Below are 125917 nucleotides of genomic sequence, written 5' to 3'. Positions count from 1 at the left end.
ACGATTTGCCCTTTTATGAGAAAAGATGAAAAGCGAAAATAGTACTCGGCATTGGTTTTGCAGTGGACGTCGCAGAGGCAGGGAGAGGGACACCGCCAAGCCCCGTCCCGGGGATTACGCGCAGCATCTCAGCCCCCAGCCCCCAGGGCTCTGACCTGTGTCTCTGAGCATCCGTACTTTATCTTGATTTACTTTGTGCATCCGTTAGTAGGATGTGCCCTAAGGTCTCAGAAAAAACGAAGAGAGGTTATTCTTTGGGTCTGGGAACGCTAACAATTTTTTTCCTGTATGAATTAATGAGAAGTATTTCCTCTCTTTAAGCCATTTTGGCTCACAAAAGGTTTCATGGGAACGCTTTACTTTTGTATGGCGTGAGAAACCTGTGTATCCGAAAAGGGATGATACCCAGATTACAGAAATTCCTGGAAGTTATAGAGGAAATTAACAGGGGATCTCCAGACACTCTCCTTGAGGTGACAAGGTGGGATTTCAATGCAACATTTAAAGAGGACAATGCAGACACTACTAGGCAGGGTCTAAAGACCTTCACCTGAGAGGTCAGTATTCTTGGGGGCGCGGGGGGGGGGATAAAAGAGAATAACTCAACAACAACAAAAAAGCAATTAAAAATGGGCAGAGCACTTGAATAGACATTTCTTTTATTTTTTTTTATTTTTTTTTTTTTTAAATTTTAGAGATACGGTGCTTGGATGGCTTGGTTGAGCATCTGACTCTTGGTTTCGGCTCAGGTCATGATCTCACAGTTCATGGGTTCGAGCCCCATATCAGGCTCCACTCTGACGGTACCCCTGAGCCTGCTTGAGATTCTCTCTCTCTCTCTCTCTCTCTCTCTCTCTCTCTCAAAATAAATAAACCTTAAAAAATCAAATTGGAGAGAGAGAGAGAGAGCACAAGTGGGGGAGAGAGGCAGAGGGAGAGAGAGGACCTTAAGTAGGCTGCAAGCCCAGCATGGAGCCTGATGCAGGGCTGGATCCCATGACCCTGGGATCCTGACCTGAGTCAGAATCGAGAGTCAGATGCTCAACTGCCTGAGCCGCCCAGGCGCCCCTAGGCATTTCTTCAAAGAGGCGATATAAATGGTCCCTAAACATATAAAAAGATGCCCAAGCTCCCTAGCCATTAGAAATGCAAATCAAAACCAGAATGAAAGTGAGGCGCCCGGGTGTCTCGGTTGGTCGGTTAAGTGTCTGATTTCGGCTCAGGTCATGATCTCACTATTCATGAGTTCGAGCCCCGCGTCTGGCTCTGTGCTAACAGCTCAGAGCCTGGAGCCTGCTTCGGATTCTGTGTCTCCCTCTCTCTCTCTGCCCCTCCCCCACTTGTACTCTGTCTCTGTCTCTCTCAAAAATAAACAAACATTTAAAAAAAAAAAACAGAATGAGAAAGCACTTCACACCTATTAGGATGGCTACTGTAGGAAAAAAAAAAAACCCACAAAAAGTAGTAAGTGTTAACAAGGAAGTGAAGGAGCTAGAATCCTCATACATGGCTGGTGGGAATATAAAATGGGGCAGCCACTGTGGAAAACAGGCCGCTCCTCAAAAAGTTAAATGTAGCATTATAAGCGGTGCCTGGGTGGCTCAGTGGGTTAAGTGTCTGACTTTGGCTGAGGTCATGATCTCGCGGTCCGTGGGTTCGAGCCCCGCGTCGGGCTCTGTGCTGACGGCTCAGAGCCTGGAGCCTGCTTTGGAGTCTGTGTCTCCCTCTCTCTCTGCCCCTCCCCTGCTCATGCTCTCTCTCTCTCTCTCTCTCTGTGTCTCTGTTTCTCCCTCTCTCTCAACTAAATAAACATGTGGAAAAAAACGTAGCATTATAAAACAAACAAACATAGAATTATACAATGCCGCAATTCCACTCCTAGGTATATATCTAAAAGGGACTCAAACAGATATGTGGACACCAAGGTTCACAGCAGCATTCTTCACAAAAGACAGAAGCCACCTAAGTGTCCACGAGCAGACGAAGGGGTGAACGAAACATGATGTATAAATACGGTGAAATATTATTCAGCCCTAAAAGGAAAAGAAAAACCCATCAGACACGTTACAACATGGATGAGCCTTGAAAACATTAGGCCAAGTGAACCAAGCCGGGACCAGAAGGACACATAGTGCACTTAGATATGAGGTCCCTAGAACAGGCAACTAGTGGAGAAGGTAGAGTGTGGTGGCCGCCAGGGGCCGAGGGGGAGCGGGATGTGGCATCAGTGTTGAATGGGGACAGTTTGGGAAGATGAAAAAGTGCTGTACATTGTGCTGGTGATGACACACCTACTTATTTTGATTTGTGTCTAAATCATGACATGGGTTGATGGATGGGAGGAATGGATAGATACAGGGTGGCCAAGTAATATCTAGCAATCTAGGTAATTGTGGATCCTAGGGGTAATCACTGTATTATTCATCTGACTTCTAGATGTGTGCGATTTTTCAGAAAAAAATCGTTGGAAAATAAAGACTGGATCCTTGATGGATCTGAGTGGCTGCTTAGGTCACGAAAGGAGGGACAAGCTGATTTTGAGTTCCTCCTGTCAAGAGGGCACAATGCCCCCTGTGGAAGTCTTGCCAGGAAATGGAAATTGAGAGGCGCCTGGATGGCTCCGATGGGTAAGCATCCGACTTTGGCTCAGGGTATGATCTCACGGTTTGTGAGTTCAAGCCCCACATGGGGCTCTGTGCTGGCAGCTTGGAGCCTGGAGCCTGGTTCAGATTCTGCGTCTCCCTCTCTCTCTGCCCCTCCCTGGCTCGTGCTCTGTCTCTGTCTCTCTCTCTCTCAAAAATAAATGCTAAACATAACTTTTTTTGAAAAATAAAAAAAAGAAAGAAAGAAAGAAAGAAAGAAAGAAAGAAAGAAAGAAAGAAAGAAAGAAAGAAAGAAAGAAATGGAAATTGAGCCTGGGCTTGGTTGGTCAAAGGGAGAACAGAGGAACATATTAATCTACACCACAAGGGTGACATCAGACTTCTATAAAGCCTACAGGACGAACAATCCAGTTTTTTTAAGTTTTTAATGTTTTTTTAAATTATTATTTACTTTTGAGAGAGAGAGAGAGAGAGAGCAAGAGTGGGGAGGGGGGTGGAGAGAGATACACACAGAATCTGAAGCAGGTTCCAGGCCCTGAGCTGTCAGCACAGCGCCCAAAGCAGAGCTCGAATCCACAAACCCTGAGATCATGACCTAAGCCGAAGTCAGACACTTAACCAACTGAGCCACACAGGCGCCCCTCAAATATGTTGCAAGGGGCAAAAAAAGGAACCCAGAACTTAAAGGAAGCTGCCCTCAATCCAGTGCGGTATGTGGGCCTTGTTTGCACTTTTATTTGAACCAGTAAATATTTAAGAAACAATTAGGGGGGCACCTGGGTGGCTCAGTCGGTTGTGTCCAACTTCGGCTCGGGTCATGATCTCACAGTTCATGAGTTCAAGCCCCACGGCGGGCTCTGTGCTGACAGTTCAGAGCCTGGAGCCTGCTTCAGATTCTGTGTCTCCCTCTCTCTCTGCCCCTTCTTGGCTTGCACTCTGTCTCTCTCTCTCTCAAAAATGAATACACGTTAAAAAAAATTGTAATCTAAATACTCACAGGCTACACAATGATATTGAAGAATTATTGTTAAACTTTTTAGGTGTGATAATGATTGCAGTTATTGTTTGTGGTTCGATCTTTTCAAGATACGTATGGAAGTCTTTACAGGGAAAATGATGTCTGGGATTTGCTGCAAAATTCTCCAGTGGCAGGGAAACGGATGGGGGTAGAGCTCAAACATGTTCGGCAGTGGATACTGGAAACTGCTGATGTTGGCGCTTAAGTTCAGGTTTGTTTGTTACCTTATTCTTCCCTATTTTGCATGTGCTTTAAACTGTCCATAATACAACTTAAAAAAATTTTTTTTTAATATTTCTATTTGAGACAGAGAGAGACAGAACATGAGTGGGGGGTGGGGGCAGAGAGAGAGGGAGACACAGAATCCGAAGCAGGTTCCAGGCTCCGAGCCGTCAGCACAGAGCCCGACGCGGGGCTCGAACCCACAAACCGTGCGATCGTGACTTGAGTCGAAGTCGGACACTTAACTGACCGAGCCGCCCAGGCACCCAACTTTTTTTTTTTTTTTTTTAAATAAGTAGCCACACAAGAATAAGCAAGATAATTTTGGAAGGCGATTGCCCTATCAAATATCAAAATATATTCTAGTGGCAACGTCTTTTACCAGGTGGCCCACTACCAGGCTTGGTCCTGCAAGCAGCTATTCCCATTGAGAATTTTGCTACAGATACCCTTGAACCTGGGTAAGGCGATGGAGCAGGTGGCTACTACTACTGCAAGGATCAGAAGTGACCAATGACCCCCAGAAGGGAACAAATGCTAACATTTCAATGATGAGCCACAACACAGCCATAAACTAGAACAAGGAAATCCTGTAGGCCTGGGTATGTGGAACCTTCCCAAAGACCTCTAGCAGGTAGGGGAAAAAAAAGAGTTCTGCATAGTAGTAGCATTTTTTTTGGAGGGGTTGCCTGGGTGACTCAGTTGGTAAAGCATCCAACTTTGGCTCAGGTCATGATCTCATGGTTCGTGGGTTCAAGCCCCGCGTCGGGCTCTGTGCTGACGGCTCAGAGCCTGGAGCCTGCTTCGGATTCTGGGTCTCCCTCTCTCTCTGCCCCTCCCCCACTCATGCGCGCGCTCTCTCTTTCAAAAATAAATAAACATTAAAAAAAAAAAAAAGAAGAACAAGAAGTGAATCGATAGGGGCGCCTGGGTGGCTCAGTTGGTTAAGCATCTGATTTCAGCCCAGGTCATGATCTCACGGTTCGTGAGTTTGAGTCCGCATTGGGCTCTGTGCTGACAGCTCAGAGCCTGGAGCCTGCTTTGGATTCTGTGTCTCCCTCTCTCTCAAAAATAAACATAAAAAAAATTTTTTTTTTAAAGAAAGAAACATTAAAAAAAAATGTTTTTTAAGTAGGCTCCACACCTATCATGGGGCTTGAACTCACAACCCTGAGATTGAGAGTCACATATTCTATCTATCGAGCCAGCCAGGCACTCGACGTTACGATTTTTCCAAAAGATGCCAAAGCATAGTATGTGTACAGATTTCCTTGTATCTGGACGAAGGGTCTCCGGAAGCAGAAACAGGAAACCAGATGACATTAGTTGCCTTCAGAGAGACGACAGCAGTGGCTAACAGAGACATTTCACTGCTGATTTCAATATTACCTGCTCCCCCCCCCCCGCCGGCCTTACAACTATAATGCAAATTTAGTATGCAAGCTGTTATCAAAAGCAGATCTCAACACAGGAGTATGGAGTATGGAATTATCTGGAAAAGGGGAGATGCCACGCACAAGTCTTGAGAAGTCAAATGAGAAAGAAAAATATTACACAACCTTTCACAATGTGGTTACACATCTCCCCGTCTCAAGGACGTGTTGAGTAGAAACGCTTTGGCCAACACCAGATTAAAAACAATATCAAATGTTTATTAAGTACTTGTTTGCAGGTATCTTTGCTAAGAGTCTGACATGAAGGACCTCATTAGCTATTTACATTAGTCCCCTGCAGTGGTGAGCATGACCACCCCCAGGTCATAGTTGAGGAATAAGGCCCAGAGAGGGAAAGCCATTCACCTGAAGTCACACAGGGTAGGTCTGGCACTCACCTACGTGGCATGTCCTCCCTGTCCCCCCCCACCCCCCCACCCCCACAATTCACCTATTTAGCAAGTAGTTATTGAGGGCCCTCTGTGTTCCAGGTACTGGCCTGCTGCTTGCTGGTGATTCCGAGGTGAACAAAGCTTAAAGAGTTCAGCCAGGTTTTTTTCTGCAGAAACTTTGCTCCGGCTGCAATCCCCAGGGGTGCAAACACCTGCTGCCCAAGGTGTTTGCAGAAGGGCCCAAGGACCACAGCCTCCAGCAGAGAAAATAGGAGTTTATTACCAGCTAGCGGAAATGGTGGGTCCTAAAGGTAGGAGCTGGCGGGGGAGGCGGGGAGGTAAAAAAATCGGATTTGAAGGCCTGAGTAGGTCCTTGCTGGTCCTGGGTCCCGCAGGGTCTGCCCCAGGCTCATAACCACGGAAAGTGCTATAGTCTGAAGGTGTGCATCCCCTCAAAAAAATTTTTTTTAAAGTAGGCTTCACGCCTGGTGCAGAGCCCAACGCAGGGCTTGAATTCACAACCCCGAGATCAAGACCTGAGCTGAGATCAAGAGTCGGATACTTAAGCAGCTGAGCCGCCCAAGCGCCCATCAGAATCCTTACATTGAAATCCTAATGCTCAGTGTGATGGTATTAGGAGGTGGGCCTTTGGCAGCTGCTAGATCATGAGGGTGGAACCTTCAGAAGCGTCTTTACAAAAGAGACTCCAGAGAGCTCCCTAGCCCTCTCCCACCCTGTGAGGACACAGCCAGCACGTGTGGGCTACGAACCAAGAGGGCCTTCACCAGAATGTGACCATGCTGGTGTCTTGATCTTGGATGTCTCAGCCTCCAGAGCTGTCAGAAATACATTTGTTGGCGAGCGCCCCCACCAGAGGTGTTGGTAAAGCAACCCGAGTGGACTAAGACATAAGGAAAGTCCGTTCACAGAGGTGGGGTCTCCAGACAGAATAAGGCACAGGGAATGGTGAGGCCGACCTCTCCCCCTCGGGATCCTCTCGGGGCGGGGAGCCCCTCTCCTGGGTGTCTGCTCCAATGCCCTGAGAGCTGGTGGTAGAGGCTTCAGCACACATTGAACACTGAGGCGGCCTGGCCTTGGTATTTCTCCTGGACCGTCTTGAGAATGGGGATGAGGTTCTGGAAAGTGGGGCGGAATGAGGCCTCTGCCTCCCAGCAGTTCTTCATGAGGAGGTAGATCTGGGGAGGAAAGTACTGGAAATGTGGCGGCTGCTCTTTCTGCAGCCGGCTGACGGGGAGGTGAATGGGGGGAGAGAGGGCTCACCTCGCAAGGGCATTTCTCTGGCCGCGGCAGCCTCTCCCCTCGTTCCAGCAGCTCAGTGAGCCTCAGCACCGTCATCTGCCCTTGGGTGAGGCCTATGAGCTCGATGAATTTCTACCCCCAAACAAGACAAGGTCTATTCAGGAGGTGTGTCTGCCTAGACAGAGGCTTCTAGCCCCACCTCTGCTGCTTCTTGGGGCAGAACTTTACACTTATGACTTCATCTCCCTGGGCCTTGGTTTACCCACCTGTAAAAGGGGGCAGTAACGTCTACCGCTGGGTAACTAACATTCGGAGAGTAAGTCTGAAACAGGTGTTTGCTATTAAGTCTCTCTACAAACTGTTTTTCTCTATCCGGAATCTTTTTTTTTTTTTTTTAAAGACTTTTAAGTAATCTCTAAATCCAACGTGTGGCTTGAACCCCATGGGATTAGGGGTTAAACCCTTGCTAAAGTGGAGGGGCTGGGAATCCAATGCATGCCTTTCTAACTCCTCTGGAATGGGGTGGGGCTGAGGGCCTGTCTCTCACCGAAGGGGGGCTCTGGCTGGAGTCACAGTAGGTCAGCAGCTCATACATGGTGACCCCGAAGGACCAGACGTCGGATGCATAGTAGAACTTACACTCCTTCAGGCACTCTGGAGCATACCTGGGGGGATGGGGCGCTCAGGCCTTGGGCCAAACCAGGTTAGAGTCTTACCTGGGGCTTGGGAGCTCTCTGGTCCCAGTTAGGGCCCCACCGGGGTGGGGGGCAATTTCACTGGGATCAGACCCTGTCATCTGAGACCTCAGCATCTATCTCCTTCCCCCTGTCGGCCCCAGGTGACCCTGACACCCCACTTCAGCTGGTCCTGTCTGGTCACCAGAATACGGGGCTGTCCCCATCTTCGCGCACGCGGTAGTACTCATGGCCTTCAGGCACAGCCTTGGCTAGGCCAAAGTCCCCGATTTTGACCAGCCTGTCGTTGTCCAGCAGCACGTTGCGGGCAGCCAGGTCTCGGTGGACGTAGTGCTGTGCATGAAGGTAGGCCATGCCCTGGGGGGAGGGGGAGCCGGGATCAGTGGGGCGGGGTAGAGCCTGAGGAGTCTTGACCAGGATCAGGAGGGGAGGGGGCGATCAGGTCAGGAGGGCGGGGAGCAGGTGCAGGAGCAGGCAGGATGGCAAGCGGAGCCCAGCAAAAGGGAGGAGAGGTGATGGCAGGGGTGGGACAATCGGGAGGGACTGGGCTGCCGGGCGTGCCCAAGTGGGCACAGAGATTCCAGGCGAATGGAAACTGGGGACTGGTGAGCCGACTGTATGGGACCCTCAGGCCAGGCCAAAGAGGAGGGGCCACCGGCCCACCTCACAGATCTGCTGGGCGAAGAGTAGCAGTTGGGCCAGTCCGACGTTGTGCCGGGGAAGGTAGTCCCGGAGGCTGCCCAGAGGCACGTACTCCATAACGAGCTGCACCGACTTCTCTCCTGATGCAGAAGGCGGGGCGGTGCGGGGATGGAGCCCGGGGCTGGGGGCCGCCCATCCCGAGCCCCGCAGCGCCCCCGCCCCACCCCAGGCGAGGCCCTGACTCGCCACTCTAGGCCCGGTCCTTAGGTGGGACAACTCAGCCTAAGCCTCATCCCCACGTCCCCGGGTGACGGAAGCAAAGGTCCCTCCCCTCCGTCCTGGCCGCAGCTGCGGGCCAAGGTGGGAAGCAGGCAGCCCCGGCGCAACCACCCCACCCGAGGGCGTCCTCCAGTCAGAAGCTGTAATTGGCCAGGCCCTGCTGGCCCCGCCCACCGAGCCCCGCCCACCTTGGTCCTCACAGCATCCCTTGTATTTGACGATGTGCTTGTGGTAGAGCGTGCGCAGGATGTCGATCTCCCGCCGCCAGCCAGTGCTGAGCTGGGGGCCCCCGCCCGCCTTGAGGGCCTTCACAGCCACCATCTCGCCGGTGCCGTCGTTAGTCGGGTCGTAGCAATACAGACTGACCTTGCCGAAATGACCCTGGCCCCAGAGCACGCAGGAGGGTCGGCCCTACCCCGGCCTCCCGGGACCCACTCCAGTCGGGTCTGTTTGGAAAATCCTGGGCCCCACCTACTCCGTGTTAGGGGGTCTCCTTGGGGCCTAGGCCTCCTTTTCAAATCCTCAGGGCCTCCTTTGAGGCTGAGGGTCTCATAGGCCAGGCCCTACCCATATTAACTTCTGACCCAAACTCTTTTTACTCCACCAGGAGGGCTTTTGACAGTCCGGGCCCTGCCCCAGCCCCCTCACCTCGCCCAGATCCCGGATCTTTTTCAAATAGCGCTTGTGGAAAACGGTGGGGTCTGATGCAGGCGAGTCGGGGTTCACAGCCAAGATGTCAGCAAGATCTGGAAGAGTCACAGTGGGGGTCACTGGACCCCTAACTCTTCCAACTACTTGGAGGCACAGAAAGCAGGTGTCTGCTCCCCCAGCATCTGATCTCAAATATAAGGAAACTTTTTTGCAACAGCTGCAAAATTCCACTTCTTGTCCAAAATACAGAACTGACTGCATCAAAACTGACGCCTGGAAGTTCTTAGATTGGGTAAAGGGGATTACATCAAGAGAGAAAGCAAAAGCAAGAGAGTTGCTGCAAGGGCCTAATTTGTCCAAAGAGGCTGTGGCTCTCCCTACATAAGACTCGAAGGGGAGCACAGGCATCTGTACAGCCTTAAGTGAATTCGAAACGGGCACGCATGCCGAGTCCCTGTGCAGAAACCTCAGGTGCACCATGCAGGCATAAGCAGGGGTCTCAGCAAGGGGGTGGGGCTCACTCTGGGGCTGCAGCTGAGTGAGGTCACGCAGGATGGTGCGGAAGGAGGGCCGCTGAGCTGGTTCATAGGTCAGGCACTGGCTGGTGAGTGTGGCCAGCTCCGGGCATGAGGGCTGAGGAAGCTGGTGCTGCTTCTGGTAGAAGCACTCTTTCTGCCAGGAAGGGGACCCACAGGGGTCAGTGCCCACCCCTCACCCCCACTCCTGGTCCCCTTCTCCAAAAGAGCAGTCAAGCTCTCAGAGCAAGCTAGGTCCTTGTTCTTGCCGCTCCCATTTTACAGATGCAGCAGCTGAGGCTTGGCAAACGGAGGCAGACTTGATCACCACTGCAGGGCCAGGACTTGGACCCGAGTCCAGCTGAGCGTGCCGTGCTCGAACACCTCACACCTGGCCCTTCCTGCCCTGGCTTCCACCCACCTCTGCGCCTAGCCCCTCCTCCGTCTGCCTCCAGGAAGCTCCTGCAGCGATCTGAACGCACCAGACCCTCGGGGCCTTCGTACATGCTGGGACCTCTGCCTAGGCTGCGCTTCCTAGCCTGGTCACTGCAGTATTTCTGCACTTAGATTAAACCTCCTCTGGGAAGCCTTGCCTGACCCCTCAACTGGTTCCGGGGAGTCCGCTGGTACTCCCTCACCCCCACAGCCTGTGCTGCTCTCATCTCGGCCCTGGGTGCTCTGCTTAAAACCGAAACACGTCACTTATTTGCTGTACGTCACGACTTTATGACGGAGGGACTGGCTAACCCCAAGTGACGGATAACCTGATGGAGCCCCGGAGATACGAGGCCACACAGCCAGAGGGGAGGCAGCTCTGGACCCCGAACATGCCCTCTGGACATCTTGGAAGTGCCAACCCCCTTTATAGGACGGACCCAGACAAGCCCTGGACATACCTCGGAAGGGCCGCGGCCCTGCAGAGGGGCCTCCCCGTCGAAGCAGATCTCCAGGAGGGTGACACCAAAGCCCCATTTGTCAGCTGCAGTGGTTAGGGTGCTGGCCCCACCTGACAGGCACTCGGGGGCTGTCCAGGGGATCCTCTCTACCCGCTCTGGAGCCAGGGTCAGAAGTCACCAAGGGTGAAAAGAGCGGGGGGAAGCCTGTCCCTGAACCCAGCCCTGCCCAGGTCCTCACCCTCCCTGGAAAGGGCACCCAGGCCCACACCGGGATCGCTCAGCTTGATGAAGGGGCTGGTGCCCTCCGCCAGTCCCAGCCGTGCCAGCAGGATGTTCCGGCCACACACATTACCATGAACCAGGCTCTTGTCTTCCTGTGGTAGGGTGGAAAGGGGGCATGGCCAAGGGGGGGGGGGGGCGCTGTAGATGCTGCCCCCGGTCTCATCCATGTGGTCTCCACAGGGACGGCCCACGTGAAAGAAATAACCGAGGTCAAACACACCACAAAACCCATAAAACGATCATGGTCATCGTGGGGATCCAAATACGTGGTCATTGGGACCAGGCTGCACTAGGCACCTAGTAGGTCCTTCCAGTTTTCCCAGAGCTGGGGCCAAACTTCCGGTCAGGTCCAACTGCTCTCCTCTAACCAAGCCCGGGGAGCTCTTTCCCCAGGGCCTCTAGGCTGGCTATTCCTTCTTCCCAGAATGCACTTACCCAGATACCCTCGGGGCTCCCTTCCTCACCGCCAGGTCACCTTAGTGAGGCCTTCCCCCACCCATCTATTTAAACCTTTGCTTCTTCCCCAGACCCTTCTTTCCCCCCCATAGTTCTTACGACTTCCTAAAACACTATGCAATGTAGTTAATTATTATTTGTTTGTTCCTCCCAACTAAGTGCCCAGCTCCCTAACGACAGAGACTTTTGTTTTGTTCTCCATTGTGTCCTCAGGGACGAGGACAGAGCCTGGCACACAGAGGTGCTCTGGAAACTGGGATGACTAGGCCAGGAGGAGCTGGGATGAATGGCAAGAGTGACAGAGGCCGCTGAGGCCAAGCCCCATGGGACCTCAGACACTACAGAGAGGTGAGGTGTTCTCTTGGGGGAGATGGGAGCCACAGGGGTGTGTGAGCAGGACAGGTTCATGGAAAGATCCCCCAGGGCCAGTGTGTGGATTAAATAACGTGTTGAGGCCTCCACACCCAATGCTGAGGCCACCCTGGCGCTCCCATCGACCCAGGCCCCACCCACAAGCACGCACCAGGTAGCTGAGAGCGCCGGCCAGCTGCTGGGCCACTGCCACCTTCCAGGCCACAGGCACGTGGCCCCTCTCCCGCCGCAGCCACACATCCAGGGGTCCGTGCTCCACGTACTCTGTCACCATGATGTCTGCAAAGGCCCAGCAGGGGCTGCCCACCTGCCCCCACCCTCCAGGGCACAGGTGGTAGGACACGGGGGCTGGGACTGTGGGTGGGGAAGGTGTCGGGACAGAGGCCCGGGGGGGCAACTTGGGAGTGACGCTGGGGTGAGGGGAAATGCGGGATGGAGGGTAGGCAATGTGGGTGCAGGGTGAGGCAGAGGTGAACGCTGGCATCTGAGTCCAGGGTGGGGCCGGGGAAAGCTGGCACGTAAAGTGACGACGTGAGGATGTCACTGGGGAACTGGGGGTGGGTACGGGCGAGTGGAGGTGTGGAGGTTAAGACAGGGGCATCGTAAGGGCTGACAGGATCCCACCAGATTGGGGCACTCACGGGGTGCAGACCCGCGCTGGAGGGAAAGCCAGAGAAATGGACAGGTGGGGTTGAGAATGTGGGGGCTACTGGCTGGGGTCACCCTGGACGTGGAGTTTTGAGGTACACACAGGGTAGGGGTAGAGGTAGGGGCGGGGGCAAGAGACCTGGGAGGACTGGGGAGCCCAACGGTGCCGGTGTCTGCGTGGGGTCACGATGCCAGTGGGGCCAGAGAGTCGAGAGATGCCGGGGACTAGGGGTGTCAGCTGGTGGGTGGGCTAGGGATCCAGCCAGGAGTCAGGGTGTAGGTCAGGGGTTAGGGTACAGCCAGGTACTGGAGTAGAGGGAAAAGCCAAGGTATAGTCAGGGGTGAGGATGCAAAGTGAGTGTCGGGATACCTGACAGTTAGGGGTGGGGTGCAGGTTGAAGGTCGAGTAGCCACAGTTTGAGGTGTGTAGTTGGAGATCATGGTATAAGTCAAGGTGGAGCGTGGAGTCAGGGGCGAAGACACAGGTCAAGGGTCAGGGTACAACGCAGGGAGTGGGTATAAGGGGGGACTGCAAAGCGGGGGGCGGTGGGGGACCCACTCACTCTCAGAGCCGTGCACGCAGACGCCGTGCACAAAGGCCAGGTGCACGTGGGAGACCTGGCTCATGAGGCTGGCTGTCTCGTAGAAGGCCTATGGACGTGGGGCAGGTCAGGTGGCCACAGACCCCGACCGTCCCCCCCCATCCTGCCACCTGGCCCCTGGCGGTGCTCACTCACCAGGGCGATGTCGTGGTGACTGGGATCCAGCACCTTGAGTACCACTCGTAGCTCCTGGCCACGGTCCCCACCGGGCGTGGGGGGGTCCCCACCATCTGCCGTGCCCTCCTCGGGGCCTCTTTCCCCCACCCGTAAGATGCCCTCATACACATTGGTCCTCGTGCCTTGGCCCAAGTGAGACAGCTGGAGGGACGAAGCACAGAACGTCTCCATGACAACAGCTCGAGGCCGCCCTCCCCAGTGCCCCGGAGCCCCGACTGCACGGACCTGAGTAATGTCATCCTGGCAGACGCGGTGGAAGCTGAGCTGGCTGAGGTTGAGTGGCCCAGGGCTGGCCCGAGACCCACGCATGATGATGAGGTTGGAGAGCTCTGGGGGTTGAAGTGACATCACCGTGGGCTGGCACGGGGGGAGACGCCCCCCCCCCCCCCCCGGCTCCCCGTACCATACCTCCGGGCCGTGGCAGGCAGCAGCGGCGCAGGGAGAAACAGTCGTCCCCGGCCCGCAGCGAGCAGCCCTGCAGGGCGGTGCGCAGCTCCCGCACGCTCGGGAAGGAGCGGTCCCAGCCCTCCAGCTCGAAGCTCCCGGCCCGCAGCTCAATGGGGAATTTACGGAGGTGCAGCTGCTGCCCGCCAGGTGCCTGGGGTGGGCGGCAGGGGTGGGGGCGGTGAGCAGGGGTCCAGGCAGGGAGCGCGCCCAGCCCCGGCCTGGGACCCCCGCCCCAGGCCCACCTGGTCACGCTGGGCCACCGTGAGGATGAGACGGTTGAGGTGGCTGGTGCTCCAGTGGATGAGGTAGAGGCCATCTTCGGGCCGCAGCTTGGCCAGCACGAATGGCTCCCTGTAGAAGACAAGGGGGCGTGTCGGGGAACCCCGGGGTACAGCTGGACCCGCGCCTGGCCACAAGGACACACGAAACCTCCCTGGCAAACGAGCCTGACAAATGTCAGACTCGGGCACTTACGTGCAGACGCTGAGTCTGAACACAGACGCGTACCAATGAAACACGGTCTTGCACACGAACACTCCCGGGGCGATAGAGGTACCACAAGAGGCATACGCTCGTGTGTGACAACGGCTGGACAGTGTCACCAACATGGTAACACACACACAGTCAACTGCATTCAGACACTGGATGGGCACACACCCTGCCAGCCACCTTGACACGCAGCACATAGTCTGTCGCACGTTCATAGGACAACAGTCACAGACGCAGCCGCTTACCCGTTATGACGTGGTGGCACGGGGCATCGATATCCCAGACCCAGAGGTGACAACGTCGTGAGCACAGATAGGCAGTACGTGGGCTGCAGCCACAGAGGCCCAGACACCTACACGTGCGGGGGCTCACGTGCTACTACAGACTGAATGTCCGTGTGTCCCTGGAATTCCTGTGCTGAAACCTAACCCCCAAGGTGACGCTGTGAGGAAGTGGGGCCTCTGGGAGGTGATCAGGTCACGAGGGTGGCAAGCCCACGAATAAGATCAGTGCCCTTATAGAAGGACCTCAGAGAGCTCGCCTGCCCCTTCCACATGAGGACCCAGCCAGAGGGCTGTCTATGACCCAGGAGGCAGGGCTCTCAACTGAACACCGGACCTGCCTGCACCTTGAACTTGAACTTCCGGCTTCCGGAACTATGAGAACCAAACGTCTGTTGCCTCTACATCACTCAGCCAATGCTACTGTCCTAGCCGCCCAAACAGACCAGGACACACGCCAATGCGGCCCCCGGACCCCAGGACGGGTGGCCGTGCACATCGGCTGGGACATGGCACACCCACGGCCCTCAGGAGGTGGGATGGCCGCTTCACCCTCCTCTGGGGTAGAGAGCAGGCTCCTAGCCGTCGGACCTCTTAGACACCTCAATGGCCTGTCCCGGGGCCGCAGATGGTGCAGGACCGCCCAGGCACAGGTATGAGGCACAGACGAACTGCGAGTCACAAACCCTGACCCAGGAGCATGCAGGATGGCCACACGCGTGTCTGAGGACCACTTAAGTACTGACACTTGACGTCCTTGGCCCCGTATGTCCGAACAGAATTGCACAGACAGTGACCTACAATTACCAGGACACACACACACACCTGTGGGGATGTAAACACGCATGTATGTGAAGGGCCACTAGTGTTTGTCCAACCTACAGCTCCACAAAGATCACCCGTCCCGTCACGTAAAAACAGGCAATGACGATTTTATATGCAATCATAAAACACAGCTGCACACCCAAAGAGCCGTTAAACATGTGTGGTGACAGTCCCAGACCCAGGTACTGTCATGACACGTGCCCACGCCGCGGCAGGTACCCTCTCTCCCCCTGTAACCCGAGGCGTGCACACGTGCATCCACTCCCACACATGCACCCACACAGGCGAACACGTGTGCACCCACAGGCATGCACACACGTGTACACACATGGACGCCATAGGCACAGATGCATGTGCACGTGTGTGCTTACACACGGCCACACTCACAGCTGCGCTCACACGCATAGGTATGTACTAAGACAGGAAGTCTTGCTCGCACATGTATACTCTCACACGGAGGTGAGCACACACACACATACACACACACTAATGTGAACGCACGCGAAGACCTCGATACAAACACCTCGTTCAAGCCTCACCGTCCCTGGAGCTTGCGGCCCGGCTGGCAGCCCCACGTCGCCCCATGTCACCCAGCCGCCCTCCCAGCACTCACAGCAAGGGCCCGTGGATGCCATCCCGGATGCTCATCACCAGCCGCGGAGGGGCCACCTCCCGGCACAGGTAGTGGCTCGAGTCGGCCGTCAGGCGGAAATAGCCGTCCACCAGCGACACCAAGGACAGGGCCACAGCCCGGGAAGGCAGGGTGAGCTCCTGCGGGCCGGGGTGGGGGTGGGGGGACGTCAGGCAGCCATCGCAGACCAGACGCGCCCCCCGCGCCCCCCTTCAGGCCCGCAGCCCCAGGGCCCCACCAGGCACTTGTCCTGACAGTGGATGCTGACGTGGCGCTCTTTCAGCACCACGTGGGTGATGTCCTGGAAGTCACAGAAGTAGGCCCACGGCGCTTCCTGAGGCCTGTCCACTGGCTGGTTGCCCACCTCCTGGGCCTTGCTTTTCTTCCCTGATGGGCCAGCACGGGGGTTCCTGCTGCAACCATCGCCACTGGGACCCTGGAAACCCAGCAGGGCCGTGCCAGCTTAGTCCCCCGCACAGTTTTCCCGGGGACAGGCTCCTCAGGCATCCCCCTAAGTCCCCGTGTCACAGATGGGACGGAGACCTTCCCCCAAGAGACACACACGCCAGAAGACAGAACCTCAGGGAGGAAGAGAGGGGGAGCCGAGCCCTCTCGCCCCCAGGTACCAGACGAGGGTCCCTCAGAGATGCAGACCTCAGAAAGTAGGTCCCTAGGGGGGAGACAGAGGCTGCTCCCCAAAAATCCACCCCAGGGGACACACACCCCAGCGCCATGTGGGGAAAGGGCTCACAGCAGCCACCCTTGGAGGCCAAGGCTGAGCAGGAAGCCCAGCCCCGGCCACCTGGGCCCCCAGATGGAAGAGGCACTCTGCTCACCTCTGCCTGGACTGGCCGCCACCGGATGCCACCAGTGCCTGTCACCAGCACCTCATGAGTAGGGGGTCCGGGGGCCGATTCAGGCCCAGGCTCCGGGGGGGACTGGCCCCCGTCCTGGACGCAGCAGGGGTCCCCCACGGCCTGGGCCTGCTCCTCCAGCCGGCACACGAGCACGCGCTCTGTGCCGAAGCGGGGTGCCAGCTGCTCCAGCGTGGCCAGGTACTTGACCATGATGACCGGCTGGGAGACGTGGCCCGGCTGGAAGGCCCGCACAAACCTGCGGAAGAGTCTCCGTAGGCGCAGCCGTGTTAACGCGTTGTGCCGCCGGAGCTGCAGCCGGAAGGAGCGCGGGATGCAGTCCTTGAAGCTGGGGGGGCAACCAGGAAGGGTTGGTCAGGAGCCCGGTTGCAGGCCTAGCCGCGTCACGCTGGGTGAGCGGCCTAACCTCTCTGAACCTCAGCTGCCTCGTCTAGAAAACGGGCCGGCCGTGTGCAGGTGGAAAGAGAGCAACGCAATAAAGGGCCAGCACAGGGAGGCCAGCCGGTGTCAGAATTCTGGAGCAGACGATGGGGCTAAAATCCCAGCTCTTGGACAACCTCCCAAAGCGCTCGGTCTTCTCACATATAGGGTGGGATCAAACAGGGCCCACTTCCAGGCCTGAGGCCTGAGGGATGCTGACTGGCACATAGTAAGACCTGTGTGAACATCAGGTGTTACTACTGGAGAAGTCACGATTAGTTTTTATCACCGATATGATGATTATCGACAAAAGGCACAGCTCTGGGAGGCCCCTCTGCTCCTCACAAACCCTTATCCTCTCCCCTCTTCTCCCACCGTCTGTCTGGCATCTGACCTCCAGTACAGCTCACTTAGCATGTCCCAAGCCCTCTCTCCCACCCCTAGATCAGAGCGATCCAAAAGCTTGAGGTTTTAGCTGCCTCTCGCCCCCACTTCCAAGCTTCCCAGGGCTCCTTGGAGCCCTTGGGAGAAAGGTCCCCTGACTACAGCCTGGTGGACTCAGGCCCCCATATTCCAAGTTCAGATCTCCAAGAAGAAGGCTGCTGCTGCCTACTGCCTCTGGGCCTTGGCGTATGCTTTTCCCTCTGCTTAAAGTGCTTGGCCAACACAGTCCACATCTGGATAAAGCTGACTCAAACTTCAGGTCTTAGCAGAAATGCCACTTCTCCCAGGAAGCATTCTCTGATGTCGAGGCTAGAGGGGGTACTCCCTCCGGGCTTCCAAGCACCTTGGACTTTGTTGTCCCAGCCTGGGTCTTCCAGAGTGATAACATGACAGAAATGGAAAGACATGTGCTTTAAGAACTGTTGGTCTTGTGGGATCCATTTCGCTCACTGCCCCCTCCAGGCAGTGTACCCGGATTACCCAGGCCCTCACAACAATGGAGGTGCAGACAGCTCACTCCCAGCTCCCCATGCTCCTATGTCCTTCCTTCCCTTGAACTCTAAGGAATTCTCCGAGTTTACTCTGCTCCACCTACACATCCTCCAACATATCTGCCAGGCCTCGGGGTCTTCCCACTGGCTGTTCTCTCTGTTCAGGACGCCCTCCTCTCGGATACGCACCACGCTCCCTCCTTCACTTCCTTCAAACCTTGGAATCTGAATGCTACCTTCTCCTTCTTCCTCCCTTCCTGCTTAATTTTTTCCCCTCTGCATGTAGCATCACCTGAAACCCTGGACCTTTCGCTTTTGCAGTTCTGTGTACTGCCTGGCTCCTTGACCAGACGTGAGCTCCGAGAGGACAGTGATTTTTGTCTGACTCGTTCACTGTTGTGGCCTCGGCACTCGGCACCCGGCACCAGCGCCAGCATACGGCAGGCACTGAACAAGCGTTTGCCGAACGAAGACGTTGCAGGATGCAAGGTCTACTGTGACTCCCAGATACCTGTCCCCGCCCCATTCCCGGACACCTGATCTTCTTGGCCACCTTCTCCAGGGGGATACCATGGCAAAGGGCGAGGTGGCAGAGGTGCAGAAAGGCCATGCCCAGGCTCTCATTCTTAAAATGGTGGATCTCCTCCTCGCTCGACAGCTCCCACAGCGGTGCCACATCATTCACAAACTCGTGCTTGCCCTGGGTGGGTGGGGGGAGCGGGCAGAAAGGGAGGCATGAAAACCTGTTCCCTCTCTGGCTTCTGTCCACTTTCGGGATGGGAGGGAACCCCCATTTTCTGGAAAGGCCAAATACGCAGCATACATGCCTCCTCTGCCCCACCCTCGGCCTGTGGCAGACATCACTAATTGATCACAGCACTCTCTCCCACGCAATCCTGTCTCAGAACCCTTTGGTTCAGACAGCCAAAGGATCCCAGACGGCAAGGGCTGAAACCTATTCGCTTTAGTGAACTGGGGAGGGAAGTGGGGCTCCTCAGCTACCCCTGAGTCCCTCACAAACAGCCCCACGTCCCCAGCAGCCCTGCACACACCTGCTCAAAGAGGTACTCAAAGGAGGCTGGGTCCAGGAGTTGCACCCCCTGCTCTGCCTGTTCCGAGGAAGACTTGGCCCTGGTGGGCCCACAGCGGTACACGGCCGGCTCCTGAGGATTCATGCTGTGCCAGTTCCGGAAATAAAACCTGCAAGAGGGGAGGGAGGGGGAACAGCTGGGGCCTTAGCGTGGACTCAGATCAGCTCCAGGAAGGTGGGGAGCGGGGGAACAAGGGGGGCAGAACAAAAGGGGGCGAGACTTCCAAGGGGCCTTCACCCACCTCATGCGGAAGTACAATGTCAGGTTCATGTCTCTGGAGACCTCCAAGATGTGGTTTGGGGGCAGCCACACCTGGGCCTGGGCATCAAAGAGGGCGAAGAGATTGAGGCAGGATGGAGTGATGCCTGGAACAGGGAAGAAACAAGATGAGGAGTCCGCAGCTGCTGCCATCTGCCTTGTGGACCCCCTCATAGGCCCGGCCCTCCCCTCCCCTCCCTCCCCTCCCTCCCCTCTGCTCCTCCTGCACATCGAGCGCAATGCAACATGTTGACCATGCTGCAGCTTCACAGACTAGATTTCCTATCCTGGTTTCTGGACAACAGGATGTTGGCGGAAGGGAGACGCAGATTCCCAGGCCAGGAAATAAACTGTCTCGCATCTTCCCTGTCACAGGGGTGGTGGAGACCCCTTGTGTGCCGAAGCTACAAGATAGAAGTGAATCATTCAACCTGCATTAGATTTTAGGTAAACCTTTGCTGCCCTTGACCCAGGAAAATTTGGGAGGCTGCCATTCCTAGAGCGAGAAGCTATCCTAGACTGACCCACCCAACTCTACAAACTGCTGGCACTCTGCCTGGTCTCGCTCTGAACTCCAGCCCCGGGGGAAGAGCCACCTGCCTCCTGGCTGTCTCCCCCTGGATGCCAGAGCCCTCTTAGATGTGCCTTGTTTCAAAGAGATCTTGTCTCAGGTCCCCAGACCCGCCTCTTGTCTGCCCAGTTCTTTAAACTAGTCGGACGCTTGGTCCTTGCCCTCAACTCCCCCCCAGCACCCCACATCAGACGGGTCACAAGGCCTGTTCTGTCCGCATCCTCCAATCTCCCCGGGTTCCTTCCGATCCAAAGCCCAGCCCTAGTCCAGCCTCCAGACTTGCTGTTGTTTCCCACACCGGCCACCCAAGGCATCCTTTTACACACGTCACTTAATATTTTCATCTAAGATAGTCCATCCGGAATCATTTATAATCACCAAAGTACAGAGACAAGATAAAGACCTAAAACTTGACTGCTACAATGGAAGCCTCTGCCTACATTCTCTCCCTTTCCCCTCCTGTAAAGAGGTAACCATACTCCTGAAATAGAGTTTATCATTTCCATATCCTCTATGACCTAGTCTCAAGTGTTATAAGCTCTAACTCTAATATTACACTATAGGTGTCCCTCTATAATTTGTTTTTTTTTTTTTAATTTTTAATGTTTATTTATTTTTTGAGAGAGAGCGAGCGAGCGAGTGAACAGCCAGGGAAGGGCTGAGGAAGGGAGAGAGAATCCTAAGAAGGCTCCGCGCTGTCAGTGCAGGGCTTGAACCCACAAACTGTGAGATCCTGACCTGAGACAAAACCAAGAGTTGGAGGCTTAACCATCTAAACCAACCAGGCGCCCCTACAATTTTCTTTTCCTTTTTAAAATTTTTATTTATTTAAAAAATTGTTTTAGGGGCGCCTGGGTGGCTCAGTCAGTTAAGCGGCCAACTTCGGCTCAGGTCATGATCTCGCGGTCCGTGAGTTCGAGCCCCGCGTCGGGCTCTGGGCTGATGGCTCAGAGCCTGGAGCCTGTTTCAGATTCTGTGTCTCCCTCTCTCTCTGACCCTCCCCTGTTCATGCTCTGTCTCTCTCTGTCTCAAAAATAAATAAACGTTAAAAAAAATTTAAAAAAAATTGTTTTAACCTTTATTCATTTTTTGAGAGAGAGAGAGAGAGAGAGAGAGAGAGAGAGAGAGAGACAGAGCACGAGCAGATGGGTAGAGAGAGACAGAGACACAGAATCAGAGACACAGAATTCGAAGCAGGCTCTAGGCTCTGAGCTGACGGCTTACGTGGGGGTTAAACCCACAAACCGTGAGATCATGACCTGAGCCAAAGTCGGACGCTTAGCCAACTGAGCTACCCAGGCATCCTGCCCTTTTAACGTTTATTTATTTTTGAAGGAGGGAGTGACAGAGCATGAGCGGGGAGGGGCAGAGAGAGAGGGAGACACAGAATCCGAAGCAGGCTCCAGGCTCTGAGCTGTCAGCCCAGAGCTCGACACGGGGATCCAACTCATGAACCACAAGATCATGACCTGAGCCAAATTTGGACACGTAACCAACTGAGCCACCCAGGCTCCCCTCTTATTTTTTTGTTTAATGTTTATTTATTTCTGAGAGAGAGGGGAGGGAGAGGATTCAAAGTGGGATCTGCGCTGACAGCCGCAAACCCAATGCGGGGCTTGAACTCAGAAGGGCGAGATCACGACCTGAGCCAAAGTCAGATGCTTAATCGACTAAACCCCCAGGTGCCCCTGCTTTTTCAAGTTACAATAGGTTTTAAAACCTCACACATGAAGGGTGCCTGGCTGGCTCAGTTGGTAGAGCGTGTGACTCTTGATCTCGGGGTCACGAGTTTGTAGCCCGGTGTTAGGTGTAGAGATTAAAAAATAAATAAAAATTAAAATAAAAAATGGGGCACCTGGGTGGCTCAGTCGGTTGAGCATCCGACTTCAGCTCAGGTCATGATCTCGCAGTCCATGAGTTCGAGCCCCGCATCGGGCTCTGGGCCAACAGCTCAGAGCCTAGAGCCTGCTTCAGATTCTGTGTCTCCTTCTCTTTCTGTCCCTCCCCCATTCACATTTTTTCTCCCTCTCCCTCTCTCTCAAACATAAATAAACATCAAAAATCTCTTAAATAAATTTAAAAAAAAAATTTTTTTTTCAACGTTTTTTATTTATTTTTGGGACAGAGAGAGACAGAGCATGAACGGGGGAGGGGCAGAGAGAGAGGGAGACACAGAATTGGAAACAGGCTCCAGGCTCCGAGCCATCAGCCCAGAGCCTGACGTGGGGCTCAAACTCACGGACCGCGAGATCGTGACCTGGCTGAAGTCGGACGCTTAACCGACTGCGCCACCCAGGCGCCCCTCTTAAATAAATTAAAAAAAAAACTTCCCACATGACATGTGTAACTTTGGTGAAATTCCTTTTTCCTGACTATAGAACATTTCAGCATTCAACCTGACTGCAATTTATGCATTCTCCTACAGAGGGACTCTGAGACAGCCTCCCATCCTTCACTAAAATAAATGAAGCAGCTCCAAACATTCTGGAACGCGTCTCCTAAAACATATGAGCGGAGCGACCGTAAAGTACCCATCTAGGAGTGGAACTGTGTGGGATGATGCAAATCGCTCTTCAAGGTCATTGTGTCCAAGTGTACTGCCTCCCGCAGAAGGAGAATGCCTCCCTGAGAGACAGCTTCCTAAAGAACCAATCTGTTTTGCTCTCTGGCTTGAACTTTCCACGGCTCCCCATTGCCCCATGAGAAAGCCCAACCCCCTCAGCACAGAATAACCATGACCTGGACCCTGACAAATAAGGTTCCGCTTTCAATTCCCACTTCCCTTACCAAATTCTTAGAACTCACAATGTAGTCCCTCTTAAGGTCTTTTGCTTCCTCCAAAGATCAGGCTGTCTGGGCCCTTTACAAATCCTGTTCCTTCTGCCAGGCATGCGTCACATCACCCGGCACTCCTGTCTGAGCTCTTGAAGAATCGGCCACCAATGGGAAAGTGCAACGTGTGATAGATATCCACCATTAGGCCCCCATCAGACTGTGGGTAAGGAGGTTTGAGAGAATTTCCTGGAAGACGGGGCCAATAAGCAAAGTCCCACTGGACAGACCTTCTCCTTCTCTGGAAGAAGAAATTACACTTTTGGGGGCACCTGGGTGACTCAGTTGGTTAAGCGTCTCTCTCTTTTTTTAATTTTTTAAAAAATGTTTTTATTTTATTTTTGAGGGAGAGACAGAGCGTGAGTGGGGGAGGCACAGAGAGAGAGAGGGAGACACAGAATCCAAAGCAGGCTCCAGGCTCCAAGCTGTCGGCACAGAGCCTGATGCGGGGCTCGAACCCACGGACTGTGAGATCATGGCCTGAGCTGAAGTGGAATGCTTAACCGACGGAGCCACCCAGGCACCCTTAAGCGACTGACTCTTGACTAGGTGGGTTGTGGGATCAAGCCCCACATTGGGCTCCATGCTGAGCATGGAGCCTGCTTGGGATTCTCTTTCTCTCTCTCCCCCTCTGCCCCTCTTCGCTGCTCATGCACGCTCTCTCTCTCTCTCTCTCTCTCAAAATAAATAAATAAATAAAACTTTCCAAAAAAATTACATTTGGTACTTCTACTGTAGGCTCTCAGCCATTCCATAGTTCCTTACGGCTCTCGGGAGAAAAGCGTAAACTATGAACTCCTCCCTCTGGCATTTAAGGCACTGTAAGATCTAGCCCTGGCTGACCTCTCCCCCATATCCCCCAGCTGGAGGTCACCGCCACCCTGGTCTCCCCGCACCCACCCTCCCCCACTAGTCTATTCCCCACAGAGCAGCCAGAGAGCACCTAGGATACCTGAGTCCAGTCACGTCCCTCCTTTGTTCACGGTCCTCCATAGCTCCCACCTCACTTGGAGTAAAGTCCCAAGTCCTCCCTGAGTCCCACAAAGCCCTGCCCGATCTGCCCCCATCACCTCCCTGCCCTCGCTTAGTCCTGCCTCCCCTCCACTCACTCTGCTACAGGCATGTTGGCCTCCTTGCTGTCTCTGGCAAATTCCCACCTCAGGGCTTTTGCACATGCAGTTCCCTCTGTCGTATACCATCTCCCCCTAGACATCCCTGTGGCTCCCTCCCTCTCTCCTGATTTTTTTTAAAATTTTTTTTAAACGTTTTATTTATTTTTGAGACAGGGAGAGACAGGGCATGAACAGGGGAGGGTCAGAGAGAGGGAGACACAGAATCCGAAACAGGCTCCAGGCTCTGAGCTGTCAGCACAGAGCCCGACGCGGGGCTCGAACTCACGGACTGCGAGATCATGACCTGAGCCGAAGTTGGCCGCTTAACCGACTGAGCCACCCAGGCGCCCCTGATTTTTTTTTTTTAAGTAATCTCTACACCCAACCTGGGGCTTGAACTCACAACCCTGAGGTCAAGAGTCACATGCTCTACCAACTGAGCCAGCCAAGTGGCCTTTCCTGAATTTTTTATTTTTCTCCATCAGCCATCTCTGCTGTTTTCCTATTCATTGTGTTCCTTGCTGGTTTTCCTATTGGAATATCAGCTCTACAAAGGCAGTGATTTGGGGCTGGCACACTACAGTTCCTCACTCGATGTCTGCTGAATATTCGAATGGGCAGAAGGATGGATGGATGGATGGGCCCAGCTGCTGCTCTCAGCACCCTCACCCCCCACCCCCACCACATGGCCGATGCCCCAGACTCACCGACTTTGTGTGCGATGTGGATGCAGACCTCCTCTGCGGTCAGTGTGGCCTCGCTGAAGGTGACCCAGGGGTCCCCGCCATCAGGGCCAGCCCAGTGCAGAAGGACCTTTAGGCCTCCCCTGGAGACCATGGGCTGAGCCTCATCCCCATCAGGCCTGCTGTCCCTGGTGGTGGCACCCCAACGGCACAGAGGCATGCTCTTGACAGCTGGCTTGGCTGGGAAGAGACAGGCCATCAGCCCCCAGACCTTGACCTGACGTCCCCTCAACCTTCCACTCATCCAGGCTGAGGCCTGAGGGGAAGATTCTGGAACCCCCTCTCTGTATGCCCTCAGACACCCAATTCCCCTCCCTGAGCCTGTTTCTACATCTGTTTGATGGAGTTAGAGAACATGCTCGCACCTATTAGATCTGTCATGAACAATAATGAACCCCTTTATTGGACAGGTTTGCACCAATATAAAAACCTGTTTTGAACCCACCTTCCCAAAATCAACAGGCAGGCAGGTGTGGTGAAAGAGACCAGGGGGGCAAATCTTGGATCTCTCCGTGTCAAATCAGACAAGGCACTTAGCCACACTGGGCCTCAGTTTCCCCATTGGAAAATGGAGATGTTGGGAGGATTGCCATGAAAAGATGGTTGTAACATCACAGCTCAGCCCTTAATGCAGGCATGAAAAAATAACAAATATGACAAAAACAAGAATAAAACCATTATTATTGCTTCCATCGTCCTTCTCTTACAGGCCAAGATTCCTGCCTCCCACATCTACCCCGGTGAGGAACCCCAGGTACTGCTGACTCCCCTGAGCCTAGGACAGGTTGTGTTTCATTTTCTCCCTTCAATCCAGCTGTGGGGTTTTTTCTAGGGCCAGGCCCGGGCCTCAGGCCTCCAAGTCCTCCAGTTTTAAGATAAACAGTGATCCGGAGAAGAGAATGTCGTCATAGCACAATGTCAGATTCCTCAGCAATCAGCCCCTCTCTGAGCCTGTTTCCTCATCTGGAAAATGGGCATATAACAGCCTCTCCTCCCTCAAAGCGTTGTTGGGAGGATTCAATGAGATGAGGCAGGGAGGGCGCTCAGCACAGGGCCTGGCAGGCTGTAAGTACTTAATAAATATTCGCTATTATTATGTGTTAACATTTGAGAAAATATGGTGGGGACGTCCATTTCCTCCTTCCTCATTCCCACCGGGTCCAGAGCCAGCTTTGCAAATGGGGTTGGAGGTCTCCACCCAGGAGGTCCGCACCGCACCCCCCCCCCCCAAACAAACACCCAAACCTCGAAACTTCGCTGGCAGGGGTAGAAACCACGAGGTGCACCCACCATTGACCAGTCACAAGGCAGCGGGTGTTGCTATCCTCACCGTCCCCCGCCCCGCCCGCCCACCGGCCAAGCGCAGCCACTCCCCCCTCCCCTCCCCGCAACCCCCTCTCCCCCTCCGCCCGCTCCCCGCCTCCAGCCGCGCCTCCCGCCGGCCGCTTCCCTCTAGAAGACCTCCCGGCGGCACCTGGCTCACCCTTTCCCGGACTCTGGCTAGCACCCGGGACCCCGCCCCACAGCCAAGGGCAGCCGCCGCCAAATTGCCGCCGAGACACCGCCTCCTATTGGCCACCTGAAATGAGCATAGTCATTGGCCGCCGCTGTGACCCGTCGCAGGTAACCATTGGTCCTTTCGTTGCAATGGCGGAGTTCCTATTGGTCCTCAGCTTCACTTTCCCCCCCCCCAACCGCGATTGGCTGGGGCGGCTCCTGGATGCACTTCAGCGTCAGCGACTGGCTGTTGGGGAAAGTGGGCGGAGATGCGGAAGGGGTGGCTCGCTGGGGTGGCTGCAGAGTGTGGCCTGCCAGTGACGCCTAAGCAATTGCCCACGCGGACGGTGGGCCAAAGTTAGGCTTTGGGACTTGGTGTAAACCCCGTGTCCTTATCTTGGCGATCAAGGCTGCAGCCCAGCCAACCGCCATTCAGTCTTTCTTCGTCCTGTTATGTGACTCCATTCCATTCTGCCTGTCTTCCCTTGTCCCTGCCTGGCCAGCTCCACCTAGCTGGATGAAGACCTCCTCCACCCCACCCCCACCGCAAGGAGGCATTTTTGACCTACCTGCTCAAATCCTTTTCCTGATCACCTACACCTCTGAATCTGTCAAAGTAGCAGCTTGGATGTCCCACAAAGTTTTTTGGTTTTTGTTTTTTTGAGTGAGAGAGAGAGGGAGCACGTGCGTGAGAGGGGGAGGGAAAGAGAGAGAGAGAATCTTTTTTTTTTTTTTTTTTTAATTTATTTATTTTGAGAGAGAGAGAGCAGGGGCGGGGCAGAGGTGGAGGCCGGGAGAAAATCCCAAGCAGGCTCTTAACTGCCCGCGTGCGGAGCCGGACTGGGGCTAGAACCTAAGATCTGTGAGATCATGACCTGAGCCAAAGTCAAGAGTCCTACGCTTAACCTACTGAGACCCCTGGCACACCAAGGGAGAGAGAGACTCTTAAGCAGGCTCCACATTCAGCGCAGGGCTCCATCCCACGACCCTGGGATTATGACCTGAGCCAAAAGCAAGAGACAGTTGCTCAACCTACTGAGCCACCCAGGTGCCCCCCCCCCCACCTTATCTGAGTTCTAATGGACACACAGCAAGTCGCTGTCCTTTACTCAAAAGGCTGTGCATCGAGTGTTTTCATGCATTATCTCATTTGGTCCTGGCAGCAGTCCACTGGGGGCTCATCCCCATTTCTCAGAGCAAGAAACTGAGGCACAGACAGGTGACAAAGACCCTCTCCTTGACCAAACTAATCAGAGCACTCTTTTCGACTAGTCCTTGACCTTGGCCTGAGCCTATCTTCAGCCTGTTCCGTCCAGTCTGAGCAAAGAATCCTTTAAGTCATCAGCCACTTTTGATATCTGATCAAGTTCCTCCCAGTTGGTGTCCACAGAAAACTGGAGAATTATTTGGTGTGGAAAACCCACATATTGGGTATCAGAAGTATTGTAAGTAGAGAAAGCTTTCCTTTAGCATGCATTAAAGAAAACTTTCATGGGCTTCGCCTGTGGGTCCAGTTTTAAAGAACAACAGTAATAAGTCAACTACCCAGCCCAAGAAATAAACACTCACTCCTCCCCAGAAGCTCCTTGTGCTAAATCAGCAAACCCATCTTTCTGTCCCTTTGTCTGCTGTACTTTTCTTTCCAGTCTTTTTTTCCCCCAAGTTTTTATTTATTTTTGAGAGAGAGAGAGAGAGAGAGAGAGAGTGCATGCACGCGCATGTGCAAGCAGGGAGGAGCAGAGAGAGAGGAAGAGAGAAAATCCCAAGCTGGCTCCACACTGTCTGCCCAGAGCCCTACTTGGGGCTTGAACCCATGATCCTTGAGATCCTGACTTGAGCTGAGATCAAGAGTCTGATTCTTAACTGACTGAGCTACCCGGGCGCCCCTTTTTGCAGTCTTTTTTTTTTTTTTTTTTTTTAATGGGGCACTAATTTATTTATTTTTAAATGTTTATTTATTTATTTTGAGAGAGAGTGTGTGAGAGCTGGGAAGGGACAGAGAGAGAGAGAGAGAGAAAGAAGATCCCAAGCAGGCTCCACACTGTCAGTGTTCGAAGCCTGATGTGGAGCTTGAACCCACAAACTGCGAGATCATGACCTGCGCTGGTGATTTGGACGCTTAACTGACTGACTCACCCAGGCGCCCCTCTTTGCAATCTTTATGACAATCTGACATTTCACTGGAAGTTTCTTTGAGCACTGATCTTCACGCCTGTCTTCCACTCTAGAAGGTCAGCTCCACAGGGGAGGGGTCCGTGTGGTTCTCCACTGCACCCACAGCACCTGCAATTATGCCTGACACCCGGTAGGTGCCTAAGAAACTGGTAGGGTGAATGGCCTAGGGAGCCATTGGGCCTGACCTGCTGTCCTGCTTGCTGTGGAAGGGCTGACCGTGGCCTTCTGGCCTCAGCTTCCTCTCTGCCACGGGGAGTGCAGCGACAGGAAGCCAAAGGTGCCAAATGCTTTTTTTTTTTTTTTTTTTTAATTTTTTTTTTAAACGTTTATTTATTTTTGAGACAGAGAGAGACAGAGCGTGAACAGGGGAGGGGCAGAGAGAGAGGGAGACACAGAATCTGAAACAGGCTCCAGGCTCTGAGCTGTCAGCACAGAGCCCGACGCGGGGCTCGAACTCACGCACCGCGAGATCATGACCTGAGATGAAGTCGGCCGCTTAACCGACTGAGCCACCCAGGCGCCCCAAGGTGCCAAATGCTTTAACAGCCAGCTGAGTGAGGGGGGGACAGCCTCTACTGGGCCCAGAGCTGGCCCACAGAGCACAGAGTGAGCCCGGGACTGGGTGTCCAGCACCCCCGGAGGGATGGGAAATGGCAAGTGACTATTATGACTAATGATCATAATGATGGTAATAACCCCGGTAATAAGAATAAATCATAATAATAGCTCACATTCGCCCAGACTGGATGCCAGGCCCAGGGCTGAGTGCTTAGAGTTTAGGGAGCCCTCTCAGTTTCTTTTATTTATATTTATTTATTTATTTATTTCTAATGTTTTTAATGTTTATTTATTTATTTATTTATTTTTTATTTATTTTTGGGACAGAGAGAGACAGAGCACGAACGGGGGAGGGGCAGAGAGAGAGGGAGGCACAGAAGCGGAAACAGGCTCCAGGCTCTGAGCCATCAGCCCAGAGCCTGACGCGGGGCTCGAACTCACGGACCGCGAGATCGTGACCTGGCTGAAGTCGGACGCTTAACCGACTGCGCCACCCAGGCGCCCCAATGTTTATTTATTTTTGAGAGAGAGTGCAAGTGGGGGAGGGACAGAGAGAGAGAGACACACACACAATCCGAAGCAGGCTCCAGGCTCTGAGCTGTCAGCCCAGGGCCCGACGTGGGGCTCGAACCCAGGAACCACGAGATCACGACCTGAGCCAAAGTTGGACGCCCAACCCACTGAACCACCCAGATGCCCCTGTATTTATTTATTTATTTTTAAGATTTTATTTTTAGGGGTGCCTGGGTGGCTCGGTGGGTTAAGTGTCAGACCATTGACTTTGGCTCAGGTCATGATCTCAGGGTTCTTGGGATCAAGCCCCGCATTGGGCTCTGCACTGAGAGCGTGGAGCCTGCTGGAGATTCTCTCTCCCCCACTCTCTTGCAAAATAAACAAATAAACATTAAAAAAAAAAAAAAAAAGAGGCCACGGAAGCGCCAGGGAAGGCTCAGATACCGCTCCCAGGGCCCAAGGCCTCCTTCTCAAACTCCTCCATCACAGCATACACCAACCACCGGGGTTTACCCAGGACCAAGGGAGATTCCCAGGCTGGGGACTTCCGCGGTGAAAACTGCGACAGTCCTGAACGACCTGAGACAGTTGGTCACCGGTGTCCAGCGGATTTTCAGGAGGAAGTTAGCACTGGGGGATTCCCCTGAGTCTGCAGGGAGGGGCCTCCCGGAGCTCCCAGCAGACCAGGGAAGAGCCAAGAATTGATGAACTAAATTAGAATCTTTGTGTTCTTTTCAATTGGAGGATCTGTGGACCCGTCAGCCCCTTCCCCCAAACAGCCATTAGGTTGGTCAGTTTTCTGGGAACGCTTCCAAGGAATTGTCACACCCTGTCAGCCACACATGTGAATACAGGAGTCTAGTCAAGTCCCACCAGTGGCCTGAAACTAGACATTCTCTGCTTGTCTTGGGAGGAAACGGAGGAGTTAACGCACAGGAAGGCCGGAACCAGAAGGTCTGGGTTCAAATCCCAGCTCGGTCACTGTGTGATCCCGGGCAGACACTTAACATCTCCATGCCTCAGTTTCCTCCTCTGCCAAATGGGGCTAACTGGAGTCTCAAACTCAGAGAGAGGTCAGGAATGCCAGATGAGTTACTACACGTAAGAGCTTAGAACCAGGTGTGGAGTGAATGCTATTATCTTTTTCATTTAGCGAATGGTATTACTTGGTGATCTTTCCTTTCTACGGCATATAGATCTGTTTTGCAGAAAATTTTTAAAATGTTTACTTATTGGGGCGCCTGGGTGGCGCAGTCGGTTGAGCGTCCGACTTCAGCCAGGTCACGATCTCGCGGTCCGTGAGTTCGAGCCCCACGTCAGGCTCTGGGCTGACGGCTCGGAGCCTGGAGCCTGTTTCCGATTCTGTGTCTCCCTCTCTCTCTGCCCCTCCCCCGTTCATGCTCTGTCTCTCTCTGTCCCAAAAATAAATTAAAAAACGTTGAAAAAAAAATTAAAAAAAAAAATAAAATAAAATGTTTACTTATTTTTGAGAGAGAGACACAGAGACAGCGCAAGCAGGGGCAGAGAGAGAGAGAAAGAGAAAATCCCGAGCATGTTCCGTGCTGTCAGCACGGAGCCCAGCTCGGGGCGTGGGCTGAAAAGCCCGTGAGACCATGTGACCTGAGCCGCTTAACCGACTGAGCCAACCAGGTGCCCCCCAGAACTGCTTATTAGGAAATATTTCAGGCACTCGAAAGGGGGTAGAAATTAAAAACATCAGCTAGGCAAAAGATGGAAACAACCCAGGTATCCATCAACAGATGAAGGGATACGCAAAATGTAACGTAACCGAACGATGGAATATTATTGTCATAACAAGGAATGAAGCTTTGACACGTGCTTCGTCCTACAACGTCAACGAGTCTTGAAAACATTATGTGAAGTGCAGGAAGCCAGACGCAACAGACAAATGATCCCAATTTATACCAGATCCCTAGAGGAGTCAGAGTCATAGAGAAAGAAGATGGTAGGAGCCAAGGGCAGGTGGAGGGGGAAGGGGAACACGTGTTTGATGGGGACAGCGTTTCAGTTTGGGAAGAAAAAGGAATTCTGGACATGGGCGGTGGTGATGGTTGCACCGCAGCGTGAATGTACTTAATGCCCCTGAACCATGAGCTTAAAAGTGGTTAAAATGGGAAATTTTACATATGTTTATTTTATCCTAATTAATAAAGAAACAAAACGCCCACTCAGGAAAAAAGAAACAGCATAAATATAGTGGAGAATCTCAGCTTTTCACTTGGTGGGTAGGCAGGTAAGGGGCATGGGGGCTGGAGTAACTTGTTCTAGGCTCTGTCCCCAGGCCCCAGGATGTTTGTTGCCTTAGAGCAGCTTTTCTAGAGGGCTTCCTTCTGTGGCCACAAGAGAACAAAGTGCTTCATCCAGCTTCCATGTCCCTGGCTTCTGGTGGGTTCTACCAATGGGGGAGCCTGGCCGGAGACCATAAGTAGGACTCCAAGGAGGGATATCTGTTCCCTTGCTCCCTCCCTGCCTGGTCACAGTTTGGGCAGTGGCTGTGCTGTGTCTCTGTGACCACACATTCTGCAAAGAGCACTTTCTTCATGGCTCCAGATCTCGGTGAGTTCTGCTAATTCTGTTTCCCGCACATACCCTTGAGCCTAGGATGTGGTGCCTCCCTGTGGTGGGCAGAATAAAAGACTTCCAAAGGTGTCCGTGTAGCATATGAACTAATCCTTGGAATCTGTGAACATGTCAGGCTTCGTTAGGGAGAAGCATAACAAGGAGCGTTACTAGTCTGCAGGCGGAAATTGAAGATGCTAATCAGTTGACCTTAAGGTAAGGAGATTATCCTGTTGGGTTCAAGGTCATCACAAGGATCCTTAAAAGTGGAAGGGGGAGGCAGAAAAAGAAATCAGAGGGGCGCCTGGGTGGCTCAACCAGTTAAGTGGCTGACTCTTGGTTTTGGCTCGGGTCATGATCTCACAGTGCATGAGTTCAAGCCCCGCATTGGGCTCCACGCTGACAGTGTGGAGCCTGCTTGGGATTCTCTCTCTGTCTCTCTCTCTCTCTCTGCCCCCGCCCCCCACTTTCAAAATAAATAAGTTTAAAAAAAAAAAGAAGTCGGAGTGATGTGATGTGAGAGTCTGAATTATTTTCACCATCTTTGAAGATGGCGTCAGGCCCCAAGCCAAGGACTGTGGGCAGCCTCTAGAAACTGGACAGGGCAAGGAAATGGATCCTACCCCGAGTTTTCAGAAGGATCGTAGCTTTGCCAATGTCTTAGTTTTAACCCGGTGACACTCGTGTCAGACTTCTGGGCTGCCGAACTCTAAGATAATAAATTTGTGTTGAAGGCGCTAAGTTTGTGGTTGTTACAGCAGCTGTAGAAAATACATTTGAGGAATGCCTGTGTGGCTCAGTTGGTTGAGCATCTGACTTCAGCTCAGGTCGTGCTCTCACAGTTTGTGAGTTCAAGTCTCATGTCGGGCTCTGTGCTGACAGCTCAGAGCCTGGAACCTGCTTCAGATTCCGTGCCTCCCTCTCGCTGTCTGCCCCTGTCCCACTGGCAATCTGTCTCTCCTAAGTAAACGTTTTTTTTTTAATTAGAAAAAAAAAAAAAAAAAAAACCATTGGATATAATTTGCTTCTCCAATCCCCCTGCCCCGCTCACATCCCTGACATCAACCCCTTGATTGCAGTTGTTGTTAAACCCTTTTGAGCTGAATTCTGTCCCCCCCCCCCCCCCCAGCTAAGACTCAGCGATCCTGCTTCCAGGAATTTTTCCTACAGGTAGGATGCCCATACTCATGGGAAGTGGTACACAAGGGTATTTCTTGCTTGCAAAAATAGAGACTGGGAAAACCCCAGATGTTAATCAAAAAGGGTCAGTGAAACCAACGCTGAGATAGGAGTAGAAGGAATGAGGAGGTGTTGACGATAAAGGGAGGTCGGTCTGCAGGTCTGTTGTTCAGTGAAAAAAAAAAGATGCATTTCCGACTATAGGATATGCTATGTTTTGGGTAAAAGAGAGGAGAGGGGGTAAGAAGTTTCTGAAAAGAAACTCTGGAAGTACTCACAAGAAACCATGGACAGTGGGTTCCTGTGATTGGGGAAGGGAACCGCCTGGGTAGGTAATGAGCAGATATGGAGCTGTCTCCCTATCTCTTAGTATTGCTTGATGCATTTTAAATCCCGTGTCCTACGAGAGCCAACACTAGGGTGAGGCTTGAAAGCAAAAGAGGGCACCAAAAAGCTCAGTAACCAAGATAAATACTTTAATGCAATATTTTTAAAAAGCACAATGACTGTGAAAAAAAAAAAAAAAAACCACCCACGCACAAAATATTGAAATCTTAAGCAAAGAATCAGTAACAGTGCTGAGTTGTATTGGAGCCTGAGGCAGAAGGAAAAGCCAGTAATATGGATTCTACCTTGGAAAGTTTTCACAGTAAACAATGAACTTGCCAATCCTGGATGAATCCTGGACAGGCGAGATTTACCAAGGACTCTAGGATGCCTTCCTCCTGCCCAAGCCCTCTGGATCCCTGGCTGCCGTTCCCACCGTATGAAAAGCTTTAGGTGTTGCCACTGGGGTTTGCAGCTCACTATTGCCCCCCGGTGGCAACCAACGTGCACCAACACCACCTAGAGGCTCTTTGCTTTGGTAGAGGTTTACTGACCGCCCACTGCGTGCCAGGACCCCTCCAGGGCACTGTGAGCACCTGAGGACCACGTGACACTGTTTGTGCCCTGGTGGTGCTCACAGCGCAAGGGAGAGGACGACGCGAGGTTGACAAAGCTTGGCACATGGCAGGTGAGGCGAGCCGCCTGGCTGGAAGTGAGGGGCAACTCGGGTGGGTCAGGGAGGGCTCCTGGGAAAAAGTGGCACTGAGCTCTGGTCTGAGTGACAAGCAGCTGCCGGGGGTGGGGTCTCCTGGAAAGGGGCAGGCAGAGGGATTCACTGGTTGGTTTCATCTTAAACTGATGTCTTTGTTCATCATAGTATATTCTTGAGGCCCTTTTCTGTGGCCCAAATGTTCCGTTACTTTATAAAGGAGCCCTGTGAGGGCTGCAGGGAAAGGTGTTTGGGTAAAGGGACAGGCACACACCGAGGCCCGCATTTTGAGCATCTAAGTGCCAGGCACCATGCTTGCCCTGTGGTATGATGTCATTTTAGTACTGCCCCAGGAGAAAGGCACTAACATTACTCATTGTGCACAGGAGGGGTACACTGAGGCTAAGGAAGTTGCCAAGGTCACACTGATAAAGAGAAATTTAAAGTGCTCAAGAACCTGCAAGGAGAGAGGGAGAACAGAGGGGAGGACACGAGACCAGGGCAGAGAGAGGACCGGGCAGAAGGTGCACGCCTGTCTGCTGCAGAGAGGGCTTTTGGCTTCTGCTGGGAGGGAAGGATGTACCTTGTTCACGGCCACCCTCCAGCCACGGCCTGTTGGGGTCTGGTGTGGAAGGGGGAGATGGGGAGGAGGCTGGGGCAGGCTGCAGGCCAGAGGTGGCAGGGATCCGGACCAGGGAAGAGGTCACAGAGACCAAGGGCAGTGGTCAGAGACTGAGGATGATGTTCCTGAATGGGTGGCAGCAGGGGGCCTGGAGGACAAGCCACAAAGAGTGGGGGGTGAAGCTGAGAACTCTAACGTAAAGGCATCCTGGGGAAGAATGTTCTAGGCAGTGGAATAGCTTGTGTAAGGAAGAGCCTGGAACCAGAATAGAGAGAACCAGAATAGAGATAGCTGGAGGATAAGGCCTGGGGCGACACAGGCCAGGCCTCTGACACTCACTGGGTTCCCCTCCCACCCCAAGAGAAGAGCTGTGTCAACAGCCCTCAAGACGCCCCCCTGAGCATCTGAAATCCTTTATTGGTAGATCATTGCTGTTTACCATATAGAAGACTCGAGAGCGGATGAACAGTGAAAACAGAGCCCATAGTGACTGGAGCAGGCCTCTGGGCTGGGGACCCTCCCCACACCCCATGGACCAGCCTAGCGACCTCCACCCCTCCCTGGACCCTCAGGCCTTTGGCATAATGCTGATGGGTGGGGGGTGGGGGGGTGGCCTGCAGGCAGTGAAGCCCCTTGACTCAAAGCAGAGACTTGGATGAGCACTGAGGTGGGGGCAGTGGGATGGGGGCAGCTCTCTCCCTGACCCGGGCCGGGCCGGAGCAGCGAAAGTGGAGGAAGCCAGGAGCTGGGGAGAGGCATCTATTTTTGTTTTCTGAAGAGGGGCACACGGGGGCCTGCGGGCAGGCAGGCGGCAGCCGGGGCGAGTCACGCGCTGACATCCTTCTTGTCGCCTGGCTTGGGGCCGGCTTCCAGCAAGGGGTCCCCGGGGCCTGCCTCCTCCCCCTCCTTGGCCTCGCTGGACTTGGAGTTGGGGACCCAGAGGCCAGAGTCGATGCAGCGCTGCATGTGGTACTTCGCATCCTGTGGGGAGAGAGGTGGCGAGTGAGGCCGGGCTGCGGCCTTCTAGCGGCCCTGCCCGTGCCCTGCATATCCCTGGACGTTCTTACTGCTTGTTCTAGCCCAGAGCTGGCCCAAGGGACTCTGCAACGATGGAAGTGGCCTGTAATCGGTTTCATCCAACACGGCAGCCACCAGCCACATGTGGCTGCCAAAACTTCAGTGGCCAGTGCAGGGGAGGAACAGAACTTTACATTTTACTTAACTTTAATTCAAATTAAACAACGTACATCCAGAATAAAAGCTACGTTCCGGTAAAATGCGTTTACTTATAAAGACAGGCACTGAGCCTGTGAACCAGTTTGAAGACCCTAGGTCTAGAGAGCCATTTTCGTGGAAGCTTCTAGTAATCCTGGGCCAGGCCCTGCGACTAGACCCATTTCACAGAGGAGGAACTAGTGTGGCCAACGAGCGAGCCAAGTGGCAGGAATGGGATCAAACCAAGGTCTAGGAAGACACAAAGTCCTGCTTACCAGCACTATTACTGTTCCTAGTAACAACACCAGCCAGGGGCGCCTGACTGTCTCAGTCAGCAGTAGGGCACGCGACTCGTGATCTCTGGGTCGCGAGTTCAAGCCCACACTGGGCGTAGACCTTACTTAATAAAACAGTTGACGTTTACCAAGTGTTCAACCATTTTCCGTACTAGCATAGAAACCGTGGTTTGATGGGGTAACCAAGGCTGGGGAGCAGAGCCCCTTTCTTGGGCAAAGGTGGAGTCAGCCTGGTGTGCCCACTATGCTCATAAACGGCCCATGGTGACAGTGACACTCAATGGCAGGGGATATGCTGAAAGTTCCGTGTTCGCTGCTGGAGTCACACCGGAGGTGCTCCGCGTACGTAAACGAGCACGTGGCACGAAAGCCTGGCTGCCTCCCGTGCCGGCCACGAGGGGACGCGACCTCCCTTGTTCCTCTGGGAAGCCCAGAGGGGACACTGCTACCGGCAACGTGGGGAGGCAGGGCTGGGGAGGGACGGGCGGGGGACACCTCGCTCTCCCTGGATGCTCAGCTTGGCTGGTGGGCGGGCCTGGGGCGCGGTTACTCACGGTGGGGTCCATCTTGCTGATGGCGTCTTGAAGCATCTGCACATCTTTCACGTCGAAGCATTTCTGCAGTTCCTGCGGGTGCAGATGGGCCGGGGTCAGGAGCCGGGTCCCCGGGGAGTCCCGCCTGCTGCCCACCCGGGGCAGGGGAGCCGGAGCCGCACCTCAGGGAGAGACTCGTAGACCTCCACGGGGTCCAAGCCGCCGGGGCCGAGCCGCTTCCGGCGCTCCTCCTCCTCGTATTCCTTCATGGCCTTCTCGATGCGCAGCTTGGCGCGGCCCCGCACGCGCTCCTTGAAGGCCTCCAGTTCGTCGTTGAAGCCCTCCATGTACTGGCGGTCGGCTGTCTGCAGGGTCGGGGCCGGGAGGCACTCACTGGGCCGGACCCAGGACCCCCCCCGCCCCCCGCAGCAGGCCCTCAGACCCTCGGTCAGTCTCCTCCACGGGACAACCTCCAAGCCAGTCCCACCGTCCACATGCTAACGGCCATCGGCCTGCACGCCTCCTGAGCTACAGACCTGTGATGTGACGCTCACCTCCTGCACGTCCCCGAGGGGCTCTGCAGGCACCTCAAGGTCGGCACAGCCAACCCGATCTCTGCATCACCACCACCGGCTGCCCGGGTAGCTCTGTTCCTCCAGGCGCTTGGGTGAGAAACCCCAGGTGCCCTTGGCTCTGTCCCTCCCCGCCGTAGGGACTTCCGGCACGTCCTGTCAGCTCCCCTTTTAGATTCTGTCTGGGGGCCAACCAGTCTGTGGCCCCTGCATGTCTCTGCCCTCTCCTGATATCGCGGGTTCTGATCCCACGGGCCTGAGTTGGAGGTGGAGACGTGGACTGTGGACTGTGGCCCGCGCCCCGAGGAGGCCCGCGCCCCACCCGACCCGGCTCCTGGGCCACGACCTTGATCTTGGTGAAGAACTGCCGGAAGCAGGCGCGGGGATCCACCTTCAGGCTCTTAGCCAGCTCCAGGATGAACTGCATGACGATGGTCTGGTGGGCCACCTGCTCCATGAGTGCACATTTCTGCCGAGGGAGAGCAGCGTGTCACCAAGTGGTGGCCTCAGGGCAGGGCTTTTCCCAGTCGCAGGGCAGGCTCCACTCACCTCCTCCACCTCTAGGTCAATGCACCAGATGACCAGGTAGTTGGCGGTCTCCTCGCACACCAGATGGACGTTGTCCGACAGGTACTTCTGGCTGTCGTCCCAGCGACGGAGCATGCCTACGAGACACCGTCGGTGAGGCGCTGAAGGGCCCAGGAGGCGGGGGGCCAGCCCCTGTCGTCCACACCCCCCACCAGGGGGCCCCCGCCACCCCGCGCCCAACTCACCAAAGTGCTTGATCTGTTTCTCGTACTTCTCCACGAACGTTTTGTGTTTCTGCTCCCTCACTTCCTCCGACTCCTCCTCCGCCTGCTCTGGCTTGGTATTGACCATGCTCTGTGATGGGGCGAGAGGGGGAGTGGGCTGGGGCGAGGCCGCACGGCGCCTCCAGCTCGGCCGGCTGGGCCGAGGCCGCAGCGCCCATCCCATCCACGGCAGAGGTGGTGACGGCGCCATGAGCATCGAGGCGGCGGGAGCGTGGGTGTGGCAGGCGTGGCCTCGCACTAGGGCCTTCGGGCAGATCAGAGGGGGGTACCAGTGGGGTGCTCCATCCGCCCAGCCCCACGCCTTTCCCTCCCCGCCCGGGGCCCACCAGTCCATCCCTCCCTCCACCTGCACAATCCTTGCCCCCCACCTGCCCGCCCCCGCCCCCGCACCCTGCTGAAGCCGTCCTTGCTGAGCGTGTCCACGTTCCAGGGCATGCTCTTCTCCTTCTTGCGCATCTCCTCCAGCTTCTGCTCCCAGCTCCGCTCCTCCTTGCGCAGCTGCTGAGCCTCAGCCTGCAGCCGCTCTAGCTCCGCCTTGCTGCCCTCGCCCTCCGCCGCCTCCAGCTCCTTCAGCCTCCGCTGGCACTCGGCCACCTTGCGCCTGCACTCGCGGCAGCCCCTCTCCAGCTCCTCCTTCTCCTTCTGGAACTGCTCCATGCGCTCCACCCGGGCCTGTGGGCAGAGGCAGCCCTTCACTCTGGGGAAGGGCCTGTCCCCTGACCCCAGCCCCGCCCCATCCCGGCCCAGCAGCATCGGGGATGGCCCCAGGGGGGTGTCCGCACCACCCTCTGCACCACAGACACTCGGCGGCGGCTTCCCTTCCGCCCCACCTGCACACACCTGTGCGAGTCCACCCACCGCTGAGAACCCTCCCTCCTCGGCATCCGCATCACTCAGAGCAAAAGCCCCAGTCCTATCCCTGACCCTGACCCACAAGGCCGTGCACCATCTGCCCTGCCCCCTTCCTCCAGTCACAACGGCTGCCTCCCCTTTCCTTGAGCCCACTTCAAACCTCAGGGCATTTATACCGGCTGCTGGCTCTCTCTCCAGATTTCCCTCCCACCACCGCTTACTCCCTCCCATGCTTACCAGTCTTTTTTTTTTTTTTTTTATAATGTTTATTTATTTTTGAAAGAGACAGCGAGCAGGGGAGGGGCAGAGAGAGAGGGAGACACAGAATCCGAAACAGGCTCCGGGCTCTGAGCTGTCAGCCCAGAGCCCGACGTGGGGCTTGAGCCCATGAACCGTGAGATCATGACTGGAGTTGAAGTCGGACGCTTAACTGACTGAGCCACCCAGGCACCCCCTTATCATGTTTTGGACACCGTACCCCTCTAAGGGTAATAGCTCCGTGGAGGTGGGGCTCTGCTCACTCTCATGTCTGCACACACAAGTGCACAGTAAAGGCTCAGGAAACACTCGTTGGGTGAATAAAGTAATGAAATACTGAATGGGGGTCTCAGGCCCCCCCTCTTCCTTGGAGCCGCCCTCAGTGACACTCGGGTGCCCTCCCCTGCTCAGCAACCTCCTCCAGCCATCTCTGCCCGTGACTGAGGCCTGCTCACTGGCCCTGTCTTTCCCTCCTTCTATGCTACCCAGTCCTGATGGCTCTCACTTCCAGATGTCCCTCCAATTTGCTTCACCCCAAGTACGGCTCCTGGACCGCTGCCCAAACCCCTTCAGCTGTCTCCAGGCCAGTACCCCACCCTGAGCGTTAGCTCGGTACCCCCCAGTCTCCCATCCCCCCCACCGCAGCTATTGCTCCCCAGACCTTCTCTTCTACTGCACCCCAAGCTCAGATAGCACCCCTCCTCATTCCTGCTCTCGCTCAGTTCCCCGCTGGACCCCCTGTAGCATCACATGGCCCTGTCTGCTCTCCATCCCTGCTCAGCTCAATCCAGAGCCACTGACGGGGCCCTGAGAAATGCCAGTGCCTTCCATCGCTGGTCCCCCAATCTAGACTCAGAGGCTGCCAGAGGAGTCTTTGAAATACGCACATCTGTCTTCAGTCCTCCCGGATACCCCAACCTGAACTGTCTGGGTTCAGATGGGAACTTTGACCCTTGCCCCAAGCTGCCCAGATGGCACCAAGGCCCCACAGGGGCCTGGGTCCCACTCTCCTCTCCCAACTCTGGGTCCCAGGCAGATGCTGGCCCTTAAGGTTCCCCAAATGCAACAGCCCTCTTTTGACTCTTAGCCTCTGCACATGCTGTTCCTTCCATCTGGAACTCTTTTCCCCTCACTCCACCTACACAGAGCCTTCCGCAAGTGCCCCCACTCTGCATCAGTGAGCCCCAAAGGCCCCTTCGCGATCATCAGAACATAGGATAAGATGCTGGAGGACAGCCGCAGGACCCCAAATGTGGGGTCATACCCCATGGCCACCAAGTAAAGGCTGGATGTCCTTGGGTCAATCCCCTAACTTCTAGGGACCTCAGTTTCCTCATCTGTCAAATGCAGACAACAGCACCCTCACGGGGTTGCACCGGGAGAAGCCAAGATTACAAGTTAGGACAGATGGTCCAGAGCCATGCTGGACACTCAGCCATGGTGGCTACAGTCCTTACTATCCGAGGGGACACTCCCTCTCTCTGCCTTTCTCTTTGGGGACTGTTCTGGAGCTCAAACAAGAAAAAATGCACTTCAAGCATTTAGACGGATTTGCCAGAGCAAATGCCTGATAACTGGGAGTGGTTGTTGCCACAGTCACATCACCCAGCTCCACCACTTACGGGCAACATGACCTTGGCTGAGTCACTTCCACTCTCACAGCCTTCGTATTCCTCATTGTGAAATGGGCCCTCAAGAGCTATTCCAAGGAAACAGCTTAGATACTGTTCATACTCAGTAATGAACACACCCCACGGGTTATCACCACTGTCACGGCCGCCGCCACCAGAAAGGTCTGCTAAGTCACTTCTGTGCCTTATTCGAGGCTGTATCTCCAGGTTCTAGCACAGAGCCAGGCACCTGGTGGGTGAGGGTCAGGAAACGGGGCCCTCCTCTAATGCCCCACAGGACCCATACAATCAATCCCAAGCCTCACTTTCCCCCCATGTGGTCAAAGGTTGAGGAGGCCCTTGCTTCGTGGAGGGGAAAGAGAAAGAAGCCGTGGGCTCCATCACTTCCCCCACCTCCACGATGGGCCTGCAGGGGCCTGGAGGCTTCCTGCTGCCTTGTGAGCAGCTCTCTGGAGTTGGCATTACAGCTGGCCTCAGGTGGTGGCGGGAAACTATCACCCTGCTGGCTTATGCTGGGCGGCCACCAAGCTCTTCTCGGTGTCCTCTGAGTGGCCGCCAGGGAGGCTGAAGCTAAATAAAGCCATCCCGGAGCTGGCAGGGGCAGCGGGCTGGGCAGGGCAGAAGCCACCGCAGAGAGAAGGGGCCGGCAGGGCTCACCACCCTCCTGCCGTACGTACAGAAAGACGGAGGCTCACAGAATCTCAGTGCCATACAGTTCAATGGAAGGAGCCACGAGGAACCAGTAACAGTAATTTGGACAAGGAAGCCAGGGAACTGGGGCTGGGAGACTCCCTTGTCCCCTTCTGGAACCTCTGGAATTTTTCTTTACCACGAACGCAAATTACCTAAATAACAATGATGACAGAGAGCGGTTCAAGTTTACAGACAGCTCATCACACGTCAGATGTTGTCTCAAGGACATTACACACATTAAGTAAGGAAGGGAACCCCAGGGACAACTGGGTGGCACAGTTAGGCGTCCGACTCCTGATTTCAGCTCAGGTTGTCATCTCGTGGTTCATGGGATGGAGCCCCGTGTCAGCCTGCCTGGGATTCTCTGTCCCTTTCTCTCTGCTCCTCCCCCTACCCCTGTGCGTGCTCGCTCGCTCGCTCTTTCTCTCAAAAAAAAAAAAAAAAAATTAAAAAATACAAACATTAAAAAAATAAGGTAACTCCTCATAATGACCCTATTGGGTGGACATGCTTAGTATTCCCAGCCGGGGAAATTTAGGCACAAAGAGAGAAGACGACTCACTAGAGGTCGTACAATAAGTCAGTGATTGAGAAGCGAGGATTGGAACTTAGGTGTGCTGGCCCATGCTCGGAAGCACACCAGGCTACCTTTACACTAATCCCCCCTCCCCCTCCCATGTGGGGACTCTCTCTCCCAGCCCAGAGCCAAGTACCAGCTGGGCCTAATCTCGTTTCAGTCTTAGGATGGTCTCTAGGGGCAGGGAAAGTAAAGGAGTGAGTGGGAGGGCTGGGATTAGAACCCAAGCTTGCCTGCCACTGAATGGGGCGCTAAAGGTGGTTACCTCCCCCCTCCCCCCCCCCCCAACACTCTCCGCTATAGCTACAGGGCCCTCAGCAGGACGGGGGGGGGGAAAAGGTCCTGTGCCCAGAGGGAGGAAGGCATGGCGGGCAGGATTCTGCAGGAGAGGGGGCACCAGGTGGGAGCCTTCCCACCCGGCAGGACCAAACTGTTCTTCACACACAGCTGTATAGATTAACCTCTTTATGTGACAGAAATAGGTGTTCCCAAGAATAGTCTTTAGAGCTCTGCGGAGGTCTTAAGCATTTCATAATAAAATGTTACACACGGCAAGTAAAGGAAAGTGCTAGAACTTTCTTCTTACACCCAGTGGCTTGCCTGGCAGGTAAGGCCCAAGAGATTGCTGCTTTAAGGTAAGGGCTGGACATGGGCTTGGGGACCAGGTGTAGGGACTAAAGACACTGCAGGATGGGGAAGGGCCCTTCTAGGAGGTTCTGGATAAAAGACTGGGAGTTGCTATATGCGAGGGTGGGGTGGGGAATTCCCAAGTGGAAGGTTCTGAGAAATATACGCCCTCAGTGTGAGTGTAACATGCACAAGTATGTGGGTGTAGGAGCCCCGATTTGGGGGAGCAAGAGGTTAGAATATTAGGTCTTATGAGAACTGTTCTGTTGGTCTGTGAGCACTGCTGGGCAGGGAGAGGCGGGAGGACACCCAGGTAGGACTCCAGGATCTGGATTGGGGGGCAAATAGATAAAAGAAAGGGCAGTAAATTTGGAATCAGATTGGGAGGGTCCCTCATGAGAGCAGGGGCAAGTGGGGTACCTGACAGCAGCAGACCAAGCTGGGGACAGGAGGGAGGCCAGGTGGGTTTGGATGTCGGACTTGAGTTGGTATAAGGCATTCCTAGGCTACCTACAGGAAGCCGTTGGGGGTGGCTGGTGCCTGGGCTTGCAAAAGCAAGGAGGGGCAGGGGCTCTGGCTGTGCAGGAAGCCCTGCGGGGTAGGGCTTCCTGGACTAGTGGGAAATGGGGTCCACAGTAGGTGAGGCTAGAGTGGCTGGAATTGGAGGCTCCATCAGAGTGGAGCTGGTGGTTCAGTCCGGAGGGAAAACAGGTTCCAAAACTCCAGCCTGGATGGGACCGAAGGCCCTGGTGGAGCACCAGTCTACATTCTAGGGAAGGGGTCCTGGCTTGGAATCTCAAGCCAGGAACAGAAATCTCAGGGGAGGACAGAGAGCCTTGTTCTGTTTGGAGAAGGAGCGGGATCTCTGGATCTGAATGGGAATCTCTGCCAAGAACTAGGGAGGAAGATCGCAGACTAAATTCAAACTATTGAGGACTCTAGTGATTGGAGAGGGACCGATGGTCTATCCAAGATCAGAAGTGCGTCCCCAAATATTACCAGGGTCCGGACTCTGAGGCAGAGGTTTGCGAGTCAGTGGGAGGTCCCAGACGGGATTGGGGGACACCCCCAAAGCTTGTCGTATCAGTTTGTACTCGGAGGAAGGTGCCCTAGGGGTCAACAGGGAGTTCCATACAGAAATCGGAGGGGAGGCCTGGGATCTCAGGTAGGGACTCAGCGCCCTGCAGTTCTGGGGTCTAGAGTTGAATCGAGGAACCCCTAAGCGATATTAAAAGTCCAGACTGTGCGTTGGGAACCCCAGGTGGCAATGGCGGGGTCCCTGGCAGTACTAGGGGTCAGAACTCTGGAGCGGAGACCCGGGCCGGGGGAGGGGGGGAGGGGGAAAGGAAAGGGATGGGCGCGCGCGCCTTACCTGGTGCCGCCAGCGGAAGAGACTGGCTGTGTCGATGTTGGGGTGCGTCTCGTCCTCATCGTCAGACACCTCGATGTGGTCCCACACGCTATAGTCCACCATCTTGCCTCAGCGGCTCAGCCCGCACGGGCTCCGGCTCTGACTCTGGCGGCGGCAGCGCTGGAGACTCGGCCTGCGGAGCCCCGCCCCTTCCGCTTCCGCCCGGGCGCGCACGTCCCCGCCCGCGCATGACGTTATATCCCTAGTAACCGCGGTGGCGGCACTGGCGACCCGGCTTACCTTAAAGGGTCCTGCGCACGTGTTCCGGCCCCCGGGAGTCCCCGCAAAGACTCCGCCTCACTGGGCGCGGGCCTCCACTGGGCACCTCCTGGGGGCATACGGACTGGCGTTCCGACCCCGATCCCCCCCTTCCGCTCTCCTGCTGCCCCCCGCTGGGCGTTTGCTGCGGCCGCGAGGGGCGGGGCAGAGAGCGAGTCCCCTTAGCTACGCCGCAGTGACGTCAGCCCGAGCCCTCTGCAGGGGCGGGCTTCGGCGGGAAGACCTCTCCCCCTGCTCCTAGAGACGAGGACCACACACAAGGCTGGGGAGAGGTGTCTTGATCAGAGCACTTTCCCAGACCGAGGGGTACAGGGCCCTGCCCTGGAAAGGTCTAAGCGGAGGAGGAGTACGGTCCTGCCTTTGGGGATGTGGGGGCGACGTGGCCCTGCCTTAGGGGTCTGTGTTTCCCTGACTCGGACCACAGCCTCCCGCTGGCGTCCCAGCCCTCTGCCATTCCTGAGCTGGGATTCGCACACACACGCCCCCTCTAAAAATCACCCGGATCACCCTAACGGTCTTCGGAGCCTTGTCTGCGGCGTCTCCCCGTGCGACCGCTGGGTGTCGCTAATGTCAAGCCAACGGTCTGTGTGCTCCAGGCCCGGCGCAGACTGGGGACGGGAAGGGGATCGTGGAGGTGCGGAAGGAGGCTTTCCTTGTGGTGGTACTCTAGAATCGTTCGTAGCCCCTCCCCTTTGGTCTGGGGCCCCCTTCCTCGGCCGGGGCTCTGAAGACTCCATTACTGTGAGCTTGGGCGACCCCAGCTGCTCCCTAGCGTACATCCCAACCCTCGTTTTGATACCGGGATAAAAGGCCGTGTTGCAGCCTAAAGCCAAGATTATCTCAGATTAAAGGGCGTTCCGTGGGGGCGGGTGAGATGGGAGGAGCTCCAGCCCCTCGGGTAAGGGGCGCTTTTTCCCAGACTACCCCAAGGGTGTTTGGAGGGAAGGGACTAGAGGAAATGGATTGAAGGTCTCCCGAGGGGGGGGATTCCCCTACCCAGGGAAGGGGAGGGGCCATCCAGACAAAAGCGCCCGCCCGCTGCCAACCCCTCCCCCTCGAGCATCTTTCAAACCCGCGAGTGGGCGGGCGGGGGCGGGGGAGTCCCCCTCTCCTCCCCCTCCCCTCCCCCCCCCCCCCCCCCCCCCCCCCCCGCCAGCCCGGGCAGTCCAGCACCTCCGCGGCCGTCAAGGCCCGGGCACGCGCGCGCACGGACCTACACCCCAGCGGGTCTCAGTCGCGCACACACATACACACACAACAGCAAACAAAGGGTCTGGACACCCCTGTCCCCTCCCGGCCCTCAGGCCGGAGAGGGCCGGGCATCCCCTCCCCAGCCCCACTGCAAGGTAAGCTTCGGGCTGCGAGCTGCGGTGGGGAAGGGGACCCGGCACCCCGGAGGGAGGGGACCAGGACGCTGTGGGCTTTCCCCGCTCCCCAAGTAAGCCGGGGCCCACCCGTGCGCCCTTTGAGGGCTTCAGGCTGGCCTCCGGGCTGTGGGTGTGTGGGGAGGACCCCAGATGCCAGCGATTCCCGGGTAGCCGTGGAGGTCTCTCCCTGGCTCTGGAGACTGGAGCCGACCGGCCCCAGTGAAACGGGGTCCTGGGAGCCCCAGCTCCCAGAATTGGGGACAGGGCGCCGGAAGCTTCCCCATCAGCGCCAAGACTTTCCTAATCTGCCAGCAAAGCATCTCCAGCTGGGCACTGACACGGAGCCCTCCGAGTTGATGTGCACCGTCCCTGGGTTTCCCACACCACCCCCCCCCCCCATCAGCGCATCCTCTGCTGTGTCTCTCGTACCTGTGAGGTGGGGGTGGGCGGCTGGTGGTCCTCTGAGCTACCTAGGCTTTCTCTGCTGCATCCCACAGCCCCACACCACTTAGCATCGGCTCTGCCTCCCTGAGCCTCGCTTTCCTCATCTGCAAAGTGGGTAACGACACCAAGGATTTCATGAGGTCATGCATGGGAGCCTGCCTTTACTCCGTCATTGATTTCTTAGATCATTTCACAGACTATTTCCCAAGTGCCTCCTATGCTCCACAGCACTGTAGCCAGGTGGTGGGGCTACAGCAACCAACAAGAACAGCCTGATGCTTGCCGTGCCCATACTTGAGCCTGGCGAGGGAGCAAGGTCAGTGTGTGAAGAGAGGAATACCCACTGGCGAATCCAGACCCATAAAATCTTATAGGGCAGAGAGAATGACCGGGGTAAGGGTGCTTGGGATTAAATGACACATCTGGTTGGGGGGGGGGGGGGGATGAGATTTCTGGTGGGTATCTGCCTCCCTTATTCCCTGGAGCTCCATGAGGGCAGGGCCGGGTCCAGAACAGTGCCTGGCACACAATAGGTGCTCAATAAGTGTTGACTGAATTAAAGAGGGTATTAGATGAAGACTATTTTCATAGTACTTTAGATCAGGAAGGAGGCTTATCATGAACCGATCCATCCTTCTGTTTTACAGATGAGGGGAGTGAGTCCCTAAGACCCAGAAAAGGGGGAAGATGTTGTCAAAGGCAATACAGGGAATTGAGGCATTAGCATCATTTTCATAAAGTGAGCATGGCTGAGGGAATAGGAAAGGAAGAAAACAGACACCAGCTTTGAGCACAGGACCCTCCAGGAACCCATGATACCCAGCCAGCTCCCACCTCTCTCTCTATACCAACACAGACACAGCCCTACTGTGATGCATATCTGTTCAACAAGTATTTATTCAGCCCCTACTATATGCCAGGTGCTGGGTGAACAGAATGCAACTCCCTGCCCCCCACAGAGGTGACATTTAATGGAGAAGACAGAAAAATAAACAACACAAATCTATAAAAAACCAGTGATGATTAGGAGACTGGCAAGAGAGAAAAATAGAAGGGTCCAATTCAGGTTGGGTATCCAGAAAAACCTCCTGGAGGAGTTGAATTACTCTTCGAACACACGCACACTTAAATCCAGACAGACATAATCTTACTAACAAACACCATATACAGGCCAGAGCCCACATAGCCAGAGAATGTGCCCGAGGCCACATAGCCAGGGAGTGACTGAGCAAAAATTTGAACCCAGACCTGCATTTCTAACTGCTGTGAAATGCTGCTTCCCACCGCATCGACAGGCACGTACTGTCCCCTCTCCCCACATACACACTCATACCATAATCACACAGAGGTACATCCAGTCTCACGCCTGCATAGGCTGGTATGGCTTCAGCCTGTCAGGTACATACACTCCAGCAGGCATGGTCTGCTTTCAGCTGTGCAACGTCACAGACTCACCAAAAGTTCCATTTGCTCAGTTGCACATCGACAGTCGTGTATGGTCTCATGCACACACATGCATGCGCGCGCGCGCACACACACACACACACACACACACACACACACACATATGCCTGGGGTCCCTGAAAGTCCTTCCCAGCCCTGCTTTAGCCCCAGGCATAGAGCTAGTTACTAACTGTTACTTCTCAGGCCTGAATGCTGAGGGCCGAGGTGTGGATAAGGGCATTTATCCTCACTTCCTTCCCTCTTGTCAGCCATCCCTCCTTCTGAGGGCGGTGGGCTTGGCTGAAGCCAGCGCTTTATTGTCAGGCTGGGCCAAGGGCCCCCCGGACTGGGCCACTGGCTGATCACGCTGACAAGCTGGGTGAGGGAAGCAGCCTCACTCAGCCCGAGCCTGGTGCCAGCTGCCCAGAGCAGTCTGCTCTGCCATCTGGACCCCCCTCCCAGCCGCCTGCTGCCCAGGGGAGGGAAAGCAGGCTTAGAGGCACCCCTCTACCGCGGGCACTCAGGCCAGTTCGTGAGGCCCTGCCTTCCATGCCTGGGTTTCTGCCAAGGCCGATTTCCGCAGATGTACAGAGGGGTCTGGACAGCGGCGCTGTGTGCCTCTGTCCCTCTCCCCTGGACTGCAGGGCTTTTGCTGGCCACCCGCTTCTCCATTCCTTCCTTTATTCTGCAAACCCATGGGCTGTTTCAGTCATTGGGGATCTGGCCACAGAATTTGAAGAGCCCAGGGCAAGAGGAAAAGGCAGGGGTCCTGGGCAAAGGAATGAAGCATTTCAAGACAAGGGCAGTGCATTAAACCTTCTAAGCGTGGGACTGCGAGCGATGGTACAGGTCACATGTCTGTGAAGTTGGGTCTCGATATAGCTAAAACAGGACTGAAAAATCCCCTGCCCTCATGGAACTCAGGCTGCTGAAAGCAGAAATGTAAATATATGATATGTCAGGGGTGAGGAGAACTGAGAAGAAAAGTAAAGCCGAGTGAGGGCAATGGAATGGAAGGAGACATCTGTGTCAGGGAAACCCTCTGGAATGAGGTGCTTTTGAGCAGAGGCCTGAGGAGGTAAGGGAGACAAGTGGATTTATTCATTCATTCAGCAGATATTTGTTGAGCACCTACTGTGTGCCAGCATGGTCCTAGGACTGGAGATCCAGCTGGAGACAAAATAGACCAAGGTCTCCACCTCATGTCCTAATCAAAGGACAGGCAATAACTGATAAAAATAATAGAGTCTGTATCTTGTTAGCACGTTATAAGTCTAAAAGAGACAAGAGGAAAGCGGTCAAGGAGATCGGGTGGTGGGAGGAACACAGGATATCTGAGTCTGGTTTTCTGGGTCAGGAGAACTACAAGTACAAAGGCCCTGAGGTCTGAATATGTGTGAAGGGTTTGAGGAACAGTGAGTCAGCCAGTGGGTCTAGGGGGAGGATGGGAGGTTTCTGTGAATGTGTTGCTGTCTTCCGTGTCTGTCTATAGCTTTATGCAGTCAACCACCATGATGCTAATTGCTATTATTACTAGGATAATGGGTAATTTTGTGAGCACCGACTATGCAGCACAGGTAGGGTTCTGAGTGACTTGGCCAAGGGTACACAGTTAAGAAGGGGCAGAGCAAGGATCTGAATGCAGGTCTGTGAGTGTAATTTCGGAGCCTGAACCTGGCCCTTGCTACATGGCCCTTTCTCTTTCTATGTATCTGACTGCATTCACAGAGAGGGAGTTGTTCTTTCTCCCTGTGTCCGTCGTGTTCATTCCGCATTCATTGAGACTACGTGTGGGGGGCCGTGTTGAATGGGCACCATTCGTACAGATAATGACAACTCTGAATGATGAATGCTTTCTCGGGGGCAGGATAAGCAGCGGTAGGGCCTCAGAACACCGACTGGCTCGGTTTGGCTGAGAAGTGGAGGTGACCTTCAAGCTATCTTTACACATTCATCCATTTGTTCAACGACTGTCTGTCACAGGCTCGCCTAGGTTGAGGAGATAATATGTACGTTCATTGCTACTGGTTGACACTGAAGTGCTGCTTAGTGCAATAAGGCAAGAAAAAGAAATAACAGCCAAAGTAGGGGGCAGAGTAGCGAGTCCATAGTGGGCCCAGCTAGGAACTTTATAATTCTGCTGTTATGCCCTCAAAATAATAACCGGACATTGAACAAATACTTATAAGGACTTACTATGTTCCAGATTCGGTTCTAGGCACTGGGGATATGGTAATGAATAAAACATAAAATATTCTTGCCCTCCTGCAGCTGATATTCTAGTGTGGGAAGAGACCATGAGTGTAATAGATAAATTACATGGTGTGCTATGAGGTGATAAGTCCCAGGGAAAAATAGAGCAGGATAAGGGAGATTAGGAGTCCTGAGGAGCTAGCAACTTTAAACGTGGTGGGATGGAGAGAAACTCCGGGAGAAACACCTGAAAAGGTGAGATATGAACAAAGACTTGAAGAATGTGAGGGTCCAGTGGATATTTAAGGGAAGAGAGGAAGCAGAAGGAGCAGCAGGTGCGAAGGCCCTGAGACTGGAGCGTGCCTGGTGGGTCCAGAAACAGCCAAGAAACCAGCGTGGCTAGAGCAGGAGCTGAGAGGGAATGGTAAGAGGCGAGGACAGGGAGGTGCTTGGGCACATCCTGCAGAACTGTGTGGGCTTCCTCTTGAGGGCTTTCCTCTGAGTGAGGTGAAAGCCACGGAGGGCTCCGACCAGAGGAGGGACATGATCTGACATGGGTTCTAACAGGCTCTCGCAGGCTCAGATGTTGGCAGTACTAAGCACTTACTGAGCGCCAGACACTGTCCTGTGGGAATTCAACACGGTCTGATTTCATTTCATTCTCACGCGGACCTTGTAGGGCTTATCATTCCATTTCACAGAGGAGAAACTGAGGCTCAGGGAGTTTAAGTCATTGACCCATGGCCACAGAGCAGGAATTCACGGCACCTGGGTGCGGAAGGTGGAGTGAACCAGCCTCCCCCTCCATCCAGGCTTTTAGACCAGGATCGCCGGCAGGAGAGCGCATTCATCATCGGGAGCGGCGTCTGTGTCCCTGTCTGTCTGTTTCTATTTCCACGCGTCCCTGTCTGTCTCTGCGCGCCTCTGCTTGCGCGTCCCCCATCTGTGCCCAAGCCGCCGTCTCGCTGTGCCCGGCCCCCGCACATCGGAGCTATTTCGGGTTTAGGCATAAAATCCCAACAGCTCGGAGGAGACGCTTCCTCCGGCCCCCGGCTCGGACCACGCGCCACACGCGGCCGCCTCTGGGAGCTCCCGGTCTTCTCTGCGGGATCCCCAGGCCGGGGAAAGCCCCCGCGGGAGGACGGGTGGGGGCTGGGGCGACCCGGTCTCGAGGCTCCCGGCCCCCCAGTGGCCAACCCGGGCATTGACGCCGTCCACACCCCAGCCGTGCGTCAGCTGTCGCTCTGGCAACGGGCGAGCGACGTCACCGACGGCCAGTGCGTCAGCTACCCGATGACGTCACGCCTCGGGAGAGAAAACTAGCAAGGGGGGGTAGGATTCAGGCTCGGTCGGCAGGGGGAGCCCCAGGGCACTAACGGCGGATGTCTTCGGCTTGGTCCTTCAGGAGGTGCTGGCCCGCCCCAACATGACCCCCGCAGCCCCAACGGCGCGCTAGGTTGGCGGGATGAAGAGGAGTCGCAGTGTCCTGTCCGTGGCTGGGACTCGGGACGAGGTGCGAGGGGCGGGGCCCGGGCTGAGGGGCGGGACTTGGGCCGCGGCGGGGGACGGGCGCCCTCTTGTGACCAATGGGTTGTTCACTAAGTGTTTTTCCATATCCTCAAGTCTGAGGAGTGTCATCGCCTTGTGCCTCAGTTTACACCCTTGATCCCGTTATTTTCCTGCTGCCTGGATCAAGAGGCTCTCAGCCCAGGGACAGAAAGCAGGAGCTTCCAAGGGGCTTCTCAAGTGGGGAGAGGGCTGTACGGTGGAGGAGGGGTGCTGGGGGTAAGGTCTTAAATGTCTGTGATGCGAAGGGAGGAGGGGCCACAGATTGTGAGGCCAGGAGGGGCTTTCGTAGACGTGGAGTGTGGGGATGTGCGAGAGAGTTTTCACAGTGAAGCACAGCGTGTACAGGCATAAAGACCCAGAGCCCCAGGACCGGAACATCGAAAGGGAGCTCTACAAGAATTATGGCTGAGAAGGGGCACCCCTTAGATATAAGGGAGGGATCAGCGAGTGGCTAAGTCGTGAGGGGGACACGAGGAGCCTATATCCCCATCAGCCACTCTCTCAGGTGTCTAGAGAAGGGTGTTACTGGAGGGAGGGGCTCAGAGCAGCCTGGCTGCGCCCTTATTCTGCCCTTGTCCTTCCTCAGAGGCTGTGGGAGACTCCCGAGCCCATCTGTGCCAACATGCTGGGGGCCGACCTTCGACGCCCTCGCCGTCGCCTTTCCACAGGTCCTGGCCTGGGCTGGGCTGAGACTGAGCCCTTGGATGTTGGGATCCCTCTGCCACCAAGGCCCACCACGCTGCCATTGCTGGTCCCTCCAAGGATTTCCATCACCAAAGCCGACAGGTAGGCAGGAGAGGACCAGGCTGGGAGGAGGGGTGGAGATTTAGGGCAAGCTGGGCTAGGTCCAGCTGCCAGCCCTTTCCATGCTTCAGGCCCCTGGCTTTTCACAAAACCAGCTGGATCTTCTCCTGGATCCCAGTACATCAGGCTGTGACATCCCTTCCCCAAAGGCTCCCCTTGCGGCCTCTAGGAATCCCTTCTATTTTGCAGCTGGCTGAGTCAGCATAGAGGCAGGACTGTGGAAAGGGTTTCAGCCCTCGAGTCCCCAAAGATGCCCCCGCAATGAGAGAGCTGGGAGAGGCTAGGGGGTGGGTCTCCCACCAGTCAGCTGTGCACCCCTATTTCCTATCCTGGGAGGATGCACTTTCTTCCAGGTCTTAAAGTGGCTGGTGAGACCCTGGAGGAGGGCTGGACTGGCATTTTTCTTTCTCTTGGGTAGATGTGAGAGGTATATGTGAGCCCCAGCTTCACATAGTTTCTTGCTCTTTTTCATCTGGGGTCCTCCGAGGGCACTGTAGCCCACATCTTGGCTGAGGATGAGTTTGAAAGTGGCCAGGCCCCTGCCCCTACTGCCCTCCTCAGGCCACCATTCTCTCCAGCCTCTTCCTGTCCCCTTATCTACTCAATTGGAGGTCTACTCTGGTTGGGTCATGGTAAAAATGCTTCATTTCCAGTTGGGGGAGGGAAATGACTGTCATTCCCCCCTCCTTCCGTCTAATATGTCCTCCTCCCCTCCCCCCAAATAAACCTTCTACTCTCTACCAGGTTCAGGTCCAATCTGATCCATCCCAGACTCAGACCAGAGCTCCAAACACCAGCCTTGGCCCACTGCCTCGTGCTCCTTTTCTGCAAACCGCCCTCCCAACCCCGGACTGGGGCCCAAGCCCTCCCCCAACCCCCATCTCTGATACCCACCCAGAGCCCCGGGCCAACGCTACAGTCTCCACTCCCCTGCTCAAAGCATTTGGCCCAGCCCAGGACCCTTAAATGATCTGGGGAGGACTGACAGCCCTTGCCAATCACCTAGAAGCCATTCTGAGTGTATACTGCGGGGGGAGGGTCCCTGAGAGAAGTGGGAGACACAGTTCTAGCTTCTGGGATACCCCGCGGCTGCTAATGCGGGGCGGGTTCTTGTTCTGCGTTCGCCCACGCCTGGAGCCCCCTCGGGAGGGGAGAAAAGCGGCTGTGGGGGTTGGAGACGGGTTTTTTTTTTTTTTTTTTTTTTTTTCCTTTAAGAACAGTGCGGGGGGGGCGGGGGGAGGAGGGCGGTGGCAGACGGCACGGCCTGCCCGGGGGAGTCCACGAGGGGGGGATCGCGGGGGTGGGGACCTGGTTCCGGGGACGCGCACCAGAACCGTTTAGCATCCGAAAGAGTGTCGGCCACAGGAGGTGGGGGCACGCGGGCGAATGCGCTCCCAAAGCCCGGCCACCACCAGGGCTCCGTCGCGGCCAGGGCGGCAGAGATGGGGGAGGGTGGCGCTCAGATCCCGCTCGCTCTCCGCTTGCTCGCTCGGCGCGGCGCTGGGGGAGGCGGGAGCGTGAGTCACGGCGACTCCCGATTTAGGTGCCGGAAGGGGGGCTCTGCCGGCGGGGGCCGCGGAGAGGAGGCGCGGCTGTTTACTCGCCTGAAAAGGGCATGGGGATGCATCCCGCGGCTGCCGGAGACCTGCCTCAGTTTACCTCCTGCAGAAGCGCTTTACAAGAGGCGGCGATACACAGAGCGGTGGGCGGGCAGCTGCGGTGTCCTCCTGGAGCCACACGGGAACCAAAGGGACACACCCCAGAAACACCCCAAAGCTGCCCTCAGGCCGACCACACACACACACACACACACACACACACACACACACACACACACACACACCAACACGTATAGACTACCTCATACCACAGTCAAACCACGGAGGCTGAATTGCCCGCACAACTCCGCAAGCACAGACCAACAATACACACCCAAACGCGTGGGTACACATGCACAGCCCCAGGCCACCGGAACAGACCCCATAGAGGCGCCCACCCGCCAAACAAGCGGCACACGTGCGCACACCTCCTTCACCCACAGACACACAGATACACACACAGCGAAATCCAGAGAAACAGGCAGACCGCAGCAGCCAACCACGTGCGCGCACACACTTCCAGCCGACACCGAAAACACAGACAACCCTCGGAAGGGGCCACGTGCACGCACATCCCGCACCGGGCACACACCATTACCATCTTCCGACCCACCAACAGGAGAATCCCGGAACATCGCCGTGGCCAGCCGCAGGGACCGCGTCGGTGGCACCGGGACCACTCCCCACACGCTCCCCCCGGACCAGGGGTAGCGGCGAGGACACGCCAGCATAGGGCTCCGCCCCCGCCATGATGGACGGACTGACTGACACACCGGCAACCAGTCGGGTGTCTCCTTCCTGATCGGATTAACCGTTTAACTCCTTCTTTCCCGTGCACGCCGCGGCTAGGCCGGGCGTTTAGGAGAGAGCCGAGTTCCGGCGCCCCCTCCCCTCCGGGAGCGGGGCTCTGCGTGGGCGGGGAGGGCCCCCCTCCTCGGGTGGCTGCCCCCCACAGGCCCGGACGGTGGAGGAGGAGGGGGGCGGCGCTGACAGAGCGGCGGGCGGGGGGCGGGGAGGGGCGGGACGGGGCGGGGGAGCCGGGGCTGGCGCGGAGCGGGGTACCGACCGCGGAGAGCGCTGCCGGGCGCGGAGCAGAGCGCCGGCCGCCGACCGAAAGCCGCGGCGCCCGGCCCGGGGGCGATCGGCCCGTAGCGCCCCCGGGTCTGTCCCCGGGGCGCCATGGCCCCAGCGAGGCCGGGCGCACCCGCGGGGCCCCGGGCGCGTCGGCTAGCGCGCCGCTGAGCAGGGTAAAGCTCCGAGAGGCCGGGGCCCCCCGGGGCACAGGAAGGGGCCGGCGCCATGGAGCCCCCGGCCGCCCCTTCGGAGAGGAGCCTGTCTCTGTCTCTGCCCGGGCCCCGGGAGGGCCAGGCCACCCTGAAGCCGCCCCCACAGCACCTGTGGCGGCAGCCGCGGACCCCTATCCGTATCCAGCAGCGCGGCTACTCTGACAGCGCGGAGCGCGCAGAGCCCGAGCGGCCGCCACACCGGCCCATAGAGCGCGCCGACGCCGTGGACACCGGCGACCGGCCCGGCCTGCGCACTTCTCGCATGTCCTGGCCCTCGTCCTTCCACGGTACCGGCACCGGCAGCGGCGGCGCGAGCGGAGGCAGCTGCAAGCGGTAAGACTCCGGGCGGCGGACGCGCGTGGAGCGGATAGGCGCGCAGAGAAGACGCCACTCGCCCCGCCGACCACAGGGGGCGCTGTGCTGCGGGTGGAGTCTGAGTGACTAGCGGGGGTGTGTGTGTGGGGGGGGGGGGAGTTCCACTGTGGGGGCGTCCGGGACCCGACCCTGGTGGTGTCCTGTACCCGAACACCCTTCCTACTGAAGCTGATCCTGGGGTCGACTTGGGGGGCGCCATGCTGCATGTGGTAGTAACGACGCCTCGGTTCAGGGCTGCAGCTTTGGAGTCTGCACCCTTAGTTGGTGACGGTGCAGAACATGGCTAAGCTGGGTACTTGAAGGGACTTTCCTGGGGGCACTGAACTGGCAGCTAGATTCACTACGCTTGTGGATGATCTCGAGGGCACTGTAAGGGGCCGCTTCCTAGGATCCCAGTGTTTCCCCCAGGCTGAGGGGCGCTGGCCATCCTGGGGAGTGGAGGACTGTGCGGGGGACATTCGGGGGACTCGCCCTGAAGCAGCTGGGGTCAGAAATCCAGAGGGGGTTTTGGGGGGAGCACTGTGTTGGGGGCCTGTGTGCCGGGTTGGAGCTTCCTCTCAGGACAGGAGTGTTAGGTTCAGTAGCTGCCCGGGGGTGCACAATCCCGGCACAGGGTAAGGGAGTCTCTGCCTCCCAGAGGGGACAGTGTTAGTGAGGGAGGTGTTGGGCTGACTCCAATGGTATCCTCACTGACCTGGGGTGGCTCCAGCTGGTGGGGTATGACTAGCTGGGTCTGCCTTCGCTCCATGCTCTGCCCGGGCTTCTGGGGCCCTGTGACTGTGACATAGGATTATGTGGGCTCTGGGGACAGTGATTATGGCAGTGGAACTGTGTGTGCTTCTGAGACAGTGATGGTGACACAGTGACGGTGTGCTTCCAGGACAGTAATTGTGACAGTGTGACTTGTGTACTTAAGAGTCACGGTAACTGTGACAGTATGACTGCGTGAGCTCCCAGGACCAGGATCGTGTGACTGTGTGCTTCTGGGACAGCGATTGTGACAATGACCGTGTGTGCTCTTGAGGCAATGATTGTGTATGCGCTCCGGGGATGCAGCGATGGTGGCACTGTGATGTGTACATTCCGGGACATTGTGACTGTGTCTACAGGACTGTCTGTGCGCCCAGAGACATTGACTGAGACAGTGACATGCTCTCAGCTGCCTCTGTCCCCTGTGTCCAGGAGTCCTCTGACTTCCAGAGTGTGCTCCCTCTACCACCTGGTGTTCTCAGTTACTGTGCCTGCTCTAGTGGTGCTCGGGGTCTGACTGTGTGCTTTGGTGACATGTATGACCGAAGGCTTCGACTGTATGCTTTGTCTGACCCCCATGGGTGCCCCTCTGCTTGGGACGTCATTAAGACGGTCAAATCCCGGCCTCTTATTGCCGGAGTTCCCGAGGGAGGCCCCTCTGGGCTGTGACCCTGCAATTCTCGCTCTCTCTGGGGACTTCCAGCAGGCCCTACAGCCCCCCCAAACCACCCCCCATCCCCATTGGAGACATACCCAGACCCAGCACCCCCGCCCCCAGCAGGAAGCGAGTGTCATGGGCCCAGCACACACAGCCTGCTATTTCCCAAAGGGAACCAGAGAGAAGCTGAAAGAAAACAAAACTGGAATCAACAGGAAATGCCAAGACCAAGGGCTGTGTGCCAAACTGGCTCAGGTCACTGTCCTGAGAGACGAATGAAGGAGCAGAGTGCAGGGGGCCCTATTCCTTTTTAAGACCCCAGAGACTCCCCCTACCCTAGTCTCTGGGTTGCTGACTCTCTGGGGACATTAGCTGAGTGGTAATAATCATCATTATCTTAGTGGCATCTATCTTGTAATGGCTCACTCTTGGGCTCCATGCTGGGGACTTTCCTACACGTCTCTTCTTCTCCAGTGCCTCATCAGGTATTCCTGCTGGACACACGGAGGCCCGGAGGGGCAAAGTCCCTTCTCCTTCTTGCCCAGGCTCACACAACCGGGAAATGGCAAAGCCGAGATCCCAACACCCATCTGTCTGATGCCTGGGGTCCTGGCACAAGTGTCTTGCCCTCTCTGAGCCTCAGTTTCCCTGTCTGTTAAGTAGGGCTTTGGCACTGCTCTGTGGGAGGGGGGTGTTTGCGAGTTCTGTGCGAATGGGGATGTGTGTAAAGGACTGCACACAGTGAGTGCTCCGTAGACAGTCGCTCAGGGACCTGCACTCAGGGGAGGAGGTGGGGCTTGGGTAGACCTTGCCCCTTCAGGGTGGGAAGGAAAAACAGGAACCTCAAGTACAGGTTTCTGTTTCTCTGTGGGCCTGTGTAGCCTGCAGTGGTTGTGGCCTTGGTGCCAGTGTCCTCCCCCCACCCCTGGGCGGAAGGAGGAAGGGGAAACTAAGAGGCCGCCAGTGGGAACCTGGCTCCTTAGAATTGGCTTTCTGCCAGCCTGTGTCTCCAGAAAGGGGGTTCCCTGAGTGCACACAGGGCGTTCCAGTGCTACCCACGTTGCAGTTCATGCAGCCACCAAAAACGGGATCCAGACAGCCCTCCGGACTCGAGTCACAGGAACCCTCAGAGAGAGGGCACTGCCCCCCATCGGAGATGGCATCCACAACCCCCCTCCAGACCTGGGGATGCATGAGCCTGTGCTCCTGGCGCCCTGCGGGGCTGAGTCACGGCACCACCACGATCTGTCAAGAGGCAGATGGAGCTGGAGGAAGAGAAAGACTCTGTTGATGGTGGGGGCGGAGGGGGGGGGGAAAACTTGCCTGAATTGGGGGCGGGGCCAACAAACCGACCCCCTAGCCCCACCCCCGTGCCCTTCTGTACCCCCAAACTCTCCCCGCCGAGGGAGGGCGCTGCAGCGCCCCTGGGAGAGGTTGAAGCAGCTGGACTGGGGTCACCCTCTAGCCCGTGGCCTCTGTCTCCACTTGGGTCCTCGCCTGCCCTCATCTCGGGCTCTCCCTTATCCCTGGCGGTGGCCTGGGAGCGGGTCCCTCCGCGCGCCCCTCCCTCCGCGCGCCCTCTGCTGGATGATGAGAAAGGCACAGGCTGAGTGTGCGTTCCGAGTCCGGACCTGCCGGTGGGACTCCAGTCCCCGCGCAGAACAAAGTCGCCGCCGCCGCCACTACCGGGTGCCCCAGGTTATTATATCATGCTTATCGAGCGCCCCAGAGAGTGGGCGCCAGGCCGGTCGACCGACCGCAGGCTTCGGGTGAGGTCCTCGCCCTCCCCGGGCGGGACCAGGCGGCAATCCCCATCCCGCCGAGCGCGGTGGAGACGGCCGCCTGGCGGATGCAGAGGAATTTGGCGGAGAAGTTGAGGCTGCGGAGTCTCCTCCGGGCTCACCTACGGGCTGGCCGGCCCGGGCCAGGGCCTCCAACCTGCGTGTTAACTCCCGGTGTCTTTGGCGCTCTATTCCTGCCGAGGAAACTGAGAGAAGTGACTTGGCCAAGGTCACACGGTGAGGAAGGGCAGACTTGGGGTTAAAAGACCCAGGACTTGGGGCGCCTGGGTGGCGCAGTCGGTTAAGCGTCCGACTATAGCCAGGTCACGATCTCGCGGTCCGTGAGTTCGAGCCCCGCGTCAGGCTCTGGGCTGATGGCTCGGAGCCTGGAGCCTGTTTCCGATTCTGTGTCTCCCTCTCTCTCTGCCCCTCCCCCGTTCATGCTCTGTCTCTCTCTGTCCAAAAATAAATAAAAAAACGTTGAAAAAAAAAAAAAAAGACCCAGGACTCCTGGACTCCAGCTTGGTGGGTAAGAATCAGATTGTAGCCCTGCCCACGGACTCGCTGTGGGACGGGGGCCCATGATCATGCCTCCCTGCGCCTCAGTTTTTTCCTTACTAAGCCTGTGTGGATAAGATCTGCTGGTCCCCAGGGCTGTGGTAAGGCCGAGATGGCCGCCGTTGGGGCTGGGCAGCCAGGAGCTGGGGCTTTTGAGAACTGGCTCCCAACATCTGCAGGGAAAAAGGGGGGGGGGCATCCTTTAACTACAATCCTGGGCCCTGGCTGCAAGGGCACCCCCTCTTTCACCAGCCACAGAATGACTGTGGGCTCTGAGTAGCAGGTAGGGCTTTGGGCCTGGGGGAACTGCGAACTGACCAGGTGAGGACAGAGTTTTGGGGGGCACTGAGCCCACTGTCTTCACTCCTGAGTAAGAGCTCAAATCCAGTCTTTGCCCTTGACTTGCTGTGTGACCCGAGGACAGGATTTCACCTATCTGGGCCTCATTTTCCTCATGTGGCCATCCATTCCACAGACACTGCACATCTTCAGGCAGTAGCAGAGTTCTCAGGCTAGTGGGTGAGGAAGAAATAACAAATAAAGGCCTATAATAGTTCCAGATGATGCCACGTGGGACATGAAGAGAAGAGGGATCCTGGGGTCAGGGAAGGCCTGGCTGAAGAGGTCACATTTGAGCAGAGACCTAAATGGAGTGGCAGAGGAGGCTCGGTGAGCCTGAGGGAAGAAGGTGACAAGCAGAGGGAACAGGCAGTTCAAAGGTCCTGGGGTAGGAGCATGTCTGTTATGTTCTAGGAAAAGTAGAGAGGCAGGTGTGGCTGGGCAGAGTGAGCAAAGGGTGAGTGGAAGGAAATGAGGCAAGGAGGTGCCAGGGCAGCTCACATAGGGCTTCACAGGCTATGGTCAAGGTTGGCTTTAGGGTTCAGTTTATCTCCGACTTGCTAGGAAGGGACAAAGCTCACTGAGCTGGAAACAGACTGAACCGTGAAGGGCCTGCGTAGCCTAGTGACTAAAATCCCAGTCTCTGGAGTCAGACAACAGGCGACCCTGGCCGAGTCACTTCCCCTTCCCATGCTTCAGGCTCCCCATCTCTGAAATGGGCCTGTTCAGAACGCTATTTCCAAAGTCTGGCCTGAGGAATCAGCAAAACAGTGCAGGGAAACCTGAGGGCAGGTGCCTAAGAATGCTCTTCCTTTCTGTTTGTGCCTGGACCAAGAGGTCCCAGTGGCCAGAACAAGGGTCTTAGTGGGTTTAGAGCAGGAGTTTTCACCTGAGGGCAATTCTGGCCTCCAGCGGACATGTGGAAAATGGCTGGAGACATTTTAGTTTAATGACTGGAGAGAGGTGCTACAGGGCATTATCTGGTGCCCAATGTCAATAGTGCCAAGACTGGGACACCCTGCATTCCTAACGAGGTGATATTACCTCCAAGGGGGTGAGAGTTGGTTCTTGGGTGGGTATGTGGGAAAAAAAATCTTACATTTATGTATAAAGCCCAAATATACACATAGGACATAAACAGATACACAGTACAGGCATACCTTGCTTTGTTACCACACTTTTTGTTATTTTTTTAATGTTTTTTATTTATTTTGAGACAGAGAGAGACAGAGCATGAGCAGGGAAGGGGCAGAGAGAGGGAGACACAGAATCCAAAGTAGGCTCCAGGCTCTGAGCTGTCAGCACAGAGCCCGATGCGGGGCTCGAACCCACGGACTGTGAGATCATGACCCGAGCCGAAGTTGGATGCTTAACCGACTGAGCCACTCAGGCTCCCCTATTACTGCACTTTTTAAAGTTTATTTATTGAAGTTTATTTATTTTGAGAGAGAGAGAGAGAGAGAGAGAGAGAGAACATGCATGCAAGTGGGAGAGGGGTGGAGAGAGAGAGGGAGTGAGAGTGACAATCCCATGCAGGGCTCGAACTCATGAAATGACCTGAACTCATGAACTCAAACTCGAACTCATGAACTGACCTGAGCCAAAGTCAAATGCTTACCTGACTGATCCACCCAGGTACCCCAGGTTATTCATTTTGAGAGAGAGAGAGAGAGAGGTTGGAGGAGGGGGCAGAGAGAGAGGGAGAGAGAATCCCAAGCAGGCTCTGCACTGACAGTGCAGAGCCTGATGTGGGACTCGAACTCAGGAACTGTGAGATCATGACCTGAGCTGAAATCAAGAGTCAAACACGTAACCGACTGAGCCACCCAAGCTCCCCAGAGGTACTGCATTTTTTACATGCAGTATCTCGTTTCTGTGTGTCCCATTTTGGTAGTTCTTGCAATGTTTCCAAACTTTTTCATCATTATTAAATTTATTCTGGTCCTCTGTGATCCATCTGCTGTTACTAGAGTAACCACTTGGGGGCGCCACGAACCACACCTATAAGAGACCGCAGACTTCCTCGATGAAAGTCAGTGTGGGATCTGACTGCTCCCCTGACCAGCTGTTGCCCAGTGTCTCCCTTTCCTTGGGCCTCCCTATTCCCTAAGACATAGCAATTTTGAAATTAGGCCAAAATTAGTCACCCTGATGGCCTTTCAGTGTTCAAGTGAAACAGTCACACGTATCTCTCACTTCAAATCAAAAGCCAGAACTGATGAAGCTTCGTGAGGAAGGAGTGTTGCAAGCTGACGTAGGCTGAAAGCTAGGCCCCTTGTACCAGACAGCGAGCCTCATTGTGAATGCAAACGACAAGTTCTTGGAGGAAGTTAAAGGTGCCACTCCAGCGAGCACAGGAATGATAAGAAAGAAAAACAACATTATTGCTGACTTGGGAGCAAGTTTTAGGGGTCAAGACAGAAGATCAAACTAGCCACAACATTCCCCTTAAGCCAAAGCCTCATCCAGAGCAAGGCCCTCCCTCTCTTCCGTTCTGTGGAGGCAGAAAGAGGTGAGAAAGCAGCAGAAGGCGCCTTTGAAGCTAGCAGAGGTTGGTTCATGAAGTTTAAGGACATACGCTGTCTCCATAACATCAAAGACGGAGGTGAGGCCGCAAGTACCGATGTAGAAGCTGCAGAAAGGCATCCAGAAAGATCTAGCTAAGCTGATCAATGGTGGCTACGCCAAAGAACACATTTTCTCTTTTTTTTTTCCAATATATTTTAAAAAATATTTATTGGTTTTTGAGAGACAGACAGCGCACGCCAGGGAGGGGCAGAGAAAGAGAGAGAGAGAGAGAAAGACAGGCTCCAGGCTCTGAGCTGTCAGCACAGAGCCTGACGCGGGGCTCGAACTCTGATCGGGAAGATCATGACCTGAGCCGAAGTCAAATGCTTAACCGACTGAGCCACCCGGGCGCCCCCACAACACATTTTCAGTGTAGACAAAGCAGCCTTCTATCGGAAGATACCATGTAGGACTTTCATAGCTAAAGAGGAAAAGTCAACGCCTGGCTTCAAAGTTTCAAAGGGCTCTCTTGTTAAAGGCAAATGGAGCTGGTGACTTTAAGTGAAAACCGGTGCTCATTTACCATTCTGAAAATCCTAGGGCCCTTAAGAATGATTCCAATGATTCTCTGTCTGTGCTCTGTAAATGGAACAACAAAGCCCAGATGACAGCACATCTATTTACAACGTGGTTTTACTGAATAATTTAAACCCACTGTTGAGACCTACTGCTCAAAAAAAAAAAAAAAAAAGTTTCCTTTCAAAATATTACTGCTCATTGACCACGCACCTGGCCAGCCATGAACTCTGATGGAGACGTACAATGAGATCAATGTTGTTTTCATGCCGGCTGAGGCAACATCCATTCTGCAGCCCACAGATTGAGGAGTAATTTTGACTTTCAAGTCTTCCTATTTAAGAAATCCATTTTGTAGAGCTCTGGATGCCACAGAAAGTGACTCCTCTGATAGATCTGGGCAAAATAAATTGAAAGCCTTCTGGAAAGGCTTTGCCATTCTAGGTGCCATTATGAACATTCTGGTTCATGGGAAGAGGTCAGAATACCAACAGGTGCAGGAGCCTGAAAGAAGCTGATTCCAACCCTTGTGGATGACTGTGAGGGTTTCCAGACTTCAGTGGGGGGAGCGCCTGGGTGGTCAGTCGGTTAAGCGTCCGCCTTCGGCTCAGGTCATGGTCTCGCGGTCCGTGGGTTCGAGCCCCGCGTCAGGCTCTGTGCTGATGGCTTGGAGCCTGGAGCCTGCTTCAGATTCTGTGTCTTTCTCTGCCCTTCCCCTGCTCGTGCTTTGTCTCTGTCTCTCAAGAATAAATAAACATTAAAAAAAATGTTTTTTTAAGAAGAAAAGACTTCAGTGGAGGAAGTCACTGCAGGTGTGATGGGAATCAGAAATGGAGCCTGAGGATAGGATTGCCTCACTGCAATCTCATGATCAAACTTGAACGGAAGAGGAGTCGCTTCTTATTGGATGAGCAAAGAATGTGGTTTCTTGAGATGGCATCTACTCCTAGGGAAGATGCTGTGAAGATTGTTGCAGTGACCAGGTTTTAGAATATTACGTAAAGTTTGTTGATAAAACAGCAGCAGGGTTTGAGAGGATTGACTTCCATTTTGAAAAAAGTTCTAGGGGCTCCTGGGTGGCTCAGTCAGCTAAGTGGCCAGGTCTTGATTTTGGCTCAGGTCATGATCTTACGTTTCGTGAGTTTGAGCCCTGCATCGGGCTCCCTGCTGACACTGCAGAGCCTGTTTGGGATTCTCTCTCTCCCTCTCTGCCCCTTTTAGCCCCCTCTCTCTTTCTCAAAACAAATAAATAAACTTAAAAAAAAAAGACAGTCATTCTACGGTGGGTAAAGTGGTACTGAACAGCATCACATGATCCGGAGAACTGACTCCTAAAAAGAAGAGTCGATCAATGTGGCAAGCTTCATTGTTTCCTTATTTTAAGAAATTACCACAACCATCCTGATCTGTCAGCAGCCATCAACATCAAGGCAAGACCCTGCACCAGCCAAAGGATGGACTCGCTGAAAGCTTGGATAATGGTTAGCGTTTTTTTAGCAACAAAGTATTTTTAAATTAAGGTACGTACATTTTTTTTAGACGTAACACACAGTAGACTACAGTGTAGTATAAACATAACTTTTACACGCACTGGGAAACCACAAAATTCATTTGGCTTGCTTTATTGTGACGTTCGCTTTATTGCAATGGTCTGGAACCGAACCCACAATATCTCTGAGTTATGCCTGTGTATCGGTGGCTTTAATATTTCATAGAGAAGGCAGTTTGGGAGTTGGGACTGTCTAAGCAGGCTATTCCTTGGGGGGAGGGGGCAATAATGAAATAAAGGTGGCAAACACTGGTCTCGAGCCTGGCTCAGATGCTCATTGGTTGTGTGACCTCGAGCAGGTTGTTTCTCGCCAAGACTCAGTTTTCCCATCTGTAAAATAGGGACAACAATATATCACTTTGCAGGTATTTAATGAGGATTAAATAAGATCATAGCTAGAGGTACTAAATGCCCAGGAGGCATTCTGAAGATTAGCTGCTATCATCATCATCATCATCATCATCTGTATCCTCTTTTTTTTTTTTAATTTTTAATGTCTATTTATTTTGGAGAGAGACAGAATGTGAGCAGGGGAGGGGCAGAGAGAGAAGGAGACACAGACTCGGAAGCTGGATCCAGGCTCCGAGCTGTCAGCACAACCCGAGGCGGGGCTCGAACTCACGAACTGAGAGATCATGACCTGAGGCAAAGCCAGATGCTCAACTGACTGAGCCACCCAGGCGCCCCCGTATCCTCTTTTTTAAAATAAGAATTTATTTTTTTTAAAGGCTTATTATTTTGCGAATGTGAGAGACAGAGCGTGAACAGGGGAGGGGCGGAGAGAGAGGGAGACACAGAATCCGAAGCAGGCTCCAGGCTCTGAGCTGTCAGCACAGAGCCCAACACGGGGCTCGAACCCACAAATCAAGAGATCGTGACCTGACCCAAAGTCAGACGCTCAACCAACTGAGCCACCCAGGCACCCTTGTATCATCTTGCTAGTACGGTGGCTTGTGCATTATAAGCTCTCTGTAAATGTTTTGTCAGATAATCATAGCTGACATTCAGTGAGTGTTTACTATGTCCAAACACTTTTCTGAGGCTTTGTTTTTTTTTTAATTGTCCATCCATGAGATGCATAGTATTATTATGCCCATTTTACAGTTGGGAAAACAGGCTCAGTGAAATGAAGTGGCTGGCCCAAAGTCAAATGACTAAGTGCCAGAGGCCAGACTCAAGCCTAGGTCAGCCAGTTCTGGGGCCCATGACAACAGAGCCAAAAGGTAGAGAGAGAAAGGTATTCATAGGGGCATGGCCCTAAAATAGAGATTCGTTCTGTTTTTCTTTCCCACTTCCCTAACCCCAAAGGGCCGCAGACAGGTTGGGGTAGTCTCTGGAATTATAACCAGCTGGCTAACTTTGTTCAAGAATCTTCACTTCAGTCTCCATTTCCTCATTTGTGAAAGGGGTGAACATGTGCCCAACAGAGTAGGCAGAGCCACTGAAGGGACTCCAGAAAGTTCCTATCTGTTTGTACTGGTCTGCCGAGGGGAGGTCGGCTTCTTGGGGCACCTCGTGAGCTGTGGAGGGCCCCAGTTCTAAGGGGCCTCAGAGATCCTAAGGGGTGGGAGGACGGGGGCGGGGGCAGGTCTTAGGAGCCTCTAGGGGCTTGTGAACTCACTCAGCTTCTATGTCTCAGAAGCTGTGGGGGGCATTCTGGAGGTGTCCCCAAGGATTGTGGGTTTATCTTGGTTTGGGGAGGTAGCCTAGGGATATAGGACTGTCTTAGGAACTATGGAGGAATCTAGTTGTGGCCCTGGGGTCTATGGATTTTGATGGCAGCTACATGGTTACATGGGAGCACTCTTTGAGTCTGAAGACACCCCTGAGGTTATTTTGTATCTCTGAACTTGTGGGGGCATCTCCGGGATGCTGCCGAGCCACTCAGGGATTGAGGGGGACATCCGAGAGACTGTGGAAACCATCTTAGGGTCTGTGAGGGATCCCAGAATTTGGGGGGGGGGCCTCATGCAGACTGTGGGAATGCTCGGTGGCTGTGGGAAATTCTAGGGGTACTCTGGGGGCCTCTGCATGACTCCGGGATGGTGGGGGTGCTCTAAGAGATTTTGGAGACTTCTGAGGAAACCCGGTGATGGTCCTGGGATCTGAAGGAGTTTCATTTGTGGGTGTGTTCTGAGATTCTTAGGGTGCCCCTGGAGTTTGTGGGGATATATCAGTAACAATGAGGACATCAGTAAGGGACATTTGGGAAGCTATGGGATTGTCCCAGGGTGTGCGGGGCCTCTCAGCGCATCTCTGGCTTTTGGGGGGAACTCAGGGATTTGGGGGTACCTCTGGATTGTGTGAGGACAACTCAGGGATGGTTGGGACATTCTCTGGAATTTTGGGGACATCTGAAAGACCTTGGGGATGCCCCTGAGGTTAGTGAGGGCCACAGCGGTTTGTGAGAACACTCCAGGGATTTGCGGGGGGGCACCCCCGATGTTTGTAGAGGCGCTTCCGGCGACTGTAAGCACCTTAAGGGGACTGCGGGGAGGGCCCTGCGGTCTGAGGGGTGTCCCTCGGCAGCCGCGTGGGCGCCCCAGGCCCGCCCCGCCCCAGGGGCGGCCCCAGAGCGAAGCCGGAAGGGCCGAGGCGGCTCGGCGGGGTGGGGCCCGTGGGCCCCAGGGCTGGGCGGCCGGCCTGCGTGGGCTGCCCGGGGCAGGCGGGCGGCGCTGCTCCCCAGCGCCCGCTGAGGCGGGGCTGCCCCGCGCCCCCTGTGGTTATGGCGCGGCCGCAAGGCCTGGGCCGCATCCCCGAGCTGCAGCTGGCGGCCTTCCCGGCGGTGGCGGCGGCCGAGGACGAGGCGTTCCTGCCTGAGCCCCCGGCCCCGCGCGCACCCCGCCGCCCGCGTTCGCCGCCCTCCTCGCCCGTCTTCTTTGCCATCCCGTCCCCAACTTTCCGCCGGCGTCTTCGGCTTCTCCGCAGCCATCAGGACTTTGGCCGCCAGGCGTGGGCTGGGTAAGTGCGCGCCAGCGGCGGTGGGTTCGAATCTCCCTTGGCCACCCGGCAGGCCAGGTCTGGGGTTCCTAGCGGGCCCTCCGCAGCCTAACTTCCCCTCGTCCGTCCCAGGACAGCGATAAAAATCATCCCTGCCCTCCAGGGTTGCCGTGGAGACATCTGATAGGGCATGCAGTAGGCACTCAATAAACGTGAAGTTCCTCCCGCTACCTTGGCAGACCTCAGTCTGCAGTCAGGCTTTGGACGAGTGAGGCCAACCTGCCATCCAACCGCGATCTGGGGACACGTGTTCGATTCTGCTAGACTCAGTGTAAAGGCCTGTGAAATGGGGCCAGCGCTGCCGTCTGGGGGTTGCCTTGCCAGGAGGCTCAGTGATGTTACCGGGTTCCCCGGGCACAGAGGGCAAATGCACTTTCTCTTCCTGTCGAGACTCGGGGTGGGATGCGGGGGGCTAGAAGCTTGCGGGCGAGGAGCCCGGAGACACATCCGGTCTGGCTTCCCAGTGTCCGTTTAACTTGGAAACCGAGGTTGACAGCCCAGAGGTGGGCACGGGCTGGCTCTGGGGGCTTTTCCAGAGCCAGGAGAGGGTCCTCTGGTTACCCCCTTGCCTCCCTACTCTCCGCATGCACTTGTTTGGAACCTGAGGTCCGAGACATAGTGGGAGAGGACACCGCCCGGACAGGCTCAGCGTCTGGACCCAGGGAAGAGATTGGCGAGGGGAGAGGAGAGGAGGAGGGGTCGGGAGCGCAGCGTGGAGCCGGGGAGGGTGTGTGTGTTGGGGGGAGAAATCAGTGCCTCTCCCCGGGTTTCTCTCTGTGTCTCTGTCTCCACTTCTGTCTTTCCTGTTTCTCCCCCTTCCCCGCATCCGTCGTCCCTCCCCTGGGTTTTTGTCACCGGACCCCGCACTCCGCCCGCCGGCGCGGGCGAGTCTCTTTCCCCCTGGGGCGTGCTGCGTTCAGAGGGCTCCAGCGGGCCCAGCTCGACGTCATTCGGGAGGGAGGCGGGGCCAGGGACAAGGCGTGGCGGGGGTTGGGGGGGGGGCCGGGGCCCGAGCCCAGGAATCAGGAGCCTGCCCCCCCTCCACCGCAGGCCCGGGGGGAGGGGGGCAAGTGGGAAGTGTGCACAGAGTTCCACAGGAGAAGGCAGGAGCGGAGCCCTCCCAGGCGCTGGGGACCCGGAGACACCCGATCGCCCGGGGCCCGTCCCTGGGGGGGTCACCGGGAGGGCGGGTGTGGAGGCGGTGCCGCTGGTGGCCACAGACACCTCGGGCCTGTGAACAGTGAACGCCACACCACCGTGCCGCTGTCCTCATGCTCGCCCCGACAGCCTTTGGCACCCATGCGCTCGGGTACAGCGCCTCGGGCAAGGCCCCGGCCCCCTGATCTGACACTGCCCCCCGCGGGCCCTGAGTCCCTGGTCCACTTCTCCTTCAGCGACGAGGACACCTGTTGGCACCCTCCAGGCAGACCTGTCAGGTGGGTGGCCTGGGGCCAATTTCCTCCTTTGCCACTGAGGGCTGTGGCTGGGGTGTGGGTGTGTGTGTGTGGGGGGGGGGGGTAGAGGGTGCCCAGTGGGCCTTGGGGAGTCCCCAAAGTGGCTTCCAGGGTCTGCCTGCAGCCCCATCCCCTTCTCCAGCCCCCAAATTCTTAGTGCTGCTGTTGGCTTCCTGCAGGTGATAGCCCTCAAAAGGAGTGCTAGGTCCTGCCCCCTTCCTATTTGAGATGGGATCCCTTCACCCTCTTTGTGCCCCTAAACCTGGGTCTCTGGCACTCATGTTGGTACCAAATATGGGTGTCCAGCGTCACCTGGGCTCCACTCCCAGGCCACCGGCCTGGAGCCAGGTCCCTCTGGCCCTGCTCTGCTCAGTGCCTCCAGTCTTACCCACCCCCTCCTTGCTGGGGCTGGCAGGCTGAAAACCAAGCTGGGGTGGGGGAGGGGGGCAGCTCCTGCTGGAACTCCTGGGGGTTATTTAGAATCAACTGGACAGTGCTGGAGCAGAGAAAATTCTCAGGGTACGGCCGCCTTGTTCTCGCTCCCCTCTACTAATCCCTTCAGCCAAGCCAGACACACACAGACACAAACACAGACGCACCCACCCACACACAGGGTAATCGGGGGTCTGTGTTTACTGTGCAAGGCGTGGGTCTCTGAGGCGGTGGGGACACAAAGAGAATCTCACAGTTGACCCATGGGGGCCACAGGAACCCTGGCTTCGCACAGTCAGTCTCACGTTACAGGAACGCGCTCTCCCCGCAGCCCACACGCAGGCCTGGTTCCCACCTGCACAGAGCCACACATGGGAGCACACACTCAGGAGGCAGGGACAGTCACGGCACATGTGTGGCACACAGGTACACTCTTACAAGGTCACACAAACTCCTAGACACACACACAGATCTGTGCAGGCACCGTGGACACTCGGACCCCACGGACACACCCGGACGTACAAATCCACGCAGAGATCTATACACACACAGGTGCCCTGAGCACACATACACCCTGACTCACACATGCACAGACCCTCTGTGCACACCCGGCCCTACAAACGGCCATGTCACCTGGCACCACACGCCCGCCCTCAACCTCTGTATGACCTTAACAAAGCAAATGCCAGGCCTTTCCATAAAGGCTGCCTGGCACCTCCTACGAGGGAGTCAGGTGCAGTGGGGCAGGGAGCCCGGGGAGGCGCCAGGCCTGCCCGGGGAGATCGACGGACACGGGCTGATTGAGCGTCCAGGTTTGTAGCCTGGCGGCTCAGGTTTAAGTCCTTCTAGTACTAGTCAAGTGGTTCTTTCCCGTCTACACCTCAGTTTACTTCTCTTGGAAATGGAGCATTGGTACACGTCCAGGCAGAGCACAGCGCCTAGCACATGGCACTTAATGGCAGTTGGCTGCTTTCGTTGTTGTTATGATTTTTACCAACTGGGACCAGTCTCCGTTCCCTGCCGTCCCCCTCCCAGCTTGTTGTTGCCCATTGGCCCCTGCAGCGGAACGTCTCTGAAGCCTTGGTCTGCCCCTGGGCTGCACAGTCCTCCAGAGGCCCAATGTGATGCAGGCCTAGGGGCCCCGGAGGGGTGGAGGCAAGTGGCAAATTCAACCGGAGAAGGCCACCAAGTGGTCACCTGTCTGAAAGGCAGGTTATTTCCCTTATGATGGAGTGTCTGGGCATGTGGCTGTGATGTCAAGGCCTGTTGGCTACCCTCGACTCCGCTTAATGGCCTAGGGTCCTGCAGGGACATGATTGGAGCAGCCTCCAGCCTGACTTTGGGCCACCTTGAGCAGTGGCAGACAAGGGAAGGGTGACTCCACATAGCACCAGCGTGCCATCCTGGAGGGTAGGTGAGACCCCACGCCCACATACACCCACACTCAGCCTGCAGTTCAACAGGCCCGATGCCTTCCCCTCTGCCCTTCCGAAGCCCGGGGGACATCAGCTCCTGGAAGCACAAACAGCAGGGCCCCAGGGAGCCTCTTCCCATCGTGGCCTCTGGGCTCCTGCTTACGTGAGTGGAGCCCCTGGGGCTACAGTATCTGATGCCGGTCGGGCCCACTCTCGGACTTGGGTCTCACCTTCCCTAAACTGTCTTCAGAGTCTGGGGCCAGGGTAGGGTCCTCAGTACGTAAGTATGTTCCTGTCTCCTCCCCCGTGGGCCTCAGTAGAGCCAAAAAATCCAGGCTGTGCCCGGGGAGACAGGACGTGGTTCTCAGGCAGCGAGGCCACCAACCCCTTACCATCCCTCTGTGCCCCACTCTCCCCTGTTGCGCCGGGATGTGAACACAACTCACAGAGCTGGTGGGGGACACAACTGGGTTCGGGTGTATAAAGCACTCTGACAATGCCAGGCACACGGCCAATATTCAGGAAGCGTCTTGTTAATATTGCTATATACCTAAAAGGATCTAACCTGTTACCTGGTACACAGCAGGTGCTCAGTAAGTGAGCATTATCATCAAAGGCCCCAGTTCATGGTCTAAGAATTTTCCATCTTAAGGGTTTTTTTTTTTTAATTTACTTTTTAAAAGTGAACATATAGTAAAATTCACCTTTTTAAATATTTTTGAGAGAGGGAGAGAGCACAAGTGGGGGAGGGGCAGAGAGTGAGAGAGAGAGAGAGAGAGAGAGAGAGAGAGAGAGAGAATCTGAAGCAGGCTCCAGGCTCTAAGCTGTCAGTGCAGAGCCCGATGCCGGGCCCGGACCCATGAACCATGAGATCGTGACCTGGGCCGAAGTCGGTTGCTCAACCGACCGAGCCACCCGGGCACCCCAAATTCACTCCTTTTGTCTACATTGTATGAGTGTCTTTATTGTAGTAAAATCTACATAACATACTTGTCCACTTGACCGTTTCTTGAGTGTACATTTGTGTCGTTAAGTATACTGACATTGTCGTGCAACTGTCACCACCATCCATCTCCAGAACGTCACCACCTTCCCAAACCGCCGCTCTATACCTAGTAAGGTAAGGAAAGGATGCTTGAGTTGTTTCCAGCTCTTGGCTCTTTTGAATCACGCTGCTCTGAACGTTGGCATACAAATATCTGCTTGAGTCCTGCTTTCGATTCTTAGTGTTTAGTATTTCAATTCTGCGTGTGTACCCAGAAGTAGAATGGCTGGATCACACGGTAATTCTATACTTAAGTTTTTAAGGACCGTTTTCTATAGTAACCGCACCATTTCACGTTCCCCCACATCCTCACCAACACTGGTTAGTTTACCTTTGTTTTTTCACGATTTTACTCTTTTTGAGTTTTATTTATTTTGACAGAGAAAGAGAGAGAGCGAGCGTACGAATAGGGGAGGAGGGGGAGAGAGAGAAGGAGGGAGAGAGAGCCAGAATCCCGACGTGGGACTCTAACCCACGAACCACGAGACCATGACCTGAGCTGAGGCTGGATGCCCAACCGACTAGGCCGCGCAGGTGCCCCGAAGTTTGTTTTTAAAAGAAGTTTGAATTTGTGACTGTTGAAAATGTCTGATTTCTCTCCTAAAATCGGAATCCCCCAGCACCACTCTGCTCTGGGTGTCAGCTGCCTGGCCCCTGCGAACATTTGCTGCGATGGTAGGAATGTGCTCGAATGGGGGCTGAGTAGGCAGAGGGCAGCAGCTCACGTTTCCGTCTGAGGAGTCATGAGACTTGGGACTGAATTCTGGCCCCATCACGCTCTTGCTGCGTGACCCAGAGCTAATCATTCTCCTCTCTGACCTTAGTTTCTTCATCTGTAAAATGGAGTCAACGAAGTCCCTCGCCGTACTCCTACCCCAGGACTGGCCCAGAGAAAAAGGTTAATAGATCCATAGATGCTGGTTTCACTATGCTACTCTAGGGGATTTCAGACTTTCTTTTTCTCCCTTTCTTTCTTTCTTTCTTTCTTAATTGATTTTTGAGCGAATGCAGCGGGGGAGGGGCAGAGAGAGAGAGAGGGACAGAAGATGTGAAGCAGGCTCTGCGCTGACACCACAGAGCCTGACATGGGGCTCGAACTCACGAACTGCGAGATCATGACCTGAGCCAAAGTCGGACGCTCAACCGACTGAGTCACCCAGGCGCCCCTCAGACTTATTTCTTAGCAGAGGGACCATTCAAATAAAATCTTACGCTGACTCTCATTAGGTAGGACTGGAAAGGGGAGGGCTCCATTGCCTTCCCCTACTCCCTTGCACCCACCAGAGCATAGCCTGAAGTCTGCTGACCCTTCTAACCCCCTCACTTTGACGACGGGGTAACAGACCAGAGAGGGCAGTGGCCTTCCCGAGGCCACACAGTACGTTGCAGGCACGCGGTTCCCCACCAATTCTGCATATCGACTGCTGAGTCCCCTGCCCATGTGGCGCGTGTGGGGCCGATGCTTCCTGAGCGTTTTACCTGTGTCAACACTGGTCGCCTGGATGACCTGAGGAAGGTGGCGGTTGTCCCCATTTTGTGGATTAGGGAACTGGAATTCAGTCGTTTCACCCCAGTCACACCTCTGGGAATTAGGCGAGCCAGCATCTCCCTGGCTCATCCCGAGCGTCTTGCCGGTGACCCCAGGCTGGGGCCTCGCTCTCTTGCCCTCGGTGTCGCCGGGTCTCTGTCACAGTCTGTCTCTCTCTGCTCCTGACACACCAGCTTCCTTGCTGGTCCTCAGACAAAACCCGAATCCTGCCACAGGGCCTTCGCACTTGCTCTTCCCACCCCCTGGAGTGTCTTCTCCTCCCTCCTGACCAATGGCCTGCTCTTTGTCATCTTTCAGGCCCTGCTCGCAGGTCACCTCCTCAGAGAGGCCTGCCTCCCCTTTCCAGTCTCCGCGTGGCACAACCCCGTTCGCATAGTCACTCATTCACACGTTTTATGATTCATCCAGTAAACATTTTATTGGGTGTGCACTGTGTGCCAGGCCGTGTTCTTGGCCCATGGGCTAGAACAAAGAAGACCAAAATCCTTGCTCTGCAAAGCTTAGTTCTAGGAAGGAAGGCAAACAGCAAAGAAGTAAGATATAGAATATGTCAGGTAAGTAGCGGTTATTTTTTGAAAGGAAAGGTAAATACGAAATAGTAAGGCAGAGATTCAGATCTTAGATGTGTTGGTCAGGTGAGGCCTCCCGGGGACACAGCATTTGAGCGGAGGCCTGAAGGCGGCCGGCCGGAGGAGCCATTGGAGGTCTGGGCAGGGGAAACAGCCTGTGCAGAGGCCCTGAGGCAGGAATACATCTGGAATGTTTAGGAAGCAGCCAGGAGGCCATGGAGGCTGGAGTAGAGTGAGTGAGGGGGAGACCCGGAGGGCTTGGGGCGGGGCCACCTGGGCCTCAGTGAGGACTTTGGCTTTTGCTCTGGGTGAGCTGGGAGCCATAGAAGGGGCTGAGCAGAAGAGGGATGTGGCTCTCTGGTGGCTGTGGAGGGGAACAGACTGAGGGGCAAGGACAGGAACCAGGGAGCAGGGCAGAGACAAAGGCGCTGGTCCAGGCCACCAATGAGGGGGCCAGCCGAGGAGGGGGTGAGAAGTGGACGGATCCTGAATAGACGTGGGCAGTGAGGAAAGAGTAGAGCCAAAAAGATCCCCACACTTTTGGCGGTGTGCACGTTCACTAGGCTAACCTGTTTACAGTCTGGCCCTCCCATGCCATTTCCCGTAAGGGACAGATGCTCGTCCGTCTCAGTCACTGCTGTGTCCCAGCACCTCAACAGAGCCTGGCTCACAAAGGCACTCGATCGCTCTGTGATCTCTGCAACCTCCTGTCCCCCGTCTCTACCAGGAGTGTCCTCGGTACCCTTATTCCTCTGCCACCCCCCCCCCCAGTGCCATCTCAGCCCCCCTGACCGCTCTTCTCGCCCACCCCCTTGCAGCTTCGAGGCGGAGAATGGGCCCACGCCATCTCCTGGCCGCAGCCCCCTGGACTCGCAGGCGAGCCCGGGCCTCGTGCTGCATGCCGGGGGGGCTATCAGCCAGCGCCGGGAGTCCTTCCTGTACCGCTCGGACAGTGACTATGACATGTCACCCAAAACCATGTCCCGGAACTCGTCGGTCACCAGCGAGGCGTGAGCACCCCACTCTCACCCTCCAGGCCTGCTCCCAACACAAGCTGCCCTTGCCAGCAGGGAATGGGGACACCGCCTAAGCCCCCTGCCACCTCTCCTTCCCAGTGAAAAGTAAACAGCCCCCTTGCCCACATCGAGGGCTCGGTCCCTTTACAGCATGCCCACCCAGCGAGGTCTGAGGGTGCGCCCCATCTCTGCCCCCCACTCAGCTACGGTGAGCCTCTCCCTCCAGCCCAGCCCGCACCCACATCCTTGCGGTCCCTGCCCACCCAACCTGCCCAAGCCCACTCCTACCCGTCGGCAGCTGGGGCCTGGCCCCCCTCAGCCTGTCCCCGCTGCCACTTCTTCCCACAGAGCATCCACCTCGGCTGAGCCCCCTCTGCCTTCCCCCCCCGCTCCAGGCTTCCCTAAACCAGCCCCCCTTATCACGACCACCTGTTAAGGTGTGAGCACCCCCAGACCTGCTCAGCCCCCTCCCCTCTCACTGGATCCTCCAGCCCTGGCCCTACCCATCCAGGTACCCACCTCAGCTCCCCTAACTCTCTTGCTCCCCATCCCCTCCTACCCACTGCTCTCACCAGCCCCCCCCCCTGCAGTGGATTTGTCTCTGCACAGCCCCTCCCTGCCCACCCACCTGAGCTCCTCTGTCCGGCCACCGTTCCCTCCAAGACCAGCCCCTGTAGGGTGCGTACCCTTGGGAGGTGTAAGCGCCCTCTCCCCTCACCTGTTGGAGGCCCCCCCACCACGTCCCAGCCCACCCTCAGCCCAACCCCCATAGAGGGTTGCTTCTCTGGCACCCCAGCCCCTTCTCACCCAGGCCCGGGGGTGTCCCACAGTGAGGACGCCTGACCTGCCCCTGTCCTTGGTTGCAGGCACGCTGAGGACCTCATTGTGACACCTTTCGCCCAGGTAAGACCCCTCCCCTAAGAAAGGAAGGGGCTCCAACCTTCCCCCACACTTGGGGACAGGGACCTAGCCCCAGCCCCTCCGGGTGGCTCCCTCTCCTCACTGCTGGCTCTCCCTCCGTCCCAGGTGCTGGCCAGTCTCCGGAGTGTTCGCAGCAACTTCTCACTCCTGACCAATGTGCCCATTCCCAGCAACAAGTAAGTCTCAAGGCTGGGCCCCAACATTCATGATCATGAGGCCAGGCACACCTGGGTTCAACTCTTAGCTCTGCTGTGCCCCCTCAGGCAGGAACTTGACCTCTCTGAGCCTCTGTTCAGGCAGCAGCTCCCTCTGAGCCAGCAAACCATTGCAATTTGAATGGCTAAGGCAGAGACTTTTAAAAATAAAGATCAAGGGGTCCAGACACGTGGTGGTGAGGCCAAGGGTAGCCAGGCGCCGCAGCCTTGGGGCCACTCCCGGCCCCAAAGCCAACTTTCCAGGCAAATAGCGTCTTGTGGTGCCTTTGATCCCCCTCCATAAAATGGGAATTTAATAGTGCCTCCAATAGATGCTGCTGTGAGGAGTCTGGAAGATAATACATAGAAAGTGTGAGATCATTTGCCCAGCACGTAGTCAGTGCTCACTAAATTGAAGTGATTATTTGGGGGCAGGCGCTTGGCTGAGAGCTGCTAGTCCCTCTGGGAGTTGCAGGAACTTTGGAGACATAGGACCTGACCCTGCCGCTGATCAGCCGTGTGGTCTTGAGCAAGCTTGTTCGCTTCCTTGAGCCCGTTTTCTCATCTGTAAAATGGTTCGCTTCCTTGAGCCCGTTTTCTCATCTGTAAAATGGGTTCTCCTGGGGGCTCTGTGAGAGGCTGCAGGCTGAGCACATGGTGGCATGCGTGGGACACAGGGAGCGCTCAGAAAAAGGAAAGGTGGCATTATAGAGAGGGGAGGCAGGAATCTGGGGGCACACAGGCTGATGTTGGAGCCCCGTTTCTTTGCAGACGGTCCCCGCTGGGCGGCCCAACCCCCGTCTGTAAGGCCACGCTGTCAGGTAACAAAGCCCAGGGGGTGGGAAAGGGCCCCTCTTGCTGCTCCAGTGGGGGACCCCTCACCTGGGGGTGGTGGTGGCTGTCTTACCTCCTTTCCCCACTCATTTGGTGGACCCCCATCATCTCGGGTTGGGGCCTCTGGGTCACCACCCATGCTGCCCCTTCTCCAGAAGAGACATGTCAACAATTGGCCCGGGAGACACTGGAGGAGCTGGACTGGTGCCTGGAGCAGCTGGAGACCATGCAGACCTACCGCTCCGTGAGCGAGATGGCATCTCACAAGGTGAGGAGGCCCCCAGCCGGCAGGGCGGAACTAGCCCCTGGGCGGGGCCTGAGGATGGGGGCCAACCGCTGGGTGGGATCTGCGAGCGGGTCCACCCATGGGCGGGGCCGGTATCTGGATGGGGCCAATGAGAGGGGACCCTTTCCTGGGCCTGTGGGGTGGGGCTGACTGCTGGCAGGACCTGAGGGGGAGGACACATTTGGGGCGGGGCCAATGTGTGAACGGGGCCTTTGGGGTGGGGGCCCATTCCTAAGCAGGGCCAACCCGAGGGCTGCGTGTTCTAGCAGATTCTGACTTCCCCCAGGGGTGGGGGAAGCCTAGTGCGTGGGGGTATATGTGCCTGGTTGTACATCTGATGCAGGCTGCCATCTCTCTTGAGGGGGTTGTCCAATGTTTGTATAGTCTACAGGTGTGTGTGTGTGTGTGTGTGTGTGTGTGTGACTGTGGGTCTGTGTGGCTGTCAATTTGTTGGCTACACGTTTGCAGCACAAGACGGGGTGTGAGGGGATGTTCCAAGAGGGTACGTCACGAGTAGTGTGCAGATGTGTCTGTATGGAGGATGTATGGGTGCACACAAGCAGTTATTCCAGATTGTAAGTGTGTGGGGCTGTGCCAGAGGGGTATGTATGTTTACAAGTGTGAGTTGGTCTAGGTATGAACCTGAGTGTGTATCTCCATGTGTCTGTGACTCCACGTGTGTGCACAGACACATGCATGCACTTGCAGGGCTGCAGGAGAGGGTGCAAGGCTTCCATGTACAGTTGTGCGGTCTGTGTACTGCACAACTCCAGAGGACACCATCCAGGAAAACGGGCGGCATGAATGATGTTTCCTGGAGTTGTGCGGCACAGTGGTAGCCCGCGTGGGAGGATGCCTATCAGGAAATGAGTATACAGGTGGAGGTGTCTGCGTTGGGGGTGGTGCACATACCTGTGGGTGGAGGTTTGTCTGGGAACATTCCCGTCTGAGGGTGATTGTGTCTCTGAGAGTGTGCCGAGCCTCTGAGAATGTGACTGTCTCTAAATGTAGGTTTGCCGTTGTGTTCCTGCAATGATGTGTGTGTGTGGTCGTGGGTATGATGTGAGCATTTGCTTATGGGTTTCTCAGGGTATGTTTGTGTCCAAGGCCACATGGTATTTGTGTTTGTCTGAAAGTGTGCCCGTGGGTGTGTGGAGTGTGTGCAGCATATCTGGGTGTCTGTCCCCAGGTGTGTGTCTCCGTGTCTGGGTGTGAGTCTGTGTTCTTGGGAGGGCTGTGCCTGAAGGCGTTCCTATCTCCGTGTACTCAGCTGTATACCTGCGAAAGGGCTGGACTTCAGAGTTGTGACTGTGTGGTGTGTGTTAGTGCGTGTGTTGGTATAGAAGGTGCATCTCGGTGTGTGTGTGTGGACTGTCTGGGCGTGTGTCTTTGTCTCTGGGTGTGTCCCTGGAAGGGACGCGTCCTGTCGGGGATGTGCGTGCCTCCCTGCCTTTCCCTGGCAGCCCCACCTGGGTCCTGGCTCAGGCCCGTGGGTTCCGATGCCCCTTTAACGCCCCCCCCCCCCCCGCACCACCTGACGTCGCATGCAGCCTGCCAGTGCTGCAGTGAGCACGCACACGCGCACACACACAGGCGCGCACACGGAGCCCAGAGCCTCCGAAGCCACCTCCCGGGACCCTCGCCCTGCCCCCCCATGGGCAGGGGTCCCAGGCCACCTCCAGCTACTGCCGCGGGGGGGCCCATCAGGGCCAGGGGCTGGCAGACCATGTAACCAGGGCTGCTATCGGGAGCGCGGAGGGGAGGGGAGCCCCCAGCCCCGCTGGGCCGGCCCAGGCCCCTCCGCGGCTCCCCCTTGCACTGCCCACCTGCCCTGAACCCCCCCCCCCCCACAAAACCCACAGTGGCTGTTAACCCCGGGACTCCCCAAGCCCAGCCTCTGTGTGCGGCAGCCCCGAGCGGGGCTAAGATTCCAAGATGCCCTTGGTGGATTTCTTCTGTGAGACCTGCTCCAAGCCGTGGCTGGTGGGCTGGTGGGACCAGGTAGGGGAAGTCGGGGTGGAGGATGGGCGGGAGACTCGGCCCTAGCCCTCCCACCTTGGATCCTCAAGCCCCTGGTCTGGGCTGGTGTGTGCGGCTGTGCACGTGTGTGGCCTGGACATGAAGACTTGTGACTGTCTGTGTCTGTGTGTGGCCCAGGGCTGGGTGGGGATAGCGGGGGGCTGGGGATGTGGGTCTCTTGCTGGGTGTGTCGGTACTCACGTGTGTATGTGTCTACAGCGGTGTGGGGCTGTCTGACCATATGCTTATTTGCCTGGGTCACAGTGTGGCCCTTTCTGAGATCACATGGCTCTGGTTGTGGTGGTGTATGTTGGGACGTGTTTGTGAACCCAGAGCTGTGTGTTTTCTCCGGGGCATGTGACCCCAAGTGTCTGTGACTGCCTTATCGTGTGTGTCCCTTGGTTTGTGTGTCTGTGGCTGTGCAGAGCCGAGTAAGATGGTCGTCTGTGACTCTGTGTGTGGTTGTGTGACTTTGTGGGTCCTTCTTGTGCACACGTCTCTCGGAGCACTAGGAGGAGTAAGTGCCCCATCCTGGTGTGGGCTACGTGGGCTCACCCTTCCCATCGAGTGTCCCTCCTGCCTCTCTGGACGGAGTCTGCTCCTGCTTTGGGGGTGCTTCAGTGGAGCTTGGGGGCGGGGAACCAATGCCCTTTCTCCTCCATGCACAATGTCACAGCAGACACTTGTGTGAGGTGGCTTGGGGGGACCAGGAGGGACCTCCAAGCCTGGTTCGGGGTATCCTCTGCTCATCTGTGCATCTGTCCACCCTCCGGGACTGGGGGAGAGGGGGCTATGATGGGAACCCCCCTCCCCTGGATGACCGAACAAGGTTTCCTCAGCTCACTGTTCTCCCCTGCCCCTGCCAAACCTTCTCTTCTCCCAGAACTTGCATTCTCTCCTGCAAAGGAGAGACTGTATTGTCTCCTTCCAAACTGGGCTGGGAGCTGGGGGCCTGGACACCCTGGGAGTGGGGTCCATATCTGGGAAGACGTGGGCCAGGGTAGCTCTGGGAAGGCAAGGGTTAAGGGGCCTGCGGCCTGCCCCCCCCCCCTACTTTCCCCCAGCTCAGCAGCTGGTTGGAGGGGGAGTTGCTAAGGAGACTCCCATTGCCATGGCGACGGGATTCTCCTGACACCCTATTGGCTCACTGTTAAGCGGGAGCCCCTCCCTTCCACAGGTGCCCCTCTGGCTCCTCCTTTGGGCTGGAGGAAGAGGAAGTCTGGGGAGGGGTGCCCCCCTTCCTCAGGAAGGGAGGGCTATGCTGAGTCCTGACTTCCAAGCCTGGGGCCCCCCTCCAGACCTGGGAGGAGAGGAAGGGCTGACCCCTCCCCTCTAGCAGCTTGCTGAGGGCTCTGTTGGCTGAGCAGAGAAGTTGGAAGGACTCATGGGGTCTTCAGAAGTTTCTCGGGAGGGGCTGACATCCTCCACCCTCTGCTGCCCTGTCTCCCCATCATTCCTTCCTTCTTGCCTCCTTCACCTTAGTTCAAGAGGATGTTAAACCGTGAACTCACACACCTGTCAGAGATGAGCAGGTCAGGAAACCAGGTCTCTGAGTACATCTCCACCACATTCCTGGGTGAGTGAAAGGCACCGCTTGTATGTGCGGGGAGAGGCTGCACGCCTGAATTGGAGGGGGCTGCCCCAGACCGCAGGTCCCATTGCCCACATTTGCCCGAGGGACCCTGACTCTTAATTCCCTAAAGATCAAGGTTACCACGCTCAAGCGTTCCCATGCTCACGATGCCCCTAAACCCAGAGGGATGTCAACTTTTATAGAACTTCCACAGTAAAAAAATCTCTCCAAGCAGAAAAGCCCCCCCGCCCAACTCAGTGGGACCACAATGGAACTCTCAAACTCAAGACCCCAAAAACCCCACAAACTCAAATAGAATTCCTAAACTTTATTTTTTTTTTTTATTTTTAAAAATTTTTTTTAATGTTTTTTATTTATTTTTGGGACAGAGAGAGACAGAGCATGAACGGGCGGGAGAGGGGCAGAGAGAGAGGGAGACACAGAATCGGAAACAGGCTCCAGGCTCTGAGCCATCAGCCCAGAGCCTGACGCGGGGCTCGAACTCACGGACCGCGAGATCGTGACCTGGCTGAAGTCGGACGCTTAACCGACTGCGCCACCCAGGCGCCCCAAGAATTCCTAAACTTTAAATGCCTCCAGGCTGAAAGGCCTCCCCAAATTCAGTAGACTATCCAAACTTGGATTTCCCCCCACAAATTCAGGAGATCCCTCAAACTCAAGAGGTATGCTCAAACTCAGTAGGGTTCTCAAACTTAAGGGAACGGCTGTCCTTAAGAACTCATAAAAGACCCCCTCAAAGTTTCAAAACCCTCCAAGCTGAAAGGTCTCCCAAATTTGGGAGAATCACCCAACTTGATATGACCCTCAGATTCAGTAGGACCCCCCCCACACACACACAGACTTTTGATACCTAATACAGTTATACAGAGTACCTCAAATTCATTAGAACCCTCAAGCTCATGGGGACCTCCAACTCATCCTAATCTCTTTATCCAAGAGCCCAAGCTGAAGATATGCCCCCCCAAATTCAGCATAATTTTACCCTCTCAATTTATCACCAAAGGTTTCCAAATTCTGGAGAACCGCCCTGCGCCAAGCCCAAGAGAAGGGTTCAGAGTTTCAAATACTCCCGCCAATGGGGGTGTGGCTGTGCAGAGTTCTGAGATCCAGCCAATGGGAGCATGGCATGCAAATAACCCCTATTAGGCCCCGTTATTGACTGGCAGGGCCCCAGGTCACAATGGGTGGCCCAGGTTCAGCTCTGGAAGCCCTTGAAAGCTCAGGAAAAGGGATCCTGGGGCTGGCCCCCCAGGCAGGCTGGTGTTAAAGGGGTGGGGTGGGGGTGGGGCTCATGGAGCCAGAGACTACCCTTCCCTCCCTCTTCCCCATGCTGTCCACCCCGATCAGCACTCTTAGTCACCATGGAGGTGTCTCTCCTGCCCTAGAAGTTCCCCTGCCTATACAGGACAGGCAGCTACTCTCTCCAGCATCCTCAACCTGCTTCCTGACTTCCCGTGCCACCCCCTTGTCAAACCTGGCTATCAGACTGGGGCCACCCCAATGCTCCGGGCCAATCCCAGGGTCCCTGCTCCAGCCCACCACCTCCCAGAAGAATTCCTCCCTTCCCTCTGGTTTCCAGCCTATAAGGAACCAACAGCATGACATCCTGAAGGGGTCTGCCCTCCTGCGTGAGCCTTCCCAGGGCACAGTGGGGAGCCCAGGGGAAGTGAGGGCCAGATGAGGGGGTCTCTGTGGGAGTCTCATGCTTGTCTCTCCTCCATCTGCTTCAGACAAGCAGAATGAAGTGGAGATTCCATCACCCACGATGAAGGATCGAGAAAAACAGCCAGCTCCCCGCCAGAGACCTTCCCAGCAGCCCCCGCCCCCTGGGCCGCAATTCCAGCCCATGTCTCAGATCACAGGGGTGAAGAAGCTGATGCATAGCAGCAGCCTGAGTGACTCCAGCATCCCCCGCTTTGGGGTGAAGACCAACCAAGAAGAGCTCCTGGCCCAAGTGAGTAGGGTCTCAGCAGACACTGGACTAGAGAGGGGCGGGAGTCTCCTGGGGCCCAGAGAAGGACCGGGCGTTGGGTCAGTCTGAAATGACAATCCAGGCATACTTGGCTTATGAGACTCTCAGGAGAGCAAGAGTGAAGGAAGCAGGAGAGGAAGAACCTAAGCAAGGAGGTGGCCTCAGAATCTGGCCTCCGCCTGACTCCACAGGGAGCTCTGGAGTGTCAACAGTGCCACAGAGTTGAGCCCACCTTGAGGCAAGAGTGCGGGACTTTTGTACCCCACTGTGGGCGGTCCCCAGAGTGGACAGCATTACCGCCTCCATGTAGCTCCCACAGGGGCAAGAGCAGTTTTCTGTAGAACAGAGCAGCTGTGAGTCTTTGTAAGCAACAGTCCCAGCACCCACCCAGGAGGACAGGTGCACTGGTCAGTGAAGGGGATCTGGGTCGAACGCCAACAGCATCCACTACAGGCCAGACTTGGGTTCAGCTCCGTGACACCTAACGCCAAGGGGCTCCCGCATGGGTTTGTACAGCGGACTCGGTGCACTCTTGGTGGCTCAGTCAGCTGACATTTGTTGTAACCTGAAGTCCAGCACTAGCCAGTGCCCAGTCAGTCACCCGGTGTTTACTGAGCACCTACGGTGTGCTGGCACTGTTCCGGATTCTGGGGAGCTATGGAAAATTAGCCCGAGTTCCTTTCCCCCTGGTGCTGGTGAGCTGTTTGGCTCCGAAGCCAAACTGTGCTTTTGGGGTCAGCCAAACGGAGTTCACACCACAGCGTTGCCACTTGCGAGATGCAAGGGCTTGGGTAGGTCGCATCACTTCTGAGCTTTGGTTCTCCAACCAACCAAATGAGATCAAGCATTTAGCATAATGCCTGGGAGACAATAGTCACTCAGGGGGCGCCTGGGTGGCTCCTCGGTTAAGCGGTTAAGCGTCAGACTTCGGCTCAGGCCATGATCTTACAGTCCATGGTTTGAGCCCCGCACCGGGCTCTGTGCTGACAGCTCGGAGCCTGGAGCCAGCTTCAGATTCTGTGTCTCCCTCTCTGTCTGCCCCTCCCCCACGCACACTCTGTCTCTCGCTCTCAAAAATAAATGAAACATTAAAAAATTTTTTTTTTTTTTAAAGTCACTCAGTACACAGGCACTGTGGTTGCTTTGTTATTTTCTGGCCTGGTCGGACGTGGACAGTCAACTCTGTGCTGTTGAGCACAGCGCCCACCCGGTGGGCAATGACAGTGCTACTTTCAGACCAGAGCTCTGAATTGCTAGGAAAGAGTCGAGAGGGGTGACGATCAACCAAGAGGAACTTCTGACCCACGTGGGTAGGGGCAGGGCCCTGGGTCTTGTGGGCTGCTGACCTCTGGCCTCCTACTCCACCCAGGAACTGGAGAACCTGAACAAGTGGGGTCTGAACATCTTCTGCGTATCCGAATACGCCGGAGGCCGTTCCCTCAGCTGCATCATGTACACGATATTTCAGGTAGGGCGGGCTGAGTGGGGCAGGGTGAGCGGAAGGGGGCCGGGCGGAGAGCAGAGAGCTCTTGGGAGTCACCATTCCCCATACCTACCCTCAGGAGCGTGACCTGCTGAAGAAATTCCGCATCCCAGTGGACACCATGGTGACATATATGCTGACCCTGGAGGACCACTACCACCCCGACGTGGCCTACCACAACAGCCTGCACGCGGCCGATGTGCTGCAGTCCACCCACGTGCTGCTGGCCACACCCGCGCTAGATGTGAGCGCTGCCTGGCCCCTGAGTCTCCCCAGCCCCATCTCCCTCCCTGACTGCCCGTCGCCCATCTCCTGACCTCCGTGTCTCTCTGACGCTGGCCTTCCCGATCCTTCCTGACCGTCTTCTTTGGCACCCGCATCTCTCTCTCACCCTGTCTCTCAGATCCCCCATCTTTCTAACCCGCCTCGCTCCCACCCCCGTCTCTGCCCCTAGGCTGTGTTCACGGACCTGGAGATTCTTGCCGCCCTCTTCGCGGCCGCTATTCATGACGTAGACCACCCTGGGGTCTCCAACCAGTTCCTCATCAACACTAGTGAGTGGCCCCCACGGGGGCGGGGCCTGCCGGGTTGGAGGCGGGGCCTGCGCTGCCCCACCCCTCGAGGCGGCCCTGCCGGCCCCACCCTCCCCTGACAGCCTGCCTGGGCCTGGGCCGCAGATTCGGAGCTGGCGCTCATGTACAACGATGAGTCGGTGCTGGAGAACCACCACCTGGCCGTGGGCTTCAAGCTGCTGCAGGAAGACAACTGCGATATCTTCCAGAACCTCAGCAAGCGCCAGCGGCAGAGCCTGCGCAAGATGGTCATCGACATGGTGGGCGGGGCGGGGGCGGGGCCAGAACGGAAAAGGGCGCCTTTGACACTGGGGTTGAGGCAGGGTCTGAGTCCAGGCCAGGAAGCCCCGCGAGAGGCGTCCTTTGTGGGGACTGGGAACAGGTTGTGCTGAGGGAAAACTTTAGAGGCGTAGTTCGGGTCAGTACGGCCCGTGGCAGGGCTTCAGTGGCCCCTCACCCACAGGTGCTGGCCACGGACATGTCCAAACACATGACCCTCCTGGCAGACCTGAAGACCATGGTGGAGACCAAGAAGGTGACCAGCTCGGGGGTCCTCCTGCTGGACAACTACTCCGACCGCATCCAGGTGCCTTTCCCTCCCCCCCCCCCCCCCCCACCATACAAGGAGACCGGACCCTCTCTCCTTTTCTCTCTCCCCTTTGGGTCCCGTTTGCCCCCCTCCCTCAGCCTGCAGCTCCCATGTTGCCCCTCTTCCTGTCTCTTTTCTGTCTCCCCTCCCATCTCTCCATCCCAATTCCCATCTACCATCCCTCCTTACTTCTTCCCTTCCTCCATCACCCCGTCCTGTCTCCTCTGCCTTTGCCAACACCTCCTTCTCTCCTCTCCCCACGATCTCTTTCTTTGCTCTCCCCCTGACATCCTCTCCCCTCTCCCCATTTCCCCTATCTCTCTCCACATCCCCCTACCTCACTCTCCCAATAAAGGGGGAGGTAAGGAAGCGTGAGGTCCCAGACTGGGATGGGGGCATGGCCTCTGAAGGTCCCCCACCTCATGCAGGTCCTTCGGAACATGGTGCACTGTGCAGACCTCAGCAACCCCACCAAGCCACTCGAGTTGTACCGCCAGTGGACCGACCGCATTATGGCCGAGTTCTTCCAGCAGGGGGACCGTGAACGTGAGCGGGGCATGGAGATCAGCCCCATGTGCGACAAGCACACAGCCTCGGTGGAGAAGTCTCAGGTACAGTGTTAAGCGGGCCTCCCCACCCCATGCTGGCCTGGAGCTCCGAGACCCAGAAGTTCCCGACCTGCCCCTCCATAAAGTCAAGTTTTTCTGTGTGTGTGTGTGTGTGTGTGTGTGTGTGTGTGTGTGTGTGTGTTTCTTTCCTTTTCTGCCTTGATGGGAAATTTGCAACATTTTCCCTTCTACAGAATAACCAAAACCAGGCGTCTGGATTCAAAACTTGTAGACGTGAGTGGAACAGTTCTCTCTCCTTTAGCATCCATAATAATACTTGCCCAGCTCTTGGTTACAGACCTTATGTCGCTCCAGCCTCTCGGTATCCCTGTAACCTGGCTGCTGATTTTGTCCTTGATTTTTGGTGGGATTTTGCAATGAGATGCGATGACGCGTCATCATGTGCTTGTTTAACTTGACAAGAGGTACGGAAACCCAGTCTTGTTTGTAAAGTGTGGATGTGAAAGTTTCTCACCCTCCCCACTCCCAGTCTCCTCCCTGGCAAGACCTGTTCTTCCCGGCTCACTGTGCACGCCTTTCCAGGCCCGAGTTACCCAGCCTTGGTGCTGTTGACATTTGGGCCCGGGTCATTCTCTGTTGCGGGGGCCGTGCCTTGTAGGATTTTGAGCAGCATCCTTGGCCTCCGCCCCTTCCCTTCCAATTACAACAACCAAAAATGTCTCTAGATACTTCCAAATGTCCCTTTGAGCATGCAGATCACCCCATCCTCCAACGCCCGGGAAAACCAGTTCCATAGGTTTTATTACGTAGTTACATTTATGGGCAACTTCATAGCAATAGTTCAGGAGTTTTGCTTTGTTAAAAAAATATGAATTTTATCGACACGTACCCATTTTTGTACAGCTTGCCTTTTCTTCCAAACAATGACTTGGAGATGTGTCTGTGTTACTACGTATAGATTTAGCTCATCCCTTTTGACGACTCTGTAGTATTCTCACAGATCTAGACAGCAGATGGGGTCTATAGTTTTTCTCCTGTGGATGGCCATTTAGGTGTTGAGGAGTTACAAATTCGTAGTGACTCAGACGAGATAAGGCTTCATTTTTGTTCTCTCTCTCTTTTTTTTTAGAGAGAGAGACGGTACAAGTGAGTGAGGGGCAGAGAAGAGAGAGAGAGAATCCCATGAGGGGCAGAGAGAGAGAGAGGGAGGGAGAGAGAGAGAGAGAAGCAGGGCTCACCTGGGGCTCCTGTGTTTGCCCAAAGCGGGGTTCCTGCTTGCCCAACGTGGGACTCAAACTCACTGACTGTGAAGCCATGACCTGAGCTGAATTCAAATGCTTAATGGCTGAGCCACCCAGACACCCCATTTTTATTCTCTCGCATGTAAGAAAAGTCCAGGGGCACCTGGGTGGTTCAGTCGGTTAAGCGTCCATCTTTGGGTCAGGTCATGACCTCATAGTTCACGGGTTCGAGCCCCACATCGGGCTCTCTGCTGCCAGCCAAGAGCCTGCTTCAGATCCTCTGTCCCCCTCGCTCTCTGCCCCTCCCCCACCCCTCTCAAAAATAAACATTTAAGAAAAAAAATTTTTTTTTTAATTTTTTTTTTCGACGTTTTTTATTTATTTTTGGGACAGAGAGAGACAGAGCATGAACGGGGGAGGGGCAGAGAGAGAGGGAGACACAGAATCGGAAACAGGCTCCAGGCTCCAAGCCGTCGGCCCAGAGCCTGACGCGGGGCTCGAACTCACGGACCGCGAGATCGTGACCTGGCTGAAGTCGGATGCTTAACCGACTGCGCCACCCAGGCGCCCCGAAAATTTTTTAATTAAAAAAAAAAAGTCGAGAGAAAGAATTTAGCTCCCTTTGGCTCCATGAAATAGTCAGGCACCTAAAGAGATTTCAGTGTTTCTCTTCTATCATCCGAAGCATGGGACCTTTGTCCCTAGAGATGCCTCTCATGGTCACGGATGCTGTTGAAACTCTAGCCATTCTGGCCACATCGTAAGGAGGAAACGTCTCTGCCAGCTGAAGCAGCACTCCTACCCCCTATGCCCATCCCAACCCAGATCTTCCATCTACATGTGGTCACATTGCCACCCTCTCTTTGCAAAGGAGGCTGGGAAATGTAGTTTTCACCTGTATTGGGGAAACATTGCCTCCACCAAGAAAAATTAAGATTTTCTTCTTCTTCTTTTTTTTTTTTTTTATGTTTTTATTTATTTTTGAGACAGAGACAGAGCATGAGCAGGGGAGGGGCAGAGAGAGAGGGAGACACAGAATCTGAAGCAGGCTCCAGGCTCCGGGCCATCAGCACAGAGCCTGATGCTGGGCTCAAATTCACGGAGTGTGAGATCGTGACCTGAGCTGAAGTTGGACGCTCAACCGACTGAACCACCCAGGCGCCCTCAAGATTTTGTTCATAAGAAAGAGGGAAGATAGTATCAGCGTTAGCCAATACTCTGCCATGGAATTATTTCTAGTTTTTCTTTGTTGCAGAAAATATCACTAGTAGTATCTGTGGTGTACCACAATGTTTTAAAACATTTTATTTCAATGTTTTAAGTTTATTTATTTATTTTGAGAGAGAGGGAGAAAGAGAGCATGAGCAGGGGACAGGCAGAGAGAGAGGAAGAGAGAAAGAGAATCCTGAGCAGGCTCTGCACTGTCAGCACGGAGCCTGACGCAGGGCTTGAACTCACAAACCTTACGGTCGTGGCCTGAGCCAAAACCAAGAGTTGGTCGCTTAAGCAACTGAGCCACCAGGCACCCCCACGGCTTTTTACAACTAATTCCTAACTGACAGATGTGTGGAAGTTTCCAGTATTTGCTTCCATGTCATATGTGATTCTTTTTGTCTTCCCCGTGCAAGAGTTTTTCCGGGTCGGATCTGGAGGAGCACGATTACTAGGTTAAATGCTGTCAGCGCCTTTTATTTTATTTATTTTTTTTTTTTCAACGTTTTTTATTTATTTTTGGGACAGAGAGAGACAGAGCATGAACGGGGGAGGGGCAGAGAGAGAGGGAGACACAGAATCGGAAACAGGCTCCAGGCTCCGAGCCATCAGCCCAGAGCCTGACGCGGGGCTCGAACTCACAGACCGCGAGATCGTGACCTGGCTGAAGTCGGACGCTTAACCGACTGCGCCACCCAGGCGCCCCACTGTCAGCGCCTTTTAGACTTTACTAGATCCCACAGCATGGCCCTACCATCCACAACAGCCGGCCACCTGTTGACGCCGGTGTCCCTTCTCTCCCAGGTGGGTTTCATCGACTATATCGTGCACCCGCTGTGGGAGACGTGGGCTGACCTGGTCCACCCGGACGCCCAGGAGATCCTGGACACGTTAGAGGACAACAGAGACTGGTACCACAGCGCCATTCGGCAGAGCCCATCACCGCCGCCTGAGGAGGAGCCCAGGGGGCCAGGCCACCCACCCCCACCCGATAAGTTCCAGTTCGAGCTGACGCTGGAAGAGGAAGATGAGGAGGAGGTGTCTACCGCCCCGGGTGCATTTACGGTGCGGGGATTGTCCGTGGCTCAGGATGCGTCCCCAGCTGAGGAACTCTTGGAGGTCGATGGCCAGGATATGCCCACGGAGGTGAAGGTACAGGAACCTTGCTGCACGCAGCAAGCAGACTCGGCCGGTAGTGTGGCTGTGGGCAAGGACAAGGCCACGTCCCCAGACGCATCTGTGGATGCCGTAGGCCGCAGCAGCCCCCTGGCCCTGTCTGCCGAGAGCCCCCTTCTGCCCGCCTTGAGGACCCCGCCCCCTCCAGAGGACACCCCGGGCCTCCCGGGCCTCCCCTCCACGGCGGCCGAGGCGGGGGCCCAAAAAGAGCATCAGGCTGCCAAGAGGGCGTGCAGTGCCTGCACAGGAACGTCCGGCGAGGACCCCCCCCCACTCCCAGCTCCTGGGGGGTGGGGGTCAGCTGGAGGCCCTACCTGAACCCCGGCCCCGACACCCTCCTGCTCTCCCCGGCTCCCTTCACCACCATTACCCCACGACCGCCTCCTCCACTGCCTCAAAGACTCTTGGGCCTCCAGAGAAAAAAGAAAACAGAAAAGTGGGGTTTTTTCTCTTTTCTTTTTTTCCTCTTTTCCCCCACCCCCACCCACGGGGCCTCTTTTTGGAGGTGGGGGCTGGGGAACCAGGGGCGGAGGTCCTGGAAGGGATTTTATTTTTGGAATTTTAATTGTTACATTTTTAGAAAAAGAAAAAAAAAAAAAAAACAGGATGAAACACAGCAACTGTAGATCTCCTGTTCCCGACTACCCCTTGTGTCCCATCTCCTGCCACCTCCCCCTGCCCCAGGCCCCAGGCTCAGTCTTCCAGCCTCCTAGGGCTCTTGGCCTGGGCCCAAGCAGGCATAACGCCTCCCTTCGGGGCTTTTCTTCTGAATTTTGGAGGGTCTCCGGAACCCAACCAGGAATAGCCATTCCGGGCGGGGGACTCAGGGGGTGCTGCCACCGTGGGAGGCCCCAGCTCCAGCCCCTCTCTGGCGCACTGCCCCCCCCCCCAGAAGTCTCCCGCCTCATTTTGCACAAACCTGGCAATACTAACCCGAGGGATAGGGACCTGGAGAGGGGAGCCGCGTGCTTTAAGATGTAGCAGAGGCGGGTATTGGAGGGACATTCACACCACCAACCTGGGGTCTGAGGTTTGAGGAGGGCCTGATCCCCCCCCTCCCCGCCCCTCCACCTGCCACCCTCTTCCCCTTCCACTTTGGGTTCCGTTTGAATTTTCTCCATTGGGGGGGGGGATGGCTCCGAACCACACCCCTCCTTCCAGCTGCTTCTCCTCTTGTTTCTGCCTTAATGATTCCCATGGCCATAGGAGAGGGGTTCGCAGTGGCCCCCATCCTGGGCACCCCCCCAGCATCCTCCTGACCTCCTTCACGACCCTTTGCCCTAGGAGGAAGCAATAACAATGTACACCCACATCCCCTTTCTGGGCAACCCTCTCCCACCCTGGCACCAAAGTCCTTTCTACTCTGTCCCCATCTGGCCACGCCCCTCCCCCCCCCTCCCCCGCCACACCCCTGAGCTATTCCTGCAGCAATACGACAGACAGATGCAAGGCCATTTTTCTCCAAGCCATGGGGGACTGTTTGGAAGGAAAGACCCCCTCTCCCCCTCTCCTTTCTGCCCTTTGGCCCAGTTCTGCAGCTGGGCAAGGCAGGGCCTCTCTCTCCTCCCCCCACCCCCCACTCTGAGCACACGGTACTGTAGCCCCCCCGGCTGCCCCAGCCTTCCATCTGTCTGTCCATCCCTGTGGGGAGTACCACCTGCTCCCACCCCCGTGATGCTGTACAGGGTTCATTTTTGTAGCGAAAGTAGTTTCTGTCCCAGCCAGTGACTGGAGTGGGACTTCTTTGGGTTTTCTTTCTTTTTTTTTTCTTCTCTCTCTCTCTCTCTTTTTTTTTTTTTTTTTGTACATACTGTAAGGTTGGTTTGTAAATTATTCTACAGAGGCAAAAAGGGAAAATACACTTGCCCTTCCCCAGCTGACCCAGCCAGGGGAAGGAGGAGGGGTGGGGGTCTCCCAGAGAGAGAGTCCCCATCCCCACTGTATTATACAAACTGTACCATAGACCCCGCAAGGGTGGGTTCAGTGCTGCCGTTTGATGGGAAGTCGTGTCATCTTGGGGGGTGAGGGCTGAGCAGAGCCTGCCCCTTGCCCTGTCCCCAGGTGTGACTGGTGAGATGGAACCCCACCCCCAATCAGGGCTCCTCTCCCCAGCGGGGGGCGCAGGGCCCCCTCAGCCGCTCTTGTGTTGTCCCCTCTGATCAATCAGTCGGTCCGTTGATCGATAATCAATCCTTCGATCTCGTCTCCAATTAAACCGAGGATTTCACTGATCTTCCTGGCTGATGTGACTTCCTTTCCCACCCTGGTTTTGGGAGGCGCGCCTCTCCTCACGGGCTGCCTGGGACGCGGATAAGGGGAGAGAGAGGCTCCATCCCTGACCCTCCCCAAGCGCTGAGGACCTGGATGGGGGTCCAGCAAGTGTGGCGGGAGGCAGCCCCCTGGCCTGGGCCAGGTGCTGGCTGGCTCAAGGACTTCAGGTTGTAAAGTGGAGGTTCAGACCAGTCTTTGGAGGCTAGGCGACCCAGGTAAACCCCACTTCTTGTACACAGCATATCTGACACAACTCTGGGCACTTCTGGAATCTCACAGTCATTCCTGGAAACCTCAGGGAGGGGGGGGCCTGATTGGTAGGGCGTCCATCATCGGGCTGCCAGGCCATGATAAAAGGTCTCTGGTCAAATTCTGCCGTGCAGATGTTAAACCTGATAAACAGCCACAAGAGACTTTACTTACCCTGTAAGTTCTATGAATTCCCAGCATCCTGGCCATTTTGGGATTGCAACCTTCACCTTCCATTAAAACAAAATCCAAAACAAACCTGAATATCTTTTTTTTTTTTTTAAGATTTTATTTATATACAGATTTTATATTTTTATGTAATCTCTACCCCCATAGTAGGGCTTGAACTCACCACCCTGGGATCAAGAGTCACATCTCTAAGACCAACTCAGCCACCTAAATGCCCCTAAAGATTTAAAATTTTTTTTTTAACGTTTATTTATTTTTGAGACAGAGAGAGACAGAGCGTGAACAGGGGGGAGGGGCAGAGAGAGAGGGAGACACAGAACCTGAAACAGGCTCCAGGCTCTGAGCTGTCAGCACAGAGCCTGACGCGGGGCTCAAACTCACAGACTGTGAGATCATGACCTGAGCCGAAGTTGGACGCTTAACTGACTGAGCCACCCAGGCGCCCCACCCCTAAAGATTTTAAAGTAACCTCTACACACAGTGTGGGGCTTGAACTCACAACCCTGAGATCAAGAGCCACAGGTTCTACTGACTAAGCCAGGCAGGTGCCCCCAAACCTGAATATCTTCAAGTCAGGGCTCTGTGTTGCTTGGAGCCTGTAAGCCTTATGGTCAGTATCAGGCAAGCCGAATCCTCCAAATTCACACAGGACTGGCTTGGACTTTAAGCTGCTTTGCTAAAGTGTTCATTCAAGGTTGGGGTGTGAGTGACTCAGATAGTTTAACCAATCCACATATTTGAATACTGTTAATTCCACTCAAGGGATCCCATTTTCCAACCTTTATCAGGCTAATTAACAAACCCTTGATTTCACCAATGTTTCTGACATTCATTATGCTGATGAGCAAAAAACTCCCAAGTGGTTAAAGATATGGATAGCAGAAGTGTTTGTGATTCAAGCTTTTGGTTTAGAATACTGGCTGCCTCTGGGGTGTAATAAATTAAGATACACATACACACTCAGTGCTTAAGTGCTTAAACCACAGGGGGATCAGTAGATGTATATATGCACAGCTTCCTTGGATCTAAGGAAAGGTTGACCTGCTTACTTTGTCATTCAGCTCTAGTTATCGGAGTCGTTTGGATCCCAGCTGTGGCTGGGTGACGTTGGGCATGATCTCTTTGACCTTCCGTTGTCTCATCTATAAAATGATCACAAAAATCCCCGTCAGTCTAGAGCAGGGCTGTGAAACTTTCTACGATGATGGGAATGTTCTGTCTGCTGTCCAACACAGTAGCCACTAGCCACGTGTGGCTATCCAGCCCTTGAAATGTGGCTACTGCAACTGACGAGGTGGGGTTTTCATTTTCCTTTACCTTAAGTAGCCACAAGTGGCCAGTGTCTATCATATGAGACACTGCAGTTCTGGAACTTAAGTGGGAGGGTGAATATATAGGATTTAGCGTGTAGAAAGGTTTGCCTGCTTCACTGCGGTTTAAAGATTTGCAGTATGTAGATATCCCGGCCCAGAAGAGTGGGGGGCAGCCTGGGCTCAGAGAGGAAAAGCAAAGCTGGAAAACTAGGTAGAAGTTTCCAGGGAATCTGAACCTTGTGCAAGAAGCAAAGGAGACACAGACATTTTCCCAAGGGTGTTTCAAAGGGAGGCAGAGTCGGGGAAAGGGTGTCGGGCTGAGGGTCGGGAGGCGGGTCAGGAGGCGATAGCACTAATCCCAGGTGGCAGGGGGAGGCCGATGAGACTTCTTTGCTCTGGACCTCAGTTTCCCCAAGTGCAGGCATGATGTCCCAAAGGCCTCCTCCGTTGGGACACTGTCACAGTCTGAGGATGTGGGTCAAAGGGCAGAGGTGGGCATGTGACCATCAGCTGGGCTCTTGAAAATCCTCGTGGTGGGGAGTTCATCTTTCCTCAGGCAAAGGTGACCAAGGGCAGTGGGGCACAGCAGCAAGGCCTTGTAATCTGAATAGGACAAGGGAGACCTGGGGAAGGGGCGGCGTCAGTTAAAGCTGACATCAGCCACTTGCAAGCTGCTTGGTCCGGCACAATGGCTCTGCCTCTTCCAGCCTTTAGAGGACTGCGCCCTGTGCTAAACTCATTAGGAGGGTTCTCTTATTGGCTCTCCGGCAGTCCTGGAGGTATACTATTACAGGCTCCCTTTTACAGATGAGGAAACTGAGGCCTGGAAGTGATCTCACCCTGTCGAGGAAATAAGGCAGAGACCTCACTTCACCTGTTGTCCGTTGTACAATGACAGCTGCCTGATAACGGCCTGATACTTTCATTATTATTGCTACTTTATTTTATTTTATTTTTTTTTAAGTCAGCTTTATCCCCAGTGTGGGGCTTGAACTCATGACCTGGAGATCAGGAGTTGTACGCTCTACTGACCAAGCCAGCCAGGTGCCCCTATTATTGCTACTTTAGTTCACCTGCACAAAATCCTGAGCTGGATGATAGTTCTCCCTCTTTCACAGAATAACAGGAAGCTCAAGTTAAAACGCTTATTTTTATTTTTAAAATGTATTTTTTTTTAAATGTTCATTTTTGTGAGAGAGAGAGTGTAAGCGGAGAGGGGTGGAGAGAGAGAGGGAGACAGCGGATCTAAAGCAGGCTCTGCGCTGACAGCACTGAGCCTGATGTGGGACTCAAACTGACAAACCATGAGATCGTGACCAGGCCCTCAACCGACTGAGTCACCCAGGTGCCCCTAAACTTACTTATTTATTCACTTTATTCATTTATCTGTTTACTTATTTAAACATTTTAAATGGTTGTTTATTTTGAGAGACAGCAAGAGCTCGTGCGGGCAAGAGCAGGAGAAGGGCAGAGAGAGACAGAATCCCAAGCAGGCTCCGCACCATCAGCGCAGAACCTGATGCAGGGCTCAAACTCACAAACTGAGCACAAAGCAGAAGTCAGAGGCTCAACTGACTGAGCCACTCAGGCACCTCTAAAGCTATTTAAGTAAGCACCGCACCCAATGTGGGGCTCAAACTCATGACCCGGAGATCAAGAGTCACATGCTCCACCGACTGAGACAGGTAGGTGCCCCTAAAATATTTGTTTTTTTAATCTACTTGGCAAATAATGAAAAGATGGACCATCCTGGTGTGGACAAAGCACTTTCATAGCTCATTAGTGTTGGTGGGAGTTGGCACATACAGCTTTCCAAGAGTGGTCTGACAATATTTATTAAAAACATAACTGCATGCATTTTGACTCAGCCATTGCAATTTTTAAAGTACTTATCCTAAAGAGACATTTGGACAAAAACCTACAGATGAAGGCATAAAATGCCCATTCTAGTATTGGTCAGAATAGTGAAGAACTATTATTAAAAATATCCAACATTAGAGCATCATTAAATTATGCTTCATCTGTACAGTAGAAGAATATGCAGCCATTAAAAACAACGAGGTGGGAGGGGCGCCTGGGTGGCTCAGTCGGTTAAGCGTCGGACTTGGGCTTAGGCCAAGATCTCACGGTCCTTGAGTTTGAGCCTGGCGTCAGGCTCTGTGCTGACAGCTCAGAGCCTGGAGCCTGCTTTGAATTCTCTCTCTCTCTCTCTCTCTCTCTCTCTCTCTCTGCACCTCTCCCATTTGCGCTCTCGCTCTCAAAAATAAAACATTAAAAAAAATTAAAAACAATGAGGTGGGGAAAACCAATGAGGAGCGTTTAAATTTATTGAAATGACAACATGTTTATACTGAGAAGAGCCGATTTCAAAATGTTCTGCATTGTATGATCCTACTAAAAGAGGATCTACTAGAAAAGGCAGTTCGTCCACCAAAATATTAATGATGTCTCCAGTGGTAGGATTAAGAGAGATCTGTATTTTCTGTTCTGTAGTCTTCGATATTTTCTGACTTTTAGCAGTGAGCAGGTATTAATTTTATAATCAAGGGGAAGCCTATTTTATAATCAGGGTAAGGAAATACCGGTATTTGTTATCTGGCAGGCACAAAAGCACGGTAGATAAGCACGCAGACTCTGAATTCAGCCTGCCTGGATTCTAGTTCCCACATCTCCAGTTAATGACCTGGTTAGTCAAGGAAGCAGGTAACTTCCTCGCTCTGTGCCTCCGTTTCCCCCTCGCTGTAAAATGCAGGTAATAACTGCGCGGATAATAACTCGGATTACTATGTGCCAGGCATTGCTTGTTTTACGTAAATTGTCGCACTGAATTCTCACAACAGCCCTGTTATAAATGGGTCACAGGCGGGGAAGGAGGCGGGACTGGGAGCTCCCCGCCCCCAAGCGCCTCCTGGAGTGGCGCTGGGGAGAGACAGCGGGATTAGAAAGGCACGCACGCGCAGACCGAGTGGAAGGCGGGGCGAGGACACGCGGGGGATTCCCCCCTGTGCTATTGGCTGTCGTGGTTGTCATTAGCCGAGAAGGCCGCCAATGAGGGGCGCGGCCGCTTCGCCTGGGGAGCCGGAGGGCTGAGCGAGCGGAGGCTCTCGGGCGGCTGCAGGTGCGACGAACCCCGAGGAGGGTGAGGGGACCTGGCGTCACTCCCTGAAAGTGACTCCAGCGTCGTTTCCACTTAAGGGGACCCCAGTGTCATCCTCCTTTCCTAAGAGTACCCTGGCGTCATTTCCCCCTTCCCTAGGGGGCTCCTAGACTTCGACCCTTTTTCCTTTTTTTTCTTTAATTTTTTGGTAACCTTTATTTTTGAGAGACAAAGACAGAGCATGCGCGGGGGAGGGGCAGAGAGAAAGGGAGACACAGAATCCGAGGCAGGCTCCAGGCTCCGAGCTGTCAGCCCAGAGCCAGGTGCGGGGCTCGAACCCACGAATCGTGAGGGCATGACCTGAACCGTCAGATCATGACCTGAGCCTAAGTCAGACGCTTAACTGACTGAGCCACCCAGGTGCCCCGACCCTTTTTCCTGAGCGCGATCCCTAAGACGTGCCCTCTACCGGAGGAAGACGCCGGGGTCCTCCCTCCTCCTTCCTGAGGGGGGCGCCAGAGCCATTCCCACTTCCTTAGGTGGACCCCGCTTCGTCAGCCCTTCCTTAGGGGACGCAGGTGTCAGTCCCCTTCCCTTCGGCGGGGCCCCGGCATCGTCTTTCCCGAGGGATCTAGGCTCATCCCTCCTTCCTGAGGGGGTCCCCTCTCATGTCATTCCCTCCTCCCCAAGTGTCCCCAGTGTTCCTTGCCGAGAAGGGGCCTGGCGCTGCGCCCCCTTGGCTGAGGGCTTCCTGTCACCCACCCCCGCCCCCCGCAGCCGGATGGAGCGTCGCCCCCCTTTGCAATTTGCGCAGACCCAAGGCTGGGGTGTCCCGCCCGGTGCGGACCGCGAAGCTCCGCCCCCAGCCGGAGACAGGGGGAAGGCAAGACCTAGCGCCCCCTCAAAGTGTGTGCCTGTTGGGGGGTGGGGGGACACCAGCTGACACAGGAACTTACCCTGTCACCTGAGAAATTGTGTTAGGAACTGGGGCTGTTTCTCCTAAAATGGGAGCCGCAGGAAGGATCAGTGCCCTGAAATATTTATCAATATTTCAACATCAGTATTGCTGCCGTGGTCAGCAGGACCTTACGGAGTCATTGGATATGCGTGGGACTGTCACCTGGAAGAGGGACTACTTAGGGTCCATGAAGTCTCAAGAGATCTGATGGTAAGGTTAGAAGGGGAGGTCAAAAGGGCTTCCCTGGGTGGAGCTGAAATCCCAAAAGGCGGAGCGCACCGAGCTGGCCAAATCCGCAGGCTGGAAGGCCTGGCCTTTCAGTCCCATTCAGCCCCGTGAAGATTCCTTGTCCGTCCACTGGCGATCAAGAATTGTCTAGTCGATATTCCAATGGGTGTGCGCCGCCTATACGTGCCAGTGCATCGGTGGAGGAAGAATGGAAGGATTCTGAACAGAGGCCTTGGGGACTTCCGCAAGCGACTCTTGCCTCAGGGTTCATTAAGGAACAGTCTGTCTGTGTCCCGCTGCCTCGGTGACTATAGGCTGCAGGAGGGCAGAAACTGCTCCTAGTTGTCTCTACACAGTGCCTGGAACATGGTGGGCACAGAAGTGCTTGCTGTCCCTGCCCTAACCCCTCACTTGGTGAATCCTTAGAGGGACTGAGAGATGACCAGGGAGGGAAGGCACGCAGTGCAGATGATGTCAGCACAGAGCCAGGTGCGGGGCTGAGACTCAACCCCCCCCCCCCCCCCCCCCCCCCCCCGCCATGGCTGAGACTCAAACACCAGCTCCTTGGCTCACCTTCTTCGTCTTTCCTGACGGTGAAGCTACCAGCAAGTGAAGACAAAGAGGCAGCAGAAGTCAGCCTGGGGCGGTTCGGTTTAAAATTTCCCACTAAACGGGGCGCCTGGGTGGCTCAGTCGGTGAAGCGTCGGATTTTGGCTCAGGTCATGATCTCGCGGTTCGTGAGTTTGAGCCCCGCATGGCCTGGAGCCTGTTTCGGATTCTGTGTCTCCCCCTCTCTCTGCCCCTCCCCTGCTCATACTCTGTCTCTCTCTCTCTCTCAAAAATAAAGAAACAGTAAAAAATTTAAAATTTCCCACCAAAGTTGTCTGAATCAGCTGATTGAATCTCTGGGAGGATCCTGGAATATGTAGTCTGAAAAATGTTCCTGAGTGCCCTGTTTAAAATGTGGCCTGATAAAAGCAAAGTCATGACCTTAAGGTCTGGATGGGGTGCTGGGGCTCACAGGAGGGAGAGTTCTTTATATAGGGGGAGCTTTGGATGCCTTTGCAAATTGTGTTCCGTTTCTTATAAATATAATTTGCCCAGGAGTTTTGAAGAATGCTAATTAAAAAAAAAAAATAGGGGGCACCTGGGTGGCTCAGTCGGTTAAGCGTCCGACTCTGGCTCAGGTCATGATCTCACGGTGGGTTTGAGCCCCAGGTCTGGCTCTGTGCTGACAGCTCAGAGCCTGGAGCCTGCTTCGGATTCTGTCTCCGTCTCTCTGCCGTCCCCCCTCCGGCCCCCCCACTCTCTCCCTCAAATATAAATAAATATTAAAAAAATAAGAGTAATAAAAATAAAGATAAAAAGCAGGAACAATAAAGATAAAAAGTAAATCAGGTAATTCTACACCCTGGGCTCCACGAATCTTTTCTACCTCTCCTTCCTGGAAATAGTTCCTTTTTTGTCTGAAGCCCACAAGAGGGCGCTGCATTCCTTTTAGCCCACACCTCCCGCATCAGCCCAGATATGGTTGATCAGGAGCCGGATCCGGCCTGAGGGTTGTGGGGAGCTGCAAAAGCATGACAAAATAAGGCAGATGGGTTGGTGGAAGCCCCGATTTTTCACAGGTAACAAGAGCCAGTGAGGAATTTTAAGGTATGCAGGTAAAGTGCTCCGAGGTCCTGAAACGTTACCATTATCGTGCCGACTTTGACCACCTTGATAATTCTGAGTGGTGTTAAGCTGAGTAATTAATCAGGTTTCCAGTGCTTCCCTCATTCCTATCAGTGATACTACATTTATTGTGCTCTTACTGGGTGCCAGGTGCTACGCACTGTTGGTACCCCCATTTTACAGATGAGGGAAGCCAGGCACAGAAAGGACTTGCACTAAGTGCCAGATATGGGTCTCGAGCCTAGTCTGTGGATTCTAGGGTATTCTTCCCCCCCCCCCACCTTGCATTCTATCTTCTGCAATATTTATGTCCACTAATATTTTAAAACCAGAACGCACGCCCAAGGGAGAAGATATTCACTGCGTTGAAGGCACGTTGTATTGCACAAAGCAAGGGACTCTAACATCCAGAACAACAGTGCCCTTCACAGAACTAACATCGTCCACTTGACCGCGAGTGGGAAGTTATCTGCTTACTGTCCCTATGGATCCTTCCTCTTTCGCCTTCATCTTTGATATGGCCTTCTAGACCGAGAATTCCCCTCAGCTTGTAAACATGCTGTCTTCTGAATCTCAAAAACAAAACCCCACACCGTCCCGGAATGCTTTGGTTCTCTCTCGCTTTCATCCAGTCTTTTTTCTGCCTCTTCTCACCCAGGTGTCTCGAAAGAGATCTTCTCTTCCCCAGCTTCCTTCGCCAGTTCAGTGCTGCCTTCTCAGCAACAGGACCAGTTCCAAGGAGGCGTCCCATAAACACTTACTGAAGGAATCTATTGCTTTACCTTCACAAATCGACCAAAGTGGTTCTCAGCAAGATTACTTTCCAGTCCACAAACCCAGGGGGCATTTGAAGGGTTCTATCTTTCTCAACTTCTTTGCCTTTCTTTCTTTCCTTTTTTCTTTTTCTTTCTCTTTCTTTCTTCCTCTTTCTTTTCTTTTCTTCCTTCCTTCTTTTTTTCTTTCCTTCCTTTTTTCTTTCTTTCCTTCTTTCTTTTTCTCTCTTCCTTTTTCTTTCTTTCCTTTCTTTCTTTTTCTTTCTTTCTTTCTTTCTTTCTTTCTTTCTTTCTTTCTTTCTTTCTTTCCTCCTTTCAGAGAGCACTCTTGTGCACATGAGCAGGGAAGGGACAGAGAGAGAGAATCTTAAGCAAGCTCCACACCCAGCGTGGAGCCTGATGCATTGCTCGATCCCATGACCCTGGGATCATGACCTGAGCTGAAATCAAGAGTAAGACGCTCTGAGCCACGCAGGTCCACCCCCACCTTTGCATTTCACAGCGTTGTTCCTTAAATCTTTTTGTGCTCAATTTTTTCTCCACTTAGCTTATGTGATGTTGCATTTTTGTTAGTTTTCCTCATGACTTCCTGCTGCTGTTATGTTTCTTGGAGCTTCTCTTCCATTAACTCTTTAATGTTTCTTGGAATGTGCCTTTAACCTGTTGTTCTTGTTATAATGGTTTTTTTTTTGAGAGAGAGACAGAGACAGAGACAGAGCATGAGTGGGGGAGGGACAGAGAGAGACACACACAGAATCCGAAGCAGGCTCCAGGCTCTGACCTGTCAGCACAGAGCACGACACGGGGCTCAGACTCATGGGCCACGAGATCATGACCTGAGCCGAAGTCGGACGCTTAACTGATTGAACTGCTCAGGTGCCCCCATTGTTCTACACCAGTATGTGTTGCAGTGTGGTCCCTGGACAACAGCATCAGCATCAACTGGGCATTTGTCAGAAATGCAATTTCTTGGGATGCAATTGAATGAGAGACTTCTGGAAAATCCAACACCCATTTATGATTTAAAAACAACAACAACAATGTAGCAAACTGGATATAGAAGAGAGTTTCCTGAACTTGATAAAAGTTCCAGCAAAAGTTAAGGTACAGATTACAGAACATCTTTTGGCAAACATCAGATTTACTAGTGGCGGATTAGAAGCGGCCCTCTTATTATTAGGAAGAAGACAGGGTGCATGGCTGGTTCAGACAGAGGAGTGTGTTACTCTTGATCTCTGGGTCATGAGTTTGAGCCCCACATTGGGTGTAGAGATTACTTAAATAAAACTTTTTTTAAAAAAGGAATAAGACAATTATCCCCACTATTACCACAACTAACCAACATTTCACAGATGGTCTTAGCTACTGGTATAAGGCAAGAAAAAGAAATGAGTGGTATAACTATTGGAAAGGTGACATTACACTGTTATTGTTTGCAGGTGATTTAGTTACCGGCTTTTAAAAAAAAAAAAAAAAAAACTAGAAAGAGGGAGGTAGAAGATCAATATACCAACAACTTTCCCATATGCCAGAAATACCAATTTTAAAGGATCAAAGAGTAAAGATCTCACTGACAACAGCAACCAGACCTATAAAACTCCCAAGAAAAAACCCTTTGTGGAGTAAGTATAAAACTTTCCTGTGGACAGGAAAGAAAAATTCCCTAAATAGATAAATCAAGTTCATGAATTGAGAGACCTAATGTTGTAAAAATGTTCTTTCTCCCCAACTCAATAATTTGAATGCAACCCAATTAAAATTCTGATTTTTCGTTGAATTTCATTCATCACAGGAATAAATAATGCAATAACAGAATAGCTCAGGTTTTTTTTTTAATAGAAAAAGGGAGAAAGGAGTTATTCTATATATTAAGACACGTTATAAAACTGTAGTAATTAAAATGAAGTTGATGCAAAAATGGATATTTAGGTAAAACAGCAAAGAGTCAATAAAACAGAAGAGAGGTCCCCATGCACTTATGAGAATGTTCTATATGATTGGGATAGCATTTCAAAACTATGCCTAAAGAAGTAATGAGTCAAGAAATTGTTTGAAAAATAAATGGTTGAACAGCAGTAGCTATCCGTACCAAAAAAAAAAAAAAAAAAAATCCCACTAAATTCCTACTTGATACCATTCATACCAACAATTCCTGTTGGATTTAAAAATAGTACAAAAACAAAACAATAATATCGGAGGGAAAAATATTACCAAAATTTCTTAATTTCTCTATTATTCAGGATTCTTGATTTTAGCAGAACCAACAAAAACAAAGTCTGGTTAACTAAGGCAGAAACAATTTATGGGTAGGAAGCTGCAGAAAATGGTGAGAACCAAAAGTCCTTCTTAAATACGACACAAAATGGGAGAAACACCGAGAGTGATACATTTGTGTGAAATTTATAAAGAGCTTCTAGAAACAGTAAGGATAGGGTTTGTTACCACCATTTTGGAGGACGATCTGGCAGCATCTAAGGAAAGCTGTGCTTAGCCTACAATCTAGTAAGTTCCACCTCTTAGCCCCCTGGAGAAATATACACATTTGTGCCCAAGGAGACATGGTTAAGAGTGGGCATTTCGTCCTTACCTGTAATTCTGAGAAATGAAAAGACCTAAACATCTGTCAGTAGTGGAAGAGATAAAACACAACATGGGTAGCTGGTAAAAGGAATGTGTGTGACATCGCACATGGAAAGATCTAGAAGTCTGAGGAGGAAAAGCAAGTTGCAGAATAATACAGGCAACATTGTGCCACTTTTGTAAGGAAACACAGAACATTACTTACTGCATTGTGTGTGTGTGTGCGTGTGTGTGTTTAATTTAGAGGGGGCTAGAATGGAGAGATAGTAATATTTCAGCTCAATCTATAATGCTCTAATTTTTTAAAGCTAATACTTAGGTATTTAACAAAGAGAAATGAACATGGCCCACAGGGCCCCATCTGACACCATGTTCCTACTCCCTCTCAGAGCTTCATCCAGACTTGCTTCCCAGTGCCTCAGGACCTTTGCACATGATGTTTCCTCTGTCCAGAATCTTGCCCCTCCTTTCTCCACCTAGTTGACGCTATCAGTTCCTTTGGATTTCTGTGGGAAAGCCAACTGCTGCTCAACAATGCTTTCTCAGGGCCTCTGACCTAGGTCGAGCTCCTGGCTTTCAGAAAGCTTACCTTTGAGCTTAATTACATACGTATTTTGTGATTATGAACTCTAGCTCTAGGAGAAAGAGGCAGTGTCATGTTTGTTTCTTACTGTGTCTGAACACCTCACTTCACATCTGGTAGAGTAGCCATTCGAGAACTGGTTGGAAGCGTTAAAGCCTAAAGGCTAGAAAAATAGGACTGTGTACTTTCCTAAAACAGTTGTTATCTTGAGGCCTCAAAGCTGACACACCCCAAAACACTGTCACTTCCCTTCTGGAACTGCGGCCTCCTCAAAGGTTCCCTACCTCTGGCTGCTTAAGGTTGAAGCCACCCAGGAGCATTCGTAATTCTCCGCCCTTCTTATCTAATCAGTCTCTCCACCAGTAGAGTCGACTTCTCTCCACTCCCACGACCTAATCCAAACTGCCATCCTGTCTCACCAGGCTAATGCAGTAGCTGCTTGGCCTTCCCCGGTGCGCTCCAGGTCCCGGCCACGTCCACGCAGCTTCCAGAGCCGTCGACGTTCAAATGCAAACCTCACCGTGACCCTCAGCTGCCTGCCACTTAGCACGGTTTTAACGTTGCTTCCGCAGCCTCTGGCTTACCTGGAGAGTTGGCCCGGTTTCCTGGGGACTGAGGCGTCCTGGGACGCCAGGCTTTCAGTGTTCAGACCGGGAATGTCCTGGGCAAACCGGAACGAGTTGGAGGCCCTGCTCCACTGCTAGGCTATCATCTCCATGAGGGCGGGAATCGTTTGGGGCCTGTTCACTACCGTTGCCCCAGTGCCCGGCACAGCAAGGTCTTTTTTGAATGGCTGTTTTTGCGGAGTTTGAAAGGGAACGTAAATACTTACCTTTGTTGGGCCAGCAAGCTTACACAGGGCCTGTTGCCCAGTAGGTGTCCCAAGTACCATTTTTGCGGGTAAGAAACTGCACCTGACTGCTTGATTCCCGAATTGCTTTACTGAATCAGCTAAACCTGACCTCCAGAGCGGGGAGGAGACGCCACTCTGGGACAGGCCGTGTGGCTTCTGGCCACTGAACTACATGCAAATTCCCCTGGACTCTAGATTCGATCACTGTTTCCAGAACCACCGATCTACACACTGACCCCCACGGGACCCCCTTCTATCCCTTCTCACGATCACAGTGGCAGAGCTGCCCGAACCACTCTACCACTGAGTGGCCACATGACCTCGGGCAAGTCGCTTCTCGGAACCTCGATCTGTGAAGAATTCAGGCTTGCCCTTCCTAGAACCCAGCACTCTCGAGCATCAAATCATGTGTAGAAACACTCTGCCAATGCTAAGAGGTTATCCAGATGTTACATTTGCAACTTCTAGTTCTCCCCCATCCACTCAGTGCAGCCAACGTAGACTTGTTTTCTGCTTCCAGGAAGCGGCCCAGCCAAGACAGCCTTCAGGTGAACTGAGTGAATGAAGCTGAACAGATGGGCAGTTAGGCTTTCCCTGGAAGGGAAGGAATCAAATGTTTCCTGGCTCAGCTACTTGGGAGAGCCTATGAAATTCCTCATAGTTGAGGTCATACTTCCTTCCCTCTTTGCTCCACTCTCCCAGCACAAAGAGAGTTAATCGGCTTAAGAGATCCAGGCCAGGGACGCCTGGGTGGCTCAGTTGGTTGAACGTCCAACTCTTGATTTCGGCTCAGGTCGTGATCCCAGAGTCGTGAGATCAAGCCCTTCGTTGGGCTCTGCACCAAGCGTGGAGCCCGCTTAAGATTCTGTCTCCCTCTTCCCTGCTTGCATGCTCTAAATTGAAAAATAAATAAATAAAAGAGATAGAGAGAGAGAGAGAGAGAGAGAGAGAGAGAGAGAGAGAGAGAGACACAGATCCTGGCCATATAATGCCTTCACAGGAATTGTTTAGAAGAGACCAGGCTATATGGAGCCTAAGAACATTCCCAAGAACCCCTTTGTCTTCTTAATACCCAGGCGCCAAAACAAAAGGCTCAGTCTGTGTGACTGAAGCACATAAGAATGACTGGATAGATTTTCAGTGACCTGGAAGGCATGTTGGGATGGTTTGCCTTACAATAGAGCTCCAGGGAGCCCTAAGAGAGGTGTCAAGGAGCTGGGTCATTGTCTTCAAAGCAGCCAAAAGTGACAAAGTGAGCCCTGTGTGGCTTGTCTACTGGGAGAAAGATGCCCTACATGTCAAGTAGATGGGCAGAGATAACGGGCTGCTTTCAAATTCAAAGTCGAAATCAAAGACTTTGGATACATCTCAGAAGACTTCTTTCTGTCCCCAGGTTCGAGACCTCCAGCTGAGAGCCCGGGTGGAAGACACTAGTTAGTTTGTTCTTTATTTTCATTGGAAAGTTATATGGTTACTTATCAACAAAATTGACTGTCCAGGGCAGAGATATCCAGTGGTTTCTATGTACAGGACCATCCCTGGGGTCCACACCTCTGCAGAGGCCTCACCCCTCGAGGCCTCAGTCAGCTCCTTCCCAGGCCTCCAGGAACCAATCACAAAGACACAAGGAACAAAAACGGGCCCGACCTCGGCACCTGCTTTCACCCCAAGGGGAGGTGGTGGCTGCTGGTATGGGCCGCGGGCCTATTCTCAGGGAGTGGGTGCAGGGGCCTCTCTCCTGGGAGCCTGCCCTCATGCCTCCCCTGCCCAGAAAGGCTCTCTTGGACATTCCTGGGACTACTCTGACAGGCTCGTGGGTCCCACTCTGGCCTTCTCTTCTCTCTACTTGTCATTTTAACACCGAGGCATCTCAGCCTTCCATCTTGGAGGATAAGCATTTGCTCTGGTGCCTTTTCTTTTGTCCCTGTTTTTGTACAAAAACAACAATACTCTCAATCGGACCGTTTTTTTGCCCAAGAAACAAAAGTGGCTCAACAGGTACAGTTCTGCTGGTCGATCTGCTTTCGGCAGGGTTCCATGGTGACGGCGACACCCACCCCGCTCCGGCCGGATGTCATGTGGGTCACCTCGCTCCAGGTGTCGGTGTCTGGGTCATAACACTCTACACTGTCCAGGAACGTGTGACCGTCGTAGCCTCCTGCAGGGACAGCAGAGGACACAATCACCCCCTCTGAGGGCAGGGGAAAGAAAGAGGGGGAAGGACCCACAAGAAGCCTTCCTGCTGGGATGTGAGCCCACCCCCAAAAGACGGGGCTAATCAGTTCTCTCCACCCAGGTTTCCGCCCCCAGGGCCTCACCCAGAACGTAGATTCTTCCCTGGTGCACAGTAATCCCCAGGGCGCTTCGCCGATGCTTCATGGGAGCTACAAAAGTCCACGTTTCTGTCTCCACATCATAGCGCTCCACGCTGTTCAGCTGGTCCTGACCATCGTAGCCCCCCGCAGCATAGATACAGTTGTGCAAGACACAGACTCCTAAACCGTACCATGCAGAGAGGGTGACTCCGGGGCCTGGCACTGGGGGCCTAGCCACCACCTTCTTGGGGGCGCCCTCCCCTCTCCCCTCTCCCGGGAGACCCTTTAGAAACAAAGCCGCAAGAGAAGAGCTTGGACTCGGTCAGAATCTAGCTCTTCTGTGTGTGCCACAGGGTTTAAGATCAAAACAGGAAGCCTTCCCCAGGCCTGGCCGAGTTTCATTCTCAGGAGCGGGAGGGTGTCCCTCCACCGTCCCCTCCCGCAGCCCCCACCCACCTGCCCCACTTCGGATGGTGTTCATGGGTGCGATCATCCGCCACTCGTTTCTCTCTGGGTAGTAACACTCGGCTGAGTTGAGGCGGTTTGTGCCATCAAAGCCCCCAACGGCATAGAGCAAACGGTTGAGGACAGCCACTCCCACCCCGATCCTTCGAGTCAGCATTGGGGCCACCAGGTGCCACTCGTCCCGCTCTGGCTCATACCTGCAAAGGAAGGACAGCGACAAAGGCAGTCGTAGCTGACCTCGGGGGAACACGTACTGTGACCCGATATTCTGCCAGTTCTGTAGGCACTCGAGCTCTTTCATCCTTCTAGCTATTCTGAGGGAAACTGAGGCTCACGGCCCTCATCTGTTCAAGGTTACGCGTACGTGCGGTGCATGCCGGTGGCCACGCCCTGCCCCGCGGCCAGGCCCCGTGCTGTTATGTGTCATCCCACCCAAACCGCACCCAGCCTGTTGGGCAGGTGGTCCCCGTTGCCGTTGCCATCTCCCGTCACCTCCGGGTGACAAGATGGAAGCACAGAGGGATGATACGGCATGTCCAGGGTCGCCAAGGACATGGCGCTGGGGTTTGACCCAGCCTTCTAAGACACCAGAATCCTAACTCTAGCACCTAGGCTACCACGCAGGATGGTTTTTGCCCAAGTGTGGGGCTTACTTAAAATTCCCATTGCCCAGCCTCACTCCGAGCCCACCACCGATGCCAGGTCTCCAGCAGTGGGCTAGGGAGTGTTTTAACAAGTGCTCCAGGGGAGAACTGTATCCTGGATCACACTTCTGCAAGAGGAGAGGGCAGAGGACTGGCTGTGCAAAAGCAGAAAGACCAAAATACTCAGCTTCTAAACGCAGGGTCACCATGCAGTTGTGCAGGTTGTGCACTGTACAAGGGTACCATATCCCAGGGGCACCTTCCGCACAGAACACCTCGTGCATCTGTTTATTATGGCCATTTTGAGGCAGGTGGCAGCGAGGTGTCATGGTTTCATAAAATTAGCATTTTACAGTAACTTCAAAATCATAGAACTCTTTCCAGACCCGCAGAAGAAGAGTTGTCTGGGTTTGTGACAGCCCTGTAGGCAATTCCCGGGCCCGGACACATCATCCAAGGTCCCTGACCCTACATCTCCCAGGAATGTAGCTTCACCTGGAGGCGTCCACTCCCTGAAGGTAGGGCACAGAGAGACAGGCACTCGACAACAGGGGAAGTCTCCACATCCCAACAGGTTGGGACCCGGTAGCAATGGGACCCTCAGCGTCCACCCCCTCCGGGCCCTGCCGCTCACCTCTCCACACTGTTGTGGTGGATGCAGCCATGGGAGCCACCCACGGCATAGATGTGCCCGTCGATGACCCCAACCCCAATCCGATTGCGTGGCACGCTCATGGGGGCACAGGGTGACCACTGGTTGGTCATGGGGTTATAGCAGTCCAGGGCGCTGGAGTCGGTGTTGCCGTCGGGCGAGTTGTTCCGGCCACCCACGGCGTACAGCAGCCCGCCCACGACGCAGCCCGCCAGGCCACTGCGAGGCACCTGCAGGTCCGCCAGTCGGAGCCAAGTGCCATCGCTGGGGTTGTAGGCCTCCAGGTAGCTGAGCGACTGGCGGAAGTAGCCGCCGGCGGTGTAGATGAGCCGGCCCACTTTGGGCGCCCGACAGGGCATCACCTGCGTGGGCTTGTGCAAGGTCAGCTCCTGGAAGATCTTGACCAGGTAGTCCTTGCAGCGGGAGTCCGCCTGCAAGATCTCGCACTTCTGCAGCTGCAGCTGTAGGAAGCGGGGTGTCAGCGAGTGGCATCGCACGGCCCTGAGCAGCGCCTGCACGTAGAACCGCCGCTGCTCGCAGTCGTACTTGACCCAGTTGATGCAGGCGTGGAAGACCTCGGACTCGCAGCGCACGTTCAGGTCGTCTCGGCTGATGAGAGTCACCAGCTGGCAGTGGGACAGGTTGAAGAACTCCTCTTGCTTGGCCACCTGCAGAGGGCATTACGGTGACAGGCTGACTCCCGCGTGCCGCTCCCCTGAGCCCGCCACGGCGGCGCGATCGGGGGTGGGGGGGGGGGGACGCGTCTCTCAACCTGCCTCGGACAGTCTCAGTTGCCAGTTTGGTAAAACGGGGATTTGAACGGTATCAACTTCACAGGTCGCGAAGATTAAACGAGCTGGTGCCACACACGCCAGGCGTACAGGACGTAGGCACTCGGGTAAACGGGCAAAGAGACGATGTACCACGTACCTTTTTGTTTCATTTTGCGCGTGACCTACAAGGTTACCCGTTTGTTGTCTTTTTTAAACAACCTTACTTTTTCTTTGCTTTTCAAGTTTCTTTTTTTATTTTAAGAGAGACAGACAGTGCAAGTGGGGGAGGGGCAGAGAGGGAGAAGGAGACAGAGAATCCCGAGCAGGCTCAACACTGTCCGCGCAGAGCCCGACGCGGGGCTCGAACTCACGAAACCGTGAGATCGTGACCTGAGCTGAAACCACGAGTCAGCCGCTTGACCGACCGAGCCATCCAGGCACCTCCAACCTTACTTTTTCAAAAGGGTAGATTGGCTAAAAAGGAAAAAGTAGCAGCGCTAGAATGTTCTAGAAAAGTGTAGGCCCTAAAGAAGAAGGCTGAGCTACAATATGGCCCACTACTTTCTAAGTAGGTGACTTGGGCAAATACCTGAAACGCTGCGGGCCTTGGTTTTCTTCCTCTGTAAAGGGGGTTTGTGTTAGCAGCTACCTCACAGCCAGGCGAGGTAGCCAACTATATAGTAGGGTAGACAGGGCCCGAGGCAAGTATTTCTTGTCAGGTACCAGTCTATAAAAGCAATTTCAGTCAGCCCACATCAGCAGGCCACCAATGCTCTGGTAGGTACCCCAAGCCCATGCAATCCCTTTAAAGAAACATTATGCAAGCCTGTCGGAAAGCCCTGCTCACAGACCGCCTTTCTGGAAGCCATAGGCCCTAGGACCAGTGCCAGAGGTCCGCAGGGCATCTGGTCAACCCCACATGTGTGGTAGAAGGGAGAACATCTGTCCCTTAAGGGGAGAAATGGAAACCAGGGCACCATCTACCCCGGCTGATCCTAGCCCCTGGAGGAGGGCTTTGAACATTTCCAGGAAGAAGGGGCGCCTGGGTGGCTCAGTTGGTTGAGCCTCCGACTTCGGCTCAGGTCATGACTCACAGTGTGTGAGTTCGAGCCCTGCATCAGGCTCTGTCCTGACGGCTCAGAGCCTGGAGCCTGCTTTGGATTCTGTGTCTCCCTCTCTCTCTGCCCCTCCCCTGCTCACACTCTGTCTCTCTCTCAAAATAAATAAATATTAAAAAATTTTAGAGAGAAAGAAAGAAGAGAGAGAGAGAGAGAGAGAGAAAGAAAGAAAGAAAGAAAGAAAGAAAGAAAGAAAGAAAGAAAGAAAGGAAGAAAGAAAGGAAGAAAGAAAGGAAATTTTCAGGAAGGCACTCTAAACTACGGGACTCTCCAAGGCTTGGGACCTAGGGGTGGTACTTCCTCTTAAGAGAGTTGAGAAAATCCAACGCTTTGAAGAATGGAAATCACTTAGAACCCGGGTTGGCCCAGCCAGGGCTCAACAAACACTTATGATTATCATCATCCCAAGGGCACAGCCACCAGTGGGTGCCACCCAAGAATTTGGGCTCATCACTGTGATTTTAGAAGGAATCTGTCATTTTATGCTCACAACTTCCTCCACTCAAAAACGAAAATGAAACCAAGAACAGTGTAAGGACGACACTGCGTCGACCAAAGAAAACTCGTCTAAGGGTCACATCTGAGGTAGGCAGCATGTCACGGGTGTTCCATAAAGATCTGCTGACGGCCTGAAGCATCGGGCCCTGCTCCGCGCACCCCAGGGCTGAGCTGCTGTCATGTTCCCTGCTTGGGAACGAGCTTCATGGGTCCATCTTCGTGGGTCACTGCCTTCTCTTGACCCCGGAGAAGTCAGTGACCCACGAAGATGGACCCATGAAGCGCTCGCCTTCCTCGGCTGTTTCCCAGAGTCACCCCAGATGTGTAGACTAGGACCCCAGAACCCTGTTTTTCTCCAGCTCCCTGATCTGACCCTTGTCCATCCGTCGCTGGTCCTTCCGATACCGCCCCCAAGCCCTGCCTTACGCCTCCCCCCACCACTCACCTCTCCGAAGTGCATGTAGATGTACTCGCGGGCTCGCTGGTGCAGCTCGGCACAGCCGATCTGTTCGGCGAAGTTGGCAATGCCAATGGCGTTGCTGGGGTCCAGCTGCTGCACCAGGAAGTCGCTGCAGGCGCGGACGACACTGTCGATCTGGTACATGACGGCGCCGTTCATCACGTGGAGCACGCACTTCTCACCCATGGAGATGGAGGCCGTGTAGGCAAACTCAATTAGGCGCTCCATGACCTTGGGGTGGATGCCCTCAATGGACACCACCTCCATACCCTGCTCCCGCAGCCCGTTGGTGAACATGGCCTTGAAGACAGGGCTAGATGAGGCCAGCACCACCTTGTGAGCCATGAACTGGGCGGCCGGCGCGTCCTCGTATTTGACCTGCAGTGTGACATCACACAGCTGCTGGCTGAGCCGCAGCTCGTTCATGATGCCAAAGGCCTGCTTGGTGTGGTCCTCTAGCGTGTAGCTGAAGGTGCGGTTGCCGTGCTGGGAGGGCGTCACCTCGGCTTTGCACTCGGTGGAGGCGTACATCACCGCGTCCCCTGCCCCCTCGGGGCGCTGTGACCTCAGGGGAAGGAATCGGGTGCGGGCCCCAGCCCCGCTAGGCCTCGGTTCCGGCTGCATGGGGTTCCAGGTGACAAGGGACAACACCACCACGGGCACTCAGAGGCCTGGAGGAGGGAGAGCACAGGGCTGGGGCAGGGCCTGGGGTCGGGCCTCCTTTTATAAGATAAAGCGACTCCTAGACCAGTTTTCCTTCCCAAGCCCAGGTGAAGCAACGTCCGTTTGTGCTAACTGCCACATGGCCCCACCAGCCCAGGATTCCATCTTAAAAACACGGGTCAGATGATGTCCCTCCCTTGCTCAGAATCCCCCCACAACTCCCCATGGCACAAAGGGTAAAACCAAACTTTTCAATGGCCTCGTAAGCCCTACACAGTCAGCCTCCGCCCACCTCTCCCCTTGGCTCACTCTGTTCCAGCTTCCCTTCCCTTCCTAGATAGAGCATGTCTATTTTTTTTAATATTTATTTTTGAAAGAAAGAGAGAGAAAAAGCATGAGCGGTGGAGGGGCAGAGAGGGGGTGGACAGAGGATACAAGCAGGCTCTGTGCTGACAGCAGAGAGCCCGACACGGGGCTTGAACCCATGGACAGTGAGATCATGACCTGAGCCAAAGTCAGTCAGATAGAGCGTGTCTAGCTCCTTCTTTCATTCTCCTCACCAACATTTACTGAGTATCTACTGTGTGCCAGGTGCTGTTCTAAGCACTGGAAACACAGCAGTGAGAAAGGGGCATAAACTGTGCCCCCCCTGGAGATGATGAGGGATGGGCCATAAGTAAAATAAGCAAGAGTTGAGTATAAATTATGGTTATTTAAAAAAAAAAAAAAAAGACAACAGCACTGTGATAGTGTGACTTGGGGCAGTTACTTTAAATCACGTAGTCCAGGGCTCTGTTAGAGCTGAGACCAGAAGGATGTACACACCAAAGGGATGTTCCAGGCAGAGGGAAGGGCAAGGGCAAAGGCTCAGAGGCAGAATGAGAGAGACAATCTGGGGACTCGGAGGAGTGTAATGAGAGCTACTGACGACTGACTAAAGGGAAGGTTTCCCATGAAACCTGTGGAGTCTGGAGGGCCGGGCCACGAGCTGCCCTTTTGAAAGGTCCTTCAGGGAGAAGCCGGGGAAATCTGCAAGAGGCTCCCCAGGTTCTCCATTTATCTTTCCCGGGCTCCGCGCACAGTCATCTCCTTCCTGTTTTATTTCCACCGCAGCACTTGTCAGAAACCGAAATGAGCTCCGAGCTCCGAGGCTTGCTCTGACGGATGGCCCAAGCCCCGGGCCCTCAGCCCCAGCGCTTCAGAAGGCAGGGAGCCCTGCGTAGGTCACGGTGGTGCCCACCCTCTCGTGTGCCTCCCCCACGGCCTGCCCGGGGCCTGGCACTGCTCAGGGGTCAGTAAGCGAGTGGCTGGCTGACTGCCCGCTTCACTGTGCCTGCCAGAGCACCCTCCTCCACCGGGGCCCAGGGCGCCGCTTGACCGCCTCTCCCCGGCTGAGGCCCCTGCCCTGCCTCCTGCTCTTTGGCCAGTCGGTCAGCGGTGCCCCTTGGACACTGGACACTTCCCCCCACGAAGCAGATAAGTGGGGGGGACTGCGCATGCCCTGCCTGAGCCGCCACCGAGGCCTGGAGAAGGGAGGAAGTGACCCCCGCCGCAGCCTTTCGACTGCCGACCCCAGGGCGCAAACCAAGCTCCCCAACGCGCCGCGCTCCCCGGCACCCGGTCCGAGGGGCACTCCCTGGGCCTCTCGCCCGGCTTGCGTAGCTCCCGGGCCACCCCTCGAGTCGCGCCGTCCAACAAAAGGCCAGGACTCGAGCCGCGCCCTCCGCGGGGCCGCGGGAACCCCAAGGCGACCGGGCCCGCGGCGCCCTGTCCCCCGACCCCCGGGGCCCTCCCGGCCCGCGGCGCCCGCAGCCCGGGCGCAGGCCGCCTCACTCACCCCGCCATGGCCGCGCTCGAGCTCCGCCTCCGTCGCCCAGGCCCGGGCGCCTCCATCGCTGCGCGCCGGGGGGAGGCGCGGAGCGCGCGCAGGTCACCATGACTAAGCAGAGCCGGGCGCCGGCCGTGTCAGAATAAAAGTCCCCGCGGCCCCGGGGCCTCGGGCGGCGGGGACGGCAGAGGGGCCGTTCTCCCCGCCCCCGCTCCCGCGGGCGTTGGCGGAGCAGCGCAGCCCCAGCGCGGCGACCACTACGCCCGTCACTACGGCGCGGCGCACCCGGCCGCGTGGTCGGAGCCGCCGTGAATCAGCCCCGGGTTCGAGGCCCGGAGCGCCCCTGCCTGCACCGGAGATCGGTGGACAGCCCTCCCGGCCGGCGCGCTCACCTCGGCCCCCGCGTAGCCTCGTAGCTCTCGCCGCGAGGTGGGGATGCCCGGGGCGCCGCGGCGGCTCCGGGCACAGTGGTGCCACCCGCGCGTAGAGCTTCCGGGAAACCCGAGGGTCCGGGGCCCGGCCGGGGCGGCTCCCGCCTAACTTTCGCTGTGGGGGGCCTGAGGGCGCCTCCGCTGTCGGGGGACCTTGGCTCCGGGGCCGCAAGGCCAGCGGGGTCTTGGACGTCGGGTGGGGGGCGGCCTCGGGAAGGCCTGGAAGGAGGCGGGGAGAGGGCGGGGAGGGCGCGGCGGGGAAGGAGCCGAGATTCCCCGCCCTTCCCGCAGGTGCCCGGCGCCCCGGAGCGAGGAGCGAGGAGCGGGCGAGGGCGAGGGTACACGGCCGGGCGGGCGCGGTCCGTCCCCGCTTCGCACGGTCCCTTCCATCCGTCCGATTCGGTCGTCTCAGCTGCGCGGGGCTGCTCTGCCCGACCCGCTCTGCTCTCGCGAGCCCCACAAAACCCAGGCCTCACGGTCCAGCGGCCGCAGGATCCTGCTAGAATTATTTACCTAGTTGGCTTTTCCTTGCCTTTATTATTCAGTCACCTCCAATCTAGAGGCGCGTGAAGCTCGCCTGCGGGGGTTTGAAGCCCGGCCCCGCCACTCTACCTCTGTAGGGATACTTCCATAACTCAACTTCTCCACTCTTCAGTTTCCTCTGTAAAATGGTTACTAATACTAGCAGCCACGTGAGGACCGAATGCGAATGCTGGTGCCCAATAGATATGAACAATTGTTATTTTTCATGGTAACGGATGCTGATTCATCATTTTTGCTGATTATGATATAAAGTTAATTTTTAACTATTTTATTTATTTATTTATTTATTTATTTGCACGTGTGCACAGGGAGGGACAGAGGGGGAGAGAGACTCTTAGGCAGGCTTCGCTCCCAAGAGGGAGCCTGGGGAGAGGGGGCAACCAAAATCAAAAGGCAGAGGCTTTTACTGACTGAGCCCTAGGCACCCCTAAATGTACTTGTTTTTGAAAGAATCCATCTTGGGGCACCTGGGTGGCTCAGTCGGTTAAGCATCCAACTGCGGTTCAGGTCATGAGCTAATGGTTCATGGTTCATGAGTTCTGGCCCCATATTGGGCTCAGCCCTGATGGTGCAGAGCGTGCTTGGGATTCTCTCTCTCTATGCCCCTCCCCTGCTCTCGCTCTCTCTCAAAAATAAATAAACTTTAAGAGAGTCCATCTTAACCAAACTATGGAAGGAGCCTAAGTGTCTATCCATAGGTGAATGGATAAAGATGTGAGATATATATATATATATATATATATATAGATATATATATATATAGATATATAGATATAGATATAGATATAGATATATATAGATATATAGATATATATAGATATATCTATACACACACACACACACACATATATATATACACACACACATATATATATACACCTACACACACACACACACACACACACACAATGGGATATTACTCACCATAGATAAAGAATAAAATCTTGCCATTTGCAGCAACATGCATGGATCTAGAAAGTATTATGCGAAGCGAAACAAGCCAGTCAGAGAAAGACAAATACCATATGATTTCACGCGTGTGGAATTTAAGAAACAAAAGAAACAAAGCCAAAGAGACAATCCAAAAAACAGACTCTAAACTATAGAGCACAGTGGTGGTTACCAGAGGGGAGTAGGGTGGGGGCATGGGTGAAATAGGTGAAGGAGATTAAGGAGTGCACTTATCCTGATGAGCACTGAGTAATGTATAGAATTGTTGAATCACTATATTGGACACCTGAAAAGAACATAATACTCTCTTTCTCCCCATTTGCGCTCTCCCAAAGTAAATAAACTTACTGGAGGGGTTGTGGGAGGGAGGATGAGCTAAATGGGTAAGGGGCACTAAGGAATCTACTCCTGAAATCATTGTTGCACTATATGCTAACTAACTTGGATGTAAATTTCAAAATAAAATAAAATCTATGTATATAAACTTAAAAAAAAGAAAACAGAACGATTAAAAAAAAAAAAACGAGGTCAACATTCAGCAAATATCTTAATCCTTTTCACTGGCTGCATAGTATCTCACAGTTTGGATGTGCCACAATTTATTACACCAGGATCCTGTAGAGGGCCACGTGGGTTGAGTTCAATCCTTTGCCTTCGTACACAGTACTGCAATACACATCCGTGTTCATGCATCCTCCTCCACGTGTGCAAGTGTACCTTGGATAAAGCTCTCCAAGTGGCACCCCTGGCTCACAGGGTCCATAGATTTGATTTTGAGATAGGAGAGATTGCCTTCCGCCACGTTCTAGAGGTTTCCCGTAACCTGGGCCATTCCGTTTATTCGCTGACTATGCTATAGCGCCCCTTCTGGAGCGGTCCAGAACTGCAGCTTCACTCAACAGCACCCCCTTCTACCGTCCTCTGGCTTGGATTTAATCCTAGACAGCAGGGATGTTGAATCTTGAAAATTCACTCCTAAGGCTGGCGGAATCTTTTCTTAGACCAACATCTTTTTAGCCTGGCATTTCTTTCCATTATTCACCTAGTTTTCATTGAGATGGACTCTTTTTTTCCTTGTATAAAAGACTTTATATAGAGTATCTTAGGAAGCAAACTTCCCGAGTAGAGTTGAAATTTGAATCAGTTTGTCATCTAGCTTTTCAGGAATGCATGTATATCACATATGGTAAGAATTATTCCTATGAGATACTCGTTTAAAAAAATTGGGGGGGGCAATCTTCAGATTCTGTGTCTCCCTCTCTCTCTGCCCCTCCCCTGCTCGTGTTCTCTCTCTCTCTCTCTCTCAAAAATAAATACATTGTTGCACTATATGCTAACTAATTTGGCTGTAAATTTAAGAAACTAAAATTAAAAATAAATAAATAAACATTTACATTTGTTTTAATTTAAAAAAAAATTTTTTTTAACGTTTATTTACTTTTGAGACAGAGAGAGACAGAGCATGAACAGGGGAGGGGCAGAGAGAGAGGGAGACACAGAATCTGAAACAGGCTCCAGGCTCTGAGCTGTCAGCCCAGAGCCTGACGCGGGGCTCGAACCCACGGACTGTGAGATCATGACCTGAGCCGAAGTCGGACGCTTAACCGACCAAGCCACCCAAGCGCCCCTTTTTTAAAAAAATTTTTTTTAACGTTTATTTACTTTTGAGACAGAGAGAGACAGAGCATGAACAGGGGAGGGGCAGAGAGAGAGGGAGACACAGAATCCGAAACAGGAATATCTCTATACCATGAGGATACAGCAGCAGGAAGGGAGTTAACTGTTACCAGGTCATGCCGGTACCCTCATCTTGGACTTCCAGCCTCCAGAACTGTGAGAAATAAATTTCTGTTGTTTAAACTGCCCAGATAAACGTGTTTGTCATGGCAGCCTGAGCCGACGAAAACAGCAAGACGGCACAAAATCTGTGGGTAGGCGACAATTCCCCCCAAGATCTACTATTAAGTGAACAAAGCAAGGTGCAAAGCAATGCTAGAGTTGTACAAAGAGAGAAAAGTGTTTACATGTCAGCTCATTTATCCGCAGAACAGCTCTGGAACTTTCCAAGGAATCCCCGTGGTGATCACATCCGAAAAGGGGAACTGTTGCTTTTCAAATTTTGTAAAATTGGAACAAGTGGATAAATCCCCTACCATCACACTATCAAACAACCCAACGAAGGAGCGAGCTTCAGGTTCCCCTGGAAGATAAAGGAGTCTGGGGTTAGGGATGCCAGGCCGGGGAGACGGGAGTGCGGGGGGGGGGGGGGGGGGGAGGATTAGGTCCAGTCCTGGGAGCGTCCAGCCTTGAGTGTGTTTGTGTTCCAGGAAATAGGTTGATTTCCGGTGCGTGTGGCCTTCAGGGACGCCCTGAGCGAAATCAGCGGGACACTCAGGCCTCCAGGCTGGGTCAGTGGCCCTCAAAAGACACTGCTGTCTTTGTGGCTGCCTGCAGTTGTAGGGTCTCCTGGAGCCCGAAGCCCCCTTCCCCTCCCCTGGGTCAGCAATGTGGCACTAGGGTCGGGAATGCATCTAGGGACATCCTGTGGCCACAGTCAGCATGCCTGGAGCTTCTCAAGGGCACAAAGAGGGGCCTCCCCCAGACAAGGATGCAGACCACCGAGGCAGGGAGCGTCTGGCTTTGCCACACCCCTCCACCAGAACCAGACACCAGGCCTGCGCTTCTTAGGGCCCCGGGGCCTGACAGTCTGGGTCAGTATTATCCTAGCCCAGACACCAGGCAAGGTACTCACTGCTTGGAATTGCCTCATCTGTCAAATCAGGGTGAGGAAACCCACTTTGCAAGGTTGCAGTAAGGGTGAGAGGGGCGTCCTGGGCCTACCACTGTGGGGATGACTAGCCAGACGCAATAAAGCTGTAACTGTTCTCCTTATTTCATTATATTTTCATTTTTTTTACGAAGGATCTGACACCACGCTCAGAGAAATCCTGTTTCCGAGAGGAATTGGCTGAGTCTCCCACAGTCAAATTTTAGGTCTGCCCTGTCTTTGGTATCCTCTCCTCTAAACCGGGGAGGGAAACTGTCCTTGATTTTTTTCTTTCTCTCACACTCCATTTCTCGGGAATCCTGTCTGCTGTCTCCAAGACCTATTCAGAATCCACATGGTCCGAGTCCCCATCTCTACTCCCCTGGACCAGTGCGGGCACCTTCACCTTGTTCTAGCTTCTACCTTCACCCTTACAGAGATCTGTGAACAGCTGAAGCACATCAAGTCCGCCCTCTGCCTCTCACCTCGCTCAGAGCAAAACCAAAGTCCTCCAGGGGACCCACAGGGCTCTGCACTGTGGGTCCCATCATCTCCCTGCCTTTGTTTCTCCCACCATCCACCCCCTCCAGCGCTGCTCCAGCCGTGAGGGGATCTTTGCTTTTCATAGAACACGCAGGCATGTTCCAGCCTCAGGGCCTTTGCACTGCTGTTCCTCACCCTGAAATGCTCTTCTTTCAAGTGCCCCCAGGGCAATGACCTCTCAGCTTACATCATATGTCACCACTCCAGCAGAGAAGCATCCCCTGACCACCATCGCATCACGGTATTGCAGCTGGAATTATCTCCATGATTTCCCCACTCCGATATTGCCCGTGCCCCCCTTCAGAATGTCAATTCCACAAGGGCCGCGATTCTTGTCTGTTTTGTTTGTTCACTGCTGTGGGGTTTAGCATCAATAAAATACATTTCCCTTCATCTCTTCTGTCTCCACCACCTTCGGCTGCTTTTCCTACAAATTCCTTTAAGAAGAAAAGTCTGCAAAAACATGTCTTCGGGAGGGCAATGGCAGGCCAAAGGGCGTCAGTCTGCGGCAGGTACCGGTACCAGGGTCCGGGCGGCTGTGGGCGCACCCGGGCCGCCAGTGGAGCCGCTAGTGTCCGGCCCGTCCCGCTGGGGTGAGGAGCGCTCGGAGCGGCCGGAGCTGCCGTCCAAGCCAGGGGGCAGCGAGCGGCTCAAGCGTCCCGAAGCCCCAGCAGCGCTCTCGGACCCCTGGGAAGCGCCGTGCCCTCTGCCGCAGGGGCAGCGGCCGCGGCGGCCGAGACACAGGAGAGCGTTGCGCAGGTCGCGGTTGGTGAGCGTGTAAATGATCGGGTTCACAAGCGAGTTGGCCATGGCCAGACCCAGGAAGGGGTCGGCCTGCAGGAGCACGGGGCAGGCGCGCGCTGGGCACGCCACGTCGAGTAAGAGCAGCAGGAAGAGAGGGCCCCAACACACCACGAAGGCCAGGAGCACCACGCTGAGCGTGCGCAGCAGGGCCAGCGAGCGCGGCGTGTGGCGTGCCCGAGCGAAGGCGCCCCCGGCGGCCCGGGGGCGCTCCCGCAGGCGGCGCGCGTTGGCACGCACCTGGCAGTAGATGCGCGCGTAGAGCGCACAGATGGCGGCCAGGATGCCGAGGAAGGCGAGCACACAGAAGAGCACGTAGGCCTTGGCGTAGAGCGGCAGGACGGTGGAGCAGGCGTCCAGGCGGCCCAGGCAGTTCCAGCCGAGCGAGGGCAGTAGTCCGAGAAGCACCGACACGCCCCAGGCGGCGGCCACCAGCGCCAGCGTGCGTCCCCAACGGGAGGCGGGTGCGGGTCCTCGGCGGGCCATGGTGAGGCGGCGCTCGAGCGCGATGGCCAGGAGGCTCAGCACGGACGCGGCGAGCGCCACGAAGACGCCCCCTTCGCGCGCGAACCAGAGCGTGGGCGACAGGCGCAGCGTGAGAGGCCCCGACAGCAGGATGTTGGCGGCATAGACCGCGCCCGCCAGCAGGTCGGACAGCGTAAGGCTGCCCAGGAGCAGGAACATGGGCGCATGGAAGCGCGAGTGGCGCCCAAGCACGATCAGCACCGCCAAGTTCTCCAGCACGATGAGCGCGCACACGGCCAGGAACACGACAGCGTCCGCACGCAGCCCGGCGCCGGGCTGGTAGCGTGCTCCGCGAAGCTTGCCTGTGTAGTTGTAATGCAAGACGATGACCTCGCTCACCGGCGCCGGCCGCAGCAGCCCGGGCTCCATGGGCCGCCCGCCCCAAGGCTGCGGAGAGGTAAGGTGGTGTGTCAGGTGAGGGGGCTGGCAGGGTGGGGCGGGGTTTCGCAGCTCTGGGAAAGGGGCCTTGACCCCCCTCCCCACCACTGCACACCTCCGCTGGGGCCCAAAGGGAGTTCGGGATGAAAAGGAGGTGGCCGTGGAGACAGGCCGACGCAAAGACACGCAAGGAATATCACGAGGGGACACGGTGACACAGAGTCCCACGGGAAAGGGACACGAAAAAGCCCATAATCTGGGCTATCCAGGGGCAGATTCAATCATAAGCAGACAGGAACGCACACAAATACAGTGACACGCTGACAAAGACATGTATACACAGTCACAAAGTAGGGGCAACGTGCACAGTCACACCCCATCAGGGAAACGAGAAAATATATCCACACATGAACAGAGCTACGTAGGCACGTACAGAGACCCAAATTCAGCCCCACTCACACAGGTTCTCAAGCCCCCTCGTATAGGCCACAATTTCACAACCTCCACCCAGGCCCCGCCCGGAGCCCGCAGCTCTACAATCTGCCGGCCTCAGCTGCACCCAGTGCCTCTCCCTGCTGAACCCCCGGCTTCCTATTTTGCAGAGACAGAGCCTGAGGGCAGCAGACAGGATCCAGATCTCACAGACAGGCTTTTGCAGAGGGGTGCACGTGTCATTAGGGTATAATAATACTTCCCAGGGGCGCCTGGGTGGCTCCGTTGGTTAAGGGTGGCACTCTCGACCTAGGCTCAGGTCATGATCTCACGGTTGGGGAGTTCCAGCCCCATGTGGGGCTCCGTGCTGACAGTAAGGAGCCTGGAGCCTGCTCCGGATTCAGTGTCTCCCTCTCTCTCTGCCCCACCCCACTTCAAAATAAATAAATAACTTAAAAAAAAATACTTCCCATTTCATGTGTATTTTGGACAGCTCTCCCCTTAGTTCCAATTTACAGACAGGAATCCCCTGGACAGCTCTCCCCTTAGTTCCAATTTACAGACAGGAAACTGGCTCAAAAGAAGTACCCCGCATAGAAGGAGACACAAAGGTTCTCACGCAGCTGCGCAAATACAGCTACTCAGAAACGGTCACACAGTCGTGCGAATCCCACTTAATAGATGAGAAAACCGAGGCCTGGGAAGGGGAGCCGACTTATTTGGACCTGGCAGGAACAAATGCATCCCAGACGGCCTCAGCTGCACTCGAGGAAGAAGCGCAAATACAAATCCACAGAGAGTCACGGACTCAGCCACGCTGAAGGTGGGGGGGGGTGGGGGTAGGAGGCATCGAATACAGGCAGACACGGGTTACACTCGCTCTGATGGGGACATCTCCCGCCTCGCCTCGGCTTGCCTGGCAGCAGGACTGAAGTAGCGAAACTTGCAGTGGCATGGCCCGGAGAGGGCGAGGCCAGGGGATTCCAGGCGTCCCCACCCCCATCCCCGGCCCCGCATCCAGCCCGGGAGTCGCCGGCTTCCCCCTGGCCCCCGCCCCAGGCCTCCGGGGAAACCGGAGACAAGGAGACCGGGGTAGTGGTCAGGGTAACCCCCTGCGGGCCAGACTGAGTCCCCGCGCGCCTGGAGACCCAGTGCTGTATACTCACCCCTGCGCCCCGGTCGTGCGCCCCCCGCAGTCGCGCTGCCAGGAGCAGAGTGAGAGGACGCTGCTGGGGGGGGGGGGGGGGGGGGGCGGGGCTGGAGCTGAGGGGGCGGGCCCGCAACGCGGACCGCTGGCCGTCGCAAGCGGTTGCCCCCTCCCCTTGGCGCCCGGGCACCCAGCCCGTGGCTGCCAGCCTGTGCCACCCGCCGCGGCACCGGAGCGCGCCCCGGCGGCGACTGGCACCGGCGAGCCCTTGGCTGCCCCCTCCGGACCTGAACTTCTTTCCCAGGGACGCTCCGTCGCGGTGGGAGGACCCGGAATCGCGGGAAGGGGAGGTTCTCTGCAGGGGCGGTCGCAGCCTGCGCCTCTTCCCGCCCCACACCAGAGGGGTCCTGTCTGTCCTCTGGGGACTGGACACTGGCCCCTCCCTGTTTCCCGCCTACCTTCCAGCTGAGCCTCCGGGCTGCACCCCAAGAACGCCCCATCGTTGAGGGACCCTGGCAGCGCAGGTTAGGGGGGGGTCTTCAGCAAGAGCAGTGGTGGCCTCAGTCCCCTTTCCCCAGCAGATAGGGATTCGGGGCGCAGCCCCCTCTCCATTTCTCCTATCCCACACCTGGCTTACAGCGAGTTAGGGAGGAGAAGGTGAAGGCAGGATTCTGGTGGGAACCTCCCTCTCTCCAAATGAGAAAGGTCTGGCTCCTAAGCCCTCCTGCCCCCCCCCCCCCTTATTGCTTCCAACACTGTGATTTACTCATTTAACGTGTTTCTGGGCTGTGTCCCCATCAGACTGTCAGTCCCCATGGAGGCAGGGATTTGCATCTGTCGTGAGCACTGCTGGGACACAGCCCAGGCCCTATAAATTAACCGATGAGTGAGTGAATGAATGAATGTTTCCCTCGCTTTCTGTGTGTGTATCTCTTTCATTGGGTCTCCCAGGGTGGGTCTCTTTCAGTCGTTGGCTGTGTCTTTGTGTCACTCTCCCACGCCTCTCCCAGGCCTCCAGCGGGCCAGTCTCAGCTGGCCCCACGCCCCCTCTCCCAGTTCCCAGGAGTTTCCTGGCCAGGCCCAGCTCCCGCACCCTCAGACCAGAGGCTACAGGCAGGAAAGGGGCTGGGCCCGGTGGCCGCGGACCTTCTCCAGGATGGTGCCCTTTGACTTGGCCTCTGCTCGGGCTCTGCCAGCAGCGGGTGGGGTGAGGGCGTCCCAGGAGTGCTGAATCAGAGGCTGGGGGTAACGGATCTCGGGGGGCACCCAGGCCTGGTTGCGTCTCCAGGTAGCCCCTTGGGAATCCTGGTGGCTTCTGCTGGCCGTGTTCCTTGGGGAGGCAGAACAGTTCCTTCTAGCTCCAAACAAAGATGCCAGAGACACATGCGAGGTAGTGCAGTCAGTGGGGCCAGAGTAAAGGGATGGGTAATGCTTTAGTGCTGGTGCCCCACAGCCTTGCCCTCCAAGCCCTGAAGATTCCCCAAAAGCTGTGGGGCCGCACAGGCCTGGATACACGAGTGACTCTTTTCTGTAAAGGGGAAGCCACATCCCCTGTGGGAAGGTGGCCTCTTCACACCCCCAGGCGTCAATCTCACCTCCTTGGGGCTCGAAGCTGTGAAGGGAGGCTCTTCCGGCCTCCCTCCAGGGCCTCCAACCCTCCCTACCTCCTGTGCCTCTTTTCTATAGACTGGGACCCTGACTTCTCCAGAAGATGTCAGGAGACTGGACGCCTCTGTGCATCCACCTCGACCTGCCATTCCACACCTGTGGTACAGTTCTTAACACTCAGATCAGGTCCCTCTCCTGCTCTAAATTCTCCCATGGCTCCCTAGGTCACTCAGGAAACGCCAGTCCTCACCATGGTCCACAGGGCCCTGCTTGGTGTCTCCTCCTTACTTACTCCCTGCCTTACTGCCCTCCAGCCCCACTGGCCTCCTCCCAATTCTTCACACAATTTAGGACCTTTGTACTTGGGGATAGGTCTCCCTGGAGACCTCCCTTCTTCCAACCCTTCCCAGTTGGTCACCTCCTCAGAGAGGCCTCCATTAATCTGTCCCTCTCCTCCCCAAGCTTGCACAGCATTTGGCACCATCTGAAATTACCTTGATTATTTATTCATGTGGCCTATCATTCCCAGATCCAGGAAGGCAGACTCTTGTCTGTTCCTCTGCCCAGAGGTCATATAAAGATCAAGGGTTCAGAGTCTGTTGCCAGGCTCAGTGACTTTGTAGTCTAGGACTATGGGCAAAGGATATCCTCTCTGAGCCTCGGTGGCCTCATCTGTAAAATGGAGTCAATAACAGTATCCACTCTAAGGGATATTGTTGAGGATGAAAGGTATGATTTAGAACAGAACAAGGATATACAGGGAAAGCGCAATAAATGTTGGGGATTATTGGTCACCACTGTATCCCCAAGGAGGAATTAGGGGACTCCGTTCAGATCCCATGGGCCTCAGGCACCACCACCCCCAGCCCATTCCCACTGGGGAAGGGCGCCCACCCTTCCCTCCCCCGCTGCTGCCAAGGCTGGTTTCTTCCCAGGGGAAGGGCATCCCTGGCCTCCCAGCTCCTGCCACAGCCCGCCCACCTGATGCATGCCTGGGCGGGCTCACCCACCAAGCAGGTTCTGCCACCAGAGCCCTTGCACACGCACACGGGGGCCACCCCACCCTGGTCTGCACCCACTCTCAAAGCAGAGTCAGTGCCTGTGACGGGACAAAATGCCTAATATGGTCCCTCCTTCTTCTTCTTTTTTTAAATGTTTATTTTTGAGAGAGGGTGCGCGCACAAGCCGGAGAGGGGCAGAGAGAGAGGGAGATAGAGACTCCGAAGCCAGCATCCGAGCTGTCAGCGCAGAGCCCGATGTGGGGCTCGAACTCACGAACCGTGAGATCATGACCTGAGCCGAAGCCGGACACTCAACCGACGAAGCCACCCAGGCGCCCCTAACACAGTCCCTTCTGACCCCCACCCCCCTAGAGAATAGGAGGACCACAGCAGGGTTCTCTTTCTGCCTTCTCCACCCCGTTCAGACCAATCCTGAGGCGTGAATGTGGCTGCAGGGGGTGCAAACTGACAGCTTTCCCGTGGCTGGAGACCAGAGCAGTCATGGTTTGGGGGGATCTCAAAATGGAGGCTCGAGGACCACCTCTGTCCCACAACCACACTCTGGTTTTGCTTAGCGGAGAGGCTTCCCAAACAACTGTCTAAACAGTTTGCGCCTTCGTTGGCAAATTTGTTGGTCACAAGGGTCCAGGTTAACAATTCCAGAACTGTTTATGTGCTAGGGTTGAACATACAAGTTCATATTGCAGATATGGACAGCCAGGTTTCATGCTGCTGCAGAAGGAAGTTACAAATGAGCAATGTGGCTCAGTTCATGGGAGCATAAGACTCTTGATTGCAGGGTTGTGGGTTTGAGCCCCACCTTGGGTGTAGCGATTACTTGAAAATAAAAATCTAAAAAAAAAAACCCCAAACAAACAAAAAAACACAAGCAATGTGGTGCTGGGCTGAGGTTAGGTTAACAGTATGACATGTTTATTTTAATAAATAGATATAAAAATAAATATCACTGTGTGTATCCATGGGTCAGTTCACATATTTCCTAGATCTGTCTGCTGAAGGTTCAGAAGCACTGACATTCTAGAAAAAGCATGAGTACACTCAGCACCCAGGTCTTGATTTCTTACAAAAGAAATGTA

At 54.9% G+C, this 125917-nt stretch overlaps 5 protein-coding genes and 1 long non-coding RNA gene across 15 annotated transcripts; 1 reads left to right on the top strand and 5 right to left on the bottom strand.

The window, feature by feature from the left end:
• Positions 1-5928: 5928 nt before the first annotated feature.
• Positions 5929-26248, bottom strand: TYK2 (tyrosine kinase 2). Of its 3 annotated transcripts, none has more exons than XM_058728070.1 (25): positions 26137-26248; positions 25099-25277; positions 24618-24833; positions 19379-19502; positions 19099-19246; positions 18583-18746; positions 16653-17019; positions 16055-16252; positions 15799-15956; positions 13833-13941; positions 13552-13741; positions 13369-13472; positions 13102-13284; positions 12928-13015; positions 11868-11995; positions 10845-10980; positions 10607-10761; positions 9717-9867; positions 9193-9290; positions 8733-8925; positions 8287-8405; positions 7808-7980; positions 7476-7593; positions 6950-7060; positions 5929-6864 (listed from the first exon to the last, which is right to left on the bottom strand). In XM_058728070.1, exons 3-25 carry the CDS (start codon positions 24811-24813, stop codon positions 6730-6732), a joined length of 3546 nt encoding a protein of 1181 aa, XP_058584053.1. In that variant the 5' UTR covers positions 24814-24833; positions 25099-25277; positions 26137-26248; the 3' UTR covers positions 5929-6729. The 3 variants fall into 3 exon arrangements, with proteins under 3 accessions (XP_058584053.1, XP_058584056.1, XP_058584054.1); XM_058728073.1 differs by having other exon boundaries at positions 26128-26200; XM_058728071.1 differs by lacking the exon at positions 26137-26248 and having other exon boundaries at positions 25099-25873.
• Positions 26249-35210: 8962 nt separating this feature from the next.
• Positions 35211-44454, bottom strand: CDC37 (cell division cycle 37, HSP90 cochaperone). Its single transcript, XM_058728069.1, has 8 exons — positions 44252-44454; positions 38632-38913; positions 38203-38311; positions 37979-38094; positions 37776-37898; positions 37040-37222; positions 36879-36950; positions 35211-35794 (listed from the first exon to the last, which is right to left on the bottom strand). Exons 1-8 carry the CDS (start codon positions 44351-44353, stop codon positions 35639-35641), a joined length of 1143 nt encoding a protein of 380 aa, XP_058584052.1. The 5' UTR covers positions 44354-44454; the 3' UTR covers positions 35211-35638.
• A 6972-nt stretch (positions 44455-51426) lies between these two features.
• On the top strand, positions 51427-91740 carry PDE4A (phosphodiesterase 4A). Of its 5 annotated transcripts, XM_058728066.1 has the most exons (16): positions 51427-51529; positions 52172-52371; positions 74650-74841; positions 75714-75750; positions 75874-75944; positions 76734-76783; positions 76952-77064; positions 80584-80677; positions 82426-82649; positions 84037-84135; positions 84230-84394; positions 84605-84704; positions 84828-84982; positions 85186-85308; positions 85740-85922; positions 89138-91740. In XM_058728066.1, exons 1-16 carry the CDS (start codon positions 51482-51484, stop codon positions 89825-89827), a joined length of 2544 nt encoding a protein of 847 aa, XP_058584049.1. In that variant the 5' UTR covers positions 51427-51481; the 3' UTR covers positions 89828-91740. The 5 variants fall into 5 exon arrangements, with proteins under 5 accessions (XP_058584049.1, XP_058584048.1, XP_058584050.1 ...); XM_058728065.1 differs by lacking the exons at positions 51427-51529; positions 52172-52371 and adding an exon at positions 55032-55606; XM_058728067.1 differs by lacking the exons at positions 51427-51529; positions 52172-52371 and adding an exon at positions 66965-67328.
• LOC131510657 (uncharacterized) lies at positions 76106-84602 on the bottom strand. Its single transcript, XR_009261133.1, has 2 exons — positions 84468-84602; positions 76106-76311 (listed from the first exon to the last, which is right to left on the bottom strand). It is a non-coding gene; the product is annotated as an uncharacterized LOC131510657 (long non-coding RNA).
• Positions 91741-105698: 13958 nt separating the features above from the next.
• Positions 105699-114321, bottom strand: KEAP1 (kelch like ECH associated protein 1). Of its 2 annotated transcripts, none has more exons than XM_058728062.1 (6): positions 114086-114321; positions 111188-111873; positions 108336-109021; positions 107049-107254; positions 106596-106772; positions 105699-106435 (listed from the first exon to the last, which is right to left on the bottom strand). In XM_058728062.1, exons 2-6 carry the CDS (start codon positions 111824-111826, stop codon positions 106269-106271), a joined length of 1875 nt encoding a protein of 624 aa, XP_058584045.1. In that variant the 5' UTR covers positions 111827-111873; positions 114086-114321; the 3' UTR covers positions 105699-106268. The 2 variants fall into 2 exon arrangements, with proteins under 2 accessions (XP_058584045.1, XP_058584044.1); XM_058728061.1 differs by lacking the exon at positions 114086-114321 and adding an exon at positions 113703-114061.
• A 3229-nt stretch (positions 114322-117550) lies between these two features.
• Positions 117551-122925, bottom strand: S1PR5 (sphingosine-1-phosphate receptor 5). 3 transcript variants are annotated; one of them, XR_009261130.1, is made up of 3 exons: positions 122670-122925; positions 119116-120641; positions 117551-117818 (listed from the first exon to the last, which is right to left on the bottom strand). XR_009261130.1 is itself a non-coding variant. In XM_058728058.1 (2 exons), exons 1-2 carry the CDS (start codon positions 122709-122711, stop codon positions 119427-119429), a joined length of 1257 nt encoding a protein of 418 aa, XP_058584041.1. In that variant the 5' UTR covers positions 122712-122925; the 3' UTR covers positions 118490-119426. The 3 variants fall into 3 exon arrangements, 2 of the variants coding, with proteins under 2 accessions (XP_058584041.1, XP_058584042.1); XM_058728058.1 differs by lacking the exon at positions 117551-117818 and having other exon boundaries at positions 118490-120641; XM_058728059.1 differs by lacking the exons at positions 117551-117818; positions 122670-122925 and adding an exon at positions 122231-122604 and having other exon boundaries at positions 118490-120641.
• Between the last annotated feature and the right edge of the window lie 2992 nt (positions 122926-125917).

Source organism: Neofelis nebulosa, chromosome 4 (assembly GCF_028018385.1).
Source record: "Neofelis nebulosa isolate mNeoNeb1 chromosome 4, mNeoNeb1.pri, whole genome shotgun sequence".
In the NCBI taxonomy this organism is placed as follows: Eukaryota; Metazoa; Chordata; class Mammalia; order Carnivora; family Felidae; genus Neofelis; species Neofelis nebulosa.
The sequence above is the reverse complement of the archived record's forward strand: the minus strand, read 5'-3'. Positions and strand labels throughout refer to the sequence as shown.

Excerpts from the sequence above, each read along its gene's own strand:
- CDC37 (XM_058728069.1), bottom strand. The coding sequence starts at position 44,353 with ATGGTGGACTATAGCGTGTGGGACCACATCGAGGTGTCTGACGATGAG. Across the intron at positions 37,899-37,978 it reads TTGACCTAGAGGTGGAGGAG|AAATGTGCACTCATGGAGCA; the intron begins GTGAGTGGAGCC and ends CTCCCTCGGCAG. Across the intron at positions 37,223-37,775 it reads AGTTCTTCACCAAGATCAAG|ACAGCCGACCGCCAGTACAT; the intron begins GTCGTGGCCCAG and ends CCGACCCTGCAG.
- KEAP1 (XM_058728062.1), bottom strand. The coding sequence starts at position 111,826 with ATGCAGCCGGAACCGAGGCCTAGCGGGGCTGGGGCCCGCACCCGATTC. Across the intron at positions 109,022-111,187 it reads TCTACATGCACTTCGGAGAG|GTGGCCAAGCAAGAGGAGTT; the intron begins GTGAGTGGTGGG and ends TGCCCTCTGCAG. Across the intron at positions 106,436-106,595 it reads GGGAAGAATCTACGTTCTGG|GAGGCTACGACGGTCACACG; the intron begins GTGAGGCCCTGG and ends CTGTCCCTGCAG.
- PDE4A (XM_058728065.1), top strand. The coding sequence starts at position 55,287 with ATGGAGCCCCCGGCCGCCCCTTCGGAGAGGAGCCTGTCTCTGTCTCTG. Across the intron at positions 76,784-76,951 it reads CTGTAAGGCCACGCTGTCAG|AAGAGACATGTCAACAATTG; the intron begins GTAACAAAGCCC and ends CCCCTTCTCCAG. Across the intron at positions 80,678-82,425 it reads CATCTCCACCACATTCCTGG|ACAAGCAGAATGAAGTGGAG; the intron begins GTGAGTGAAAGG and ends CATCTGCTTCAG.
- S1PR5 (XM_058728058.1), bottom strand. The coding sequence starts at position 122,711 with ATGGGGCGTTCTTGGGGTGCAGCCCGGAGGCTCAGCTGGAAG. Across the intron at positions 120,642-122,669 it reads CCCGGAGGCTCAGCTGGAAG|CCTTGGGGCGGGCGGCCCAT; the intron begins GTAGGCGGGAAA and ends ACCTCTCCGCAG.
- TYK2 (XM_058728070.1), bottom strand. The coding sequence starts at position 24,813 with ATGCCTCTGTGCCGTTGGGGTGCCACCACCAGGGACAGCAGGCCTGAT. Across the intron at positions 17,020-18,582 it reads AAGGTGGCCAAGAAGATCAG|CTTCAAGGACTGCATCCCGC; the intron begins GTGTCCGGGAAT and ends TTGCCCCCCCAG. Across the intron at positions 7,981-8,286 it reads TCGCCCAGCAGATCTGTGAG|GGCATGGCCTACCTTCATGC; the intron begins GTGGGCCGGTGG and ends CCCTCCCCCCAG.